The sequence below is a fragment of the Cydia splendana genome, chromosome 19, assembly GCF_910591565.1.
Source record: "Cydia splendana chromosome 19, ilCydSple1.2, whole genome shotgun sequence".
In the NCBI taxonomy this organism is placed as follows: domain Eukaryota; kingdom Metazoa; phylum Arthropoda; class Insecta; order Lepidoptera; family Tortricidae; genus Cydia; species Cydia splendana.
The window spans coordinates 1,389,332-1,515,683 of NC_085978.1; the positions used below are offsets into that span (position 1 = coordinate 1,389,332).

The following is a 126,352-nucleotide window of genomic DNA, read 5'->3' on the forward strand; positions in this document are numbered from 1 at the left end:
CAATATTTTAGATGGAATTTTGACAGCTGATGTAGATGTCGCTGTACGTCCCCTTCCAGCATGAAGTAACTAGCGCTATCGTTTGACAGTCCAGTCACCACAAAACATATCCTCCTAAGGCCCAAGGTCCTACCTATAGCACATCTTCAGTTCGATGCAATTTAAAACATATTCAATTGGAACAGAGTTGCATTTCTTGTTTCGCTAAATTTTCAAACAAATCAAAATCAACTCTAGTTCCATGCGCTATAGGTTTAGACTTCAGTGGCTTTTTTTGGTTTTTGTGTACGGCTGGGCCTTAGGAGGATATCACGGCGTAAAGCGTTATCTATTTCAGATCTCAAAATATTTTGGTATACTATGGGTAGAGTTGTACCGTGCTTGAGATTTCTCTCCCTTTTGTATGGGAAAAGTTCTCGCTCGAGAATATTTCTCATAGTAAGTCGAGAACGTTCTCGAGATCAGCACAACTTATAACTATGGGTGTTTTAATATTCCTTTCCTTAAAAGCGTTTTCGTTTTCCTTTAGTCTACGTTTCACTTATTTAATAATTGAGAATTCTTAGTCTATCAGAACCAATCCAGTACATATCAACTAGTAATATATATCATTGTTAAATCATAATACACCTTATGTTAACAAGAGCGGTTCAGTACTGTCAAAATCACAATAAAAATGACTGATTATAACTGTCAAACTAGTAAAAACGGCGGACGCCAGAAGAGTGTTATTAGAACAAACAGCAAACTTAGAATATCTATAAGAATAATAGTATTATAATAGAATAACAAATTAATAATACTCTTAGAAAATGTTTTTGTTCGAAGTAAACTTTTTTTTAAATATTTAAACTGTCAATCGAATGTCATTTTTCGTTTTCATTTTTGATTCAAATCGTTTGGCTCTTTGAGTGTTGCCGACATTTATGTATAGTTTAAATTTCTAAGAGTATTACAAACATACAGTAATAGTAATAATTAATAATGCATTGAGCCAGCAAATTAGAAGCGTAACGCCTTAGCAATAGGGTTTAGAATACAAGCACCGAGTTACTGGACTCTTAACACTAAATACCGACAAACGCGGGGTAGGATGACTGATAAATTAATGAAATATACAAAAAAAGTTACATCCAAAACATTTAGTCACTTAATAAAATAAGAAAAAACACATACATTATTTTACAATTAAATGTGGTCGAAAAAACAAAAAGTTTAGTATCTGTTTAACTTTACTACAACGCAGTTCAAATTCAAATAAGACCAGTGATTCCTTGCATAAATAAATTTACATAATAGCCACTAGCCGCCCAGAGTCCTATAAAAAGGTCTCCTGTTCCATTCTAATTTGAATCTTTGTTTTGACAAATCAAAATTGCATTTTTCTGGGCAAGTTTTGGCGTCTGGGCGGCTAGGGGATAGTATAATATATTGTAGGTGTTATCGGTAATTAATAACATATACATTTCAAATTATAAGTCACCATACCATACGTTACGACTAATCATAGTAAACGCAATTGCATACAAATCGAATAAATAAACTAATTATTTCAAATACTTTGACAATCTCTGATTTTGACGACATTGCAATATGAACCAACGTAAATTTTCTTATACTTATCAAAATAAGACAATTGTAACAAAGGTAATTTATAAGCTCATAAGTTTCTCAGACTTTTGTCCAAAATACAGTAACAAAAACATATAAGAACATATATATCATAAGATTCATAAGACTTCGTCAAGGCATAAGTTAAGCAAATACAGCCTTAAACCTAGTATTTAAAGTTCATAATGCAATGCCGACATTATTATAAAACTAAATACATGTGAATGATACTAAAATCTTGAAAAAAAAAATTAAAAATATCATAAGAACCTTAGATGGGAAACGTTTGAAAAGTTAAACTTTTGGGAAATAGAGATTTTTTAGAAGTGCCTTAGCGCCAAAAGTGGCGAATTGTAAAACCTACGGAACACTAAATGCAAAAAAATCATCACCAATTTGTTCTTTTTTTAATTTTTGTGACGTCATCAAAATGGCTACTTTGTATAGTGTAAAATAAGGCACATTATTGCGTATCACTCGCTAACCTTAATATTTACAATGTTATTAATAAATAAAATATACTCGATTCGGTTTAGTATACAAATAATTTTAAAAAGTTACACGGAACCGATAAAAACAGACTCTAAAGCGTTATTATTTGAGGGCAAAACAATATATCTATGACAGAAATTTGCTATGTTATTTATCAAAATAAATAATTACAAATGATGTGTAACATCTTTGTTGATTGATAATTAACAATGTAAAATCAACTTATCAAAGTAATGATACCGATATTGAATTGTAAAATTATTTAAATACCTAACCGAATTAAGTATCTCTATTGCATATTGGAAATTACATCACACACCTGTCGTCCATTGAGAAAATACATTATTTACTTAAATTTTACTGCACAAAAAAGTGTATGTAACATTTTTTGCACAGTGAATTTATCAGAGACTGTTTTTTTTTAAATAAAAAAATACAGAGATAATTATCAAACATATTTCATTACTATAAATATTTAAAAACGTTCATTTTAGCACAATAACATAGTGTTTTCTTCAGGACGACAGTCAGGTATGAGATATTTCCAACAACGCTTAGCATTGCTTTCAAACTAACACAAAAATACCGTCCTCGTATTTTGTTTAGCTATCGAAACAATGTCAAATATAATTTTAGTAAAATAAAAACGAACGTTACTTCAAAAAATCAGATATCAAACTTACTACCGAAATCCGCGAGATGTCACTAGCATTTGGTAATTATAAGAGAAAAAACGCGAAGCCTGTACCGGACAAGGCATCACTTTTTGCTCCAGGTTTAAATCGTCATAAAAATCTGAACGAGTTAGTCAAAACATTTATTATAAAATTACAAATAAAAGTCTCCAGTTAACTTAGCTCCCTGTTGTATAGCAATTAAATATGTTTAGCCAGCGACATCTTTTCTATAATTACCACCGCAATACCAATTGGCGACAGAGGTCGTAATCATAATGCTATCTTCTTTACCCTTGTTAAGATTAAGACAAGAGTGAAAGAAATGTCATTATCACCTCAGTCGCCAGTTGGTGTTGGTTTATAACAGACCTCGTTAGTCTCGGCCGCCATCCCGCGCTCACACCTCGTCGGGCGCCATGTTGTCGGTGTGGTTGGGCTGCGGGGAGGGCTGGGGGGAGGGCTGCGGGGAGAGGGGCGGCTTCACGGCGGCCTCCTTCACGGTGGCCTCGAGCGCTCTGATGCGGTTCTCTTGTTTCACTATCACGGATTTCAGTTTCCGGATCTCGTCCATTAGGTCGGATAGCTGTTTCTCCTGTGGAAACGAGGTAGATTTTTACACGTTTGAATAAAATAACTGTTTCTTGAAGAAAGTTACGGTTACGGTTAAAGACGTAGTTAATCATGCGGCGTGACTGGTGCCTGTAGTATTTGGTACCAATTTTTATTTACGATTCTACTTCTAAAACCTTTTTAGTTTTGTTCGCATTCACATGCGAAAGCGCAGTAGATTCGTTTATTGCTTGATTTTCTTTTCTTTGGATTAATGTCACGTCTAATGTCTTTACACTTTTTTTTATCTAAAATTCCATTTGTGAGAGGACATGGAATCTGTCCTTTTGTTATTTTCACTTTACAATTTCCACAAAAAAAATAAATACTTACAATGAGTCAAGACAGTCAACCGGCAGTCACAGCCAGCGGAGGCATCGCGCTGGCCGGCGTAACACATTGACTGTTGTCCTTTTCCTGCGCGGGCGTCGGTCTCGGTTCTTCTCTTTCGCACCCGCGAGCGCGTCAGCCTTACATGTTTCATACCCATCAAGTCATAATACTTACAATAACAGCAGTCACAGCCGGCGGCAGCGTCGCGCTGGCCGGAGTGACGCACTGACTGTCGTCCTTCTTCTGCGCGGGCGTCGGCGACCTGTCCTTGTCGCGCTCCTTCTCCTTCGCACCCGCGAGCGCGTCAGCCTTACGTGTTTCATACCCATCAAGCCATAATACTTACAATGACAGCAGTCACAGCCGGCGGAGGCGTCGCGGTGGCCGGAGTGACGCACTGACTGTCGTCCCTCTTCTGCGCAGGCGTCGGCGACCTGTCCTTATCTCGCCCTTCTCCTTCGCACCCGCGAGCGCGTCAGCCCTACGTGTTCATACCCATCAATCCACAATACTTACAATGACAGCAGTCACAGCCGGCGGAGGCGTCGCGCTGGCCGGAGTGACGCACTGACTGTCGTCCCTCTTCTGCGCGGGCGTCGGCGACCTGTCCTTGTCTCGCTCCTTCTCCTTCGCACCCGCGAGAGCGTCAGCCTTACATGTTTCATACCCATCAAGCCATAATACTTACAATGACAGCAGTCACAGCCGGCGGAGGCGTCGCGGTGGCCGGAGTGACGCACTGACTGTCGTCCCTCTTCTGCGCGGGCGTCGGCGACCTGTCCTTATCTCGCCCTTCTCCTCCGCACCCGCGAGCGCGTCAGCCTTACGTGTTTCATACCCATCAATCCACAATACTTACAATAACAGCAGTCACAGCCGGCGGAGGCGTCGCGCTGGCCGGAGTGACGCACTGACTGTCGTCCCTCTTCTGCGCGGGCGTCGGCGACCTGTCCTTGTCGCGCTCCTTCTCCTTCGCACCCGCGAGCGCGTTGGCCTTCTTGGTGACGTGGAGCTGCGTGGCGGCGCGGCCGGACACGTAGCCGCCCTGCACGACAAGCGCACGCTCCTGTAGTTGGTTAGGGGACTCCCTAGCGTTAGCATCTGTCTGGGTTCCGGTTTGTTGGCGGTGGGGGTAATCGTGTGTGTGAGGAATACTCGATTTTATTATAAAACTTGATGACCCGGTGAACTTCGTCTCACCTACCTATATCTAGAGTTAGACCAAGAAAAGTCTGCAGTGATTTTGAAAGCCCACGCAGTGCAAGTGTTATTTATACGTCAAATTTCATAGAAGATTGACGTTTAAAATAACACTGGCACTGCGTGGGCTATCAAAATCGCTGCAGACTTTTCTTGGTCTAACTCTATCTATTTTTTTTTTGCTTTTTCTTAAATTTATTTTCATAAGAACTTTCTCCTGACAATATCAAACACAACACAAAAAGAATCATCGGAATTGGTCCAGCCATTCACGCGTGATGCCGTGACCAAGGGAAATAGGGATTCATTTATATATATATTTGATTTTTAAAATATATGAATAGCAACATACTCTTAATTCCAGAATCCCTTAGTGATTCGGATAGGAGAACTAACTCCACACGACTTTGACGTGACAATTTTAAGATCTATGTCATAATTTCATAGAAATTTAATGTACCATCACGCTCCGCGATTCATGCTCCATTTAGGGTCCTAGCTAAATTGGCTGTTCAATACGTGCGCTTAGAATTTCCAATTTAGCAAGAACCCTAAATGACATAACAGTCCCGTGCGGTGACTGTAAGTGCCCTACTTTGAATTACAAAGTCTGTGCAGGGTTAACTTGGTCTGACTCTAGAAAATGGCCAAGACGATGAGGCTTTAATATGTATTGTATGTGTTTAGAAAATTGGCAGTACACCGGTTCGAATCCGGTCACAGACTCTGGAGGCCTTAGTTGGCTTTAAAAGCAATAAAAATACAGATGACGCTCCGGAAATAATAAATAATGACATCACGAATTTGTATAAGCTACTGAACATTTCTACAGAAAATAAAATTACCCCTAGGTATTTAAATAAGCATACTACATATACCACGTATTTTAAATAAAGTAAAAAACAAATCGGGAATATCTTAAAAAACCAAAGCTTCACAACACACTTTGCAGTATTTTTCCAAATATTTGTGTCGCGTCTCTCTCCTTAATACACTCAAAAGAAAGAGAGGCGGACCCATATTTGCGCAAAACATTAAAGTGAGTTGCTGGTCTAATGATCTCTCAATATAGTTGTTAGTTCAAACTTGTATATTATTATAAAATCCATAGTTATCACATAAACAGTAAACACACACACACGGGAAAATTAAAATGTTAGAGGAAGCCAACAGGTTGAAGCCAGACAAATGCTATTATAACAACAACTGTCTCTTTCTTCACGGTCATTGTATTGAACCAAAGAAAGAGATGGAATCAGTAATGCATTGTTACATAGAAGGTCGATAACTTGGGGTCTTATTCCGTATGAGTATCAGTGCAGATGCAGTTTTCCTTCGTATTTTCTCGGAAACGGTCGTATTGGTCGTGCTACGTCAGTCAACCTCAGTACTTTTGTACCGCGACTGACTGAAATAGCAAGACACGTTCGTACGTTTCCGTGAAAATAGGATGGAAAACAATTATGGTTTACATCTGTCGTTTGGTTGTATGACAGTTAAAATCAAATAGAACCATTTCTAACAACCTTTTCTAGGTAACAATGGAGTAAACAACTAAACACACGTTCGATTAGGTTTAAAAAAAGTCCTATAATCTTTTGAGAACTGGTCTTATTTGAACTAGTGACCCGCCCCGGCTTCGCACGGGTAAACCTTAACTAATTATACACCTAAACCTTCCTCAAGAATCACTCTATTGATAGGTGAAAACCGCATGATAATCCGTTCAGTAGTTTTTGAGTTTATCGCAAACATACATACATACAATCAGACACATGCGGCGGGGGACTTTGTTTTATAAGACGTATAGATAATCACATAATTGATGACAAAAAAAAATTACAGTAACAAATACCTGAAATACATACACAGTTTGTATCTCAATATCAATTCAGTGCCGAAATACGAGATTTCTGCTAGAATGTTAAATAATTTTGATTGTCAGTTGACGAAAAAAGTTAGTTTTTTTGTAATGCATTAAAATGTGTTAATTATTAATCTAAGTAAAATCAAATTCCTAGAACATATGTAACAAATGTACTATGAGTACTATTCCATAGGAAATGAATTGAATTTGATAATTGCCAATGAATGAAAAATCAGATAATTATCGAAGTAAAATCAAAAGCTGCAAATTTAGATGCTTATACTTAACTGACTTGTATTTTATAATTATCACATGTTTCATTTATGAATATTGTGATATTTGTGATAATTATCAAGGTAAAATCAAACGGGGAAAAGTGAAATTACTACTATGAGTACTATTCCTATTCCACTGAACGATTGTTAATTTTTGGCAAAAAGAAAACATTTGCCTTATTAAAATTTCATAAAGTTTACAAATTATAGTTTTGTTTTTAACTGTCTATATCAATAGTTATTTAAAAACACAGCTAAATGATATCATACATTAATTAACTGTATTAGAATACCCAAATACAAAACTTACCATCATTAAATTATGTTAGTTAAAAACCATGCCTACATAGACATACCTTTGGCGATGTTTTGTATTGTAATAATAACAATATTCTTAAAACTACAAAAAAATACATGTATTACACTCGTAGGTCCATAAGCCAATTAATTCCTTTAGGGAAAGGTAACAAGTAGGATTCATCTCTTTCTCTCGACTTCGAGACTTGTATCATGACGAGCTCTGGTTGGACCAACTTAGGCAGAAACGAAATCGCAGAGCTGCTGGACCACCCCAGGAGTCAAGACACGTCTGTGATCGTTGCGGCAAGAAATGCCGACCGGCCATTGGTCTATACAGTCATCGCAGTCGATGTAGGCTGTAGACTACCTCCTCAAAATACCTTCTTTAGTCGCTGCAACTATCATCTGCAAAGATGCTGTGGCCAATGATGATATTTAGGTAGTACCACCCCCACACAGGGTGGTTTCCTCACGAGTACCCTGAACGACATGGGTGTATACAGGGTGGGTTCCCTGGGTACCTTGAGCGACATAGTGTATGCAGGCTGGGTTCCCTACGGTATCCTGAGCGACATGGGGTATACAGGGTGGGTTCCCTACGGTATCCTGAGCGACATGGTATATACAGGGTGGGTTCCCTGGGTACCTTGAGCGACATAGTGTATGCAGGGTGGGTTCCCTACGGTATCCTGAGCGACATGGTATATACAGGGTGGGTTCCCTGGGTATCTTGAGCGACATAGTGTATACAGGTTGGGTTCCCTACGGTACCCTGAGCGACATGGTGTATACAGGATGGGTTCCCTTGGTAACTTGAGCGGCATAGTGTATGCAGGCTGGGTTCCCTACGGTATCCTGAGCGACATGGTGTATACAGGGTGGTTCCCTGGGTACCTTGAGCGACATGGTGCAGGGCTCCGCATCCTCGCCGCCGGCCCACTCGTCGGCCGTAAGAGAAGCCTCGTCGCTGAGCGTGTCGGGGTATAAGTCCTCTTGGAACAGCTCCGATTTGCGGGGCACCGTCATTGATACCACCTGGAATGAAAGGAAAAATCTTGTATAATGGATTAACCCTTAATTGCCGAAAACACGAATTAGCGTCACGAAACTATTTAATCGTAATGCGTCGGCAATGAATGTGTTAAATAGCCAACATCAGTACTTTCACTATTATTATTTGAAAGCAAGAGCAAGTACAAATGCTTGTGTTACCTTAAATATTTTAAGATAGAAAAAAAAACATACCTAAATAAAAAAATCTAACTCCTTCTTCTTCGAAACTGAGTCGCTTAACTTCAAACTCGGGTAAATCCAACTGTCAGATTTTGCGATTTTGGTATTAAGAAAAGGTAACAGGGAAGATATTTGCTGGGGGGTCGAATGGATTTACCCAAGTTTGAATTTACGCGACACACATATTCATTGAACAAGATTTAAAGAGCGAAAACAAAACGTTTAAAACTAATATCCTTACCTGACACAGACCAGAGTTGTTCAGCCTGTAGAATTTGGCAATTTCACACGTCGCGACATCGCAACCTCGCTTGGGCATCATGCCGATACCTAGAACAATCATATACATCATCAGTACTTAGTCCATCGCTTTCACCCAATCTAATTCAAGATTCCATCAACTCTCAATAGTCCTTACACCCTGGCGGGTGCTGCCTCAGAGTGGTGCCATGACACGGGCAATGGCAGCATCCGCTCGGTGTACCCCTTACATTTCATTTAAGTGTCAAAATGGACTCTACGTGTTGGGTTTGGTTCCGCGCACGCCTCCCAAAGGTCCGCGTCCGTGTTCCGTGATGAGAAAAACATCATATCACCGTGCACACTCATTTTTGATTCAATTTACGATCATTATACAGGATGAAAGCACCAGACCAGGCCACAGAACTTATAAATATTTTATCATTTTAAATAATTTAAGCCAAACTAATGCATTTGTTTGCAACATTTAATTTATATAACCAATATTCTTCCAAAATACTAGGCATAATAATAAAATTGATCCTCTATTTGCATTTTTTTAATATTATAAATAACAATGTAGTGTCCATTACTGGTACTTGCCAGTTTAAGGTGTCCAACACTGGTTCCGTTATTTTATTACATATATTTGTAGGACATATCAAAGTCTTATAAATTTATAATTGATTTGAACTTCAGCTGTCTAACATTTATACTTTTTTTTTACACGATAAACCAATTATATATGGTCATGCAAATATTGTCAGTAGAAAAAGGCGCGAAATTCAAATTTTGTATGAGACGAAATTCCTTCGCGCCTACATTTTTCAAATTTGCCGCCTTTTTCTACTGACAAGATCTGCTTGACCATCTATATTGATTAATAATAGAGTTTGTTAGTTACGAACCTCTTTGCGGGTCTGGCGTTTGGAAGGTGTTGATGTAGTGCACGAATGGCGGTTCCGGCGTTACCTGCAAAAATGCGAATTTAGTTTGTAAAATAAAGACTACATGTAAATTAAAATTACAAGCAGGTAAATTTTAATGGAAATGGTTGAATATGTATATATGTGAATGTGTGTCAATTTTCACGACTCCTTAACATAATAAATAAATCGTCAAAACACAAAACTTGTCTCTTCTGACTAATCTGACTACAAGATGGCGATCTAAGTCTAGTATAATGTAAGGTCGCCGTACCTCAAAGTACCGGATGACCGAGTCTCCCTTGCCGCAGAGGTAGATGAGGTTGGTGTCGGGGTCGTAGAGTGGGAACATGACACCGTTGCTGGTGTCAATCTCCACCGTCACGATGGGCTCGCCGAGCGCGTCCGGGGTGCGCAGCGAGTATTGCCGCTCTGACATGCGACTGAAACTATTAAAGAAAATAAAAGATGTACAGATGTAGTGCATAATTGTTTTCCATCGTATTTTCTCGAAAATGTTCGTATTTGTCATGCTACTTCAGTTAACCTTAGTACTTTTTGTGCAGATGTCTTATGGTGTTCTTCAATTCTTGCCATTGCCATGTCATTGGATTCTACAATAATTATTTACTAGTCCTCTACAAATTTCAATATTTTTGCTTCTTTTATCTAGATATTTTTTTTACAAAGATATGTAATGTTACCCGGTTGTAAAGACGAGTCCGTGTTTGAGGAAGATGGCGCGCGAGGCCTTGCTGCCCTCGTGCGCTATCGCCTCCGCCTCCACCTCGCCCTTGCGAGGGTCGATGATGCTGCAACAAACAATACAATACATTTTTCACCTCAGCAGCTCGAACAAGGGTACTTTGCTTCTTAAAAACAGTGAGCAAAATGCGATTTTGCTCACTGAGTTAGACAAAATGACATTCAAGTGACCTTTATAGTCAAATATCATTTCAACATGCGGGGTCTAATACAAGTTCGATATACTTGGGTTCTATTATCTCTGTCCCTCTAGGTATGTTCTCACTGCTTAGGGTGAAAAATTTTGTGTACTACACGAGATCAAAGTTTGATCTCTTGTTGTACAAATAACTATTACACCCCGCATTTTAGAGTAAGTATTGAGTATCTGTTCTGAGTTTGAATTTTTTGTAGCTTTGGACTTAAGTGGCCCGGCTATCTTACTATTGCGGGTAAAATAGTTGCACGCGTCCGCGTCAGTAAGCGTTGCTCATACTATTTTTCAATAGACGTCCACCCGCTCCGTGCAATCGCGCAACACGGAGGGGGCACTAAAAATTCAACAGGCTGCGTCAAAAGTTATCTTTATTTTACATAACATTAAAAAAATCTTATACCGTATTTTCTTGTCTCGGCAAGTGGTGAGCAGTTTGCTGCCGGTCCAGTTCCAACACGCAGAGTAGATGAGGTCGGGATGGCAATCCAGCGTGATCAGAACTTCGCCGGTACCCACGTTCCATATCGCGATCTGCAAAACATGCCGATAAGTCAGATAATACGTAATTAGGTAACTAAAGTTCGGATTAAACTATGATAGCTTAGAATAAATTTAAAAGTGGAAAAATTACTGTCTTGGGTGAGACTTGAACTCTCGACCCCTGGGTCGATACTCCAGTGCTCTGCCATCTGAGCAAATCACTGGAGAGATCTCAGATGGCAGAGCACTGGAGTATCGATCCAGGTGTCGAGAGTTCAAGTCTCACCCAAGACAGTAATTTTTCCACTTTTAAATTTATTCTAAGCTATAATAGCATCGTTCGCAGACGTTTCTGCTTTTTAAAAATTAAAATAAACTATTATACTCAATGACAAATTTAGAGGAATGCAAAAAAAGGTTTAATTACTGGATAAACCACCTGCACCTAAAGTAATTTCAAAATTATGAATGTAACTTTTTTTTTGCGTTTTCTAATTTTGTCCATGAGTGTAGAACTGTCAGCGCAAAGTCCCAGAGGGTCTACCGCGAACACCGAAGTTCGCAAATTGGGGGAATCTTTCTGTTTTATTCCAAATAATCCGTAATTAGAGTGACAGAGAAAGATTCCCGCAATCTGCGAACTTGGGTGTTCGCGGTAGGCCCTCAGGTCTAGCAGAAGACTTTTTAAGACGCCCATATACACGTGCTTTGTCGGAATTCGGAGCGTGTGTTCGATGCAGTTGAGCAAATTCTGAACCTCCATGGCTTCATATTTTGACTAGAATCAGACTTAATTGACAAAAAAAAAATCTACATAATTATCGACCCTGCTCACCAATTTTTAATAGATTCAGGCAGCCGGCAGGCAAAAATACTAACGAATGTATGCCCTGAAAGGGAGACCTTCGCTCTCCCTTGGTCAATTATTTTGAAAATATCAAAAAGTTTCTGCTTGTCATATTCAGCGGGGTAACGCGACACTATGATACCCATGTTTTCCTTCCACCAAGACTTAGGTCATACAAGTGGAAGTCCCTTTCTAACAAAAGCTGTCAAAAAGGGACTTCCACTTGTATTACAAGTTACAAGCTTTTGATAAACAGGGCACAGATCTACAAAGTCAGCTGTTATTCGACAATATTATACCTGATTGTCAGAGCCAGCAGTTAGCAGAACGTTCTGCGCTGTCGGGTGCCACAGAACGAGACCGACTCGCCTCTGGTGAAGCACCAAATCTACCACTGGCTCCGTCAGCGTCCGCGATAGGCCGCCATCGGGAATTTGCCACACCTGAAAACATGAATTAACAACTGTACAAAATGACATTACCATTTAATCAAATCAAATCAAAATCAATTATCATTTATTATCAGGCAACTAAGGCCCATAGATATACCTTACAAACTAACATACATACAATAGTAAAATCTTACAAGCTAAAAATTATTTCGGCGACACGGCGTTTTCAGTTGTGTCGCATGTTCCGCAATGTGTAAATGTAAGCAATCAGCATACGCATCTTATCCACATACCTACGTGCAAAACTCGAAAAAATTATAATTTGACATTGCAAATGATGTGATGAGAAATTTAATTTAACGATGATTAAACTAAGCCTTTCTGTCCAGCAGTGGATCTGCTGAGTTGGGATATGCCCACCACTCGGTCTGCTAAGTGCCCACTACTGGAAGACTGGAACTGTTAGGTTTACCTTGACGACGCAGTCTTCAGAGCCACTGGCGATGACATTGTCGTTGTGGGGGCACCAGGTGTGTCCAATACTGGGCCTTTATGTGCAACATTGGGTCTGTTATGCCCACTACTGGGTTTTGTTAAGTTTACCTTGACGACGCAGTCTTCAGAGCCACTGGCGATGACATTGTCGTTGTGGGGGCACCAGGCGATGTCCAATACTGGGCCTTTGTGACCTCCAACCAGTGGGTGGTCTGCTGGGATACGGCCGACCTGAAACAAGTTGATAAACACTTTTATATCACTCTAAATTTAAAAAAAAAGTATTTAGTTCTACGCTAGGACTTAAAAATGATGTTATAGTAACAAAAAAATAATTCCTTAATTGGCTACAGTTTTATTCATTTTTATAACATAATATATTTTGTACCTAATTAAAATGAAATCTAATTTTATTTAGATATAGATATTTTAGTTTTAATCATGTTATTTAATGTATTCATGTTTGTTAAAAGGTATAAATCTATGTCAATAAGAAAATCTCAATTTTCTTATTTAGAAAAGAAAATAAACATATAGATAAAGAGAAAAAAAAATGTTTTATTAATGATTGTGTTATTAAAATCATTACAACAAGTTTGACGTTTAAAATAACACTTGCACTGCGTGTGCTTTTATCAAAATCGTTGCAGACTTTTCTTGGTCTAACTCTATTTCGCTGGAAACCAGAATAAATGTGCTGGGTTTAGCGTTGGGGTCTAAAAAAGGAGCATCTGAGTGTCCCTTAAAGCACGTGTGGGTAAACAAGCAAGTCAAGTGCTAGACCGGCGCGCGCAGATAATTAGCGGCCCGCTAATGAACTTTCGCTGTTTAGCCGAGAAAGTAATTAAAGTGGGATCCTGTTTCTCAGATCTGATGTTTTGAATGATTTTATCTTGATCTTTTTGAGGCCCACGGATAACTGGCGATATATTTTTGTTTGTGTGTTTAGTTTTTTACCCCTTTCTAGCCCAAAGCGCCGTAAAATAGAAATAATTGACTGAGCAAGCACGAAGCGTGAGCGAAACGTCTACGTTGGGTAAAAATGTTTTCGCCTGCCCGGCTCCATCAGATCGCAGTTCTCAACCACTTCTCGTTTTTTATAAGCATCAGGTTCAGCGATGATGTTTGTACACGTCCACATTCGAAGAGACGTATAACAAAATGCATTTAAAATTGCAAGTTTTCATACACACAATTTCTCCTCTGTCCTGGCGATTTTCGCAAAAACTATGGCTAACAGGCAGCTGACCAGACAATAACCAACTAAAACGAGCATGGAGACGTCAGGAAAATTATCAGAATTTATATACCTTTACTAGTTTTTTGACTACAGAGACGTATTACATTCGAAGATTCTAAGTGTACCTAGATGCAGACCATTCGTTGGTAATCACATCTCTCCAATGTGTCCTAGGTTTTAATAACGAGATGTTTTAGGAGACCTAGTTTTGCGCAGGAAATGAAGCAGCGAATTTAAGACATGCCGAGTCATTTAGGTCTTTGTGATATTAGCAGGAACGAGTATAGAAAGTTGGCAGCCGCGTTTTGGGGTCAAACCCAGAATAAGCACAGGTACACTAAATACAAGGATATTTTTAAACTACGCAAAATATTCACAAGTGGTAGCATTGGTAGCCGAGCGGTGAGGCGCGCGGCTTTCAACCGGACGTTTAGGTTCAAATCGAACCCTGTACAGTTCACAAACATCTGGCCTAGTGGATAGTGACCCTGCCGATGAAGGCGATGGTCCTGGGTTCGAATCCCGTTATGGGCATTTATTTGCGTGATGAACATAGATATTTGTTCCTGAATCATGGGTGTTTCATATGTAGGTATATATGTAAGTATGTATTTATCTATATACTCATGGGTTCCGTACCCAAAGGGTAAAAGGTCTTAGTAATCTAAGACTCCGCTGTCCGTCTGTCTGTCCGTCCGTCCGTCTGTCTGTCACCAGGCTAGCTGTATCTCATTAACCGTGATAGCTAGGCAGTTGAAATTTTCACAGATGATGTATTTCTGTTGCCGCTATAACAACAAATACTAAAAACAGAATATAATAAATATTTAAGTGGGGCTCCCATACAACTAACGTGATTTTTTGCCGTTTTTTGCGTAATGGTACGGAACCCTTCGTGCGCGAGTCCGACTCGCACTTGGCCGGTTTTTTTTATTTGATCGTTTACTAGTGAATACACCGCTAGGAGACCCTTACGTTATCCTATCATATTAAGCCACAAATAGTCGTGTTGTGAAACAGCGCCCACGCGCGCAGAGAAATGTTATGGAAACCTCAGCGCGCGAGTCCGACTCATACTTTAACGTTTACTAGTGTATATGTCGCAGTCGGATCGTATAATCCGCCGTATTACATTACGGCTAGCCGTTTTCAAAAACAGGGGCGTTTTGAAATGCGGCGGTTTAACGATTAGCCGGATTGAATGCGGCTGAATGAGAATCCGCCGGAATATATTCGGAGCCATACGTTGTTCAACACGGCTAGCCGTAATGTAATACAGCGAGTCATTAGCCGCCGCTTTGACAGTTTTTAGTTCCCATTTTTAACACCCGTGGCGCTGCCTGACAAACGCTGGGGTGTCCATCAAATCTGGAGTTCGTCGGACTGTTTCTTTTCAAAAAACATTTCTTTCGCAACTTAACTAGACGGAGCCCCGCTTCGCGGGGCTCCTATTTCTGAGCGGTTTGCCCTTCGGGCATCTAAAGCTACCTAACGAACCTAACCTACCTACCTATTGATTTAGTGAGACGTCCGTGAAAACATTACACTTTGGGGAAAAAAGCGTAGGTAGGTAAGTAGGTTAGGTTCGTTAGGTAGCTTCAGATGCCCGAAGGGCAAACCGCCCAGAAATAGGAGCCCCGCAAGCGGGGCTCCGTCTATTTAAGTTGTGAAGGAAATGTTTTGGAAAAGAAACACATGTAGTGCGGTGGGACCATGGTAAAAATAAATTAAATTGCAAACATTGTCAAACTCCGGTTACGTAGGCGACCGAAAGAACTGGTCACTCTACAATCTAAAATAGTAGTACGATGCGGCTAAACGTTGGCCGCCTTATTGAAGAACGTATCGCAATGACAATCCGGCTAATCGTCGAACCGCCGCATTTCAAAACGCCCCTGTTTTTGATAACGGCTAGCCGTAATGTAATACGGCGGATTATACGATCTGACTACGACATATACGCCGTTTGGGGACCCTTACGTTATCATATCATAAGCCACAAATAGTCGTGTTGTGAAACAGCACCCACGCGCGCAGAGAAATGTTATGGAAACCTCAGCGCGCGAGTCCGACTCATACTTTAACGTTTACTAATGTATACGCCGTTTGGGGACCCTTACGTTATCATATCATAAGCCACAAATAGTCGTGTTGTGAAACAGCGCCCACGCGCGCCGAGAAAAGCGGGAAACTGCGCGCTGCACGGTTTCGCGTTACATTCCGATTACACGAGTACACACTTCAAATGCAAAAAATATTTCAAAAATCGGTCGAGTGCGCCCTAGAGCTGTTCCCCACTGATGTCCAGTTTTTGCGGGTACGGTTTTTTGCAGGATCCAGTTTTCTGTAGTGCAATGCAGGATCCCGCAAACAGAATCCTCTTGTGAAAGTTACTATATTAGCACCTATACTACTAAAACGGGATCCTGCAAAAAACCGTACCCGCAAAAAACTGGACGTCAGTGGGAAACAGCTCTCTAGGGTTTCGTGTAAGTATAGTTTCACACATTTGTACAGGGTTTTTTTTTCTTAAAACTGACTCGCGTTTGACCGGATTTCATCTTTTCTTGTTACGAATCAAAAGACAATTTTTATAAAGACACGTTCCATGAAAGTTTCTATACTGTCTATTTATTACGGTCATTATGGATCATAATTTATGGTCCACTATTATTTAGACCTTAGCAATAGTAGGTATAAGAAGTAAAAAAAAACTGTTTCATACCTCTTGGGTTGATCAGATTTATGTTTTCTATGGATCAGCCAATTTTTTTCGCGATTAGGTGGTATAATATAGTGTGATTACCCATGGATTACCTATATTATAATTTCGCAGAGAATGACTTAAGGTTGAAATAACAAATAAAAATAAAATGGTATTTTCTAATCCATCCAGAGTGCTTAGCCAAGGTGCCAATCGTAATCGTACGGAGCGCCCCCGAAAACCCCCATATAGCAAATTTCATCGAAATCGTTAGAGCCATTTCCGAGATCCCCGAAATATAATAAATAAATAAACGTATAAATAAACAAGAGTTGCTCGTTTAAAGGTATTAGATAGATATCAGAAAGAAATGCTTACATTTGACTCATTCAGCACTCACGCCGGCACATGCTTGCATTATTACTATGTTATATTTTTAAGACAATGATATGCCATATGCCATTGTCATTCAGCCAAGCTACTAATCGATTGGGCATTCTGCATAATAAATATAATGATTCATGCTCGAACGTCGTAGTAGACGAATTTTTATCGACAATGTTTTGAGTTTGTTTGTCTTATAAGATTAATCTTAACAACTGAAATAAATGTCATATATATATGAAAGAAAAAGTGACCAAGGCCCAAGGCAGAGCCCAAGTCTGGAATCGAACCGGCGTCCTCTGCGGCAGATATGTAGATGCTTAAAACCGCTCGGCCGCCTGATGGGTCACAGCGGCATGGGTCGAATTTTTCCCTCACATGTGCAATTTCTTAAGGGCTTATGAAGCCGTCTTAAGATTCATCTTAGGTATATTTTTTAACCGACTTCAATTTCATAGAAGGAGGAGGTTCTGTATTCGGTTGAGGCTATTTTGTTTTCTGTACTTTTCTGTACTTTGGTTTAATCTTTTGGACGCCAATGACCGATATATTCGCACCGCAGGTTCAACGCCACTGACTGATTAATCGGTCACAGACCACAGAGCAACATAGACCTACGTGCATATGCATAAAGTTCAATTTCAGTTTTGACACTTCGGTGACGTGGCGTCCGGGTGACTGCTTTTGTGTTTGACACGGCGTCGAAAAGGTTAACGCCTGTGGAAACTGTACAGTGCAAAAATATGGGTGCATATAACTTACTCAAAAATATGTCTCATAGTTCTTAATTCGCTGACATATAAGAGCTATTTTTTTTGTTAGGTTTAGTTTTAGTTAATTTATTTTACGAGTATAAGGTACTTGTATTAAGTTTGTTGTATAATAGGGTATTATACTGTATTTAAAATAAATTATTTTACGCCATGCATGAAATAAAGCACCAGATAATTATTAGAAAAACACAGATCGGAATTATTTTTGAACACCAGTTCTATTTAATAAATCGGATAGAAGTATAAAAAGTAGGTGTGTTGACCGTGACGTCACGATGTAATGTTTCATATAAATTCCATATTAGCAAATCGTTTTGACAGTTCTAAAAAAGTAACTGATTTGACTAGTAGGAAAATACCCTATTGTGTTTAAACATTGTGTTGTATGTTGTGGTACATATTTTTGAGTATGATTTGTGCTCCCATATTTTAACACTTGCCTGTACATATTTAAAAAAACCCGACAAGTGCGAGTCGGACTCGCCCACCGAGGGTTCCGTACTTTTTAGTACTTATAACACTTTAAACTCTCGCGTTTTGTACACATATTTAATTACACAAACGGGTCTACCGCGATATAATTTCATTGTTTTTACCTTTAATTCCGACGTTTCAGCTGAGTTGCACCAGCTGTGGTCACGGAAAGACTGACGTCCCAACAAATGTCAACGGAGATATTAATAAAACACCACTAAACTACCCGAAATTAGTTTATAAAAATGTTCGGGGTAGACAAAAAAAATTCGGGTAGTTTAGTGGTGTTTTATTAATATCTCCGTTGACATTTGTTGGGACGTCAGTCTTTCCGTGACCACAGCTGGTGCAACTCAGCTGAAACGTCGGAATTAAAGGTAAAAACAATGAAATTATATCGCGGTAGACCCGTTTTTAGTACTTGTTGTTATAGCGGCAACAGAAATACATAATTTGTGAAAATTTCAACTGTAGCTATCACGGTTATGAGATACAGCCTGGTGACAGACAGACAGACGGACAGTGGAGTCTTATTAGAGTCCCGTTTTTATCCTTTGGGTACGGAACCCTAATAAATGCCTCCTAAACAAAATACTGTCTAGAATGAAAGCTTACATCAGAATTACCATTCTTGTATCACTCTTGTCTTATCGGGTTAAGTGTAAAAACCCGGAACCATAACGTCGTACGCACTATCACTATTATCTAATGTTCCAAATAGTCCATATACTAGTTTATCTTACGAGCAAACATATATGACATCAACAAATACTGTCTTCGTATGACCAACTGATATTATTAGACTATGATCACGAGAATATCGTATATTTATAGATCATAATGCACGCTTAGGCCCACTTGCACCGTTCCACTAACCCGGGGTTAACCGGTTAATCCTGGAGTTACCATTGTCCCCAGTACAATTTGACACTAAGTTAACAGCTTAACCGCTTAACCTCGGGTTATTGGGGTGGTGCAAGTGGCCCTAAGTAATATAACTCGATAAAATATATCGTAAATACGCGATAAAAGTGATTGCAATGATTTTATATTGCCTAGAAACCAATGTACAGTCACCCGCAATAATATGTTACTCTTCGAAGGCCGCAAAAATATGTGACACGCTCTTATGGCTCTACAAATAAGATCGGGTCAGATATTTTTGCGGCCTTCGTTGTGTAACATATTATTGCAGGTGACTGTATCATACGGTTTTGTGCCAATCGCAGTGGCGAGTGCGGGACCTACAACGGGTAGAAATATACAAAAACCGAACAAGTGCGAGTCGGACTCGCCCACCGAGGGTTCCGTACTTTTTAGTATTTGTTGTTATAGCGGCAACGGAAATACATCATCTGTGAAAATTTCAACTGCCTAGCTATCACGGTTCATGAGATACAGCCTGGTGACAGACGGACGGACGGACGGACGGACAGCGGAGTCTTAGTAATAGGGTCCCGTTTTTACCCTTTGGGTACGGAACCCTAAAAATGAAGTTATACTGTATACATCAAATCATAATTCTGTCATGTCATAATATACAATTATAATACATATTATATTATTGTTTAAGTGTAGGTATAGTTGGTCAAGCAGATCTTGTCAGTAGAAAAAGGCGGCAAATTTGAAAAATGTAGGCGCGAAGGGATATCGTCTCTTAGAAAATTTTAATTTCGCGCCTTTTTCTACTGACAAGATTTGCTTGACCGTCTATAAGTAATATAATGTTACAACCGAGCGGTCATCATCAATGAACGATAAAATAAGAGTTCGAATGTGTATTTGCGTCTCACATTTTGCTTAATGAGAGAGTGAGACGCAATGCACATTGGACAAAGAAATTGGACAGGTGGAATACCACCCAGCGGAGAGGGCCTACCGCGAACACTGAAGTTCGCAAATTGCGGGCATCTTTCTCTTCTATATCACCAGTGGGGAGACACTCCTCACTTCGGTCAAACTCGGCTCCGTTCGGCTCAGCATTGCTCCGAGCAATTATTAGGGTTGGCACCACTTGAATTTTGACAACCCTAAATAGCCGGAAGGGATAGTGCCATACATTAGAAAGGCATAGCGTGATTCGTCCCTGAATCGCTGTCAAACTTCGGCTTTGTAGGAAGTGTCCTTTCTGTACGGTAGTACTATTATTTATTCTGTGATATCACTCTAATTACGCATTAAATAAAAATACATATTGGCACAGGCTAGGCAGTGTTGGGTAGTATAGGTAGATTTGTTATGATATAGGAGGCAAACGAGCAGACGAATCGCCTGACGGTAAGCAAATACCGTCGCCCGCGGACACCCGCAATACCAGAGGGGTTGCAAGTGCGTTACCAGCCTTTATGATGTTTTTGGTACGGATATTACGTATTACGACTTTGACAATACAAGTAGGTATGGGTTGCTACTAGTATTAGCACAGAATACATAATAGTACAGTCACCTGCAATAATATGTTACACAACGAAGGCCGCAAAAATATCTGACACGATCTTATTTGTAGAGCCATAAGAACGTGTCACATATTTTTGCGGCATTCAAAGAGTAACATATTATTGCAGGTGACTGTACTACCGTACAGAAAGGACACTTCCTACAAAGCCGAAGTTTGACAGCGATTCAGGGTCGAATCATGATATCCCTTTCTAATGTATGGCACTATCCCTTTCGGCTATTTAGGGTTGTCAAAATTCAAGTAATTATCTTATCTGTGGTCGTGCACGCAAAGGACGTCAAGTGGTGCCAACCCTAATAATTGCTCGGAGCAATGTTGAGCCGAACGGAGCCGAGTTTACCCGAAGTCAGGAGTGTCTCCCCACTGGTATGTATTAGGTACGTAGGTAAACATCGTACTACGCAGGTATGTACATAATACGAGTCAGAAATAGACCAAGGCGAGCGCTACCTTAAATGCTTTATATATCCTGTCCAGAAATACGACTTGACGAAATATAAGGGCAGTGTCAAAGGGCCTACGTACGTATATTACGCTTTATTTATTCTTAGAAACAAACAACTCAACATTCATATAGGAAAGTGCGAAGATTATTATTGGGTATATACTTATGCGGTTTTCATTATTAATATCGAGAGACCGAGCTTTGCTCGGAAAACATATAAAAACTACAACTAGATTGATTTATCGCCCCGAAAACCCCCATATAGCAAATATCATCGAAATCGTTAGAGCCGTTTCCGAGATCCCCGAAATATGTATATAAATAAACAAGAATTGCTCCTTTAAAGGTATCAGATGTAGCCGATGTAGGGGCAGGGGCAAAACAACATCAAGAAGCAAACACACAAAGTCTGTTATTGTCAGTTAAACAAAAACTAAAGCTACTTAAAAACAACACTATCTGTGATTCATTTTACTGTATATCCCATAGACACTATCGAAAGCACAAGTGTAATGTAATGACACAAACAGTGTGTATTACGACACCCCATTGTCAGCCATAATGGTTGCACAATGTTATCACTTTCCCAGTATTGTGCTTTTCTTGTACGGGAATGCATGCCACTATCTAGGTTTAAATCTAGTTAAGCTATGTTTTTCTATCCTATGCTATGTACAGATCGGTGGCGGATTTCCATTAAGGCCCAGTAGGGCGCCGTGGTGGAATGTCATCCCAGTAGATCCCAGTGCGCCCTCACGAACGGCATAGAGGGTGAAACGCCGGAGTGGGTTTAGTGGGTAGGGCCAAATTCTCCCCCTCTCTTGTGTGTGAGAGGGGAAAGGAGCGGCGAGTCCCACACACCGTGCATAAACGCATTCCCACTCCGTCAAAAAAAATTAAAAATCCCAGGCCTAGAGTGGCAAGATTGTAGGGGTGGCAGTCTATAGATGGGTGCTGAGAAAGGGGCGCCCCAGGGTGGCCAACACTGCAAATCTACCACTGAGTTGGTTGCAGAGACTCTACTCTGACAATCGAGATTTCTTTATCTGCTTATCTATTGCTATAAGCCAAACTCAATTGGAAAGTCCACGGGTATTTCCGGACCAATGATTAATAAATACTTAAATATGTAGATAACATTCATAACTCAGTAACAAATATGTGTGATAAACATACAAACAAATGCCCTAACCAGGATTCCAACCCGGAACCTCCTGATTCATAGGGTAGGGTCAATACATAAACATGTCCCAGGTTCCAAATAATCCTCCCTCAGTATTTTGGATTTTACAAGCTTTTTTTTAACTTATAAAGATAGAGATATTGGCAAAATATTATCTAGTTATGATCCCTTCACACAATAAAGAGCTTAAAAAAAATATGTCAAAATCTTACTATTTTTAACACTAAAGACTAGAAAATGATTCTGATTCTAAAATGCAATGATTCTAAAATAGAAATGTTAATATTTTAATTTATGTTAAAACAAATAACTAGTTTTTCAAGTTGAATACATATTTCACTCTTTACAAGCTTTTATTTATAAATAGCTTTATTGAGAGCCATTAGGTGGCCAACACATACCTCTCATTACAAAGAAAAACTTGTTGGGCTATTTTCACTTTATAAAATAAGTGCCTCAATCTAATGTCCAATGCTTATCTCATAGTTTCAATTTTATATTTAAAATAGATACTTATTGATATTTACCTGTTTCTTAAACCAATACAACTTTACCTTACAATCAACACAACCTTTATATTAGAGATGAGCCGAATATTCAGTAATTATTCAATATTTGGCAAATTTTTCAATGTTCGTATTTGGCCGAATAGTGCGGTTCGAACTGCCGAATATTTACCGAATAAACACATTTTTTGAAGGGCGTCCGCTAGTTAGCGCGGATGCACTTCGCGATCAGGTTTGAGATGTTTCTGTTTATTTTCATAAACATTCCCGGTCGTTCAGGAGGAAAAGGATCAAAACAAGTTAATAAGTGCAGACCGCGGACCTGAATGAACTTGTTTTCAGTGTTTTAGCCCAACCGAATATTCGGTTCGGTATGAGCTGAACCGAATATTCGTATTCGGCAAAGTCCATATTCGGCCCATGTCTACTTTATATGTCAAAATAGTTTTGATAGCTCGTAAGATATAGTTCTTATCAATATAGAATGCTCAGCGTGGCATTCACCTTCACTGATTACATATTAATGAGCCAAATAAACAGTAGTCACCGTTTCAAGATAACAACTTAGTTTGTCGCACCAAAATATACCTTATAATGTTCAACAGTGGTATCTATGGTGATAGCTGTGCGATCAAATGTTAAGGTTCAAATTTGATTAACAAGTAGGGCTGTTGCCTTTCTGGTGACACAAACCCTAAGTAAGTTGACTTGAGGTCCTTTAAGAATTATATTTTAACGACCACTTTTTATAACAATGTCTGAAATTTGTTATTTGGATAAAAGAATAGGATAAAACAAAAGGGCATTTAGTAATTTGTCACAATTAAGAACTTAGTAGTTATTATTAAATAACTACATAGGGTGATTGCGCTAGTTTTCGTCTGGCTTTAGTTTTCGTCCACTTGACGAAATTTGAATATAAACCTTCATTTCTGCACAAATTTGGACTTATTGCAATATCTAAACAATTTATCTATCTACATAAAAATTATATTTCTCAAGTTAGCAAATTATAAATGAAATGTATTATTTGCTAATCCGTCAAGTGGACGGAAACTGACACTGTATGATAAACTGACGCAATTACCCTATTTGAAAAAGTTTTAAATAATCCTTGCCTCCAGCTGAGAATGATGTAAGTGAGCATTTGTACTGTAATATAGGAGTAATAGGAGGATAGATTCAGTACAGTTTTCAGGTGTTTCATTTGTTTATAAATCATTCCACAGTATAGACTACGATATTAACTAATTTTGGACTGTGAAGTGATTTATTTATTCTCATTTATATCCGTAATAAATGTATATAGCGTCTTAACACCATGTACTGCCCACAACATTAGATTTATTGCTAGATGCTTCACAGATTACTATGTTATTTATAGATTTAAAAATACAGTGAGTGATAAATGAAAGTGTGGACTCACCTTGTTGTGGGGCAGCACGATGAAGGCGCCACCTCCCGCGGACTCGACGATGATGGCAAGGAACTTGGGGTTCACGGCGCAGAACGTCGAGTCCCAAGAACTCTTCGACACCCTAATATTATCGTAACACTGCTCACGCTTGAGGGCTTGCCCGTACACATGGCGAAATTTAGAACTACGCACCACTCTAAACGACATCTGGAAAAGAAACACAGTCCGACTACAGCCAACGAATTTGTTTAAGTAATTTCATCTGTAACATAACCTATACGTATGACCTATATTTTGACACTGTGAACTTGTTAATATATCCAACTCACTTTTATTTGTATATATCTATTATAGTATTTACACTAGAAAATGCAATGAAATCATTTGAAATTAACTCAATATTTAACAGAAAATAAAATTGAGAGCTACTAAGGATCGAAGGGAGGACGGTTGGGAGAACGAGCGAACTCCATATTTGGTAATGCCTACTGCCACAACATTTACTAACTTTATTTTTGCTTTTCTAATATGTTACCAATCTTGAAGGAGGGTTTTTATGGTCTAGTGACTAGTTTGAAATATACTAATTAAATTTATTTAATATTTTCGACCATATTAGAATAGAAAATCAAGTTTCCTTTTGGGTAAACTTTTCTTTATTTATGAACGCGCCTACTGAATGTCAAATTCAACAAATTAGTGGATGCGTTCTTAACTAAACTTTGAAGATAAAATCTTTGATCGAATTAAAAATCGAATCAACTCGATATATATTTAAAAAAATAGTGACAGCTTACTTTAGGCACAATTCTCATAGGTGCACTTTTTCGAACTAGATTTTTTTCAGCCTCAGGTGTTTGCGCGTGATAACTTCGACATCGTTCTCTCCCTAATCTCTTTGCAACCGGTGCACGAGAGATATTTGGGCTCGTAAAGCTATTGTGCCTTCGCACTTCCTGAAAATAGTTTAAAAATAAACAAATGTTAAAAATAGTATATTTAGAACTATAGTTCGTTTTTTTTAGCATTAGAAATAAGGTAAACAATCTTGATGTGTCTTTTAATTGAAAAACACATTTTAAAAATAAGTTACGGCAAATATGTAACGATTATGAATCTAATATGATCATTTATATTCTTCTGCTTTCATAAGTAATAGTTACTGATTTTTAAAAAGCGTTTTTCAACTAAAATACATGTCAAGATCACTTACCTTCTTTCAAGTTCTTTCTAATGCTAAAAAAAAACGAACTATATGTGTTTATTAATTTCACTATAAATAAGTAAGACTTAAAAATATATATATATTGTTTTATAATTATAATTATAGCGGTGCATTATTAAACAGGCATTTGAAGAAAATAAAGTACCTACCTAATTATAGTCGGTACTTTGAAGGTAATAAATTACATTTTGGGTTAACGTTCGTTTTAAGAAAGCAAGGAACAATCCAATACTCACCCCATCTACTTCCATGTTCATGTTCATTTTAAAAGCTTTAACTTCTCTTACAGTTAATTATATATGAGCTCAATCCAAATTTAAACACTAAGGATTATAGAAAAGGAATGATATAGCAAAAAATCTTTTATGATCAATCACAGTTACATAAGAATCATAATAAAATAAAACTGTGGGTAGATAGCAAAAATTGACTGAAGTCATTTAAACTGTGTTCAAAACCAGTTTTTTTTTATTTAACGTATAATAAAAACGTAGTCCCACAAATTACAAGATATAATAGTTTTACACTTATATTTAACAATCGAATCTTATTACATTAATTAATCGATTGAATGCTACTACTACATTCACTCATGAACGCATCCTTTATTTTGCAGATCGCACTTGACCAATGAGAAAAATTGACAGATTTGACAGCAGCTAGCGACGAAAAAACGCACATTCGGTGAAAAAATTGAGAAAACATTTTATTAATTTAAACGATTAAGTTTAGTGAATTTCTGTGTTTGTGTAAAATGTTATAACTAGATGGTAACCGGATTTGGCATTGATTGAGCTTACGGGATATGGAGGCTACAGTTTCTAAGGTAATTTTAGTATTCTCTTGTTTTTATTTTAAGTAGGTATATTATGCCTCGCTAATTTCATGTTTTGGATGATAAAATCAATATTTTAATATTAGCATACTGTGAAGGTCGAATGAATTATCAACGGAATTTGTGAGTGATGTTTATTTACAAGCCTTCATAAAGGTATTCAGCAATATTTAACAATTTTATATTCTAATAAGTATTTCACTTCTAATCCTGCTTATTTAAAATTGTGCCTGTTAAACTTAATATACTTATCTAACAACGCATAGTTTTAATGGTAGGTATGAAAATACATTAATTTAAAATATATACCTAACTGTAAACCTACTCACTTATATCATGAATATTAGTTTCAGTTATTATTTTCAAGGTTGATGATGATTTGAACATGATATGCTTAATGACCATATTTGTGGCTGAATGTTCATCACAAACATTTTAATTTCATGGTTGCCATTACTGGTTGCTTGTACTATATTTATGTTCTATCTGAGCGTTTCTTTTATTTTTTGCCATTTTTATGTATGATGACCTTTCTTCCACTTTTGTGTAATTTCTAGTCAGGATCGCGAGCCCTTTTCATCCTTATAGGAGAAAAAAAGTGTCCTAAAATTTCCATACATTTTTCAAACTTTCCTTTTTGTTGCTGCCATACAAAGTATATGGGGAAATGGTAACACAATAAGAAAAAAACTCTGAGACATTTTTTTAGCCCATTAGGATCGAAAGAGCTCGTGATTCTGAGTATCAATAACACAAAAGTGGCAAAAAAGGTCACAATATAAAAAAATGGCAATAAATAAAAGAAACACTCATCTGATGTACCTTTATTCCTCTCTTCCGTACAATAAGTGTTTACTTACTTACTTATAAAGCATTTAGTATTTTAATTTATCATTGTAACTAAGAAACAACATGAAAACTTTTGTATTATTTTATTCACACTAAATGGATACCACCAATAGCACATTACATTGGGAAAAAGCACATTACATGTGATGTTCAGTTCAAGTTCTTAAATTGATTGTATCAATACTGGTCAGTGATCTGTAGACTTATAAACCCCCAACCCTATTGAATTTTGCTGAAGCTGAAATGGAGACCTTCACTCTTGCTTGGTCATAGACCTTTCATATATATATAAATATTATAGGGACATTCTTACACAAATTGACTAAGTCCCACAGTAAGCAAGGCTTGTGTTGTGGGTACTCACACAACTATATATGTATAATATACAATTGACCATCAACCATTTCAACTGCTATATAAAGTAACCGATAGTTGCCTTTTTAAATGGCATTTATTGTTCCAATTTTGTGTAAAACTCAACTCAAGACAGAAAATAAGTATACAATGTGAAACAGACTTGCATACCACACACACTTTTGTAATTTTTTTGTTGAATATGACATAATATATTATGATGTTATGACTCACACATGTTAATGATATTATGAGACATATTTTTCACAGTCACGCCAAGTTTGGTGTTTTCTCTTGTTATTTTACAACCTAGAGTTCAAGACAAACAAGAATTGATCCACAAATACAAAACAACTGTTGAAAAAAAGCTGTTACTCCCACCACAGAGACAAATCTAACAACTTTAAAAAATCGAAAAACTGTTTGGGCTGTAAGGTGCGACACAAAAACTACATACAGACATACACTATAGTTCGTTTTTTTAGCATTAGAAAGAAGGTAAGCGATCTTAACATGTCTTTCAATTGAAAAACGCTTTTTAAAAATCAGTAACTATTACTTATGAAAGCAGAAGAATATAAATGATCGTATTAGATTCATAATTGTTACATATTTGCTGTAACTTATTTTTAAAACGTGTTTTTCAATAAAAAGACACATCAAGATTGTTTACAGTACCGTCTTTACCATAAGGGCACACGGGGCGCGTGCCCAGGGCCCCCATCCTCAGGGGGCCCCGAGTTCAGACAGTAACAGTATATTTGACTACCCATAATAAATAGAAGGTCATATTAGAAAAAATGTTAGTTCAATTTGCTTTCTTTACTTTTTAAAAGGGCCCCAAATTATTATGTGCCCAAGGGCCCCAGCATAGTTTAAGACGGCCCTGATTGTTTACCTTATTTCTAATGCTAAAAAAACGAACTATAGAGAAAATAGAACATCAAATTTTATCTGTGTTAAAAAGAGCTTCTTACAAAGCCAAAGTGCTTGTTGCATTAAGTCATTAGTCTGTCTGACGTCATTTACTTTACCGTTCGTTTACGTTATCTCATGTTTTTAATGTGTATGCTTACTCAGCACGTTTTAATGTGCATTCAGGTTGTAATTGTATGAGATTTGTAATTAAAACCATACCATCTTAGATAAAACCATACCAACTAAAAATTAAATACCAACAAGTCTCTTCATACCTTAAAACTAAATAAATGTATGGCTAAAAAAAAAACTGAGTCATCAAAATAAATCATTAATTTTGAAATCTGCTCACAAAATTTCACGAGAATAAGTTGAGAAATGCGACCTCTAGAGGAGAGCAATGAACCAGAAATACGAAAGTATTTGTACAGTCATAATAAGGTGGTCATAAATATTTGAACACGCGTCTATTGTCAGGGCGTTAGAGTGCGTGTTCAGATATTTTTGAGTACCTCGGCCGCTCCGATATATCTGATGGCGACTGTGCCCCAAGCGAAAACACTAATCAGAGACGTTTTCGCTCGGCTCGCGCTCCGCGCTCGCTCGTTTCATTGCACCCTCTATCAATGTGTACTCAAGCATGGTCTAATAAAACATGGTCTTCTATTCCCAGAGTGACACAGGCCTACGTCACAATAACATGGCCGCTATATATAGCGCTATCGCATATTATCATATAGCGCTGTCGCATGATGACGTAGGCTTGTGTCAGTTAGGTGACCTAGAAAAGACGGGAATGGAGTACCAGGCGGAGTATATTATTATACCATGTACTCAAGTAATTACGGCGGGTCCAGTTTTGTAGCTTCGTTTCGGACTAGGCCTGTCTGTATCTTTAGGTATTTAAATAAAAGTAAACAAAATCTACCATAATACATACCATCTATCAGTTGAGGGTGGATGAAAACATTACATGATCAAATAATGTAGGTTAAAGTCAGGTCGTTCAGTGACTGATCCAGGTCATCCAGGCGGTTTTGTATTTGGTTGGTTAACCAAGAAATGTTAAGACTACTCGAAAATTTACAAATTATTTGTTTACTTTTATTTAAATACCTAAAGATACAGACTATAAACAGATACAGACTATAGAATAAAAGTCTGAAGGTCATAAATTTGATTTATGTTCTAATTTGTCTTTCCTGCAGGCTTAGCACAGGAGCGGCGTCTCTCTAATGAATAGTGTGAAAAGTCGGGTGGTCTATCTCGCGAGCGAGATAATGTCGCCCCGCTCCTGTGCTAGGTTTACTGTGGCCATAAAGTTATGAAACGTTGACAACTTTTGTTTTTGTGTGTGTTTATAACTCTTCGTTTTAATATTTTAAATACTTTAGTTGCAATTTGAATTATTGCAACTATGAGTTACTCTATGCCTGCTAATCAACAAACTGACAGTACGCTTGTTTACTACCACTGTGATACATAACCTCCTGAGACTAAATGTACCTACATTACAATGTACATATTCATGCAATCTAATTTGAACTTTTCATGAACCAATTAAAGTAGCATTTCTTTTGTTTTATTGCTTTTTAAAACAAACGAAATTCGTTCTAATTTACATATAGGACAAGGTTCAAATTAAAAATGGAAAAAACTTTCTATGGCGGGTCTTACGAGGATAAACCTGCAATGGCTGCAATGCTATCTATCGAAAATGTTATCGAACATTTTTACACTCACCACTTACGCATATTGTTGTAATAAAGAGACCCGTCCTTGACTCCAAACTATTATTATAATCTGTCAAATTGAACGGATCTGACCAATCGAATTTAGCTCTTATTAATCGAACTAAAGAGCTATATTGCTATGTTAAGCTTGTCGTGATATAGTGATGCCTGTGGGCCAAGCACATGATTGGCGCGACAGTATCTCTCGAGATAGACCAGCCGTCTTTTCCTAACTATGTTAATTAAAGAGGGACGGGTAGTCGCCGCGAGATACTGTCGCGCCAATCATGTGCTAGCCCGGCTGGGTGCCTAGCCAAGATGAAAATCGTTCGCAGAGAAACAAAATAAAACGCTATCTGTCTCTATCGCACTAATATGGAAGAGTGAGAAACAGAAAGCGTTTTGCTGTCGTGTCGTGCTGTCCATCTCAATTCTGAACGGATGTTTATTGTTTAGATTTAAATCAATGGCTTGTAGATTACATGATATGGTGATACTAAAGTTATTGTTCAAATAATAAATGCGAAATAAAGTTGATTCGTATTTGCTTCGTATTCGTATTCATACTTATTTGTATTCGTATTGTATTTGTAAAATAAACTAACCAATTTAACATCAAGTGGCTATGTAAAAATTAAAAATACTTAGCATACATAAATACTAATTTATTATTATTTTTACCCAAGCTGAACGGAGACCTTTGCTAACGCTCGGCAGGGGTGCGAAACTCGGCTCCGTTCGGCCCGGCATTTCTCCGAGCAATTATTAGGGTTGACACAACTTGACGTCCCTTTTTTGCGTGCACGACCACAGATAAGATAATGGCTTGAATTTTGACAACCCTAAATAGCCGAAAGGGATAGTGCCATATATTAGAAAGGGACAGCACGATTCGTCCCTGAACCGCTGTCAAACTTCGGTTTTGTAGGACGTTTCCTTTCTATACGGTAGTGCTATTTATTATTTATTCTGTGCGCTCGGTCAATAGGGTATTTTCCTACTAGTCAAATCAGTTACTTTTTTAGAACTGTCAAAACGATTTGCTAATATGGAATTTATATGAAACATTACATCGTGACGTCACGGTAAACTCACCTACTTTCTATTCGATTTATTAAATATAACTTGTGTTTAAAATTAACTCTTATCTGTTTAGAATAAATTTAAAAGTGGAAAAATTACTGTCTTGGGTGAGACTTGAACTCACGGCCTCTGGATAATGGCATCGTTCGCAGACGTTTCTGCTTGTTAAAAATTAAAACTCTTATCTGTGTTTTTCTAATAATTATCTGGTGTTTTGTTTCATGCATGGTGTAAAATAATTTATTTTAAATACAGTATAATACCCAATTATTTGCAGGGCCGAGGAGGCGGGCTGGCGGCGGTCCTCGGCGTGGCCAACGTCGGGTCCCTGCTCGCCGCTCTCAACCTGGTCGCCGACCTGCACCCTTCAGATAAGTAAGTCACTTAATGCCTCACGCCATTCTCTACCAGTCAACCATATATGCTATCGCAACCTGCGGGCGCTGCATGGTTCCATTTTTATCGCCTGTCACTATGCCCGTCACTTTCGCACTTACATACTTGTTAGAACGTGACAGGCATGGTGACAAACGATAAAAATGGAACCATGTTGCGCCCACTTTTTGTCGTATGTTGGCTAACGGGAAATTGCAGCGACATATTTAATTATTACACGTTTTAATCAAGGACAAACGCCATGAAAAAAATCACTCGGAAACTAGACTATATTTGCGAGGGCAGAGTCTGAGCAAAACCTTAAAAAAATTAAGTTGGCTCGATAGAAATAAAAACACGAAAACATGTATATTCACTACACCTTATAAAACAAAGTCCCGCGCCGCGTCTGTCTGTAAGTATGTATGTTTGCGATAAACTCAAAAAGAACAGATTATCATGCGGTTTTCACCTATCAATAGAGTGATTCTTGAGGAAGGTTTAGGTGTGTAATTTGTTAAGGTTTTGTGTAACCCGTGTGAAGCTGTTCACCTATAAACAGAATTCATTTTAGTATTATTACTAGCGACCCGCCCCGGCTTCGCACGGGTTAACAAATTATACACCTAAACCTTCCTCAAGAATCACTCTATTGATAGGTGAAAACCGCATGAAAATCCATTCAGTCGTTTTTGGGTTTATCGCGAACAAACATACAAACACACAAACAGATAGACGCAGCGGGGAACTTTGTTTTATAAGGTGTAGTGATAATATAACTATTCTTAGTATAAGGTGGCTCGTTATTGAAAGGTGGCCAGTTATTAGCAGAGGGATTTGACTAGCGAAATTTTAATCAGATTTTTACTTTTGGAGTTATTAAGGTAAAACGATATATAAAAGCCACGCAATCGCCAAATCTTCCGTCGCAACTTTCGAGCGGCGCGCCGTACCTTTTGTTCCTTTCTAATTTTACGCCCCCCCCCCCCCCATAACACTAATTTAATCGAATTTTAGGGTTCCGTACCCAAAGGGTAAAAACGGGACCCTATTACTAAGATTCCGCTGTCCGTCCGTCAGTCTGTCACCAGGCTGTAACTCATGAACCGTGATAGCTAGACAGTTGAAATTTTCACAGATGATGTATTTCTGTTGCCGCTATAACAACAAATACTAAAAACAATATAAAATAAATATTTGAGTGGGGCTCCCATACAACAAACGTGATTTTTTTTGCCGTTTTTTGCGCAATGGTACGGAACCCTTCGTGCGCGAGTCCTACTCGCACTTGGCTGGTTTTTTAAAACCTTCATTTGCTCAATTAGGCATAGATCATTAGTGGAGTTGGTTAGCAAACATTCACATACCTAATACCTACGGCAATCATTGCCCGGGCCACTGAACAATTATCGCGCCGCGAGGCCGCTCGAGCGGGTTGGAGACTTAAAGTTATTGGTAACTAGCTTTATCCTGTGACATCGTCTGCGTGGAATGATACTAATGAATTAATGATCAATAAAAACTATCTTATGCACAGAATAAATAATAGTACTTGGTACAGAAGGTTCACTCTCTAACAAAACGCGTCTGTTACGACAGATATGACCGCAAGGTGGCGCAAGCGCGAGCTAGCGTCCGTTCAGTAGCAGTACAACTACTACTGCCAGACACCAGAATTGGTGTGGGCCGCATGTACTTGTAGCGACGCGACGAAATCGCGGAGTGAAGCCACGCCTGTCTTACGGCTCGGCCACGACATCGAGCGACTTGCGACGGCGGGAGCGATAACCATAGGTCGGAGCGTGACACAGCGATCGGACCTTTCGCTCCAACCTATGGTTATCGCTCCCGCCGTCGCAAGTCGCTCGATGTCGTGGCCGAGCCGTTATGTCCTTCCTCGGGCCTAACTATCTCCATACCAAATTTCATCTAAGTAAGTGCGACGCGTCATCGAGAATCTTGTCGAAGTGCTAGAATCGATATTTGGCTGTAGCCGCGGAATTGAGTTGACATCTTTGGAGGTCAAAGGGATAACAGAGTAGATGAGTACAAACAGCAACACTTAACTGTACATCGGTGGATCTTATGCCTATTGTAATAAGGACCACAATGGACAGTTACCAGTGTGAGCGATGAGAAACACTTGGCACTCAATAATATGAGGCTTGTCTTGTCCAAAGGTGTTTGATAACGACCTATTTCTGGAAATAAAATGCCTATTGAATGTCATAACATTACATCAAATTTACTGTTAACATTGCCATTTTGATTATGAACTTTATATAAGTGCACTAGAGTCTTGTTTCAGTTGTGCGTCTATTCTGTATAATTGTTTAAGAATTTCAATTCTAAAACAATAATAGTCTTTAAATATAACAAATGCTATCTATCTTAAGCGCCTCCGTTATCTTACTATCCAATTCTGAAAGAGCGTAATTTACAGAAACTTCAATAGGACATAAAACTTTTCTCAAATAAAGTAATTCACGTGTGTAAACGTTTTTTAAACGTTTCAGTTTTACGAGGCAGAGATAAAGTTTGTTTACATTTCACCTCTTAAATTTTACTTTGATTTACGTATAGATGCGGATAAGACGCGCTTTTTTTTCTCCATTACCACTGTGAGGAACGGAATCCGTGATAACTTCTTCCTCGCGTTATTCCGGCATTCCACGGCTCATGGGAGCCTGAGGTCCGCTTGACAACTAATCCCATGATTTAACGTAGGCACTCGTTTTTACGAAAGCGACTGCCATCTGACCTTCCAAACCAGAGGGGAAACTAGGCCTTATTGGGATTAGTCCGGTTTCCTCACGATGTTTTCCTTCACGAATAGCAACTGGTAAATATCAAATGATATTTCGTACATAAGTTCCGAAAAACTCATTGGTACGAGCCGGCGTTTAAACCCGGGACCTCCGGGTTGAAAGTCGCACGCTCTTACCGCCAGGTCACCAGCACCAACAGCACTAAAACCTATGCCATTATAATATTATATAGCGCCATATGTAGTGCCCAATTGATAGTTATGTCCCCGTTGAGACGACCAACTGAAAACAAAAGGAGGGGAAATTTCACCTTTACTTCTTATTATAGGTCATAAAATTTAACGGCGACGGCCGAAGGTCGTAGACGACATGTCTGATTTATGTTCTGTGGTTTAATTACCTATTACCGTTATTAGCACGCGGCTACGAGTAACTTGAGAATAATTAATAGATTCCTAGCATACTATCCTGCAATTCATATACAATAGGTTACTTATATTATAAATGTAAATGTTTGAGTATGAATGTTGTTACACTTTCAAGCAATGAAGAACATAGATAGATAGATAGAATACTGTTTATTGGCACACCTCAGTAAAAGACACAAAGAAAAGAACAATCATCAATCAAGAACATCTAAACTGATTTGGAGTTGACATGCAATTTTTACATATAATTATGTACCAGTCGCTTTTCGATCAAAACATAGAAAAATCCCAATCCCACTAGGCCATACTTTTTCCTCTGGCAAGTTTTTTGTATGATATACCTAGGCCGGTTGTAGACGTCCGGTGTTTTCGTCGGAAACCGGACCGTGTTACGCGAATACGTTCAGTTTCGTATGTGGCTACCTTAGAGCATTTAGTAACTTGGAGACGTCATGGCTGTCATTTTCTGTACAAAACAGTCTGCCGATTTTTGCGGGGGAGGGGCACGTCAAATCTATGGCTGTTTCTACATGATTTGTACGTAACGTACAAATAGCCATGTCAGATAAACAGAAATAACAAACATAAATAGTTGATCCTACAGTAAAACATTTAAGCAGAACACTTGTTTACAACTTTGCATATTCATTCAGTTATCTTTTAGGATATTACGCAATCTATGTTTACTTTTATCCAACATAAGCTATGTGGATGGCGGATTTTCGGTGATAGCGGGTGGCGTAACGCGCATATTGTTGCTTAATATCACCGTTGAATTTTATGAACATTCTGAGTGAATTAATTAATTCTGAGAGAATTTGCCGTGGTTACGTATAATTAGCTATTAACACAGAAACCCAGACGTTATTACAAATAATATCTGGGAGACCGGAAAACATATAAAAACTCAAAAATGCGCGTTTTCCCAGAGATAAGACCTAGCTAGATCGATTTTTCGCCCCCGAAAACCCCCATATAGCAAATTTCATCGAAATCGTTAGAGCCGTTTCCGAGATCCCCGAAATATATAAATAAACAAGAATTGCTCGTTCGGTTACATATCAGAATACCGAAAATCGATTTACCTAATGTTGAATCACCTATGCTCGTTTACCCTATTTTTTTAAATACCTAATGAACAATTAACCTAAGCTCATAACACCTAATGAACGAATTACCTATTGCACGTTTCACCTACAATTGGTTTACCTAAGCTCAAAATACCTATGCTCGATTTATCTAAAGTTGAAACACCTAATACTCGAAATACCTAAAGCTAATATACCTAATACAGGAAACACCTAATGTTGATATACCTAATGCACGAAATACCGAAACTCGGTATACCTAATGATCGAATTGCCTAAAGTTAACATACCTACTGCACGAATTACCTAAAGTCGGTATACCTAATGATCGAATTACCTAAAGTTAACATACCTAATGAACGAAATACCTAAATTCGATACACCTAGTGCACGAAATACCTGAAGTCGATGCACTTAATAAACGAAATATGTACCTAAAATCAAAAATATAATTATTGTTTAGTAGAATATTATTAGGACATGGTATAAATTTTTTGCCAAATCATTCAATTGGCTTACTATTTTTTATTATAATATAAGGTCTAGTCATTTGCCAGAGTCGAGATAGGTGCGACGACGAGCAAAGCGAGGAGGAGCGTGTTAGGTTAACTGCGACCAAACAGTGCCAAAACCGACTTTTATTTCATCGTCATGATGTTAACTTACAAAAATCAAGTTTTGATAAGATAAGATAAGATAATTAATTTTGTATTAGACTTGCGAAATCATTCTACTACCTAAAAAGTAGCGTTTCAAAAAGTGTATTCTTAAGTTGTTATCCAAACAAACAGTTTCTACTGTAAGGTTGGGAAATCATACGATTTATTAGGTGGAGTTGGTTGCCACTTGGATCATTCCGCAAAATGATATGAATTTTGTACTAGGTATATAGACTTTAGGTATTCCGTGCATTAGGCATATCGACATTAGGTAATTCGTTCAGGAAGTATATCAACTTTAGGTATTTCGTGCGATAGGTTTAACAGTTTTAGGTATTTCGTCCATTAGGTAAATCAAGTTTAGGTACATCGTTTATTAGGTATATCAGCTTTAGGTGTATCGTCCATTAGGTATATCAGCTATAGGTGATTCGTTCATTAGGTATAATAGCTTTAGGTGAAACGTGCAGTAGGTAAAACGTGCATTAGGTATATCGTGCATTAGGTGTTTCGTCCATTAGGTTATTTGAGCTTAGGTATTATAAACTTAGGTCAGTCAATGTTTAGGTAAAATGATCGATAGGTCATTTAAAAATAGGTGAATCAAGCATAGGTGATTCAACATTAGGTAAATCAGTTTTCGGTATTCTGATATGTAACCGCTCGTTCAAAGATCCAAACCTTCAAGAAAATTACGCGTACTTTCTATACCAAACCCGGCAACACATTTACAACCCCTCTGCTGGTGTTGCGGGTGTCCACGGGCGACGGCAATCGCTTACCATCAGGCGACTCGTCTGTTTGTTTGCCTCCCAAAACGCATTACTTCTATAGTACACATACGACATATACATTAAGTTCACCTGCCAACTTTATCATGATATTTGTGTTTGCCTCATAATTAGCATAGATATTTTGCGCTAAAGTAATTTTTAGGGTTCCGTTTCCAAAGGGTAAAAACGGGACCCTATTACTAAGACTCCGCTGTCCGTCTGTCTGTCACCTGTATCTCATGAACCGTGATAGCTAGGCAGTTGAAATTTTCACAGATGATGTATTTCTGGTTGCCGCTATAACAACAAATACTAAAAACATTAATAAATATTTAAGTGGGGCTCCCATACAACCAACGTCATTTTTTACCGTCTTTTGCGTAATGGTACGGAACCCTTCGTGCCCAAGTCCGACTCGCACTTGGCCGGTTTTTTTAAGCTATGTACTTAGAATATTGGACGATGTTAGGGTTTCTGTCATTTTACTGAGTGACAAGTAAGTAGATTTGACTTAAAATTTATGTTTATTTATTAATATAAGCCCACGCAACAGCGATGTATGCATATTAATGTGTCTAAATGAAACAGTCTATTAGGCGGCAAAAGTAGTCAAACATAGGCCCTTAACATTCATTATTCATTAGGTTAAAGAGGTTCATTGCGTAACTACGCGGTTTTTTCATCTTTACCATGCTTGTCTGTGTTACTAGGTATTCATTAAATCAATCGAATTAGGAAACTTGCCTCGGACCGTCAGAATCCTTGTGTCATGGTCAGGCAAAACGCTTTATAAATAAGTTGGCGTAAGCGTGTAAGTCTAAAACCGACACATATTATTATATCGCTGTAGAGCCAATCCACGAGAAGGTCTTTCTTCTAACACTTGTGAGAAAGGGATACTTGGACGGTAATAGTTCATGATTTTTCATCACACTCGCTTAGTAAATGTGGAATTGCACGCAGGTTTAGCGGGAGTTGTAGAAAAAGCGTTTTTCCTAGGGAGTTATGAAGTTTCTAGTGCCATAATTAACAGTCTTTTGTCTTTATGCTTAATTTTTGTATCCCAAGTGTGATGAAATCATTGTGTGTAACTCGGGGCGTAATAATATTGCAAATTCGAGTCTATAAATCGCTCCGGCAAGCCGTCGTGATTTAACTTAGTCGCGTTTGCAATATTTAACTTACGCCCCATGTTGCACAATGTACTATAGCTAACCAACGAACTAGAATTACTAGAGCTCAAAAATTACCCCACGGCCACGGGCATTGTGCCTAAATAAGGCAAAAAACAAAGTTCTAATGACATAACGAGTAATATCTGTTTTCTGAATTATAAAAGATAAGTTCTGAAAGACCCGAAAGTAAAAAACCGGACAAGTGCGAGTCGGACTCGCCCACCGAGGGTTCCGTAGTTTTTAGTATTTGTTGTTATAGCGGCAACAGAAATACATCATCTGTGAAAATTTTAACTGTCTAGTTATCACGGTTCGTGAGATACAGCCTGGTGACAGATGGACGGACGGACAGCGGAGTCTTAGTAATAGGGTCCCGTTTTACCCTTTGGGTACGGAACCCTAAAAAAACAGTCTGTGTAATGCATGTATAGGTATTGGTTTTGAAAAATCTTTCGGAATCATGTAATCTTCAGTGTCGCATGTTTTAGCAACCGGTGTTAGTTTTTAGGGTTCCGTACCCAAAAGGTAAAACGGGACCCTATTACTAAGACTTCGCTGTCCGTCCGTCTGTCTGTCACCAGGCTGTATCTCACGAATAGGGAATGCAAATCGGTTATTTTTTGTATGGAAATAACGGCGGTTTCGGTTAATAACCGATAATTTCCATACAAAAAATAACCGAAAATAACCGATTTGCATTCCCTACTCACGAACCGTGATAGCTAGACAGTTGAAATTTTCACAGATGATGTATTTCTGTTGCCGCTATAACAACAAATACTAAAAACAGAATAAAATAAAGATTTAAATGGGGCTCCCATACAACAAACGTGATTTTTGACCAAAGTTAAGCAACGTCGGGCGTGGTCAGTACTTGGATGGGTAACCGTTTTTTTTTTTGCATTTTTTTCCGTTTTTTTTTTCATTATGGTACGGAACCCTTCGTGCGCGAGTCCGACTCGCACTTGCCCGGTTTTTTTACACTTAACTTTAAAAAAACTTTGACTTAATATGTTTATATTTCAGGATCACACCCAGACGAGGCTGCGTGCTGACTCTCCTCGGCTTCGTGTATTTCACGACGCTGTTCGAGCTACTAAACACGCTCGCACTATCCACCAGTCTACGACAAAAATACCGGCTTAGTTGTGGAGACGTCCTCGACGTTACCAACAAGTGAGTCACTGGACAGGCGAGGCCTGGCTCTCGGCCTCGTGTATTTCACGACGCTATTCGAGCTACTAAACACGCTCGCATTATCCACTAGACTGCGAAAAAAATATCGTCTTAGTTGCGGCGATGCCCTCGACGTTACCAACAAGTGAGTCATTGGGCAGGCGAGGCCTGGCTCTCGGCCTCGTGTATTTCACGACGCTGTTCGAGCTACTAAACACGCTCGCATTGTCCACTAGACTACGACAAAAATATAGTCTTAGTTGCGGCGATGTCCTCGATGTTACCAACAAGTGAGTCATTGGACAGGCGAGGCCTAACTCTCGGCGTCGTGTATTACACGACGCTGTTCGAGCTACTAAACACGGCACTATCTACTAGTACTATAGTTCGTTTTTAGGGTTCCGTACCCAAAGGGTAAAACGGGACCCTATTACTAAGATTCCGCTGTCCGTCCGTCCGTCCGTCCGTCTGTCACCAGGCTGTATCTCATGAACCGTGATAGCTAGACAGTCGAAATTTTCACAGATGATGTATTTCTGTTCCCACTATAACAACAAATACTAAAAACAGAATAAAATAAATATTTAAGTGGGGCTCCCATACAACAAACGTGATTTTTGACCGAAGTTAAGCAACGTCGGGCGTGTTCAGTACTTGGATGGGTGACCGTTTTTTTTTTGCCGTTTTTTGCATTGTGGTACGGAACCCTTCGTGCGCGAGTCCGACTCGCACTTGCCCGGTTTTTTTTTAGCATTAGAAAGAACTTCAAAGATCTTCACATTGAAAAACGCTTTTTAAAAATCAGTAACTATTACATATGAAAGCAGAAGAATATAAATGATTGTATTAGATGCATAATTGTTACATATTTGCCGTAACTTATTTTTAAAATGTGTTTTTCAATTAAAAGACACATCAAGATTGTTTACCTTATTTCTAATGCTAAAAAAACGAACTATAGAGAGTGCCGAACGCGCACGGCACTGGAGCGCATGCAGCGCCTCCCGTATTTAAAATCGATGCAGACTTATCTTAGAGTGTGTCCACAGACAAGACAACATCAGACAACAGACTAACTTGTAAATTTCCCACAGACTAGTGTCAGCGGTCCAAGCCGCGTTCTGCTGCATCACGGGCGCCATCGTGTGCCTGTGGTCGTGCACGCGCGACTTCGCGCGCACCTCGCACTTCGTGTCGGAGGCCTACGCGTGGTTCGGGGCCGCTTACTTCTTCTACGACATCTGGTCCATGTACTCGGTGAGTGTAGCGTTGTAGCGACACGGCCCATCGTGTGCCTGTGGTCGTGCACGCGCGACTTCGCGCGCACCTCGCACTTCGTGTCGGAGGCCTACGCGTGGTTCGGAGCCGCTTACTTCTTCTACGACATCTGGTCCATGTACTCGGTGAGTGTGGCGTTGTAGCGACACGGCTCATCGTGTGCCTGTGGTCCTGCACGCGCGACTTCGCGCGCACCTCGCACTTCGTGTCGGAGGCCTACGCGTGGTTCGGGGCCGCTTACTTCTTCTACGACATCTGGTCCATGTACTCGGTGAGTGTAGCGTTGCAGCGACACGGCTCATCGTGTGCCTGTGGTCGTGCACGCGGTACTTCGCGCGCTCCTCGCACTTCGTCTCGGAGGCCTACGTGTGGTTCGGGGCCGCGTACTTCTTCTACGACATCTGGTCCATGTACTCGGTGAGTGTAGCGTTGTAGCGACACGGCCTATCGTGTGCCTGTGGTCGTACACGCGCGACTTCGCACGCACCTCGCACTTCGTGTCGGAGGCCTACACGTGGTTCGGGGCCGCGTACTTCTTCTACGACATCTGGTCCATGTACTCGGTGAGTGCCGTCATCATCATCTTCTCCTAGCTGTTTTCGGCCACAGCGACTGCTTTTGTGTTGCCGGTGCGCTCTCAGGTGACTGACGTAGCCAAACTTTGCAGCAAATGTGCGGCCACACTCGCTGCAGGTCAGCACCCCTCCGACGTAATTATATGTGACAACCACAGGTGGCTTTAGCTCGTCACGCTTTGAGTTCAGTTCTGTTCTGTCAGTGAGTGCCGTAGTGTTGAAGCGACACGGACTATACTCCGTTCCAGATATTAGACTTTAGAAGATCACGGCATCTAGGAGCAATAACTATATGTATTATGAGAAAAACATTGATAATTGAGTTTATCAATGTAAGAACTCCCTTCTTAGCTCCCAAAAATCCGATGTCTGCAAATGTGACGTTATCAACCACAAGGTACCAGATTGTCGGTTGTCGATAAGGTTCATTTCAAATTGAAGCTATAGTTACCTATAGCTAAAAATAAATAAGAAATAAAATGCATTTATTTCAGACTATTGTTTGGGTCCATAATTTGTTGCTATATAGAAATAGCGCCTTATTGACAACCGACAATAAGTACCCTTTTGGTTGAGAATGGCACAAATAACTAATTATTATTAATTATAGCCGCAAGGTCCACTGGCGCGTACAGAGCCAATTCCCTCAAAACTGTAGTAAAAACGTCAAGTTAAATATAATTCACGTTGTTTTTTTTAAAGGTACACGTCCAAATGACGATTGGTGACGCCAAAGGCAAGCGGAAGACCAAGAACGGTTCACTGACCTCTGCGCCTGTCAAACAGGCGCCATCTTTCTTCGAATACTGCAAGTAAGCATATACACGGTGGATAAAAAATAACTAAAGTGTCATTCTATGGAACTTGCTCACTATGTAAACAAACCGCCATATATTGAAATTGTCTCTGAATGATGAATTTACTAGGGACTTTTGTTTACTTATTTAGCAAGTTCCATAGAATGACATTTTACATACCTGTTGCCAGGGAGGTTTTGGGATTATACTGAGCAACTTTTACTATGGGACTAACCCCGAAATCGCAAAAAAAAAAAGTATAGTTTTAATAGTGTATAGTATAATTATATTTTTATTTCAGACATGAGCCCGTGATTCTGATGCATCATCTATTCATCGGTGGCTTTGGTTTCCTAACTATTGTGGTGAGTCTTCTTTTCTTACAAATAGGTAATCAAAATTCTAATTATAGAATAATATAGGGAAAAGTGTATGGAACCAGATCGCGCGGCAGGTCACCTATGCGCTCGACTGAGCAAGTAAAATCCGCGATAGGCTATTTGACTACTAGCCCCTCGTATGCTTAGACACGGATCCGTGCGTGTGAATTTAAATATATTGTTTTAAATGTCAAGGTCACGTTTTAAAAAGATCAAATTTGACAAGCCGCATACGAGGGGCTAGTCAAATCAGTTTTTTTCGAACTGTCAAAACGATTTGCTATGAAATTAATATGAAACACTAGCATGTGACGTCACGATCAAATTACTTATTCTTTATAGTTTTATACGGGTTTTAAAATAGAAATTGTGTCTAAAAATGACTGCTGTCTACGTTTCTCTATTAATCTTCTGGTGATTTATTTATTGCATGGTGTAAAATAATTTATTTTAAATACAGACTTCTGGCGTACTCTCAGTTCGGTTAACGACGCTATGACGGATCGTTTAAAATGATAAACGACAGAAGAGAAGAAATTTATTATAAAATATCCACATTTTGTTACAAGTTTTCACTCTAGCTTATTTATTAGATAATTTAGATATACAGATTGAGCAAAATTTGATTTTGCCTACTGTTTTCGCGCAGCAAAGTAACTTTTTGCACATGTTGTTTTCCACCCCCAGTACTTCCGCGGCGGCCTCGGCGACTGCGTTTTCGGCTTCGTGTACCTCATGGAGCTCTCCACGCCCTTCGTGTCCCTCCGCGGCATCCTCTCAAGGTACAATCATTAAATATCCTCACACACACACACACACACATACACACACACACACACACACACACACACACACACACACACACACACACACACACACACACACGCACACACACACTTAAATTGATATATGGTGGATGGAAAAATTTTGCATATACTGATATGTAAAAAAATAACACACTACATAAGACATAACAAAACTGTAGGGTTAGAAACGATAGTGGGCCCACCACAAAAGCCTTATTGAGCTTACTTTGGGACTAGTTCGATCTGTGTAAGATTGTCCCATAATTTTTAATTATTTATTTAAATATTCTCTGCAGGCTCAAGATGAAGTCCACCCGGGTCTACCTGCTGAACGGCATATTGATGTTACTCACGTTCCTGTTCTGCCGAGTGCTCAGTCTGCCGTACGTCTGCCACATGTACAGCAAGGCCGTGGGGATGTCTTACTTACAGGTAACTTATAAGATGAAGTCCGCCCGGGTCTACCTGCTGAACGGCATATTGATGTTACTCACGTTCCTGTTCTGCCGAGTGCTCAGTCTGCCGTACGTCTGCCACATGTACAGCAAGGCCGTGGGGATGTCTTACTTACAGGTAACTTATAAGATGAAGTCCGCCCGGGTCTACCTGCTGAACGGCATATTGATGTTACTCACGTTCCTGTTCTGCCGAGTGCTCAGTCTGCCGTACGTCTGCCACATGTACAGCAAGGCTGTGGGGATGTCATACTTACAGGTAACTTATAAATATGGCAAATCAATCAATCGTCATCATCTTCCTCGCGTTATCCCGACTTTTTGCCACGGCTCATAGTAGCCTGGGGTCCGCTTGGCAACTGATCCCGAGAATTCGCGTAGGCACTAGTTTTACAAAAGCGACTGCCATCTGACCTTCCAACCCAGAGGGGAAACTAGGCCTTGTTGGGATTAGTCCGGTTTCCTTACGATGTTTTCCTTCACCGAAAAGCGACTGGTAAATATCAAATCATATCTCAATACTATTTATAATACATTTGTATTTCCATCCCCAGGCCGTGCAATCGCTACCAACCGGCTGCAAGATCTCCATACTGATCCTCCTGCTACCCCAGCTGTACTGGTTCTACCTGATGTCGGCCGGCGCCCTCAAGGTGTTCCTCGCCAAGCCCGAGGAGAAGCGCAGTTGACCCAAGCGCAAGAGGAGGCGGTAGACACACCACTCACCGGTGCCCTGCCCATTAGTCAGGTGAAGAGTATCGTTCACCCAATGTTTTTATATCCCCATCTTTGCAAGTTTTCAATTAACCAATTTACATTAAAGTTAAAAGGAAATCGTCACAAAATGGTCCAAAAACCAACCGAGTTGAGAGTTAGGTCATCAAATAGGTATTTCTATGAACTTAATTTCGTTGTATGGGCACCAAGCGGAATTCCATTGCAGATTGCAGAACTGAGATATTGGTATTTTAGTCAAAATGTCGTCTCCCTTATTAACTAGGCAATAGTATGACCTAACTCTCATTTCTGTTGGTTTTTGGGCCAGGCATCATACAAAGTTGCCCATGGTCCTTTCATGTGGCAGACCCGTGTTAAAAATATCTATTTTATGATTTTAAAACTTAGTTTATAAAATTTCAGTCAATTTTCTGTTGAATATATTGGGTGGACTGTATTCAAGTACGAGCGCTAAATAGGAAGAATTTCGTACATTGATCCTGTTCCTATCTCTGTCGCACGCGCATTTATATTACTGTCGCTTTTACACGGTGGCATTGTGGCACAGTGGCAGCGCCATCATGGGTGAGATAGAAATATAATTACGCGAGTATGATAGAGATAGCACCAGGCGGGTGAATGTACGAAATTATTCGTGCTAAGCGTTCTTACTTTATCTTGATTCTTATAATAATAAAAAGTAAGGATTTACTATTGACGCGGAATAGTAAAGTTGGCGTCACACATTTCCTTTCATATGGGGCTACATATGCTACTCTACATATGCGACTCTACATATGGCTCTACATATTTGACACTACAAGAGACTTTATACATAGCTGTATGTTACGAATCCGGCTACCACGTGACAGGCATAGCCTAGTGTGGGGCTACGGGACATTGACAAATGCTAATAAGGTTTTTTCTTTTAAATAAATATTCTTATTCTAGCTCTATTTTTACGCGTAAATGTAGTTTACGTTTCAACTCAACATTACAGCTAGAGGCAGAGCCTTCCTTCTGTTGTCCTAAACTTATCATTTAATTTTATTTCGTAATTATGTAATTGGAAAGGGAGAGGGGAGGCCTTTGCCCAGCAGTGAAAAAAATTACACATTTGTGACGCCGGCTTTACTATCAAGGGTGGAAGTGGAATGAAAATACCGCGATGTACCAAAGATCAACCTTTTATTACTCAAGTTCTTCCCGCCTTCTTCCAAATCACCCCTTTACTATTTCAATTTGGACGGAATTTTTGTGACTCTAAAGGGGCCCACAGATTACCAGTTCGCCGGACGATATCAGCCTGTCAGTCGTTCGGAACTGTCACCTTTTGCGATTAACTAACAGGCTGATATCGTCCGGCGAACTGGTAATCTGTGGGCCCCTTAACAACTATACCGGGTGTGGCCTGTACGAGGAAATAATTAAAACATAGATTGTACTCCTCAAATGTTGACACTTTTGTTCAATAAGTTTTAAAAATTATGAATTCTGACTTCCTTTTTTCATATACATAAATTAAATATTATCTTCAATGTACGCCATTATCGTCGCTGAATAAATGTTGGTCAGTATGAGGAGTATAGCCTACAGTTTTATTTTTTGCTCGTATTACAAGGCACACCCGGTATAATAACCGGTTTTTTAAAAAGCGGTTTGAAACATGTATGTATATCATTGATTTCTAGTTATAGAAATATACCATACTTGTAATGGTGTTTATCGATTTATAGCACTTTTAGAGTTTTTAGGCATTCTAGTTCAATCTTGTATTAAACATTAATTTGTGTAAATGAAAAATTAATTATTTATACATGTAATTTCGTTGCAAGGTACTCCACTCCTATGCCATATAGTAAGAAAATTGTAACTTCGTATATTTTCGTTGATTATTAATATTACAAATATTACAATACAAACAAATAATTCAATCAATAATAATTAACTTGGTTGTATCTTAATTTATTTTAATTTTTGTCATTTCTTATTATTCATTGTGATTGTACATATTTACTGAACGCACTAATTTATGATTTCCGCACAAAATGTGCACTTGTGTTATACATAATATATATAGGTTATGTACGTCTAAATAAATGGATATGGTGTTTAGTAATTGTAGACATAATTTATAGAAATGTGCTTAAAAGGCAGCTCTATAAGACAATTTATAACTAAAATTTAGCTTAAAACCAAAACATCAGTCTACCAGTTGACTAAATCTTAAATGTGCTTCTACAATAGTAATAAGTAGGTACGTCATATACTTACTAATTTAGATACAGTATACTCAGATAAATTAAAGAAATAGTATTTCCTGTAACATTTTATAAAGGCAATAATAATGCGGGTGTTTATGACACACGAACTATTTGAAAACGTTTCTTTTACATCTTTTATAAAAGTTAACTATGTGGAAAACTAAATTGTTAGAGTTAGACCAAGATAAATCTGCAACGATTTTGATAACACACGCAGTGCAAAAGTTATTTATACGTCATAAAGTCATAATTTCATAGAAGTTTGACGTTTAAAATAACACTTGCACTGCGTGTGCTATCAAAATCGTTGCAGACATATCTTGGTCTAACTCTACCTCTCTCATTTTTCGGCCTAATATTTGTCATAGATAAACCTCAACTCTAAGATTTAAAACTAAAACTCCACTTTAGGCTTCCAAAAGAACTGTTATGTTTATTTTGTAAAGAATTTTAATGGTATTGTCCATATAAATCAAGAATCAAGTTACCGTAATTATAGTATAGATAGGCAACCAAAGAGAATTTGAAATAGAGAGTTACTGTCATGGTAAATTATGTAGCTACAGTACATTTACTGCCTTCCACAGACGATTAAAACTGTTAGAACGCCATTTGACTTTGATCATTATTCTTTCACTGATATGTGTTAAACTTGTTAAATATTGTTAACTTGTGCAATCTTTTCGAGCGATGGCGCCATAACCTTTGGCTCACAGTCGAGTAGATGGCGTTAATTTCAATATTTAACAAATTAACACATATCAGTGAAAGAATAAGGGTCAAAGTCAAATGGCGTTCTAACAGTTTTAATCTTCTGTCGAAAGATGGCAGTAAATTTACAGTGGCTACATAATTTACTTTGACAATCCGCCTCTATACACTCTATTCTCTTTGTAGGCAACATAGCATGCAATATGTAAAAGTTATGTTATAGTATACTATTATACCTAAAGAGCTAAACACTTTTTGATGGTGCTTATCCAACTGAATAGGTAGCTACATAATGTAGCATAGGATAAGCTAGATATAAAGTTTTAAAATAATTTTATCTACACACACATCATAACCTATCTTGATGCGTTCAAAAACCGCTAATTACGGCCAACGTAAAGATAAACATTCAAAATTCGAACATCTCTGGAAAACAAAGGAATTTGATTTGACCTCATTTTTAGTATCAGTCCTGATAATGTTTTATTGAGTGTGTGGTCGAATCAAAGAGTATAATAATATATGTATAGTAAAAGAGAGCCAACTCGCGAGTAAATGTCAAAAAACGTCGACACTAACGCTCCTAGCGGATTTTTGTCACAAACCTTTACGTATGTGTGCGTGGCACACATGCATAATAGTAATAAAGACTATGGCGCCTTTTTCCTTGACCGTAAACAGTGAACTACAATGAGGGTTCCATTCTTTCACCTTCTTGCAAAGCAATCACGTGAAAAATGAATACACCTCATTGTAGTGCACTGTACACGGTCAAGGAAAAAGGCGCCAATATATTATGTACTATAATACATATTCATTCAGTGACGATTTACTACCTAGACCAGTATTTTATAAATGTTCATACCAATGAATATTTTAGTCGCAAAAGTAAATCACGATGTGTAAATTATCATTTATTTTTCATTACTTACATGCGTAACAAACCAAAAAAATATTTTCTAAGGGTTCCACTTATTATAATAAATTAGTTCGAAATAATACAAATCCACTATTAAAACTTGGACTTAAATTTGACTAGCTAGCACGAGCCACGAAGCATTGATGCGTTTTGGAGTCATGTTGTTTTAATTCGCACAGCCGAAAAGGCAATAACGTTTCTTTCTCCCAGGCGCACTCATTTTCATCAATTTATAGTGATTATACTATAAATTATTAATTAAAATTACAAAAAATTAGAATCTTCTGTTTGACTTTTATAGTTTGACGGTTACTATGTTTTTTTGTTTTAACGTTTCCTTTCACGTAAGGCACTTGGCGAAACTATTTAGTTAAATGTTCTTAATAAAAACGATTATATTATTTTAATATAAATACAATTATATTAAGACGATTAAAAAATGTGAGGTACCTAAATTACTGAAAATATTAAACGTTTCATACTTGAAACGGAATTTGTGATAAAAATGCAAAGACAAAGTTTTTTTTCTTTTTAACAATTATGGCCTGGATGCGTGTTTTTTAAGACATCACAGACAAAGCGGTGACACCATCTAGTTGATTTACATGGAAGCATCAGGTGAGGAAATGTTGCTGTAAACATAATGCTGACTGCGCTAGTTTTCATATATAAGGTACCCCTCTTTGAAGTTTCGCCCCCCTGGGTCGAATGTTGCAATGGCGGTCGTAACATGCGATTCCTGAATACATCTGGAAGAGCTTATAATATGTGTGTAGATAAAGCAGTTTATATAACTCTAGGCATTAAAACACTCGTGTGATTTTTTGACAAAACCCTACGCTCGTATTTTAATGCCTCTTATTATGTATCAGTCACATAAACTGCTATTAAAATACCTCTTACATATTAAAATAGGGTTTTTACAGGTATTATATCATTATATCACATTAGATTCATGTAATCTGAGGCCCTACTGCGAAAAACGAAAATCGTAATTTCTTTATCTGCCTCTCTATTGCTCGAATATGCAAGACCGACAGGAAGCAGATAACGAAATTTTGACTTTTGTTTCATTTTCACTTTTGAACCATTTCACTGCACCCTCTTTGAGATTTGTTTAGAATCAGAACGAGATCTCATCACTACTTTGAAAAAATCTCGTATCTCGCACTGCTACTCAAAGTTAAAATGCAGTACCTCTGTATGCATGCATGCTATAGTTGCCACATTTTTATTTTTATTGACAGAACAAATTACGAGTTTTTTTCTTTCAAAGTAGTCACTATCTGTCATCACAGTATTTCCGATTTGCATTTAACTTCGTAAAGTATGGTATTTAAATGAATTTATGTCTATTAATGTATATTAAGGCACTGCATGCTCTGTACTGTATAGTCCGACAAGAAATTGTAGAAAATAAATGAGGGCGCCACTTCCTACGAAACTGTCACATTTTTGACGTAAAATGCTTAAACACGGCATAATTTAGTATGGATTTTTTTTTAGGTCCATTTAATTTAATTTCTACTATTTTATGTCGCACTATATATGTATGTAGGTATGCAATTTTTTTAACTATGCTGTCTATATTAAAATCGCATTGCAAAACATAAAACAGTCATAGAATAACTTCTGTACCCCCCCGTGTAAATATTATTCGATAGCGTCACGTGATGTACGCGTTTGCGTTAAGTATCATTTTGTATGGGAACTTGAGTTTCCAAAACGTCCCGCTTGGCGCGCTGTTCAAATCCCATACAAAACGCAAACGCGAACGCACGTCACGCTAACGTCACGAATGAAATTTACACTAGGGTTTCTGAAGTATTTGACTTTTTGTACTTGCTTTCAACTAAGGTATTACATACATACACACACACACACACACACATACAACTGTTACCCAAATTTTCTGACAACTAAACTGTTTGTCTGTTGTGATTTTTGACGGTTGTCAGAATAAGTTTTGGGTGTACATATTTTGTTGATTTTCTTTTTATTGGTGTTAAAATTCGAATAATATATGGTAATGGATAATCTTTAGGTGATCTGAGTTGAAATTGTTATATATTTATTATGTTTAGGCGTTTAAAATTTTACTTTAAATGTTTTCGTTTGTAAAACTAAGATTGGTGTTCTAAATTAAATACTTATATAAAAACAGGTCACTCACGTATTACACCACCGCCAACTCGAGCTCGAGCGTCAACTCGCCGGTCCGCCAACGCGAGCTCCAGATGATACTGCTCGGTACGGAGTGAAACATGTCGAGCGATTTTCGACTTGAAATACGTGAGTGACTTATTATGTATGTGTCTCGCGGAAGTTTTAGTGTTCTAAATTTTATAAAAACATGGCGTTATCAGGCTAAAGGTGCAACATTTTTATGTCATTATTTAAGACAAAAAATTGATAAAATCTTGTAATGATAGGATTCAAATTTCTCGAGCATGATACAATGATAAAATTGATAAACCACAATGCACAAAGATGCATATATAATACTAAAGTGAAGGAACGTATACGTACGACTCTGCTTTCATTCAAAATGACATGGTCGACTACACTACTTAAAATATCCGTTATTTACCCGACTACGGCGAGGCCTAAAAGAAGGGTTATTTATGTTACATGTATATTGTATTTTGCCTCTACTCTAGAGGCTAATATGAGTATCATATATTGATTTTATCTTTATTATATAAAACCTAACTTGAAACTTCCTTCACTAATATTATTAGATTTTCTGCTAATCGATTATTCCGTTAGGATTAATCGATTATTTCCGAATTTTTCGATTAATCGGATAGACTTTCTGTACAATGTTTAATTCTTCGCTTATTCGATCGAATCGATATAGGACATACTTTCATATGCTATACTTCCATCGAGCCAACTTAGACACTATACTACTTGTAATCACTGTAAGAAACTGAGCTTATGATTTCCATCGTTCCATAGTTTAACGTTTACTATGTAAGTTAAGGTCGGTGATACAATGGATCGTGGTATGACCATTACCAAAAGTAGTTTTAAAAGTGGAAAAATTACTGTCTTGAATGAGACTTGAACTCACGGCCTCTGAATCTGTCTGGGTTCAAGTCTCACCCAAAATATTACTTTTCCACTTTTTATTCTAGGCTTAATAGCATCGTTCGCAGACTTTTCTGCTTGTTAAAAATTACACTACCAAGAGTAGTTTTCAATGCTACAGATAATTTTTTTGTAATAGAGATTTTCATAGCAAACGTTTTAGACGGTTCTAATCTCAAAGTAACGTCCTAATTAAATCTATAGTATATCCAGGGAACACAGGAAGACGCGTAAAGTAGTGCAAAAAGTTTGCGGCATATTTATCTGCTGAAGTAGATGGCGCTTTACGGGTCGTGTATTGTTGAGGATGGAAAAGTTGGAAACCAGTTACTACATTATGTGTTGTGGAATCTAGTATAACTGTCACAATATTTTGCACTACTTTTTGCATGCATTAGTATATATACTGGGTCAAGCAGATCTTGTCAGTAGAAAAAGGCGGCTAATTTGAAAAATGTAGGCGCGAAAGGATATCGTCCCATAGAAAATTTGAATTTCGCGCCTTTTTCTACTGACAAGATTTGCTTGACCATCTATATCTGCAAATATTATTTGGGCATTTTATAGGTAATACTATTAAAATGTATTATGGTTAAAATAGTATTACTTTATTGTTGTTTCCACGATTTGTTGTTCATTGACCCCATATATATATATATATATATCTAGCTTTTAATATTTAAAATTTAGGCCTAATGTGTCTGAATCTCTGTATGTGCAAACTGAAGTTATCAAAATAACTTTGCGTGATGACTGTACAATGTACTAACGGTGTTACCAGTGTTATAATAGATGTATAAATTATTCATAGTGTGATTTTCATATGGCAACACAGATTTGTCTATGGATTTTCTATGGAGAACTTAAAAAAGTTAGTTTTTTGTTTATTTTTCAACTGTCAAAACTCGTTTTTGTTTTTTTTTTCACACTACAATAAGTTTATTGTATAATAAATAGGCTAAGCATCTTTAATATTTACATATACAAACCCCCTTTATAAAAATATTTTACTAGTCAGCTGCAGAAGTATCTAAGCGGTACAGGTGTTGAAAATGGTCTAAGCACACTTATTATCATAGCACAGATCATTTTGCACAGTTTACTACTAACTGTACTAATTAAAAAAAGTTACCTAACAGATCTTCCTCGAATAAAGACTCTATTGCATAGGTATACAAGTAATTTTCCCGTAATATGTAACTATGTAGATGTACCTACTCGTATAAAATCTGTGTTGCTGTGTGAAAAAATAACATTCGTCTCATAATCAAGTCACTAGGAATTGTTCTTACATCAAACATCAACATTTATTCAGCAAATAGGCCACAAGGGCACTTTTACACGTCAACATTGAATTTACATACAAGCAAGCAAAAATAATAACAAGACATTAACAATTTTATAAAATACAACTAACAATTCAAACTAACGTATTACAATTACTTAGAGATGTATATGGTCTCTTAATGTCGAATTACATAAAAAATACAGATGCAAAACACAAAAAAATCTATAATATTTAGAGGTGTAAATGTCTCTAGGTGTCAGAGCTATAAGATTATATAGTTTATCAAATTATCCTTAGAGATGTATAGGGTCTCCAAGAGTCAATATCCTATATTTTAGTTTCTTCTTATGTTTTAGAGATATTATAAACTGTACGACAGAATAAATAATAGTACTAGGTACAGAAGGTTCACTCTCTAACAAAACGCGTCTATTACGACAGATATGACCGCAAGGTGGCGCAAGCGCGCGCAGGCGACCGCTCCGTAGCGGTGCGCGGCAACTGCTACTGCTGGACACTAAATCTGGTGTGGGCTGCATGTATAACTTATATTTATACTTGTAGCGACGCATCCAAATGCCACGCCTGACTGTACTACACATAAAGATTTGTCGAGAAAAGAGTTCAAACTTCAAAAACCAAAGTCTAGCTTAACTTACGAACTTACTTATCAACAGTCCCGGGTTCAAATCCTGGTTCTTTGCCTTTACCAGTACCTACCTATACAGTGTAGTGCATAATTATTTTCCATCGTATTTTCACGGAAATTTACGAACGTGTCTTGCTATTTCAGTCAGTCTCGCTACAAAAAGTACTTAGGTTGCCTGAAGTAGCATGACAAATACGAACGTTTCCGAGAAAATACGATAGAAAACATTTATGCACTACATCAGGGGCCCATTTCTCGAACGATATTAGTCTAATATTATTAGTGTTTTGTCATGACAACCCATACGATTTGACAGTTCGTGGACTAATAATATTAGTCTAATATCGTTCGAGAAATGTACTTGAACTAGACCAGTAAAATTCGTAGTGGCTTGACGGACGAATGTTACCTAGCGATTGTAACAAATAGATGTGATATGTCATCTGATAGTGATGGCGGGACTCCGCAACTGTTGCACTGAGTGTTTTATAAATGTATAGACTATTTACACGTGTTTTATTTGTGCTCAACGATCCCTAAATATATTTTTATGTCTTCAAGGAAAAATAGAAAAAAATATTGATTCGGGTAAAATCGAACTCGCGACACCTAAGTAGATACCAGACCGTCGCTCTATCAACTGAGCTACTGAGACTTAGATATTACTTATTACGTGCGAACTGATAGCGCTATTACGCTTTCTGTATAATGTTTTATACCTAATTTATTATTATAGAAACTATATTATTACGTTCATAACAGAAATTTTGCTAATTGGTAGCATGCAGGGTGTTGATTTTGTCTATATCAAGTCTGCATTATTGCACTGCACCCACCTTGACAATTATCTGTTTGGCCCTTAAGTTGACTGGTAGAGAATGCCATAAGGCATTAAGTCCGCCCTTTGTACTTTTTTAATGTGTAATGAAGTTTACATTATTAGTTTAGTACCTAATATTAAAATTTAATAATCAGCCAAGTGCGAATCAGACTCCCCCAAGACAAATAATTTAATGTCATGCCACCCTGTATTGATTGATCGTCGAAAATAGAAAACAAGTAAATCAAAATTATCACAGCTATCAAGTTCATTATCAGGGATTACCCCTGATTTCTGTTATTTGCAGATACTCTTATCATTAATTGATTATTAAACAGATTTATTATTGAATTAGCATTTTGGTGATTAGTGGATTTAGTGGTATCCAAGATGTTCTTCAAAACGGTCTTCTTAATCGTGGGCTTAAGCCAGGTAAGATATTAAAAAGTCAAGTTTATTAATACCTACAAATATTATAAAGAGTGAAAGTAACTGTCTGCTACCTCTTTACGCTGGGCCATTTTTTCATGTATGAGGCGTGAATGTACAAATGATTCTGAGTAAAATGAGCCCAAGAAGTCAATATTTTCAAGACATGAATGAAATGTACACTTTTTTTGGAAAACGCTCAACTATGGTTGCTGCTCGACGTAACGTTAGCGCAACTGCGCAACTAATTATCAGATTACCTTACGTAATATTACATGTACACGGAATATTTTACAACTACGTCATACGTACTTCGTCATAGATTCCTTTTAAAAACTAACAATATTTGGCACTTTCATTTGGTCCCCTGTGAACTCGTGTCCAAATCCGGGCTCGTACCATCGCCCACACTGTTAACTGACAGTTCGTAAACCTTATTACAAAAGGCATAAGGTCCAACGATGGACAGTTAAGAGTGTTACTGTTTGTATGTAATATATTTGGGAAGAAATTCAAAGAAAAAATGTTATTCCAAATTTGCATGTAGGGTAGGGAAGGTATCCTACTTTTTAGATTTTGACCACTTTGCTGATGCCAGGTTCTGGCGCTGCCCACGGAGCCGGAGTACAGCGAGGTGGACTTCATCGAAAATGTTCTCAAGGTCGCAGCCGGCTCTGAACTTGACGCTGCTGGTAAGTACCAATGCCAACTTCTAATAGTCCTATTACCTCTGCTTGACCAAGGGAAGCGATGGAAGATCTCCATTTCAGCTTCGAGAAAAAGCGTTCTTATGTCAAATTTTTGTCAATCTAGTCAGTTTTTCGATTGTTTTCAAAATGGAGGAGCCATGGAGGTTTCCAAGGTCACAGAGCCACTTAATACCACACTATTTCTGCTTGCTAATGAGTGTCAGGAAAATATTACCTTTTACCTACCTTTCTCTGACTGATGTAATAGGTACGTAACCTTTAGAGAAGTGATGGCAGGATCGCCATGTCAAGGGTATAGCTTCATTCAGTAGATATATCTGTACAATTTTGATCTGTTTCTAGAAACGTCAATGTCTCGCATCGTGTCGGGCTGGCAAGCGTACCCCGGCCAGCATCCTCACCAGATCTACCTCCGTATGGTCAACGCAGCTGGCACCTTGAGCGCCTGTGGAGGCTCCGTGGTGCACAAGAACTGGTTCATTACCGCTGCTCATTGCACGGCACAGTAAGTAGCTACTTCCTTTAAAGCAAAGCGTGAAAATACGACCTTATGTCTCTTAATACGCTCCGAAGCTGAAAGCCTGTAATTCCTGTAAGTAAATATGAAATTTCGTATAGCTCTTCAAGTACCTTTTTTTATTATTATTTTATTTGGCCAGAATTACCAACGACCTCACTTTTCGAGATTTAGTGATGGCAGGATCGCCACGTGACATGGTGTGAGGTAACTATTTATTGCAGGGTGTAGCTTTATTCAGTAGGTATCTGTATCAACTGTATCATTTTAATCTGTTTCTAGACACGTTAATGACCACTTATTGATGAATGAACACGTATTGGACCAACGTATAGACCACCTCTAACCTAACGTATTAAGTATTAACGGCATCCCAGTGGCAGATTTGCAGTGTTGGCTATTCTAGGCCCCAGGCCCTGTAGTAACTACTAGCCGCCCCTTTCTCAGCACCCATCTATCTACAGACTGCCGCTTTGCTGCCGTCCCTAATATCTTGTCGGCCTAGGCCCGGGCCTTAGGGCAAATCCGCCACTGGGCATCCCTAGTTGATAGGCCTACGTTGGCGATATGTGGACCGGGTAATTAATTGATCTCTCGCGTTACCTCATTTTGTCCCTATCTCCCCAGACGGGTGCAACTCTTGGTCCGCGCCGGTCTCGTCCACATCTTGCAGCCCCAATACGACTCGGAGACGACAGAGTGGTACAACTTTCCCTCCTTCGTGGACGAGCTGGCGCACATCGTCCAGCCTAATGACATCGCCATCGCACACGTCGACGAGCCCTTCACTTTCAGCCGTAAGTTATCCCTTCGTTCTAACGTCAACCCAGTGGCGGATTTACAGTATTTACGCCCCAGGCCCTGTAGCCGCCCCTTTCTCATCAGCATCACCCATCATTCTGTGCATCATATTGACTTGATTTTGAGTTATTTCTTGTCAGTGGTTTTTTGTCACAATTTTCCGCCCCTAATATCACGGCCCAAGCCTACTGGGCCTTAGGACTAATCCGCCACTGCGTTAACCTTATCGAAAACAAAATAAACTTTTGCTATCTTATTTTTTATATAGTCAATTAATATCCTTCTCTGTAACTGATTCGTAATGAGGTGTGCAATTAAGAGTATTCTATCTTCCGACTATCTCATCATCACGTCTATTTCCCCTCAACTTTGCTGCAAGTTTTTTTTGTGTGTAGAGCGCTTATGAGCTTTGGTGTCGGCTGAAATTATATGATAATATTTGTGACGTCCCACGGTCAAAGGTACCTTATGGCGGGTATGGAGTTATGCATACCCCAGTAATCTACAATAAATAAGCTATCGATAACACAAAAGATCAACCTTCTAGGTTGCGTAGTTACAGAGATATGATTTTTTGAAAATAATGTTGTGAAATGAGCAACTTTACGATAGAGAAGTTTTAAGTTTAGCCGCCTAAAAAACTATGTTCCTGAAGTAAGTTACATAGTTGACTACAAATAATAATACCTTATATATCTGAGATTAAAAAAATATTGCGACTTGTTCTGTAATGCAAATAGAAACTTTTGATATCGACTGATTTATGTGTATACTAACCAATCTCTTGAAAATAAAGTTTTATTTCATTTTCACGATTGATTGCAATGAGCTCTCAAGATTTAAATTTTATCTATTAGAAAACGACACTGACAGACAGTTTAAGCAAAAAACAATACCGATTTAGAGGTGAAAATGTATTTTCTGACTTTTTCATATAAAATCACAAAATTGAATATTTTTACTTTTAATGTGACACACAATCAATTTTTCTGAGCACATATGAAAGAAATTCTGTCATTCGAATGAAATAAATCCTAAAACCCCAACTTAATACTATATTTAACCCCTTATGCCACTTTAAACTTACATAACAATAACAGTATTGGCTCCATACATTTACGAAAAGGTACCTTATGGAAATAAATCTAATAATAGATCACTACAAAATATCAATCATATTACAGTTTATCTTTTATGAATAGAAAATATTAATTTACATTAAACTGCCCCAAATTTAATTAGTTCTTCGTCATAATAATCTTAAAAAAGACCAATAATTTGTATGTAATGAAAAGGTACCTTGTGATTAAGTTACATGATGAGGCATGATGATGATGATGATGATGGAACAGTTAGGATAAACTAATAATATTTTGGTAATGGTATAAATCGTCTATTTCTTATCAATAATATATTTCGGTTGCTATTGAAGATAAGCGGCATTGAGGTTCAATGACCTCAGATATTCCATAAGGTAATGCGTCGGGTATTGGCAATTTTCAGCAAACCAATGGCTGATTTACTGCATGCGACCAAACCAAATGAAGATTATTCTAGTTAAGAAAGACTTGACGAGAGTAACTTTGGTATAATAGCAGGCTACTTGGATTTGTGATGTCGGTCGATGTACGGTTATAATATTTGCGAGGCGCTCCAACCAGAACTGAAATTATCAAATTAGTTTTGCAGAATGCTAATACAGTTCTCTACCAAACTCCTTTTCCCGTATTGACTAGTTTTTTTGGGAATTTTCAATCTTTTTTCCATAAGGTACCTTTTCTACTAAACTCTGAGACGACATTACTAGGCTTATAACTAACTTATAACAAAAATAAAAACAGGTAAACAAACGTTACGCATTAAGGTTTCAGATCACACAATAAAAAAAAATTGAGCATTTTTTCACCTCTTTACAAAACATTTCATATCTACGAAACTAGAAACCCTCATAAGGTACCTTTTCCCGTGGAACGTCACATTTAGTAAGTAGTCAATTAAAAACAGCAACGGTACAACTATTATAAAACCTTACCTACCTACCTACATAGGTACCGAATCTTTCGACATTATAAAATTCTCGGACAATTCAGTATCGAAATTTCCCGTAAGCTGTACCGGTGCCAAATATATCAAAAACTGTTATCGTCGAATATTCGGTGTGCAGATCTGCTGCAGCCTATCAAGATGCAGTCAGCAGCTGACGCGTACAGGGACTACTCCGACGAGCAACTCATCGCTAGCGGCTTTGGACGTGTCTGGACAGGAGGTAAGTAACATCCTTTCCCGTCGTACAACTTAATATTTTTGTAATCAGCACACAATATGGCCCAGCATGGCGTAACTTTAGCCTAGCGATCAGAAGGCCCGAGACAATAAGACATTTGGCTCCTATCAACCATACAAAAAATATCGCGTTCTGCTTAATCTGTCAAGAAAATATGTTTTTTCCGTTTTTTTTTTTGTTTTCATTAAATTCATAATCTACAACTAAGCTTATAAGAGATATTTTGTTAATATTGGTCATTACTCGCAGGTGACACCTCCGAGAACCTGAACTGGGTGTACCTGACCGGGGTATCGAACGCGCTATGCTTCGCCACCTTCGGCACCATCATCACCGACACCACCATCTGCGCGAGGTTCTTCAATGTCACCTCACAGTCTACTTGCTCGGTGAGATCTTTGTTGACCCCAGATGTCACTAGGACTTGAACTGGGTGTACCTCACCGGGGTATCGAACGCCTTCTGCTTCTCTACCTTCGGCACCATCATCACTGACACCACCATCTGCGCGAGGTTCTTCAATGTTACCTCACAGTCTACTTGCTCGGTGAGATCTTTGTTGACCCCAGATGTCACTAGGACTTGAACTGGGTGTACCTGACCGGGGTATCGAACGCCTTCTGCTTCTCTACCTTCGGCACCATCATCGCCGACACAACCATCTGCGCGAGGTTCTTCAATGTCACCTCATAGTCTACTTGCTCGGTGAGATCTTTGTTGACCCCAGATGTCACTAGGACTTGAACTGGGTGTACCTCACCGGGGTATCGAACGCGCTATGCTTCGCCACCATCATCACCGACACAACCATCTGCGCGAGGTTCTACAATGTCACCTCACAGTCTACTTGCTCGGTGAGATCTTTGTGAAAGCTACTCATGCACTGTTAGTGCTTGGAAATAGAGACCTAAGCACTCCCAAAACATGTCGCCTGAGTGACAAAAAATAAGTTAAACCCTATTATTATTTTACACTTATATTAATTACTTCACCGAACGGTGACGTGTTCCGAGGGTTCCGAGGCAAGGTGCCTTCTCTTGTTGTCTGATCCAAATTATTGATTAAAAAAACCCTTATGATATGATGTCATATGGTATTTCCGCTACCGTACGAGTATGATATCATATCGTGTATCTTGATCAATACGTCACGGACTTTAGGTGACCGACTGATAAGTGATAGTCATTATCAGATATCAATGTGTTGTTTAATGAATGTAGGCAGCGAATGTAGGTACCTACCTACTAATAATAATCATCATCATCATCTCAGCCGAAAGACGTCCACTGTTGGACAAAGGCCTCCCCCAAGGATCTCCACAATAAAAGGTCATTCGCTACTACTAAGCGCCACTTGCACCATTCCACTAACCCCGGGTAAACCTGGAGGTACCATGGTTACCAGTACAATTTGACACTAAGTTAACGGTTTAACCGCTTAACCTCGGGTTAGTGGGATGGTGCAAGTGGCCCTAAATGATGTACTGTAATTCTATATTTGAGTATCTAAAAATCTTTTCACCACACCAGCTCGGAAAGGCTTACTTTGCACTTCAAAAACGGATAGCAAAGTTGCACTTTGCTATCAGTAATTCACATATGAGGCAAAGTAATCAAATGCAAATTTTGAGTTGTTTTCTTATGTTTGCTGGTAGAATTGAGTTTTAAATGATGATTTTGGATGATAAATATTTAATAACATTCATTTGAATTTGATTTTGTTTGATATTTTACATTTAATATTTGCTTCGGGTTGGTGTGGTGAAAAATGTTGTGTTTCACTCGGGGGCAAATTTTGTTTAACCCTCGTGCTTTGAAACCCTCGCAACGCTCAAGATTCCATTTTTCGAACCACTCGCTACGCTCGTGGTTCAATTTGGGAATCTTTCGCTTGCTCGGGTATCAATATTAGCACGAGCGGTTAAACAACAACTTTGCCCCCTTGTAAAACAAATAACTATTTCTCAAAAATGGACGGCAAAGTCGACTTTGCCGTTTAAAAAATAGGTCGCGAAGCGCGTAGTTTATGGTCAGTCAAAAATTAAAAAGTTAAAAACATTGCAGTCTCGATTTTGGGACTGCAATGTTGCATACAAATTCCATTATTTGTCGAGTTCCAAACTTTTTAAAAGTTGAAATGGCCATATCAAATGAAGGCACAGGCCCATTAAACAGCCAAACAGATGATTAGTACCGCGACTATTTAGCTGTCTCAAATAGGTTGACGTATTTTCGGCAGAAAAATACACTTCTATTTTTTTATTAAAAAAAATAAAACGGTGGCAAAGCTAATTTTTTCAATTGTTTCTACTTTTTTCTGTGAAAATATATACGTAAGAACGTTGCTTTTGTAAAATATTTCTATGATATTTATATTTCTTGCACCATTTTTGAGAAAAGCACTATATATGACTCGGCCGGAAGGCTACTTGCTGGCTTCGGATTCAATTAAACGGACTCCCAAGGTCGTCCGTTTAAAACGAATCCTCAGCCTGCAAGTTGCTACTTCCGAGCCTCGACAATAATGTACTATTGATATACATATCGATTTAGGCCTCCCTTCAACGCCCCCGCGGTCTCTATAGCACTTCAATAACAATATTTTCTATAATATTTATTGTCCAGGGCGACAGCGGCGGCCCCCTAGTCCACGTGAACGACGACGGAGTCCCAATCCTTATCGGAGTAGTGGCGTTCGTGGCTGGCGGTGACTCGGGCTGCCACGCCGGCCATCCTGCAGGTAAACCTCACGAAACTCATACCTGGTTCATAATGCTCTTTGCCTAGTAGAACCAGCTGTTCTTTTAAGTAATTAACCCTTCTTTGCATGACGGTGGAAATTTCCATCATAACATTGTCCTATGAAGGTACTTTTGGAGGTGATTGATATTTATTTTTAAGACTGTCAACTTTCAACACTAATCCATTTACCGATTTCATATTTAAATTTACGCAGTATATTAATTAATAAAAATTAGATTTACTCTGAGATGAAATGTCGGAAAACTTGGAAAAACCCAGAAGTTGATGATATTTAGCATGTGATTTTGGGCGTTTTTTTCGGGGTTTGTAATTGTTTTATATTTAAAAACTTTATCATATGTATATCACAAATAGCGTACCTTTCTGATGGTAGTACCTGATCTAATAACCATTGAACGTAAAGAGGTTACCGCATTATCCATCGAAATGCAGTTCGAGGTGTGTGCTATCGAATGTGTTGAGCTGGACGTCGTGATCGTTTGTATCTACAGACCACCAAAGGGTGATGTACCTCTATTTTTTACTAAATTGAGTGACCTACTAAACTTACCCGTGTTGCAAAATCACAAAGTTTTGGTTATGGGTGATATGAACTTAGATTATCTTAGTAAATGTAATAATATAAAAGAGCTCAATAATATATTATACCAATGTGGATTTAAGCAGATTGTAAAAACTCCTACTAGAATAACTGAACACTCAAAAACCTGTCTTGACCATGCCTATACTAACATATTAAAATCTGACATTAAAAAAATTGAATGTATTAAATTACCTATTTCGGACCATCACTATGTAAATATTACGATATTAATAAATAAAAATGTACACCTAAATCACACAGTTTTGAAACGTCTGTTCTCAGAATCTAATAAAAATAACTTCTGTAAATACCTAGATTTATATAACTGGGATAGAATTATAAACAGCAATTCGTGCCCAAGTAAACAACTTGACCGAGTATTCAATGTTATCAAACACTGTTTTGAAATCAATTTTCCATTAAAAAAGTACCCTGTCAAATCGCATATAAGTAGATGGGTCAGTGACAATGTACGCAAAGTACGAAACGAAGTCCGTCACTTGAAAACAAAATGTGTATTAAATCCACACGACGACTCATTGTCCAATAATTTATTATCGGTCGAACAACGGTACGTCAAAGTGTTAAGATCAGCTCGTAGTGATTATTTAAACAATGAAATCTCAAATAGCAAAGATAATATCTCCCGTAGTATATGGCGAATAATTGCGTCCGAAACATGCAACAATAAAAATAAAACAAGGGCACTGGATGTATTGGTGAGTCGATCAGCTGGCGCGAGCACAGCTGAGCGAGCCGCCACCACCGCCGCCCGGCTTAACCACTACTACACGCATGGCCACTCACACAACAACAGGCCCCGGACATCCGACTCACTCAGTTATCTAAACAAGTATTTACCATCGCGAATCCCTACGTTTGAATTTATTCCGTTTACCCTTGTTGATATTTTAACAGCCTTAAAACACATAAAAAGGAAACATTCGAAAGATGTCAATGATATGTCGACCTATATTTTGGATTATCTACCACCTGTAGTAGTGTCATTACTACTTGCATTATTTAATAAATGTGTAATAAACGGTGTATATCCCGATTCTCTAAAGGTAATTAAGGTTCAACCCGTCTACAAAGGTAAGGGGGATATGGACGAACTTAAATGTTATAGACCTATATCTTTGATACCCGTCATGTCTAAAGTGTTTGAACATTTAATGAGTGTCAATTTAATGAAATACTTAACTAATAATAATTTACTAAACGCGCAACAATACGCATATCAACCGGGGCGCTCGACCGTAGACGCGACTCGGGATCTAGTGTCGCGCGTCATGTCACACCTCGAGGACAGGCGACATGTCGCAGCAATTTTCTGTGACTTGTCGCGTGCCTTCGAAATGGTAGACCACTCACTCCTTCTCTTGAAGTTGTCACAGTACGGCATAAACGGTTCGTTCGCTCGTACAATCAAGTCCTTCCTAAACGGGCGGAAACAAAGCACGTATGTTCAAGCGCATAAATCTGATTTTGAAGAAATAGGTGACAGTGCTGTGCCCCAGGGATCGGTGACAGGAAACAACCTGTTTCTAATCCTTGTTAATGACATCACCTCCGCCTCCGACGATGCGGAGTACGTTATGTTTGCTGACGACACGTGCATCATAGTCACTGCAGAAAATTCTAGTAATTTAGAATCTAAACTCTCACGAACCATGCAGAATATCTCAGACTGGTTTACAGCAAATGGCATGCTCCTTAATATCGAAAAAACAAACATAATGTACTTCCGACTCAAAAATAACTTAAAAGAGCGATTCAATATTACAATAAATGACACGCCTGTACCTCAAGTAAGCGAGGTTAAATACCTAGGGTTCAAAATTGATGCTGGTCTAACATGGTCTCCCCACATAGAAGCAATCTGCAAAAAACTCTCCTCAGCATGTTTTGCCTTGTCTAGACTTACCCACAGCGTCTCTGAAGACAATCTAAAAACAGCATACTTTGGGTACTTTCATTCGATATTAGTCTACGGTGTGGACCTATGGGCAACATGTGCGGAACGTGAAAAAGTTTTTAAACTACAAAAACGTGCAATCCGTATCATGGCTACAAAACCCTCAGACTACCATGCTAAGGAGTTGTTTAAGCAGCTGAAAATTCTCACGTTACCTTCTGTATACGTACTCGAAGCATGCAAGTACATACGACGCAATCTCGAATGGATTCCCTCTAATCACCAAAAACTCCAGACTGTAACGCGTAGACGCAACCTCCTATACGTGCCACCGCGACGTCTAGCAAAGTCTAGGAAATCCTTACACATAGTAGGCATAAAACTTTACAATACTCTAGACGAAGAGTTAAAAGCTACTTCGGACTCAATATTTGAGAAAAAACTTAAACTGATATTGTTGGACATGGCGTGCTACAGTATTGACGAATTCGTAAACTGCTACAAGTCACTGACCCATCTATCCACCTGTTAAATAAATTATAAAAAAAAATTATTATACTAATCTTAGATTGTATAATGTAATTTAATTCCTAAACCAATAACGACATTTCATCATTGTAAATCTTTCTCGATATGTAAAGTTTGTGTAAACAGAAAATGTTAAATGACGTGTAACGCTTGTTATCAATAAATAATTGATTGATTGATTGATTGAGTACGATTTTTCATATATATCTCACTGTATATTATATATTTACATAAATATGATTTAGCCTATGCAACTACTAGCACTGATTTTACAGTAAAAATCGATGTTAATTTTTTTTAACTATTTTTCCCAGAATCAGCAAACAATTACGTGACACATATATTCATTTCGCGCAAAAAGAAAAAAATCATGCAAAGAAGGGTTAAGTAGCAACTGCCAACCGGTTGGCCACCCTCCCTAGATGCCACTGAAGCGATGCTGCCCTCGACCTGAGGCCTTGATATATCTAACTATCGCGAAATAGCGCAAATTAGGGGAAAAAGTAGCGTGCAGGTTTTTAAAAGACCATGAACACGCCTGCCAGAGTCCATGGCAATGGCAATGTCCTGGTGATGCCTTACCATCAGAATAAATAAATATTCGATGTTCCCTAATTTTTTTTATATACCCAGTAGGTAGTCTTTTTACCTAAAAACATCTCAAATTCCTTGTATCTTCACTTTAAAATGATCATTTCACAGGTTTCACTCGCGTCGGACCCTTCCACGGCTGGCTTACAGAGATAACTGGCATTGATTTCGATAACCTAGAAGAAGATACCGAAGCACCAACTGAGCCACCAACTGAAGCACCAACTGAGCCACCAACTGAAGCCCCAACTGAGCCACCAACTGAGGCCCCAACTGAGCCACCAACTGAAGCCCCAACTGAGCCACCAACTGAGCCACCAACTGAGGCCCCAACTGAGCCACCAGTGACTGAATCCCCAGATTCCAACGAGTCCGGAGAAGACGAATCAACGGAAGCACCAGAACCGGAAGAGGGCAGTTCAGAGGAGAAGGATTCTGATGAATCTGATGATGATGACTGCGAAATGTCTGAGTTATTGAAGAAGTTGGAAGTCAAGGTTAACGTTAGAGTCAAATTGAACAAGTATGGCAGGAAGAACAAAGTTCGTCACATTAAAAAATAAATGTGAAATTTATTAATGCAAATTTTTTTTCCAGCATGTAATGTACTATTTTAGCAATGGAATGTACCATTTTGTATAAAGTCTCCAGTTTGTATATTTATTATTTGTACATTTAAATAAATAATTGAGCAAATTACATAGATCATATATTTTTATTACAATAATATTTTCCTGACTGAGCGTAAAATTTTTGCTGATGTAGCTAGTAGAAAAACAGTGCTTTTGTTTTATTTTAGTAGTTAGAACCTTGTCATATTTAATAAAAGTTAAAATTAAATATCTTTTTTAATTAGTGCATTATAGAAGCATCTGGGATTTAGGAGTTTATACCCGTAAACAACTACTGAAATCCTCATGTAAATTATAATTTAATTACTAAAATTATGGATATGAATCCATCAAAAGCACTTTGTTTATCAATGCTGCAAAGCACTGCACATGATGCACGTAACATGGCCATATTGGTTGGTTCACATCGTTCACATGCATCGCGTAAACAACGGTAGAAAGTAGCATGCGGATGCGGGTCCAAACAGTATAAGCTAGTGCAGGGGTCGGTAAACTTTTGAAGAGAAGAGCCAAACATAGTCCAAATCACCAGTTTTAGAAATGGCAAAAAGCCACAAAAGTTGTATTGACTGGTTTAATTGCTCTGTGTTTATAGTTTGGGTGTCTTCAAGAGCCACAATTGCAGGTCCAAAGAGCCGCGGTTTGTCGACCCCTGCAGCTCGAACAACGTGTATACAAATAATATGCCCATTATAATTGCACAAGACCACAAGTATCAAATCATAATGTACAAGCACATAGAAGTAATTGGTGTGTGCATTAAAAAGGGATTGAAAATGCTTTTTGAGCATGTAGCCTTTGATGTAGCCCTCCTAGTGAGTATTATATTCTTTGATGTAGCCCAAGCCCACTCAACATGCGAAAGCTAAATGCGCCGCATGCAAGCCTTATACATTTTTTTTTATTTCCAGTCCAATCACTGGTCACCCTAACTTGACGTTTGCGTCATTGAAAGTATTCATGGGTGCAGGCAAAGTTACAACAATTTTAAGTTTTTACAATAAATGCTTGTTTTTGAAATGAAATGGAGGGATCGAGTACTAAAGGCAAGTTTTATTAAACAACATTATCATTAAAAAGTTTTCAAAGTATCAAGTTTTGTTAAGTTTTTATGTATATTCACTTAGATGTTTTTGTGTGGGCGAAATTCGTTTGAAGTCGTAAATTATATTTTGTTTGCTACCTGCCTCACCTTTAAGACGCTAACCCTTGAATATCTTGCTAAGTTAATACTCTCGAAGCAGTACCTTAAGTCTAATACTAATCATGAAAGTACTAATTACCTTTGGAAGTGCGTCGTACTTCCGTGTACTACTGTTTCCAAATGTTGTTGTGAAGGTTCAATGTTTTTGACTCATACCACGCTTTAGACCTTCATTTGATCGCTGCATTTTCCGCTAGAAGAACTTAAATTCTAAAGTTCATATAGAAACTGCCACTATCATGAATATTGTCGCATAAATTAGATATATTATGATGATAACATTTGATTTAGTTGCATACTGAATAGTTTATGTTGTATTGCTCCCAAGTAATCTCAATAAAATATAATTTATGGCCATCTAATTAATGTAGTAATAATTTATAATGTAGATAGTAGATTCAATATATTCCTATATCAAGTTGTTCAAAACAAAGTGGTTTTTGTTATCAAATAACAATAAAACACATTTATCAAAACAACCTGACTCAAATTTGAGTGCTAAAATTGTGCAATAATTTTGATACATCACTTTGAAAGGTTGGGATTGTTAGTCAGGTTTGTTTGTCTGTCTGTCCACAATAACCTTAGAATTTTTATGTAATAGAGTCAGACCAAGGTAATTCTGCATGGAATTTGCTAATGAAATATTTAGTAAGCGTTTCTCGGCACATTGGTATTTTTACTGTAATATAATTGCCGTGTAAATATAATTGTATTTAAAAAAATACGCGTCAAAATATTGGGAGCTCAAAAACTATACAAAAGGTAATCACGGTCCATATCCGTCAATATAAGTCTAGTGAACGTATTCTTTACTGAACTTACTCTGGGACTATAGATTTGTGTAAGATTATGTCATAATAGTTTTTTATTTGGTGCTCCAGAGTCCCTCAACTGTGCCGGGTGCTTGAACAACATCGGAGAAAATGACTATGTGTCCGCGCTGGAACAAGAGTGGCATACAGATTGCTTCAGGTAAATTATTTGCTTTTGTATTAAGCTAACCTCTTAGCAAACCATGGGTCTTTAGAGATACAAGTTGATTCTTCCCCAAAATGGACCATTAACACCAATCATTGTCAGTCAAAAATCAACATTGTTATTATTTATTTTTTTATTATTCATTCTTTTAAAAATTATGGCTTGAGTCCTGTGGGACTATTTCGCCAGTATCAAGGTATTAGGAGCTAAATACGACGACTACAATTGTACGGTTAGTACAAGACAGTGTACGATGATTTTATTAGCTCTTGTAAGGCGATAGCTAGACTTTACAAGTAGCATATGGACTACCGGCCGTTGACTCCAAAATGGTGGTTAAATTTTTATTTTTTTTAATTTTCAAGATTAATTCTCCATTCACTGCACACTACCACATTAGTTTACTGTATAATAAGCTATCAATATTACACTTTAAAGTTTACATGTTTAAAGTTTAAACAATGTTAATGAGCAAAAAACAAAAGAATTAATCACGACGCGTGACTGATGGCGAGATGGCGCTCGAACCGGAACCAATTTACTCCACCCAATAATTACGTACACATTGATTAAATAAAGTGCTGGTGACAGAAGAAGAAGCCTTCACTCAACAGTAAGAAGTAAATTAGCTAATGATGGTGATGGTCATAACAAGCGGATTCTGTTACAGGTGCTCAGTATGCGACTGCATGCTATCAACATGGTACCATGAGAAGGGCGGCCTGCTGTTCTGTCAGCAGGACTACTGGGCGCGCTTCGGCGAGCCTTGTCACCACTGTCAAAAGGTTAACTTACTGTTTGAAGGACTATTCATTTGTGAAAAAAAGCCGGTCAAGTGCGAGTCGGACTCGCAATGTTTTTCTTATATGGGGGGGGGGGGGGGGGTAATGGTCAGACAGCTAGATGCACGACGCACCAGTGATCCTATAAAGGTTGCGTTTTTAGGATTCCGTACCTTTTAGGAAAACCTATTAGAAATGTAAAAAGTGAAACGTAAGAAGTTAGGGGTTGTGCACAAATCACGCGAGGTGTTTTCGGCTACGTTTTGACCCCCCTTCCCCTTGGTGATATTTGGTGAGGTTTTTGACTACCCCCCTCCCCCCACACAACGTGAATTTTTTTGAAATTTTTTCATTCGACCTAATTTAAAGATTGTATATAGAAAATCTTGTTTATTTTTCTATTTTCGTTAAATAGACTCGCTATTTTGAAGTGCATAGTGAAGATTTATGTTTAATGAAACCGAGTAAAAGTATCTACTCATATGGTATGTTTTTTTTCTTAGTTTCGTTCACTGTAGAAAAATACACGTGAGGCTTCCTTATATCCCCCCTCCCCCAACGTGATCTATCATCTATCGTGATTTTTTCGTGACCCCCCCTGCCCCTATCGAACCTTGCGTGATTTGTGCACAAGCCCTTAGACTGAATATTGTTTTTTGTTTTGCAGGTGATGACGGGCCCAGTGATGGCGGCCGGTACTCGGCACTACCACCCAGAGTGTTTCGCGTGCAACACGTGCGGAGCCCCCATCGACGACAAGGAGGCCTATGCTGTGCAGCAAGAACGGTTGTATTGGTTAGTATATCCAGCATATTAAAAAAAACATATTCTATATTATTCCTAATTAAACTAGAATTCTTTTTCTTACAAAGCAACACACACCACATTGAAACTTTTCTAGACCTATTTGAGGCCTTTGACACAGTATCCAAACCAATTCTTCTTTACGAACTTGAAATATTAAGATTTCGAAGCATGTCGTTGGACTGGTTTAATAAATAAATAATTCAGAAAAGGAAAATATATTGTCAAAGTAAATGTAGGCTACATTTTGATTCTGGCCTTTTAAGTTTAGAGTACCACAAGGAAGTGTCCTAGGACCAACACTCTTTAATCTAAAATGTTTTCACATTCAAGTTATATAAACAATAGTCTGGCAAACCAATTTGTCACTAGATAAAGGAGCGAATTTCGAAATTTGTATGGAAGGTTCTTGAAATCTTTAGCGCCTACATTTTTCAAATTTGCCGCTTTATTCTACTAACAGAATTGGTTTCTATTGTATCTCGGATTAAAACTACTTAATTTTGTAGATTTATTTTATTGGAGCTTAACAACACACAAGGCACGACACTGCAGAAGAGAGCGTTCCATTTCACACATACTACAGTTTATCAGACTATACATATGTGTTAAGTATATATGATTGGTGTGTAGCTCGTCCTGCTACGCGCGCTCGGAGGCCGCGCGCGCGCTGCGCGGGGCGCCGGCCGCCAAGCTCAAAGACACCGAGTAAGTTTACTCATACCGACTTTAACTATCTAGTAAATTAGTATTAAAATACTCTTCGTACAAAAGTATTCCTTTAAGGAATTTCTTTTATTGATATTTCTATTCGATTAAAGTAAACCGTTGGATTAGATATACATATAACGTTACTATTATTACTAACATTAATTTAATTAGTTTAAGAGTGCGACTGCTCATTTCAGATGCGATTCCGTTACGTTTATGACTTAAGAATGACCTTTAGTCAGGTAAATAGTAAAAAACAAAATAAAATGTATCTTATTCTATGAATAGTACGCTGACAGTAACGTAGCAGTCCAGAACGGGTCTCTATCGTTTCCTAAATAGTTTAAAGGCATAATATATTGTTTGTCCGAATTTTCGTTAGTCATAATTGGTTTTTCTCAGAAACGCGTAACTTTTCAAGATTGCCATAAAACAAACCTAACCTAACCTGAAAAGTTAACGGTTTCAGTTTTATGACTAACTATAATATGACAAACAATACATTATGACTTAAAACTTTATGGGAAACAAAGGGACTCCGTCCAGAACGTTTGAACGTCACATATTTAGTAACCAATAGTTTACGCTCGAAGTGTAAGGATGAAATAGCAGTGGAAGCGAGTGTGCTAACCGCGAAGGCAATAAGAGGAATGTAAAGCAGCGGGGTTCCCTTAGGATCCCTCGGACTTCGTGCGTGAACTGTACTACTAAACTAAGTAAACCACTAACCCCCTTATGGAGCATTCCACGGGCTGTCCCGTACAAACGCATTTTATTTCCTGTGTTGCGACTTTATTTCGGCATTTAAAGCAGGCGATTATTTTTCTGTGCATATTTTTGACCATTTGTCATAGAAAAGGAAACTCTTATACCTGCAAATCTTCAGAAAATTCGCGTTTGTACGGGACAAACGGTAGACAATCTCATGGAATGCTCCTTATTCATAAAACTTTACGGGCCTGATTTAGTTCAATTATGTTTTAACCCTTTCTTACAAATACATACATCAAAATGACAGATAAAGAAACGATTCATAGGTAAATCAGGCCAGTAACGCGTTTATGAATAACGTCATAACTGTATAGAGGGCGCTGCGCTCACTACGTGTCGGCGATGGCGCGCGCCGTGCTGCGCGCCGCCATCTCCGCCTGCATCCAGCTCACCTGCCATAGGTACTAACACACTAACATAACAACCTAATAGGGTATTATACTATTAGATATATTAAAAACGGGTCACTCACGTATTTTGTCGAAAAAGCTCGACATCACGGAAGTTTTATTATTAAAAAGGGTATTATACTGTATTTAAAATAAATTATTTTACACCATGCATGAAATAAACCACCAGATAATTATTAGAAAAACACGGATAGGAGTTATTTTTAAACACGAGTTCTATTTAATAAATCGGATAGAAATATAAAAAGTAGGTGAGTTGACCGTGACGTCACGATGTAATGTTTCATATAAATTTCATATTAGCAAATCGTTTTGACAGTTCTAAACAAGTAACTGATTTGACTAGTAGGAAAATACCCTATTTCTTTATCCAATGTCTCACATTTTGTTTAGTGAGAGAGTGAGAAAGAAAATTGGGCAGGTGGAAATTAGTACATCCAGCTCACCTGCCATAGGTACTAACACACTAACTTCTTCCTCCTTGCGTTGTCCCGGCATTTTGCCACGGCTCATGGGAGCCTGGGGTCCGCTTGGCAACTAATCCCAAGAATTGGCGTAGGCACTAGTTTTTACGAAAGTGAATGCCATCTGACCTTCCAACCCAGAGGGTAAACTAGGCCTTATTGGGATTAGTCCGGTTTCCTCACGATGTTTTCCTTCACCGAAAAGCGACTGGTAAATAACTAAATATCAAATGATATTTCGTACATAAGTTCCGAAAAACTCATTGGTGCGAGCCGGGGTTTGAACCCGCGACCTCCGGATTGAAAGTCGCACACTCTTACCGCTAGGCCCCGCTTTTAACACACTAACATAACAACCTTATTAAAAATTAAACATATTGCTTAGGATGGTATTCCATCTGTCCATGTGTGTGGTCTAATGTGTATTTGCATCTTGCATTTTGCTTAATGAAAGAGTGAAACGCAAGAAATTAGACAGGTGAAATACCACCCTTTACATACGTCACCTGACTAAAGTAGGGCTAGGGCCAAACTGTTACTAATCTGATCCTTATTTAATCCAATTGCGATTACGAAATAATGTCATCGGTTGATCAAAAGCTGTTGTTGCGTGTTTCGTGGTACAAGGAAACTGTAACTTCAGAGGTTATCAATATTGGGGCCGCCATTTTCTTTATCAGGTTCTCGTTCTTTAAGATCTTACTTTAGTGAGCCGTTACTCTTTTAGGTTTTGTACGATAACGTCTATGTAACGGGGTCCCTTTGTTTCCCATAAAGTTTTCATTTTCATTTTCTTTATTGGAGAAACAACAGAAGTAAGTACATAATAGTTAATGGTAAGTTATATAGTTCAAAAGATGTGCACCTACCTCCTAAAACGCTCTCACTTAGAACTATACATAATATAGGTAAAGGTATGCTACGGTAAACTTTTAAGTCATAGTGTATTGTTTGCCATATTATCGTTAGTCATAAAACTGAAACCGTTAACTTTTCAGGATTTTCGTAAGGTTATTCTATAGATAGGTTAGGTTAGGTTTGTTTTAGGGCAATCCTGAAAAGTTACGTGTTTCTGAGAAAACCCAATTATGACTAACGAAAATTCGGACAAACAATACATTATGTCTTAAAACTATTTGGGAAACAATAGAGACCCCTATGTAACGCTAAAAGACAACATTAGGGCGAGAAAAAAATCAAACTAACAAGACAAATAAATAAAATAAATAAATAATAATAAATATTATAAGGACATTCTTACACAATTTGACTGTCCCACGTTAAGCTCAAGAAGGCTTGTGTTGTGGGTACTCAGACAACGAAATATATAATATACAAATACTTAAATACATAGAAAACATCCATGACTCAGGAACAAATATATGTGCTCATTACACAAATAAATGAAATGAATGAATGAAAAATAAGCGTATAATAGTGCAAAATATTATAGCCGCAAAATTGGAAACTTGCATTACACGGCGTCATATGTTTTTCCATTGTTTAAAAATAAAACCCAACAAAGGCAACTCGGTTCTGTGAAAATGATTTAATTTACATCGAATTTAATCAGTATTATAAGTAGGACCGTGGGCCGTAGGAGGATATAGTCCTTATTTACAGTGCGTGTGCGTGTTGTGCAGTGACATATGAATCACAGTCACGCCACCATATTGTATCATGTTCCGTTCCCCGCAGAGATAACACACCCTCACTATCTGGGTTCTTAGCTCAAAATACAGTCCCAACCTCAAGAAAGCATGAAAAGTAGCATGTAATTATTGCAAAGACACCAAAAAAGAGGTATAAATACATTGTTACATTTGGTTTTAAAAACCATACTAATAAGTAAGACACATGTTTGGTGCGACGACTTGGTGCCTTATAGTATTTTGTACACCAGATACATAACAGGTAGGTATAATTTTAATTTTCAGTGTAATAATTTAATGTAATGTGATATGATCATATTTATGTCATTGGTCGAAATAAATGAATTTTTTTATTTATTTATAACGGTTAGGTTTCTTGAAATCCAAGGGCCAAAGTTACAAAACGAGAAGATGACTAGTTTTGTTAAAACAGGCCCGAGAACACCTTTTTTACAATTTATAACTCCTCGCTAAGTTTATTTAGTGTTTCAACGTCTACATTAAGAAAATATGAGTCACTTGAAATATTCCTACACCAAACACTAATTTCCTGGCCGATGTTATCTTAACTGGCCTACGTGACTAAAAGGCCAGAAATATTAGCAATTCGTTATATATATTACATCATTCCTATGGGTTATTACAATTAATAATATCTAACAGGATAATTTGCTTTTTGTTACGTGGTAAAAATTTCTTATCGTTTTATTTTTATAAATAAATAATTAGTGTCCTTTAATATTACATTAATGAACCACTTTTTTCGAAATTAAACTTTCGTGAGACATATTTTAAACTGTTTAGACGACAACGGTTTCACTCACTTGAATTTTAGTCGCTATTGGCGACATGTTTCAGGCCCGTCGGGGGTCCTTCTACAGGCTCGAGTGCACGCGGCGACTGCACTTCGTAAGTCCTCCCCCCCCCCCCTCCCCCGTCCCGTCGACATGCGACATGGCGACATGTTTCATGGGTCCACGAACCCCTGACGGGCCCGAAACATGTCGCCAATAGCGACTAACAATTCAAGTGAGTGAATCCGTTGTCGTCTAAACCCCTTTTTTGTTTATAAATATTTTTAGAGTAGTTGCATTTGCCGGGTGTGTAATGTTTTTAATAACAACTATTTTCGATTTTTCATTTTGCATAATTGGAATTGCATAATTTTGAAATGCAGAAATGATTATTTAGTATAAAAACAAAATGAATAAGAACAAATTGCATAATTTCAGAAATAATAATAATTCAGTTGCATAGTAATGTACTGGCATAACAGGCAATCAGTATAATGATCACTTTGTATACTATTTAATGCTCATAACGTTCTTTTTCCATAAAAACCACGCACGCCTTCCAAATGTCCGGGACCCCATGGTCCCGAGAATTTGTAAGAGACAGACAAAATAATAAAAATTCAGCCTATACACGCCCTGCTGCTGGGCACAGGCCTCCTCTCATGATCGAGAGGGTAATAAAATGTGTACTATTATAAAATAACTCGGTTCTGGCGCTTCGTCGGCCGCTGCCGCGGCACGCTCGCTTCGCTCGCTCGGCTCGCGCGCTGTAGGGTCGCGGTTCTACCTAACACTCCTCCTCGCTTCGCTCGTCGTCGTACCTAACGGCGACCTGCCTTAAGGTAGAATATGTAAGTTGTTAGGTATATAATTTATGTCATATTATATTATGTCACACGATCATTCGTTATAACAAGTAAAATTATTTCTAATGATCGTTATAAACAAAGTTTTTATGATTATAGAACATTCTGTAATTTAATTATTATAAGGAATAATATTATGGATTTTGTTTCTATACTTTAAGTTTATTATGAGTTTTAAAAGTAGTTAAATGTAATTATGCAAAATGTTTGTATTAAAATTGAACGGCACCCGCATTTGCCCCGTAGTTGTAATTGTCCCGGCTGACCTTAACCATATTACAAAGTTAAAATGTCATCATTGTTTTAGACAAAGCTGGTCTCATCTCATTTAAGAATAGTTTTTAGGGTTCCGTAACTTCCGTACCCAAAGGGTAAAAACGGGACCCTATTACTAAGACTCCGCTGTCCGTCTGTCTGTCACCAGGCTGTATCTCATGAACCGTGATAGCTAGGCAGTTGAAAATTTCACAGATGATGTATTTCTGTTGCCGCTATAACAACAAATGCTAAAACCAGAATATAATAAAGGGGGCTCCCGTGCAACAAACGTGATTTTTTGCCGTTTTGTGCGTAATGGTCCAGAACCCTTCGTGCGCGAGTCCGACTCGCACTTGGCCGGTTTTTATTAATTGTCTAATACAATAAATCCTAATAATACGATGAGCACCGGCAGGCCTGTAGGTATCTATTTAACTATACTATTCATTACAGTATTTCATTCATTCATTAATCTATGACTCGTACTGTTACACACTGTATTCTGCACCTTATCTCATTTCATTAAGATTCAAAATTAAATATATGATTAAAGCTTGAGACTGTGAGGTGCAGCCTTTTAGTCAGTGTCATTAGGGACTTTATATAGAACGTACGTGTACTAAAAAGTTATAGTACCTATTATTTTATCCTGTTTATGAATGAATTCAAATAAAGTGTGAGCATTTATGATAGTGATTTGTTTCTAAAATACTGTGATTATGGAATGGTGTACATATAGTGCAAATAATAATAACCACGACCACCACCACCACCACCACCACGACAAGTGAAACTTGCGAAAACCTCTCGAAACGTCGGTAAATAAAGGTAATTGAATAAATTTCGCGTTAGATTAGACCCGTCTATAAATGTGAGTTAATAATAAGTCTGTCATGTTAGGTAAATAAATGTGAGTATTGTTCTTATCGCACAGTAAAACTTTTTGCGAATCAATCTATTTGAGTGAACTGATGCCATAATTTAGTACATTGCGATGTTTTACTATTTTTTTTAATTAAAGTGTAAATAACATTATTTGCGGTATTTGACGTCTGTCACTCACAACAGCAATACTACGTAAAATGTTTTGCACATCGAAATCACAAAGGAAAACAACTGCACTGCGAACGTTTACGTTCTACGTCTTTTTTAGGGTTCCGTACCCAAAGGGTAAAACGGGACCCTATTACTAAGACTTCGCTGTCCGTCCGTCCGTCCGTCCGTCCGTCCGTCCGTCCGTCTGTCACCAGGCTGTATCTCACGAACCGTGATAGCTAGACAATTGAAATTTTCACAGATGATGTATTTCTGATGCCGCTATAACAACAAATACTAAAAACAGAATAAAATAAAGATTTAAATGGGGCTCCCATACAACAAACGTGATTTTTGACCAAAGTTAAGCAACGTCGGGAGTGGTCAGTACTTGGATGGGTGACCGTTTTTTTTTGCTTTTTTTTTGTTTTTTTTTTTTTGCATTATGGTACGGAACCCTTCGTGCGCGAGTCCGACTCGCACTTGCCCGGTTTTATTTTTTTAATTTTAGGGTTGGCCGGACACCACCGTTATGAATCGGTAGTCGTCTAAGTAAATCGATATGAATTTTTCATTTTTCTTTTAATAAAAATAAGGAAAAGGTGGATAATTAACTGTAAATATGGATATATTTATCGTCACTTAACAGACAACAAATTTGACACAGAAATAACATAAATAAACTTTAAAATAGATCCCCAGTTAGTTTCAATTTTGACAATGGGTGCGACCTACTCAGGGTGTATTAAATACACCGACCGACCGGTAGCTTGCGGGAAAACCATATAATTCTAGCTTTATTTAAATCGGCTGCTATTTAACTGATCACCAGATTTAGTAAAATTTAATACCAAAAAAATATATTTTACCACCCTAAAATAATGAATGATCACCAAAATTATAACACCATTTTAATATGAAATGATTGCCAATTTTATTACATTTTAGTATCCTTTTAAAGGAAATGACACCAAACTAATCATTATTAACCCAAAAATTGTAAATGATTACCAAATTTCAAACCTCATTTTAATGTGAAATGATAACCAAATTTTTACATCTTGCTATCCTATTAAAGAAAATGACACAAAAATAATCATTGTAAACCCAAAAATAGTAAATGACCACCAAAATTGTAACCACATTTTTATTAAAAATGTGCAAATGTTTAATATAATACTACTTATTAAATTAATTTATCCACTTCGTCACCTTTTTCTAGTAACATTTTATTTCTGTAACAGTCGCAGTTCTAACCTAACTTAACCCACTTTTCTAATGGCATTTCGTTTCTGTAAGGGTCGCAGTTCAAACCTAATCTAACCCACTTTTCTAGTAGCATTTCTTTTCTGCAAGGGTCGCAGTTCAAACCTAACCTAACCCACTTTTCTAGTAGCATTTCGTTTATGTATGGGTCGCAGTTCAAACCTAACCTAACCCACTTTTCTAGTAGCATTTCTTTCTGTAAGGGTCGCAGTTCAAATCTAACCTAACCCACTTTTCTAGTAGCATTTCTTTTCTGTAAGGGTCGCAGTTCAAACCTAACCTAACCTACTTTTCTAGTAGCATTTATTTTCTGTATGGGCCGAGTTCAAACCTAACCTAACCCACTTTTCTAGTAGCATTTCCTTTCTGTAAGGGTCGCAGTTCAAACCTAACCTAACCCACTTTTCCAGTAGCATTTCTTTTCTGGAAGGGTCGCAGTTCAAACCTAACCTAACCCACTTTTCCAGTAGCATTACTTTTCTGTAAGGGTCGCAGTTCAAACCTAACCTAACCCATTTTTCTAGTAGCATTTGGTTTCTGTAAGGGTCGCATTTCAAACCTAAGTAACCTAACCTAACCCACTTTTCTGATAGCAGTTTGGTTCTGTAAGGGTCGCAGTTCAAACCTAACCCACTTTTCTAGTAGCATTTCGTTTCTGTATGGGTCGCAGTTCAAACCTAACCTAACCCACTTTTCTAGTAGCATTTCGTTTCTGTATGGGTCGCAGTTCAAACCTAACCTAACCCACTTTTCTAGTAGCATTTCGGTTCTGTGAGGATCGCAGTTCTAACCTAACCTAACCCACTTTTATAGTAGCATTTCGTTTCTGTAAAGGTCGCAGTTCAAACCTAACCTAACCTACTTTTATAGTACCATTTCGTTTCTGTAAGGGTTGCTTTCTAGTAGCATATCGAAATGCTACTAGAAAAGTAGGTTAGGTAGGTATGCAGTGCAGGGTACAGGGGGTTAAGCGGGAGGCTAGTAATTTTGGCATCAGTTTAATTTATTTGGTAATATGTATACAATTTTTGGTAATCATAGTGGTTTATTTAGGTGAAAATATCGCATTAATTTGGTCTTCAAGATTTGGTGATCATTAATGATTTTTGGTGGTCATTCAATATATTTGGTATTTGAATACAATTTGAAGGGCAGTCGTAATTAAAACGGTGGTACTTTTGTATTTTTAGGCCTTATTTTTTTGGTGTTCTGTAATTTTTTTTGGTAAGCATGTTTTTTTTATTTAGGGTACCAAAGTATTTTTTGGTGGTCATTATATTTGTAGCCATTTAAATCTCAAATAAAAATTCATTATACGTCACAATTCGATACCTCAGTCTACGTGACATCCAATCGTAATCGCTTGCTGTGACAATCGATTTGCGTTAGTTACATCTCTATATACGTCAGTCATAATGTGTCAAATACCGCAAATAATGTTATTTACACTATAATGATTTTTTCTAAAAAAAGATACATTCACAGCTTGTTTTATAAGTGTAGCTAAGTATATGCCAGACGCTTGTTAAATCCGGGATTGTAATAATTGTAACTAGCTTCTGCTCGCCTTCGTCTGCGTGGGATGATGATGATGATTGATTAAAACTATCCTTTGTCCTTCCCCGGGCTTCAAACTATATCCATACCAAATTTGATCTAAATCAGTGCAGGAGTTTAAATGTGAAAAGGTTGTAAGACATTCTGTACTTAGAGACCCGATTTCGGCTCTCTTAAGTGTATCAAAAGTTTAGGCTATTTAATCCATACATATCAAGCCTTCTGAAATGCACACGTAGAAGGAAAATGGTCAATAAATTCATAGACGCTTAGTTTCCTCGGTAGAGACATCACCTGACTGCGTGCAACTGCAATGAGATTTCACAACCAATATGAACCCTATGAACATTAACTTTAGACTCAAATTGATTTAGCTGTTTTATTATCTTAAGGAATTACACGTATAACGTCACATTGGGATTTCGATGTTTGAGTTTTAATAACAAAACTTCCGTGAGACACAGAAATATTAAATATATTAAGAACGGGTCACTCACGTATTTTAAGTCGAAAAACGCTCGACATGTTTCACTCCATACCGAGGAGTGTCATCAGGAGCTTGTGTTTACGGTGACTGACCGGCGCAGACTCCGCCGACTGCCAGACGACTGCCGACTGCAGACGGACTGCGCCGGTCCGTCACTGTAAACGCAAGCTCCTGATGACACTGAAACATGTGACAACAAGTGAAACATGTCGAGCGTTTTTCGACTTAAAATACGTGAGTGACCCGTTCTTAATATATTTAATATTTTGTGTTTGTTAATTCGTTCTTTACATTACATTACTATAATAAAATAAAATAAATAAATAAATATTAGGGGACATCTTACACAGATCAAACCTAGCCCCAAACTAAGCAAAGCTTGTACTATGGGTACTAGGCGACGATATACATACTTATATACATAGAAAACAACCATGACTCAGGAACAAATATTAGTGTTCATCACACAAATAAATGCCCTTACTGGGATTCGAACCCAGGACCATCGGCTTAGCAGACAGGGTCACTATCCACTAGACCAGACCGGTCGTCATAATGTAGTGTATGTAGTGGTATTGTCCCGACTCGTACCGATAATGTATGTAGTGGTATTGTAGTGTATGTAGTGGTATTGTCCCGACTCGTACCGATAATGTATGTAGTGGTATTGTAGTGTAGTGGTATTGTCCCGACACGTACCGATAATGCCTTAGGGTCGTATTCCACCTATCCAATCTCGTTGTCCAATGTGTATTGCGTCTCATATTTTGCTTTAATGAGAGAGTGAGACGCACTTAGTTGATTAAAGCATTATTGCTTTTAATAATCTGCATTTGCAATGTTCGTTGTTACGAGTAATTAATAGATTTAGATTTATTTATTTCATAATATGAAATTACATTATAAATTATTTTGTACTAATCTATACGAATTTATATTATGATATTAAGTGGGGTAGGAAAATAACAATTGATTATAGTTATACAAATGTCAAGCAATACACAATTTAAAACCATTATAAGCAATCGATTAATTAATTAAATGTTTTAACAATGTCAAATAAAATAAATTAAAAAAAAAACATCGTCGATACGGCTAAGCATGGATATCTCATAATGATCGTCAAATTAAAATAAAATAAATATCTATATTATTGTATTTAATCTAAGTTTTCTTAGGGCGTGATATCGGGCCAGCAAAAATTCTTTACATTCTTGTTCCACAGGATAGACTCGTCTTGCGGTCTGCTGACGCTCCACATCGGAGACCGCATACTGGAGATCAACCCGCCTAAACCCAGGGACGAGACAGATAAAATACCAGACACTGTTATACAGGTAATGGATAAATAGTAGTTTGTGTTATAAGGGATCAAAATGATATACATTGAATCCTGAATGAAGCGATGGATTCTACAATAGAATCCAGAACGTAGTGAGGGATTCTATTGTAGAATCCTGAACGTAATGAGGGATTCAAGTGTTAACGCCCAAGACGAAATAATTTTGATACCATGGGACATATACTGCTTTTCACATCAACTATGAGGAAATTGTTATGTTCCAAAATATGTATTATTTGACCAAAAAAAAAATAGTATGCAAGAAAGAAAAAATCGTGTCCTAGAACAGAAAAGTACAACTTTGATCCCTCCTATCAGGGAAGAAAAGTGCCACTTTGATCCCTCCTAGCGGGGAAGAAAAAGCCCTTTTTCGAATAGGTGATGTGAAAACACCTTTCCCAACCTTGTAAGGCCCTATGTGCATTACAATGTACAGTGGCGTTCAAAATGGATGTCGACCGTAATGCCTTAATATTACGGTTGAAACATCATGCACTTTCGAACGCGCGAAGTGAGCTGCGAAATTGCATGGAGAAATTATGAATGAATTCATTGATAAATTCGCCATGCATCTATTTACGGGTGATGGTACACTCCCTTTCAATTAAATTAGAAGCTTTCATGAATAAATTAAATTAAATTAAATAATTATTTATTTCAGAAATTAAATTTCCATAAAGTAGCATTTCTTTTGTTTCATTGCTTTCTTAAACATACGAATTTCAACCCAAATTACTTAACAACAAGGTTCAAATTAAAACTAGCAAAATTTTGTATGGTCGGCCTTACGAGGTAAAAATGGCAATTAAAACAATTGGTTAGTAATGCACAATTTTTTTTTCTAAAATTTGTATCAAAATTGTTATTGTATTATATTTCTTTTACAGCTCACCATAGAACCACCAGAAACCCCAATGTGTAACATACAGACTGATACGGACCCCTCGTTAGAGGGGGACGGCAAGAAGGAACGGCTGTTCAAGAGGAAGGGAGACGGCGCTAACAAAAGGGTCATTAAAAGGAGACAGCCGAGCTCGCCGCTGCTGTGCGACAAGGAGAAGAGTAGTAGCATGTCGAAGCTGCTGGATGCGTGAGTCTAGTTTGTTAATACCAGAGAGAATTTGAAATAGAGAGTTACTGTCATGGTAAATTATGAAGCTACAGTACATTTACTGCCATCTTTCGACAGACGATTAAACCTGTTAGAACACCATTTGACTTTGATCATTATTCTTTCACTGATATGTGTTAACTTGTTAAATATTAATATTAACGCCATCTACTCTTATTTTTGTTATAGTGTTGACGGCGATCCAGAACCGACGGGCGTACTATGCGACCTGTCACGGGCTCGGTCCTTTCGGGCGGAGCCGCGGGATGTGACGCAGCGAGTTTTCCGAGCTTGCGACTTGTTACAGGTTAGGATATACATTTATGTCCACTAGTAGATATCTTTTGGCTGAAACCACAATAGTTATTTGTTTTACAAGGGGGCAAAGTTGTTGTTTAACCGCTCGTGCTAATATTGATACCCGAGCAAGCGAAAGATTCCAAAATTGAACCACGAGCGTAGCGAGTGGTTCGAAAAATTGAATCTTGAGCGTTGCGAGGGTTTGAAAGCACGAGGGTTAAACAAAATTTGCCCCCGAGTGAAACAAAAAAATTTTCACCACACCAACCCGAAGTAAATATTAAATGTAAAATATCACACAAAATCAAACCAAATCAAATCAAATCCAAATGAATGTTATTAAATATTTATCATCCAAAATCATCATTTAAAAGTCAATTCTACCAGCAAACTATAAGATAACAACTCAAAATTTGCATTTGGTTACTTTGCCTCACATGTGAATAAAATGCAACTTTGCTATCAGTTTTTGAAGTGCAAAGTAAGCCTTTCCGAGCTGGTGTGGTGAAAAACTAATTTTTAATATTTGTTCACAGGGAGAGCTATTAGGCTCAGGGTTTTTCGGTGAAGTGTACAAGGTGACTCACCGCGAAACCGGCGAGGTGATGGTCCTCAAGCAACTGTACAGGTTAGACGAGGGCGCGCAGAGGAACTTCCTCAAGGAGGTAACTACTCAAACAACTCGAGTAATAAGTGAGGAACCTCCTCAAATAGGTAGCTTATAATTTTTTGAGGGGTCTTCAAACCCCGGCCCGCGTGCCAAATCCGGCCCGCGACGCGTTCCAATCCGGCCCGCGGACACACAAAGCGAGTGCCCACTGTCCGGCCCGCGGGAGCCAGGCTCCAGGGGTTCAGCATTCATTGAGAGTGGAACTGTTCCTAACAGCAGCAACCAGACACCCTCCCCCGGCGCAAAAACCGACGGTGGCCCGCGTGAAAGGTTCTGAGGCGCAATATGGCCCTCGGCTAAAAAAGTTTGGAGACTCCTGGATAAAGGAAAAATTCAGTCATGACGGGATTCGAACTTGGCTACTTTTGCGCTTTAACTTTTTGACCGCCACGCCTAACGTGCGCGGCGCGTCATCGCATCGTGATCCGTGTTTGAATGCACGAAGGTTGATATTTGACTAGCCGAGCGCGTAAGTTGACGGTGAATCATTTCCAACCTACACTGTTGTTTATGTTTACAAGTAAATCATTTGAGTTTGAGTTTTGACGTCTTCGGTCAAAAGGTTAAAGGATTAGTAAGTATTGTATGTATCGTCAAGTAGTACCCATAGTGCTGTGCTTAGTTCGAGGCTAGGTCGTTTTGTTTATATTTACTTATTGAATGCTTCGCAGGTGGCGGTACTGCGTTCTCTGTCGCACCCGAACGTGCTGCGTTTCATCGGCGTGCTGTACCGCGACAAAAGACTGCATCTGGTGACAGAATATGTCGCCGGAGGGACTCTGTACAATCTCATACAGGTAAGGGTGGTATTCCATCTGCCTTATATCTTGGTCCAATGTCATTGCGTGTCACTCTCTCATTAAACAAAATACATATTGGACAAAGAAATTGGATTGGTGGAATACCACCCTAAGATTTTATTTACAATTTTTAGAATTAGGAAAATGTGAAGTTTATCGCATGATACCCCCTTATTCATAAACGCTACAAACCTCAATGGGGCTGTCCATAAATTACGTCATCGATTTTTGACGATTTTGGACCCCCCCCCTTTATAATCATCCAAAAATCATGCTTCAAATGACCCCATTTCCTCCTACTTCATGCTACCGTCATCCGATGTCCAGACCCCCCCCCCCCCCTAATTTGAAATGACGTAATTTATGAATAGCCCCAATTAGCTAATAATCGTTTGTCCTTATCTGTCATTTTGACTTATGTATTTGTATGAAAGGGATAAAACATAATTTAACTAAATCAGTCACGTAAAGTTTTATGAATAAGGGGGATAAGGCTTTACTCATTATACTTTAAGTATCAATTGTTGGTTAAATAAAATGCTGTTATGAACCTACGCACGTATTTGCTTTTGCTGTACAGATGTAGTGCGTAATTATTTACCATCATATTTTCACGGAAACGTATGAACGTGTCTTGCTATTTCAGTCAGTCTCGGCACAAAAAGTACTGAAGTTGACTGAAGTAGCATGACAAATACGAACGTTTCCGAGAAAATACGATGGAAAACAATTTTGCACTACATCTGTATTTTGATATATTTTATTAATAGCCGATACCGATTGTTATTTTATATGTAAATAGATTCTTTGGGAAATAGATAAATAATTTAGTGACTATCTGTGGTATTTATCACAGTGTAAGAAGGCTCACAAGTTCTTCATTGTGTACAGGACACCAGTACGGAGTTGTCATGGACGGAGCGGGTCCGCCTAGCACGAGATGTGGCCGGAGGAGTGGGGTACTTACATCGCATGAACGTCATACATCGGGATCTCAACTCACACAACTGCCTTGTGCGCGAGGTAAACATATCTCTCTTCATTGTGTACAGGATACCAGTACGGAGTTGTCATGGACAGAGCGGGTCCGCCTAGCACGAGATGTGGCGGGCGGAGTGGGGTACTTACATCGCATGAACGTCATACATCGCGATCTCAACTCACACAACTGCCTTGTGCGCGAGGTAAACATATCCCTCTTCATTGTGTACAGGACACCAGTACGGAGTTGTCATGGACAGAGCGGGTCCGCCTAGCACGAGATGTGGCCGGAGGAGTGGGGTACTTACATCGCATGAACGTCATACATCGGGATCTCAACTCACACAACTGCCTTGTGCGCGAGGTAAACATATCTCTCTTCATTGTGTACAGGATACCAGTACGGAGTTGTCATGGACAGAGCGGGTCCGCCTAGCACGAGATGTGGCGGGCGGAGTGGGGTACTTACATCGCATGAACGTCATACATCGCGATCTCAACTCACACAACTGCCTTGTGCGCGAGGTAAACATATCCCTCTTCATTGTGTACAGGACACCAGTACGGAGTTGTCATGGACAGAGCGGGTCCGCCTAGCACGAGATGTGGCGGGCGGAGTGGGGTACTTACATCGCATGAACGTCATACATCGCGATCTCAACTCACACAACTGCCTTGTGCGCGAGGTAAACATATCTCTCTTCATTGTGTACAGGATACCAGTACGGAGTTGTCATGGACAGAGCGGGTCCGCCTAGCACGAGATGTGGCGGGCGGAGTGGGGTACTTACATCGCATGAACGTCATACATCGGGATTTCAACTCACACAACTGTCTTGTGCGCGAGGTAGTTCCGTAGGTTATCCGTTCATTTTTGAGGGCTTTTTTTACCAAGAATACCGTGTGTGCATTAATGACATTAAAATGTCCCATAGCATAAATATGTACGACGTAAGTGGCAACGTTACATCGCGCCTGACTACTCCCGACTATAGGGTATTTTACTATATTTAAAATAAATTACTTTACACCATGCATGAAATAAAGTATCAGAAGATTAATAGAGAAACGTAGACAGCAGTTATTTTTAGACACAATTTCTATTTTAAAACCCGTATAAAACTATAAAGAGTACCTGGGTAATTTCATCGTGACGTCACATGACAGTGTTTCATATAAATGCCATTTTAGCAGAATCGTTTTCACAGTTTGAAAAAAGAGACTGATTTGACTAGTAGTCAAATACCCTATTGTCGTTGGCATTGAATCCCTGAACTCCTAATGGTCTAAATTAGCCAACCAAAACACGACCTTATGATCTGAATCTTAGATTTGAATTTTGACTATATCTTGTTGACCCGATATCTTATTAGAAATCTGTAAACTGCATTCGATTGCAGGACAAGACAGTGATCGTGGCGGACTTCGGGCTGGCTCGTATCGTGCAGCGCACCGCCAGCAGCTCGCTAGAACGGCATTCCACTTTAAGAAGGAAACGATATACGGTATGTTTATGCTCTGGTTTCCTAGGATAGCGGTGCCGTCATATAGCGGCCGTCTCCATACAAATACTACGACATCCATATTTAGTCGTATTATTTAGTTTGGAGACGGCCGCTATATGACGGCACCGTTATCCTAGGAAAACCGATCTTTATACAAATGATTTATTTCCTTTGAAAGAAGTCTATTTGTTTGTGCCGTTTTGCCGAGCATTGTGTTTAGATAGTTCTTACATAGATTTCAACTTACTATACAGGTTGGCTAAAAAATAACTGCATTCCCGTTGCCAGGGAGGTTTTGGGATTATACTGAGCAGTTTTTACTACGACAACAACCCCGAAATAGCGAAAAGAAAATTTGGCTGTTTAATACATTTTGGTTAGTCCATTTTCTATGGGTGGGTAAATTTTTTTACACGATTTTGGTGTTGGTCCCATAGTAAAAGTTGCTCAGTATAATCCCAAAACCTCCCTGGCAACGGGAATGCAGTTATTTTTTAGCCACCGTGTATAGATAGCGCTGTTTTAATTTATAGATCGTTTTTTTTTTAGTGTTTGCTCGTCTCGTCTGAGTGTCGTCTGTATAGTGTGCCTTATAAATAAAATAAAATAAAATTAGAAATAAGGTAAACAATCTTGATGTGTCTTTTAATTGAAAAACACATTTTTAAAATAAGTCACGGCAAATATGTAACAATTATGAATCTAATACGATCATTTAGATTCTTCTGATTTCATAAGTAATAGTTACTGATTTTCAAAAGCGTTTTTCAATTAAAAGACATGTCAAGATCACTTACCTTCTTTCTAATGCTAAAAAAAACGAACTATAGGTGGGTATTTGTATTGCAGGTTGTGGGCAACCCGTACTGGATGGCGCCGGAGATGATGAACGGGAACGTGTACGATGAGAAGGTCGACGTGTTCTCCTTCGGCATCATATTGTGCGAGGTAACTCCACCTTTACATTGTATACAAAGGGTACCTTTAACCCTTTTCCGAAGCGCACCAATCTACAAGGTTTTCCTGAAAAATCCAAATATATTCCAATTAATCCAGCTTTGATGATTCATTTGAAGACAAGTCAAATTTCCTGAAAGTGCAATCTAATTTGAATCTTAAATCGGAATGTTAAAGTTGACATTCTAGTGGCGCGTATGTGGTCGATAAATCGTACTATGCCTGGAAAAGGGTTAAGATTTGGAAATGCAGGTTTGATACTCTGCCATAACACGGCAAAATAGCGTAGCTTATTACATAAATGTTTCTTATCTAGATACTTACGCTGTTTGGCAGTAATGCTCTGGTTTCCTAGGATAGCGGTGCCGTCATATAGCGGCCGTCTCCATACAAATACTACGACATCCATATTTAGCCGTATTATTTAGTATGGAGACGGCCGCTATATGACGGCACTAGGAAAACCAAGCTTAACAGGTCATACTGATGGTTTGAAATAAGCACTTAACAAGTAACGAACTATCAAGAAAGTGAGTTATCAAGAGTATCATTAATACCAAAGACATATGTAACTTCGTATAAGACGAATAAAGTCTAAGGAAAAAACGTGCCTCGGAATTCAAGTAAAAGTCATTCTCGAATAGATGGCGCACACACCTTTAGCCTATCCTCGGCTAGATGGCGTGACGACACCGTTAAATATTTAACAATTTTAACACATAGATATCAGTGAATGAACATGGATCAAAATGATATAAAAATAATAAAATCATTTATCCATATATATAAATTTTTTGATAACTTTATACGTTTTCATTTTGAGTTTTAGTCGTGTGTCGATAGATGGCAGTAAATTTACAGTGACTACAAGATTTACAATGACAGGACCCCTCTATACTATCTATTCTTTTTGTTAATAGTATTAGAAAGTAGAATAATCTTTAAACATTATTTTCTTTATTTAGGGTAATTCGCCAGTAACTGGCCACTTTCACCTATAACAGAATTCATTTTAGTATAAGGTTTCATCAACTAGCCAGCTTCCAATAACTGGCCACCTTATACTAAAATGAATTCTATTTATAGGTGAATATAATTCATTTTTAGTTGAGGGCGGCCAGTTACTAAAAGTGGCCAGTTAGTGGCGAATTACCCTACTATAGGAAACATATTCTCCCCAGATAATCGGACGCGTCTCAGCCGACCCAGACTACCTCCCTCGGCGGCCGGACTTCGGTCTCAACGAGCCTTTATTTTTAGAGAAGTTCTGCCGCAGCTGCCCGCCGCCGCTGTCCCGCGTGGCGCTGCTAGCCGCCCATTTACGGCCCGGACACAGGTGACATTCAAATCACAGGATATTAATTTAACTACATAATAATATAAATATTAACTGTGCTTAGGGTTTGCACCACGGATCAGAAATGTATGGGAAGATCCGCGGATGATAATTAATTTCATACATTTCGGATCCAGACTGTGCTTTTAGGACGGGAACCGAGGGCCATCTGGGACTTATGTTTAAAATTGTGTTGTACAAACAGCAGCACTCTTAACTGTCCATCGGTGGACCTTGTTACAAAAGGCATAAGGTCCACCGATTGACAGTTAAGGGGCCGGTATATGACTTTTTCGATTTAGACCTCACTTTGTAACCATAATTTGTTCAATAAATGTTTAATAATTGCATTAAATTACACGTAAATTTGTTCACGAAGAAACCGTGTACCGACTCTTCGTGCCATTATATTTTTAATTTGCTGTTATTCTCTACAAATCGACACTACAAACTAAAAGTATCAAAAAATCAAAATACGGAGTTCCGTTTGAGACAGAAGCAAAACAATTTTGTCTTTGACGGTAATTGAATTATTGTGTGATTTTGAAAGCTAGATAATTCAACTACCAATTTATTATCGATTTATATTTTTACTCACAAAGACAACACAGAAATTCAATCTCAAATGTAAACTTTCGAACAATTTCCATACATTGGCGACATCACTCAAAATTCTTCTTCAAGTCAGATGCCCGCTGGGGCTACACCGGAGCAGACGTATACTTCTTCAAATGAAAATGACAGCTTGATTTGCTTGCTTTTGACAATTATATTGACATTAAATCATATACGCACACGAGAAAGCATACCAGTAGATAAATTGTATTTAAAAAAATAGGGTACATAAATATCAGCTCGCGTCTCATATAAATTTGATTTGCTGTTATTTACGGGTCATAATGGTTGAAAACCGCAGTAAACTATCTTAAAACAATTCGATTACAGTCGATTTTAAGTATTATTATTATGTTCCTTTAAAACTCGCTTAAAATGAAAAAAGTTTAAAGACTCATCTTTACTGATTGGGATCAATTTTCATTATGCTGGTATTCATTTTGCGTTATTTTAAAAACGTATTTGACTTCTGTACGTCATTGAATTTTGATGACAATTGTAATCTTGTATTATATTATAGAACTTTTATCTTAAAATATTGCCTATTAACAGGAAGAGTTATGTAATTCGTATATCGAAAATTTTTCGATATAAAAACGCAATTTGATAGACAGTTGTACATTTTTACTTTTAGTATGGAAATCAGTTACATAATTTTATCACGAAAATTGACAGTGCTACAGCAGTAACGTAGCAACAAAGTAAATCTGTAATACCATGGATTGCGACGAATAAATGATTATGATTAGGTATGCCGTTCGTTCCGTCTATATGTATAATGCGTGTACGTGCTGTTCGCTGAAAATCTTCAAAAAATAACGGCACCAGCACTAAGTACTAGCGAGTTTTTGCGGCTTTGGAGACCGAGATGAAGCTTACAGGCAAATAGCGTTGTGGCCTGGTTATTGTTATGTATACCTATGTATCGAATGTTTTATAAATTTACTAGAATAAGCAATGTTTTATTTCGATTAGGTCTACATTTTGTGCATATTGCATATCTGAAGTATTTTCGTACTAAACTTGAAACTTTCGTTGAAACTAAATAAAATAATTATTCCAAATGTACAGTCACCTGCAATTTATGTTACACAACGAAGGCCGCAAAAATATCTGACACGATCTTATTTGTAGAACCATAAGGGCATGTCACATATTTTTGCGGCCTTCGAAGAGTAGGTACCGTCATTATCACCAACTTTGCCCGATTTTAAAAAAAAAACACGAATTTCTCAATAAAAAAAATCATATGATATGATTTTTTTTGCTCAGCACGTCCATTGTGATCAAACGCATCAGTTTATTTGAAGAAAAAAAAAAATTATCTTGGTTTTACCCATTTTTTTTGCGTTTTAGAGGGCGGGCAAAGATATCCGGGGGTTTCGCCAACATTGCCCAGGTTGTCTGGAAGAGATCGCTCTTTAGCGATAAGACCGCCTGTTGTCTGCCTCTACATTTAATCAATTGTACTTTTCTTTTGTATCTTTTTACTGAGGTGTGCCAATAAAGAGTATTCTATCTATCTATCTATTGCCCACGTCAATTTGGTATTCAAATACAGCTCGTATGATGATGATGTCTAAGGATCACTTAAAGGTTTTGGGCAATCCTACCATTCCCTGTTAATAACTTAGCGATAAGTGTAAAAAAATTTAAATAAATTTGCTGGGCAATGTTGCCTACCCGTTTTTGTCCATTTCCAAATAAGGCTCGCCTAAGCATTTTACAAAAGCTAGGGTTGTCACTTTTGAGAAAATCTGTTACAATAGTTTAATGGCCAAAAATATGATTTTTGCTGTGTTTTTCATTCGTTAACGGGATAAAACATCTAAAAAATCTAAATAAAGGATAATAAGACAAATTAAATACAGTATATATTTATAAACTTATTTTAGTGTACAAACATAACCTTCTTTTACTTGCGAAGTTGGGTAAATTAGATGAAAGTGACAACCCTAATCCGTTTTTGGTGGTGGGCAATGTTGGTATGGATGCCAAATTACCGGATTACTTTGCCCACCGCTAAAACTTTTGTGTATTTAGGCCTTTTTAGTTTAAATCTCAATAGACATAATCTATGCTTCATGTGTACACTCAAACCCGGAAATATTTGTCAAAGGGTTCTCAATTTTTTCTACTTGCATTCATTATTTATCAATTTTTTGCCCGCCGAAATATACCCTATATTAGACAACTCGCTCAAAATTCCCAAGTCAAGTTATGCACAAGTTTGGTATATAGTTTTGTCAGAAATATAACCTATTTTCTACTAAAAACAGCAGGGTGGCCATAACTATTATAATTTTTTCTACATTAACGAATTTGTTTAAAATTGTCGTTTTGGGCAAAGTTTCCCTGGAGGCAAAGTTGGCGCTAATGACGTAACATATTATTGCAGGTGATAGGTCAGGTACATAAATGTTTCGGTGATTTTGAGATTATTTTCCAGGTTAGTTTAATAACAATCAAGTTATGCAGATACCGATTTCGTGAACGTATAAGTAGTAAGGTACCGCTATTGTTTAGCGATACCGATTATTTTTAAAGGTAAAACTATACCGGTTGAAATATAAAGATATTAAAATTACAGCAGGGACAACCATTTTTTATAGGTGTACCTACACCATCATTGGCCGAGCGTTAGCAAAGGTCTCCGTTTCAGCTTGGGCAAAAATGCTTTTGTATGTTCTCCTTTGCAGATCACATTTCTAACTGATTCTCGTGAAAATTTGTAAGCAGGTTCGATAGAACTATTCTGTTTCGCTTTATCCGCCAAAATGGAATTGCCACCCTGCCGAAACTTTATTTCCCAATTTAAATTCCCATTGAATTGATTTTGCACCTTATGAAAAACCGTATAGAGTAGTAAATATAAAAATTTTACCTTCCAATAAAATTGTTATTATGTTTCCTTCTACGTCAGAGGTCTCCATTGAGAGAGTAACGTCTCCGGTGTCCGATAGATGCCGCTAGCGTCTATGTAGTCGCTCCGCCCCACGCCGTGACGTAGTTCCGCTTCCCCTTCCTGCGAACTGTTACTCGCTTTCCGCGACTCGCCGCCATGACACATTGTTGAGGAGAAGTACCGTCAGCATAAAAGTAGCCTAGTAGCCTGCCAGGAAGGCATTACTCAGACCTCTGACGTAGAAGGAAACATAATAACAATTTTATTGGAAGGTAAAATTTTTATATTATGTGTTCCGTACTCTACGTCAGAGGTCTCCATTGAGACCTGTTTATTATCTCCTGGTGGCGAGTCAGCGGGCGCGCAAGCGTTAGGGCTACACCTACTGTCATAGAACTCAGAGAAAGAATAAATATATATACGCCTTATTGCAACCCATGAAATCACAGTGACTCGTTATAATGATGCATTACAGGAAATTGAGAATTTAAATTGTAATCCCAGGTTCGAATCTGACGTTAAACTGGTTTAAGAGATTTCTCATTCGAAATCGCATCCGATCCGCAGAATTTCGGCGATAGAATCGTCTGAAAAAGTCATGTTTCCAATTAACTTAAGCTAATTGGATAGTTTTCCAGCCAATTTAGTGAATAAGTACATCGTGGATCGAAAGCAATCGTAGGCGAGGCCGGCTTGGATGAGACTGTGGCTGGAAGAAATAGGCGCAGTGTCCCCTAACATTTTGTGTAATTCTCACAAGTTAACGTACCCAGACTACCTACTTACTGGGTCTATACTTTATTCCGGAGTCTCTAAGAGTCCAGTCGGTAAGACATGTTATCTGGTTTAGAGCCGAATTTCGGACACAAAATAATAGCGCGAAAGTTATCTATGCAATTGCCCGGGCTACAGAGTAGTAGAGTAAGGTCATTGACCCTGCGGCCTGATGCTAACAGTAAAAGAGCGGCAGCTCTTCTATATAGGTACGTTGTAGGGCTATTCAAGTTAGGGCAAGTAATTTTAATTAGATTTCTATTAATCTCGCTATTAATGGCGTTGGAAGAAGGCATAGTGTCCGATAGGCTTATGAACAAGTGTCGTTCTGAAAGCTAACATGGACAGTAGAAATAGGTGCCTGAGATAGCTCGTTACTTCACTGGATATTAGAGGTACCTGGCAATCAATCTTATTTTTGATGCACCATGAAGACCATTTCTACATTGTGGGTGTACAGGCGGCCTAGACAAGGCGACGATCTAAGGAGTGCTCCCGGTACTGGTTTTCTATACAAACACAGTACCAGAACCGGGAATACCCGGTTCTCGCCATACAAACTCAGTACCGGGAGCATCCCCCGGACGATCACTTGAGTTTCTTTCTGTCTCTTTATCACTCTTCCATATTAGTGAGACACTGACAGTTGCGTCTCGTTCGCTACGTAGCGTTAGCCCTTGGCATGTTGCATGCATGCGCCAGTCACGCCAGTAAGTACATCAAGCGGACGTCACTCCTGATCCCGCTAGCCCGGTGTTGGAGCGTCCTATCTGACAGGAGCTACGCCTCGATTCTTAAGGTCGTTGACTCGTTAGAAAGGGCGGTCTGACGTTGTGTTCACTAGGACCGCCAGTAAATTGCAAGCTTACCACAGCTGCGTGAAGGCTCTCCTCATCACGCCGTCACAGTAAACAGACTAGGCTGGGAGGTGGAGACATCCATGCCAAGTCGTATCACCGGCAGCTGCCAAACGCGTCGTGGTAGCAGTTCAAAGAGTCGGTTAAGAATTACCGTGGCACAGTGCGAGGGCTCTCGAAAGCGGAGGCCGGCCAACAGGGCGCCTATCAGGCGAAGATAGTCTCGGCGGCTTCTGGGCGTAGCTGTCACTCGGGCGCGCAGTGACTTCTTGATAAACCGTCGCCCTCGGGAGTTGTACCGACCTGGTAAGTAGCAAGGAACCAGCGCGACCTGTAGACGGTCTGCTGGCATCAGCAGTTTTTGCGACAGCCGTAGTAACGGAAGGGATGTAGTGTCGCCGTCGTTTTATGTATACTGTAACGGTCCGGTTGTATGTTTGTAGGACACTTCTGTCGTCAGCGCTGCAGATGCGGCCCGTTAACGATTACTCTCCACTGAAAGGGCCTTACCTCGTACATTGTCTACCATTATTGGAGATTGTAACGGACTGCAGACATAAGATGAGGAGGGAAGTGGCACGAGGTTTTCGGCAGCTGTCAGAAGTGTTGCTGGGGACTGCGAAGGTGTCACCTTCCTCCATGAACTAAAGTTTGCGAATTTAAGACTAAACAGGAGGCATTGAGTCTCATTTCTGCGAGGAACTCGGCAGCAAGGCAGGCCTGTATGTCACGAAAAAGAAAACTTTCAATCGGGGTGCTGTGCCGCGTGTCCCACGTGATGTCTAGGAGCGTGATGGTCTAATTCACTTTATCCGAAGAAACGCCTATATTGAGCTAGTATAGGGGTATGGTAGCATGCTTTTAAAGAAATCGAACTGATGAAATCAAGTCTAAAATCGATTTTGGCGCTTTGCGTAACAAAACTGTTTCGATAAAGTCGAAGACAGACAGATGGAAACTGCTGGAGTCCCCCTGGCCCCTTTCTCTTAGCACCGGAAACTCAAGCTTGTTCAGGCGCAGCGGGTTTATTTGTCCCATTTTGTTTATTAGGGGCTTGGCGAACGAGTTCGTCTTTGTAAGACGGAACTTAAGCTGGAGAGAGCGGGCAGCAGAGAGATAATTATGTGAGGTCTGCAGACCTTTTCGATGCCTTCAACCTCGGTTGTGAGCGGTCGCACAGGATCGTGTCGCAAAGCTGCTCTCCGGTTGGATCGCTCGCTGGCCTCGAGACGTTGTAGGACCCTCGAAGCGGCACGGCTCCTCGTCGATCAGCACCTTTATGAAGCTCAGGGACGCGACGTATTTTCCTCTGGGTATCGACAATCTTACCGCTTTCAACTCCGGGCAGTCGAGCCACGCTAGGACGAGGCTCCTAACGACCTTGCCTGCCGTCGCCATCCTTAACCGAAACCAAGAGTTTAGCGGTCTGTTCGTGCTGTGGCACCATAACTATATGCGCCTGCGTACCTCAATGGGACCATGTGGACAGGACAAAACTGATACCGTGGCGCCCAGCGTCTGCTTGGTGGGCAGGATCGGCGACGGGTAAGTTCGCGGTGGTATTCTTGCGAACAGAACATGGGCGCCATTGCAAGGGACGACATCGTCGTAGTTGTAGGTGGACAGCATCGGCGTGATTGTCGGCGCCATCATGGCAACCGCCGCCGCTCGGGAGGCGCCGGTGCGTAAGGTGAGAGGCGCCATCGTGGTGGCCGGCTCGAGAGGCACCGGTGCGTGGGGCGGGCGGCGCTATCATGGCGGCCGCCACTGGCTCAGGAGGCGCTGTCGCGTGAGGCGGGTGGCACCATCGTAGCGGCCGCGGCCGCCGGCTCGGGTGGCGCCGGTGCGTGAGGCGAGAGGCGCCATCGTGGCGGCCAGCTCAGGAGGCACCAGTGCGTGAGACGGCCGCCGCCAGGCTCGGGAGGCGCTGTTGTGTGAGGCGAGAGGCGCCGTAGTGGCGGCCAGCTCGAAAGGCGCCGGTGCGTGAGGCAGGCGGCTTCATCGTGTCGGGCGGCGCCAAAGTGGTGGTCGTCACCACCGGCTCGGAAGGCGCCGGTGCGTGAAGCGAGAGGCGCCATCGTAGCGGCCAGCTCGGGAGGCACCGGTACGTAAGGCGGCCGCCGCCAGGCTCAGGTGGCGTTGGTGCGTGAGGCGCCATAGTAGCAGCTAGCTCGAAAGCCGTGAGGCGGGCGACGCCATCGTGGCGGCCGCTGCCGCCGGCTCGGGAGGCGCTGATACGTGAGGCGAGAGGCGCCATCGTGGCGGCCAGCTCGACAGGCGCCGGTGAACATGACGGACGTTACCTGCACGGGAGGCGCCGATGCGTGTGGCGGGCAGCGCCATCGTAGCGCTGTAGGCTGGCTCGTAGTTGCACGCATCATCACGGCGACACTTTGCCCTCGGCGGCTCCATCGTGGTGGCCTCCACCGGCGCGTAGGTCACCAGCGACGTCATGACGGACGGCAGCCGACGGGCGAACGGCACCGCCGCTGTACTCGTAATGTTTCCACTGCTTCCACGTAACTTACCTTCCTTCCACATCGAGCAGTCGGGAGTCGCAGGAGCGGTCCGCTTTCACCTTGACGCCAGGACGGGATCGAGAGGTCCGTGATCCACTCGCGCCGCGACCGCAGCAACAGGAGTGGGCGTATGACGTCTCGGAGTCCCGCGGACTGGGAGCGCCCGCACCGCGACACCACTCCGCAGCGTCGCGGCGTCTCGGAGTCACCTCGGACGACAGCAGAAGAAAGTCGACGGCGCCGGCGCGGCGCGCGACACGGCGGGGGCGGGGGTGCCACGGGCGGGGGCTCCCTGTCGCGTCGCTTCTGAACGCCAAATAAAACTAGAATATCATTAAACTGGCTCACCGGATGGTTCGAGACAATCCAAACCTCCTTATCAGTCCTATAGAAGCGCGGCACCCAGCAGCAGCGCGCGCAGGCTGTCCGCCTCCGCGCCGCCCGGGCGCCGCGCCCGCCGCCGCAGGCACGACGCACGTTCCCTCTCCGAACGCGGAGCGACTTACGTTACCACTTGTTGATAAAAAACTACTGACGCACTTCCTACTTCGATCTCGAAAATGCGCGACCCGCCTGAGAACCGTGCCTGTCAAAGTAGGCATTTACGATGCGCAACTAACGACACGAGGTACTCCCAGGCTTGTTAACGGTAACGATTTTAGCAGCATGGTATGTAAAAAATAATTTAGCAAGAAAAATAAAAATAAAAATAAAAAGTGGGTAGAATCGAAAAGCACTTTCGATCGCGGGATCGCCAAAAGACTAATAATAGCGATCTCTGCTATATCTCACTATTTAATGGAACAAGCTTTAGTTCGGAAATTTTAAAGCACCATGCTGCAAAAATGTACGCAAAAAAAATTTGCGGACCATCGGACAAGACGGTCGACGAAACAAAGAGTCATGGCGGCGAGTCGCGGAAAGCGAGTAACAGTTCGCAGGAAGGGGAAGCGGAACTACGTCACGGCGTGGGGCGGAGCGACTACATAGACGCTAGCGGCATCTATCGGACACCGGAGACGTTACTCTCTCAATGGAGACCTCTGACGTAGAGTACGGAACACATAATAACATTTTACATCTGAATTAATGACATCTTGTTTTATTCGCTTTAATTGTACAAAACGCGTATCTCGACAAAGCAATATTAGGTAGTAAAACAGTCAACAATCAAATGAATGTCAATGTCAATGTACCATAATTCTAGCAAATAAATACTATGACTATGACTATGAATTATAGTCGCACCAATAAAAGTCTGCAGCGGATTTGATAGCCCACGCAGTGTAAGTGTTATTTATACGTCATAACTTCATAGAAGTTTGACGTTTAAAATGACACTTGCACTGCGTGGGCTATCAAAATCGCTGCAGACTTTTTACGGTCTAACTCTAAATAGATACGTCACGTGTGACATGAACAGACAAGGAAAGCAAGATTAAATGCATTGTTTCTCTTTCATCTTTCAATGGAACGCTTTTACCGTCAAAGGAGGCTAGTGGTCAATACTAAACTAAAAGTCCAATCTTAAAAAAACATAATGGGTCACTGACCTGTCCCAGTAAAGTGAGGTAGTGTGCGTGAAGTGCGCTTGTGTGTGAAATGGGGTAAATTGACAGAATCTTAAATTTTACCCACCGCTACCGTCGCCTTAAGTTAAGGAGTGTAGGCGATGGTACCAACCGATGATAATCCGTTATTTGGACATTTTTGACACAAACTGCTTTTTAGAAAGAGAGAAAGTTTAACAGAGGTTGGTAAGTTTATAAATAAAGGGATTAAGCTCTAATTTTCTGGAGCCCGGGTTTTGACCTGGCGAGTAGACACGCAATTTTTGAACGCTTCGGATTCGCTGATCGTGTTGAAACTGTAAAAACACTTGGTAGCTTTTTTTGATTGATTCAAAATCAAATTTTAAATCTTAAACTCATATTTATGTATTGCAGACCCACCTTCGAAGTGATCGAGATCTGGCTAGAGACGCTGCTGATGCACATGCGGAACTCGGCGGCGCAGGCGCGCCTGCTCGCCGACATCGCGCAGTATGCGGCCGGCGGAGCGCCCAGCGCCGAGCTGCAGGGGCTGCAGGAGGTGCTCAAGGTAAACTCTACCTCTAACCTGAGGCCCAAGGGCCTACCAATAGTACTGGCTAGAGACGCTGCTAATGCACATACGGAACTCCGCGGCGCAGGCGCGCCTGCTCGCCGACATCGCGCAGTACGACAATTTCGTTTTTTTTTGTTTCGCGGTAGACCCCAGATTGTGATGGATAGTGGTAGGGGCGCCCCTACGCAGAGTTTTGCGTAATATTCCCTATTGACGGCTAATACTGATTTTTTATTCAGTCCCCGTCTAAAGTGACCATCACGTCTCGCCCCTCGGCCCCGGGCCGCGCGCTGGGCAAGTGCGTGTCGGCCTCGCACATCGGCGCGCCGCCGGCCGTCACCGTCACCGACACCAACCTCAGCCGCTCCCACAACACGCTGCACACGCCGGGCTACATACTGAGGCAGAGGCCTGGCAACATCGACATCACCAAGGTACGTTACTCATCAACAGTGAGTGACCATCACATCAACTCTGTCGGTGATGATGATTGATAAAAACTATCTTATGGTGGTATTCCACCTGTTCAATATTTGGCCAAATTTGTATTTGCATATTTTGCTTAATGAAAGAGAAAATGGTATTCCAACTATTCCATCTGATCCACCAATTTCTTTGTCCATCTCACATTTTGCTTAATGAGACATGCAATGCACATTTCATGAAGTATTGGAAAGGTGGAATACTACCCTTATGTCCTTTCCCGGGCCTCAAACTAGAGTTAAACAAAAATAAGTCTGCAACGATTTTGAAAGCACACGCAGTGCACTGCGTTAGTGTTATTTTAAACCTCAAACTTCTATGAAATTATGACGAAAAAAACTACAGAATTTAGTCACTTTTCAGTACTTTGGAGGACAATTTCTCCCAATAGTTTGAGTTTGAGGCGCTATAATACTTATCTGTTATTTTAGACTACTCTATAACATATATAAAAAACCGGGCAAGTGCGAGTCGGACTCGCGCACGAAGGGTTCCGTACCATAATGAAAAAAAAAACGGAAAAAAAATGCAAAAAAAAACGGTCACCCATCCAAGTACTGACCACTCCCGACGTTGCTTAACTTTGGTCAAAAATCACGTTTGTTGTATGGGAGCCCCATTTAAATCTTTATTTTATTCTGTTTTTAGTATTTGTTGTTATAGCGGCAACAGAAATACATCATCTGTGAAAATTTCAACTGTCTAGCTATCACGGTTCGTGAGATACAGCCTGGTGACAGACAGACGGACGGACAGCGAAGTCTTAGTAATAGGGTCCCGTTTTGGGTACGGAACCCTAAAAATAAATCAAATCGGAGCCGGACAGTAGGGTATGTTTCCTTGTTAGTCAATTTGTGGTCCTTGTTATATTTATTTATTTATCACGTTTTGTGTCAGGTGGACGACATCTCGGAGTGGCTGGACCCGCGGCCCAGCGACTCCCCCACCATGCCGGCCTTCCTGCGGAACCAGTCCGTGGAGGGGCTCGAGACCCGGGCCAAGCGCGACGCCCCGCTGCCCTTCTGTCGACACCACAGCATCCCCGACCAGTGTCAGGACGACGGGCCGCTCAACGACGACGACTCTGACTCCTCGGATGACGATCTTGAAGATATTACTGACTGGCACAGGTAAGACCCGGGCCAAGCGCGACGCACCGCTGCCCTTCTGTCGACACCACAGCATCCCGGACCAGTGTCAGGACGACAGGCCGCTCAACGATGACGACTCTGACTCCTCGGATGACGATCTTGAAGATATTACTGACTGGCACAGGTAAGACCCGGGCCAAGCGCGACGCCCCGCTGCCCTTCTGTCGACAGCACAGCATCCCAGACCAGTGTCAGGACGACAGGCCGCTCAACGATGACGACTCTGACTCCTCGGATGACGATCTTGAAGATATTACTGACTGGCACAGGTAAGACCCGGGCCAAGCGCGACGCCCCGCTGCCCTTCTGTCGACACCACAGCATCCCGGACCAGTGTCAGGACGACAGGCCGCTCAACGATGACGACTCTGACTCCTCGGATGACGATCTTGAAGATATTACTGACTGGCACAGGTAAGACCCGGGCCAAGCGCGACGCCCCGCTGCCCTTCTGTCGCCACCACAGCATCCCAGACCAGTGTCAGGACGACGGGCCGCTCAACGATGACGACTCTGACTCCTCGGATGACGATCTTGAAGATATTACTGACTGGCACAGGTAAGACCCGGGCCAAGCGCGACGCCCCGCTGCCCTTCTGTCGCCACCACAGCATCCCAAACCAGTGTCAGGACGACGGGCCGCTCAACGATGACGACTCTGACTCCTCGGATGACGATCTTGAAGATATTACTGACTGGCACAGGTAAGACCCGGGCCAAGCGCGACGCCCCGCTGCCCTTCTGTCGACACCACAGCATCCCGGACCAGTGTCAGGACGACAGGCCGCTCAACGATGACGACTCTGACTCCTCGGATGACGATCTTGAAGATATTACTGACTGGCACAGGTAAGACCCGGGCCAAGCGCGACGCCCCGCTGCCCTTCTGTCGCCACCACAGCATCCCAGACCAGTGTCAGGACGACGGGCCGCTCAACGATGACGACTCTGACTCCTCGGATGACGATCTTGAAGATATTACTGACTGGCACAGGTAAGACCCGGGCCAAGCGCGACGCCCCGCTGCCCTTCTGTCGCCACCACAGCATCCCAAACCAGTGTCAGGACGACGGGCCGCTCAACGATGACGACTCTGACTCCTCGGATGACGATCTTGAAGATATTACTGACTGGCACAGGTAAGACCCGGGCCAAGCGCAACGCCCCGCTGCCCTTCTGCCGCCACCACAGCATCCCCGACCAGTGTCAGGACGACGGACCGCTCAACGATGACGACTCTGACTCCTCGGATGACGATCTTGAAGATATTACTGACTGGCATAGGTAATTATTTAACAGCCTCGCTGTGGCAATTAATGTAACTCATAATTAAGCATGCTTTGCCCCGCAAATCATCCAGTGAACGTGTTAAAAGATTATATACACCTAGAAGAGAAAATTGTAATTTATTTATACATTACAATTATTAAACAAAATTTATACAGTCTGACTGTATAAACCAAATCACTGTACAGTTTAGAGTCAACTTATACGCTACGGTACACATAGGGTTTCTGGTTTCTCGACCTTTTTAATTTCTCGAGGCACGGGAATTCTCGACCAAGATTCCTCGAGTTTCTTGAGTATCTCGAGAAATTTTGAAAGTTGCAAAAACACCATGTTATTTGCGTTTGACAAATCAGACTCATAGGAATCGTAGGTGAAATCAATAATCAAACATATGGACAATTTTTTGTCACCAAAAATTGCACTTAATAATCAAAAATACAACAACAAAAAACACTATAGGTGCAGGCGTGCGCACCGGCGACGTGTTATGCTATAGTGCCTGTACTGGTATAGTGGTATGGTATGGTCCTATATTTTTTTGTTTTAGCATTAGAAAGAAGATAAGATCTTGACGTGTATTTTTATTGAAAAGCACTTTTGCAAATCAAGCAATCATACAGGGTGATTTCGGGGTCGTGGAGCAAGCGAGCCAGACATCATACAGAATTCAAAGATGAGCCTAATGATGTTGTTAATTATTGTTTATCACCAATAATGATGATTATTTTCCAGACGACAAGTAGGAAAAAACTTTTTTGCATACAATTTGATCACCCTATCAATGTGGCGTCTTGTCGCTTTCCATACAGCGTATGTCAAAAGTCATACCATAATTACTTTGTATAACATTAATTTTACTTGAAGAATAAGAAAAATTTTACTAATTCTATTTTAATCAAATACTACCATATGATAATGTGGATCATTTACAGAGTCAGAAAAAGTGGGTCTGGCTCACGACCCCGAAATCACCCTGTATACATTAACATTATTTTGCTTTCATAAGTAATAGTTACAATTTTTTTAAAGCGTTCTTCAATAAAAAGACTATGAATGTCATGATATATAGTTCAAAAGTTTCAAAACATGAAAATCGCTTGAAGCTAGAACGATAGGGGTCGGGGGAGGGGATCAAGGTAGTTTTTTATTTGGTTGGTTAACTACCTACCTAATAAATATTTTAAGTACCTGAAAATGTAAAAAAACATTGTTCATATTTATTTAACTACCTTAAGAAATACATTATAGATATACATCATGTGTTATACGCGTGTTTTCTTTTTATTTATCACAAGAGATTTATTTCTCGAGTTCTGGGACATTGAGTATTTTTTTCCCGTCTCGACTTAGGACAAATTTCTCGAGATTTCTCGCCTCGAGAATTCTCGAGCAGAAACCCTAGGTACACAACACTTTACAATACCACTACCATCCATCACCTTGCAATACTTCAATAAACCACCAAGATATATGAATCCTGTGACAGGTCATTTTTGTATGGAGTAACTTTCAATGTCAATCGTTTGTAGACTTTGTTCGGAAGTTTAGCATATTTATTAAATTGGAAATGTAATACATAGTCAAGTAACAAAAACTCGACAAAAACATATTTTTTCAATTATTTCTTAAATTAAGCACAACCAAAAGACAATTGTAGGATTATTTGTATTCGTCCCGCGAGACATAGTAAACGTGTTTCCGAATAACTACCGCAAGCACCATTTTGTCTCTTATAAAATTGCTAAACCCAAACGTAGTGTTGTTTATCGCAGAAGTAAAGAAACAGTCTTCAACCTCTCAACTCACACACGCGATTACATACAAAATATATGGAAAATTCAAAAACACCAAGGGAATGGGAAGTTTCGAAGTGTACCACTGTCTATTGGTATTTCGATTGCATAGTTCAAATTCATAGCTCACTATTAAACTTACTTATATTTTCAGAAACGTCTCCACCGTCGGCACATCCTTCAAAAAGCTCGAAAAAATGGAAGTGGATCAACCCAAAAACCTCCTGTCAGGCATCGTGAAGAAAGGCGAGAATCTACTCAAGAAGAACAGCTATGACGTCACCAACGTTACCCTGAGGAACCCGGACGAGAGGAAAATACCTGAAGTGGACTGTAGGAGATTTAACATAGACTATTTGAATAAAAGTCCGGTTATGGCTGTCGCAGTGAAAAATATTCAAAAAGAAGCGAAACCTGTGGAAAAAACCGGATTTTTTACAAAGAAGTTACTCTCACCGAAGTTTAGTAGGCTCTTCAAACCGAACACGGCGGAGGTGGTGCGGAGTAAGACAGAGATGGATGATAAAGAGGAAAAGAGTCGGAGCAAGTTCTTTATACAGCGGCCGGCGTCGCCGAGCAACTTGTATAGAGGTCATCGCGTACGACCCGTTGAGGATAACAAGGTGAGGGATTGTGTACTTCTTGATGAAGTGTTTAGAGTTTATTTTTACGTAAGCAAGTCTTAGGGTGGTATTCCATCTGTCCAATTTCTTTATCCAATGTGTATTTGCGTCTCACATTTTGCTCAATGAGAGAGTGAGACGCCATTACATTGAACAAAGAAATTGGACAGGTTGAATACCAGACAAAAGCTGAACTTTTTCAGTTGAGGGAAAATTTGATTATTTATTGCTTTGAACGAGTTTAGAATTAGTGACCAGTAAAAATACCCATCCAGTTGCTCTAACCGCATCAGAAATATTCATTTTTATTCGCCAATTAAAAGAAACATTTCACAAATATAAGACAGACACAGTGTAAAAAGTAACAGTGGACCGACGCCTTTGATGTTTGCGTAAATCCCGACACCGCACAAGAACACAGTAGGGTTGTCACAGACTTACACATTTGCCCAAGACTTAACACTTGACTTACTATAAGACACGCTAGCCCTGTAAGCGGACCCCGGGTCCTCGCGCCCCGCGCGGCAATGGCGTGCCTAGGGTTTTGGAGTAGGGCAAGCCGAAAGATATGTTTTCGTAATAACTGTCCAATCTTCACTCTTCGGACTCAAATGCATCTGCTAACGTATCGAGGCGAGCTAATCATAGCGCACTGAGGGCATACTATTACTAGATAGAATATTACAACAAACATATCAGCAATTGCATACCCCCGGTGGCTTTGATAAAAGCCGTTTAATTTATTTAAGTGAATTTCATTTGTATATACAATATTAACAAATTTACACGATAATAATTTACATACAGTTGTGCTGTGCGGTTAGAACAATCTTTTTGTTAGACAAATAGCTCGAGCTTGGTTTGTCGCTTTGAACATGTTTTTGTAGAACGCCGTCATATTTTGATAGCAACGATACAAGTTCCAAAAAATTGCCCCTATTTAATGAAGTGTTTGACTCATCGTGTTCTCTAAAAGGAAGTTCTTGCTGTGCTAAATGGCACACAATATCGACTAACCTCTGAAAAACACTACGATTGTTGTCAACACGCATGTTATGATTTGATATTTCTTCTGATAATTGGCGCGACAAAGAGGCCTCGATCCTTTGTTTCCCAAAATTGCTAAAAGAAATCACTGCACACATATGTTTACCGGAATCCATGTGCCTCTTTATCGCTCCAGAAAAAAAATCTTTAAATCGTTATAGCCAGAAGTATTCCAAACGTTAATGTCGTTCGAAAAAAATATGCAACACCAGCAATACATCTTATTTGTATGGGAACAACCAACAATCCAATGAGTTCTGTAGACGGCCCTACAGATATTTCTCTGACGCGACTGACTTGACTGAGAAATACTCAAGTCGGGTGTTGGTTATGCCGCGGAAATTATGTCCCGTTTTTCGACAAAGGTCAAAGACTTTACCTTGTTTTGGTTGACTAAAACGTGGACGCATTTCAAACCGTCCCAAGGAACCACTTCTTGATCCATTGTTAACACTTATTAAACTAAACGCCACAACAATGAACAAATCCACATTCACTATTTAATCACTTAAACAAACTTTCGTTACTTTCGTCTCGACTACTGACTCGGCTCGACTAAATAAGTAATAATACACTTGAAGTAAACGCGAACGCGCGCTCGTGCGACCTTATGCAGCTTACTTCACTCCAAACAAAAGCCAAGCTTAAATCGCCTTATAAAATTGCTATACATACCAACAAATAGTTACATCGTTCTTTGGCGGTTTGTAGACTGATAGTGCCCAGAGCGGGACGAAAAAGCAAGCACGGTTGCAAGCCAACGAGTGCGAGTACGAGCAGGATAGCTAGAACATCCTACGCCTGATTTCTTTCGCGCGGACGAGGCGCCACGCCGCGGCAAAATTTTGCAACACGCTCGTGCCGCGGTCCGAGGCCGCTGTGGCTTGAATTTAATAATACGGGTTCGTTTGGCGCGCGATTTTACAATAATCTTTATTGATCTTATCACTACGTAATTTCGGTAAGGCAATTAGTTGCCTTAGGGCAAGCCCGGCTTTTGGGCTTGTATGGGAGTCACGCCACTGCCGCGCGGGGGCACAGCCGGGATTGACGCCAGGATGATGATGATGACGCTAGCCCTGTAAGTAGTACCGAGCTACTAACAATGGCGATGTATGCAGCTCGGGTGCGCGACTCACCCCGCGCACCCCGCACGATGGCCCTGCGACGCCGGCTTCGTCGAATGACTATTGTTTTATAGACTGTGACATAAATGTGTGTTTTATTACATAAGATTGTCTCCTACTATTTACAGGGTATTTAACTACTAGTCAAATCAGTTTCTTTTTTCGAACTGTCAAAACGATTTGCTACTATATAATTTATATGAAATACTAGCATGTGACGTCACAATCAGATTAAATAAATAAATAAAAATAAAAAGCCTTTATTGATTCTCTACATGGTACATAAAAAGTTTAAAAAAATGATTTGAATAGTTAAAAAAAATATATATTATTATTTTGTAGAGACCCCTCTTCGGGTGAAGGCCTCCTCCAGACTCAGCCAGTTTTTCCTGTCCTTTGCCTTCTGAGACCAGTCTTGCCCGGCTGTAGCCACGATTTCGTCGAGCCATTTTTCTTTAGCCTTCCCTCTATTCCTTGTCCCCGCAGGGCCCCGCCATTGGGTGGTTATTTTTGCCCACCTGTCTTTATGCATTCGTGCTGTATGGCCACACCATTTCCACTTTAATTTTTGCGCAAATGATAATGCGTCGATTACACCAGTTATTTGCCTTATGTCTTTGCTCCTCTTTCTTTGGATTGGCGGCCGAGCCTTAAGCTCATCACGTTTTTTGTCGAGCTCACTGCGGCGTTCCGTCTCAAAAATGTTAACTCTATCATTAATGAGGCGCCGCCATTCGGGCCGCTGCGCTGCCTTCCGCTCCCAGTCAGAGGGCTCTAGTTGGCATCTCTTCATATGTCTTTTCAGAACATCCTTATATCGTAAGTACTGGCCACCGCTTTTACGCTTACCATTCTGGAGTTCTGAAAAGAAGATACGCTTCGCCACTCTGTCTTCTGACATCCGAGACACGTGCCCACACCACCGCAGCTGCCGCCTCATCAGATACACCTCAATGCCTCCGACATTTGCGCGCCTCAGGACGTTTGTGTTTCTGACCCGGTCCGTCCATTTGATATTCATAATATCTCGGAGGCATTTAAGGTGGAATCTGTCAAGTGTACGTATATGCTTACGGTAAAGGACCCATGTCTCAGATGCGTACAGCAGGTTCGGCAGCACCGCTGCCATGTATAGACTAATTTTAGTGGAGAGCTTTAGGTCATGGGAGCGAAATACCTTTGGCCGGAGTTTCCCGAACGCCACAGCTGCAGCACCAATTCTAGCATTTATTTCAGCATCTAGGTCGTACTTTGCTGTTATCGTGCTACCAAGATACCTGAACCTCTCCACCCGCTTCAACATCTCGTCACAGATACATACACTCGCATTTGGTTCGTTGTCAGGGACGTTGACCATGACTTCCGTCTTTTTGACATTTATTTTAAGACCAAATGTAGTGCAAGCATCATGAAGACTCGACATTAATCTTTGTAGACCTTCCGCTGAATTTGAGACAAAGCATAAATCATCCGCGTACATAATTTCTGTCATGACAGCATAGGATACTTTGGTACGGGATCTAAACCTTGAAATGTTGAAAAGTCCTCCATCCATGCGGAACCGAATGCCTATGCCTTCTGACAAGTTTTTCATAGACTCCCGAACAACAAATGCGAAATAAAGTGCAAACAGAGTCGGTGCAAGAACGCAGCCCTGCTTGACTCCGCATGAAACGGAGAAAAGCTTCTTTGGATTAATTTTATATTAAGTATGGATCTTTCCATGGCACGTTGGCAGCGTTGTATTTTATTCCGCGCTTGTTGGTTGTATATCCAAGACTGGCACGCATATGTCAAGCTAGGCAGCAGACAGGTATCGAGTACTCTTTTTTTCAGCTTCATTGGCAGACTTGATTTTAAAATTTCTTTGTATTTCCAGAATTTAGACCATGTAATGGCGATACGTCTTGATATTTCATCGATGTTTCTGTTTTTGTTGAAGGATATTAGTTTGCCTAAATATACATATTCTTTGACATATTCCAGTGGGCTAGAGTTTACGTTTATTTCTCTCTCATTTGCGTTTGTTATTATTTTAGTTTTTTGTATATTCAGCTCTAAGCCTATATTCTTGCTCGCATGATTTAAGTCATTTAACATTATTTCGAGTTCGCGTGCTGTTTCTGCAAAAATTACAATGTCGTCGGCGAATCTTAAATTGTTTAGGTATTTTCCATTTATAAATAAGCCTTTAGATGTCCATTTTAAGTCTTTCATAATATTTTGCAAAACCGAGATAAATAATTTCGGTGATAGTGGGTCCCCTTGTTTTACGCCACGTTTTATCTCTATAGGGTCGCCAGTTCTGTCAAGTTTTATTCTGCTCGTGCTATTGCTGTATATGTCTTTTAATATTTGTATGTAGCTTTCTTGGACATTTTGGGCTCTAAGTGCGTTCCAGATGCTATTATGCGAAATAGAGTCGAACGCTTTTGCGTAATCGATAAATGCGAGGTAGAGTGGGCGTTTAAATTCCGTATATTTTTCGATGACTTGATCAACGGCGTGTATATTATCTATAGTGCTAAAGCCTTTTCGAAAACCGGCCTGCTCTACCGGCTGATTTTGCTCTATCGTGGGGTTCAGTCTTTCCAGCAAGCACATAGCAAAAAGTTTATATATACTAGGTAGCAGGCTGATTGGACGATAATTTCCTATATCTGCGTGGTTGCCTTTTTTGTGAAGTAATATTATGTCTGATTCGGTCCATTTTTTAGGTACTTTCTTTTCGTATAATATTTTATTAAATAGGTGCGTAAGAGGCGTGGCTATGACATTTCGTGCTAGTTTGAGCATTTCGTTAGATATAAAGTCTGGTCCCGGGCTTTTATCAGATTTCAGTTTATCAATTTTTTTCATAATTACGGTAGAGCTAAAATTGTGTGGTGTCGTCGTGTTGGGTTCGCACTCTATCTCTATTTCGTCGGGCTGTTGGCAGGAATATAGATTTCGGTAGAAGTTGGTAGCGATATTGACTATATCTGTTCGTGTCTGTTTTCCTTTTGTCTGCATTCCATTTTCCCTCAGGTCAGATATCCATTCTTTACCCTTATTCAGTTCCTTAAAAGCTTTTTTTGAACTTCCTGAGCTTTCCATGTGTTTTTGTATAACTTTTAGCCTGTGGTTGTAGTAGTCGTTCTTTATATGTTTGTTTGTGGTTTTGTATAGATAGGAGAGTTCTTTTTTTTTGTTCTTTTGTTTTTGGTTTTGTTTTCTGTAGCTCTTGACGTTTTTTAAGTAATTTCTTGGTTTTTTCTGTTAGGATGCATGGTTTTGAGGTTTTGTTCTGTGGGTTCGATAATGGAGATGTTATACTTGACAGAATATCTGTTTCGAGCTTTTTGTAAAGAAGTTCTATATTGTCACTCTCGCTACTGGGGTGTTTGGCAATATTTTGTTCTAGGGTTTTCAGGAAATGTTTTTCTTCGCTTAAGCATTTAATTTGATTATTTTTTATGCTAAAGTTCGCTCTACTTTTTTTTATATTTGTTATTTCTAAAGTGCCTCGTAGAAGTCTGTGGTCGCTTGGGTAGTTCAGGTTGGAGATTGTTTCAAAGTTTGTAAACTTTCTGGGTATATTTGTTAAAATATAGTCTATTTCATTTTTTATTTGTTTGTTAGGTGAGATCCAGGTCCATCTATTTTTTGGGCTTTTCTTGAAGATTGTGTTCATTATGGTAAGCTTGTTTTGTAGAGCAAACTGTATCAATCTCTCGCCTCTTGCGTTTCTCTCTCCATAACCGTATTTTCCCATGATAGAGCTTTCATAAGGCTTGGGCATTCCAATTTTGGCGTTGAAATCTCCCATCAAGATGATATTACTTCCGCTCTCGTTTATTGCTGTATCTAGGTTTTGATAGAATTTATCTAGGTCTTCAGTGCTTGCATCACACGTAGGGGCGTAAGCTTGTATTAGTGATAGTGGCATTTTATTGAGCTTCATATGAAGGGCGCAAACTCTATCTGAGATAGGTGAGAACATGTCTATATTTTCTTTATATTTTATTTTTACTATAAATCCTACTCCGTATTGACCTTTCTTTTGTCCTGTGTAGCATAGTATGTGATCAGAGTCTTCGAGTATTTTGCTGCCTGCTCTTCTTATCTCTGCCAAGCCAATAATGTCGTACTTGATCTGTGATATTGCTTCCTTAAACTCTATCAATCTCTCTTTGGATGACAGTGATCTGACGTTAAAAGTACATGTGTATAATTGTTGCTCTGGAGGGTTGTAGTCGTATGTTTCCGCGGTGACAAGCCGTATTGGAGTTTGTAGAGGGGTCGCTGCTAGTTGCTATGGTTGTGGGGAGGTGGGAGCTTTTGACGTAGACGGCAAAGTTAGGTCAATTTTAGTTTGCGTTATATAGTGTGTTATATCCGTTTTATTTTTCTTCGGGGCTTGTTTGACCGGTTTGTCTATTTCTCGTTGGTTATCGTTTGAATTTGTATTTTCTGGCGATAACGATAAGTTTCTTTTGTTGCCTTTCCAGTCGTTTTTGTTCCTATTATATTTTGTTTGGTTCGTTTTAGCCGGTACCAGTTTGTTGTATCTTAGTGTGATGTTTTCTCCCTTTTCTTTTCTCTCTTTCATTTCTGTGATTAGTTTTTTTCTTTCTTCCACAATTTTGGCTGGGAAATATTGCTTGATGTAATATTTGGTTTTCGTAAGGTTTGATTTGTTCTTGAGAATTTCAATTTTTTTCCCTAAGGGGCTATTCATAAATTACGTCATTTCAAATTAGGGGGGGGGGGTCTGGACATCGGATGACGGTAGCATGAAGTAGTAGGAAATGGGGTCATTTGAAGCATGATTTTTGGATGATTATAGGGGGGGGGGGGTCCAAAATCGTCAAAAATCGATGACGTAATTTATGGACAGCCCCTAAGGTGGTGAGGGCAACCATGATTGGCCTTGGGTTTTCTGACCTTTTTCCCAGCCTCCTAGCTAGCTCGATTTCACTTTTTGTGCAGTGTATTTTAACGTGATTCTCTATAATATCCAAAACTGTGTCTTCTAGTTCAAAATAGTTTTTTTCTTTTTCGTCCACTCCGAATATTACCAAGTTCCTCTGTGTCATTTCTCTTTCCATTCTGTCCATTTGGGTCTCCTGCTTGTCTAGCCTCTCCTTTAATGAGATGTATTGGTCTTCTATTTTTGAAAACTTTGTATTTATGTTATCGTTTATTGATTTCGTTATACTTTCTTGCATATTTTGGAATTCGAGTTTTTGACGGCTGAGGTCTTCTTGGATACTTTTCAACATAAGTTCTAGGTTCTCCATTTTTCTTAGTATTTAGTCTATTAATGAATATTTATCTAGCTGCCCTCTAGTGTTGAGTAGGAATACTATCGATAAATAATTGATTTTTATTTTTAGGCTCTCTTCCGGGGAATAGTCAAAGCTCCAGTTCCGCTATCCGCCGATAGGTGGCGCTGTAATCAATAAAAATCCTGCGGCGAGGCTTTGTGACGTTTATTTTGGCAGTTGCAAAAACAATGACTCACGATTTTTAGGTTATAATTATTATTGGTCCTTGTTTCGATCGCTTAAATTATTTCGCCTTTCCTTCATAGGTATTGCATTAAACTTGTTTTCTTAAATCACTTCGCTCGCAATCGGTAAAAGCACTCAGATCAAACAATCAGATTACCTACTCTTTATAGTTTTATACGCATTATAAAATAGAAATTGTGTATAATTATAAATAATGTCTGTCTTCGTTTCTCTATTAATGTTCTGGTGCTTTATTTCATGCATGGTGTAATAGTTATTTGTTTTACAAGGGGGCAAAGTTGTAGTTTACCCGCTCGTGCTAATATTGATACCCGAGCAAGCGAAAGATTCCAAAATTGAACCACGAGCGTAGCGATTGGTTCGAAAAATGAAATTATGAGCGTTGCGAGGGCTTCAAAGCACGAGGGTTAATCAAAATTTGCCCCCGAGTGAAGCACAACATTTTTCACCACACCAAGCTGAAGCAAATATTAAATGTAAAATATCAAACAAAATCAAACTAAATCAAATCCAAATGAATGTTATTAAATATTTATCATCCAAAATTATCATTTAAAAGTCAATTCTACCAGCAAACATAAGAAAACAACTCAAAATTTGCATTTGATTACTTTGTCTCACATGTGACTAAAATGCAACTTTGCTATCAGTTTTTGAAGTGCAAAGTAAGCCTTTCCGAGCTGGTGTGGTGAAAAATAATTTGTTTTAAATGCAGTCAAATAGCCTATTATTTTGTTTGCTAGGATAAAAAGGAGAACCACATTCTGAAAAGCGACCTCAAGTTGGCGAGCCTGGGGAAACCAATGACGCCGATATTCCGGCGACACGTGGTCACGGAGCGGCCCGACTTCGCCGACGGACGGTTCAGCTACCGGGACCGCAAGCCCAGAGACGACAAGTTTATTGGTAACGCTTAAAATATAACTATAACCTTTATACTTCACTCCGAGAGTTGGCAAGATAGCTGTGCTGTTATTTTCTTGTAGTACCTACGTAGCTTAAGTTGGAAATCAACCCAGTTGAAATACTTGATTTTTACTTACGGAATACAACAATCGCACACACCACGCACCCAAACTAAACACGCCTTTCATAAGATTCATAACGAAAAATACAGTTTAGGCTTTTTGCTCATTACCACTTTAGCCAAACAAATTTGAAATATGAATATTTTACGAACTTTGTAAAATCCCAACCTGCCAACCACATTAATGAGGCGCAAATATTCGTAGGTACTATCTGACATTTGTCAACTATCATATTTAATATTTTTCAGACAGGCGCCATCTATTTCTGTCACATACAGAATTACAGAACCAATATTATAAGATTTAGTTATAATTAAAATAAACATTTTGTTACAGAACTGGGCAGGAACAGGATCAAAGCCCCCGCCAAGCCCCTAACCCGCTGCTCGCCCACCAACAACGTGCCGCTAGAAGTAGACAAGCCCGAGAGGAAGCGAGAAGGGATCTCGAGGAGCAACTACGTCAGCCTCGCCAACCTCAAGATCAACAGCAAGAAGGAATTCGAGAAGAAGAGAGAAGGCAGCTCGCCGGTCGAACGGGTCATTTAGACAGGGTACGGCAGATTGTTTATTGTTTGATTTTCTACCTTAACACAATCACGGTAAAGTCGATATTATAAAGTGCTTGAATGAACGTTTGGTTACATTTCATTATACAGGGCTCTTTTTGATCAGTTAGCCATACGCCATACGGTAATATAAGTTGCGAAAAATCGGCAAAAAAATCTTAGTGAAACAAAAATAATGTTTTTATTTATATTTTTCAATTTGTAGCCATTTTTTGAAATCCGAATATTCAACGTAAGTATGCTTGGTCACACTAAAGTACGCGCACGGAGGCGGGACATAGCGTTATCAAGTAGCACGGGACACCCTTATCTGACTATCTCACTTACCACGTAATAAACAAAAGCCAAATTAAAAACGTGGCTTCGCAGTGTTTTGAAATATTGACTTTATTAGTGTGTGTTAAGGTTTAAATTCAAATAGAACCGTTTGTCAAATACAAACTAATTTTAAAATACAGGAACTACTCCAGTCGATGAACTCTTGTTACAAGGAAAAACAAGAATAAGATACGACGTTATAAATAATGATAAAGGTACAGCTTGGCAAAAAAGAGTAAAAATTAAAAAGTGGCAACACTGTAGTGTCGTTCCGTTTTCTTATATAAATTGGTTTGAAAGGACGACACTACAGTGTTGCCACTCTTTAATTTCTACTCTTTTTTGCCAAGCTGTATATGCCGTGTATTAATACGACACTCAAGACAATTACGATTTTAGGATTCCTCGCCTTTCGGACCATTCCCAGTATACTTGCCAATTCGCGGCGTATGATATTATATATTATTGTGGTTTGTGCTTCTGCGTAACCGAGATAGGAACGTTTCTATTAATAATTAAAGCTTTTGCGTATATCAGGGTGTTTCTGCAAAAACTATGATATCAAGCATATAATGCGTGCCATTATTCACACAGTGAACTGACCTTACGTCAACCTTAATGCGACGGCATAAGGTATATTATTTGCTAGTAAAATGATGTTATAATATCAATATGATATGAAATTTTATAGCTGTAGGAGCACCCATAATCAAATATATTACATGTTTATTATGAATTGTAATTGTAGGAAAATATACTTTGGACAACTGCACACTATAACCTCGTAAGGCCCATCATATGAGAGCCCAATAAAATTGCCCATTTTTAATTTGAACCTTGTTGTATTGTGAATTGAGACGAATATCGTTTGTGTGAGAAAGCAATGAAATAAAAATAGGTACTTTGTTTAAGAAAGATTCTAATTAGAAGCCAAGTGTACATTGTAATGCACATTGGGCCTTACGTGGTTAAAGCATTCGTCCTTCTCTAACATTTAAGTGCGAAAAGGGCGGTTGTTTTATGTGCTAATGTCTTTAACTGCGGCGAAGCCGGACTTTTCTAGAATTTATACGTGAGATTTTGATGCAGTTTATTCGTGATTGTGAATATGTATGTTATCGTTAGATGTTTGACACTACGTAAATGAACGCGGTCAATTGTTTGTACGCTTTGTTAGTTATTATAATATGCGAGTGAGCGTGCTTTCGGTTGGTACTTGTATGACAAAATGAAGTTTTTATATAGCTCATGCCAGTGACTGGCACGAGCGAAACAGACGATATATTTGTGTTTTTGCGCTAACTGATTGAACTATTAATTAATATATGGTGTAAAATATGAGCATTGTTCAAAACATCGCTGGTTCATGAATCTACATATCTGTAACAACAAACCACAACAATATCAACAATAACAAACACGTTAACAGATAGCGGGGAAACAGGAACAAAATCCAAAAGAAGCTAGTACAGATGTGGTGCATAATTATATTCCATCGTATTTTCACGGAAACGTATCAACGTGTCTTGCTATTTATTCAGTCACAGTCTCGGTACAAAAAGTACTGAGGTTGACTGAAGTAGCATGACAAATACAAACGTTTCCGAGAAAATACGATGGAAACCAATTATGCACTACCTACATCTGTCTGTACCTATTAGGAACGTTTTCAGTGTGTCTATCTTGTAGTGCAGTGATGGGCAAAGTACGGCCCGCGAATGGATTTATCCGGCCCGCCGCCGGTCCTATGAAATAATTAGCATGTTGCATTGGCCCACGATTATCAATTTATCACAAATCAAAATAAACTTTGGCTACAATTCTGGCCCTCCACTTACATTTTCTAAACTTTCTGGCCCCCCATGAAGAAAGTTTGCCCACCACTGTTGTAGTGCATAAACACATTTTGGGAGTTGATTTACTTTGATAAGTGCTTCGTAGTTAGTTCGTTGTGAGCGGTGAAGCGGTGCCTTGTTACAAGACTTCCAACTAGCAGGGCTTTACTTTATAAAGTTACTTGTTACAAATGTCTAAGGGATTCAAACTTGATCACACATACTTGACTTCGTCGCTGATATGAATGTCTATGAATAAATTCGGGTGAATATTTAGAGCCACCCCACACTAGCGTCTCCCGAGCGCGGGGTCTAGTCAACTCTATGGCTGCTGCTCGACGCAACGTTGGCGCAACTGCGCAACAACTCCATTTTCCATAGCGCTGACTCGACGCCGACGCTCAAAAGACGTTAGTCTGTGGTGGCCCTTAATTCCTTTTTCCTGAAAATTGTCTAAATGTCTATGGCCTAGGAAATCTGACATTGACTATAGATAATATTCTGATTAATTTCTGAACCCAGATCTGTAGATATTCAGCAAAACTGGTCAAAGGACCTACTGTGTTTCTTGTAACTTGTAGCTCTATAAAATGGGCCCCAGATGAGGGCATTTATAACGTTAGCTTGTGGTATACACACATTATACACGAGTTAGGTTTTATACCAATGTTCTATCCTATTGTAGCATAGTGTTAATCTGTTAAAAGATGTTATACCCAATGTAGCTCTTCGGCGATTTTTTTAATGTTGGTCGTTTACTTGACCCGTTTAAGAGAGACGTAGTTAAACTATAATTAATATTGACATTACAAAAATAATGGGCGCATTGTGGACTTAAATATTTGGTCCACGGAATTGTGTTACTGTACTTATATTGTATGTATATGATTTTTTGGAGATTACTACATTTTTATTGCGATTTATACGTCCTAAAGTATACATGACGTATTCATCTCTATCATTTATCTAACTAGCGACCTGTCTCAGCTTCGCACGGGTTAACAAATTATACACCTGAACCTTCCTCAAGAATCACACTATTGATAGGTGAAAACCGCAGGAAAATCCGTTCAGTAGTTTTAGAGTTTATCGCGAACATACAGACAGACGCGGCGGGGGACTTTGTTTTATAAGGTGTAGTGATTAAAGCATTTTATTAATATTCTTCTGTCCAACTTTTAGAGCAATATTATATATTGGCCTTAATAGCTTTTTATACTAGATATTCAATATTATACAATAATATTTGTTTGTGTTTTTATGTGTTGGCTTCGACAAATATTTACATAAAGTGCCATCGAATATTCCGTACACGGCGGGAAGAAATTGATAACTCGAGATATTTTATTGAAGAAATTTGAACTTAAAATAAAATCACATAATAAAGTTCAAATTTCTTCAATTTTTTCTCGCCATTTATCAACTTCTTCCCGCCGTGTACGTATTTATACCGAATAGTATTGAATATATCTGACAAATTGAATCTCATTACGTATTCCAATATGTAGTTACTAAATATATTTATAATCTTGCACTTGGTCTCAAAAAAGTAGCTCTTAATTCAAGTTCATTATTTTGACATATTATTTAAATTTTACCATATTGATTTTTGAATTTTATCATTTTGTGAAATAGTCATATTGTTAAACTTAAATTGAAACTTTTCTACAGTAGCGGCAGTAATGTATGTGTTAAATGTTTAATACCCTGGAAAATCTCGAAAAATACTCTCGTACACATCTCTATATAACATATATATCCTCGTCATCAAAGAAATACAACAAGGTATAAGGAAATATTTTTGAAAAACGACACAAAGATACATTATTTGCCGGAACTATTCTAGCTCTATTAGGACATTTATTTGCAGTGATCCATCACTTATTCTTTAAATTTTATACATAAATAATTATAATAATTATTTTGTATCCAGTGACATGTAACGAAGCCATACAATAAATAAATACGTAATATACGTTTGTAAATTCCAACAGGCATATCAAATATATTAAAACGAGCCAACGCGACCCGTGTTCGTATATTTGGTATGTCAGAGTCTCACGGACATTGGAAAGTCTCACGGAAGTATATAAGTATAAAATTGGTTCAAATTGTACCATGGTACCTAAACTGTATGGTACAGTCAAGTGTAAAAATATGGGTGTAGACAACTTACTCAAAAATATGTCCCATAGTTCTTAATTCACTGACATAAGAGTTGTGGTACATATTTATTGAGATGATTTGTGCACCCATATTATTACACTTGACTGTACCATCGCCCATACTGTTAACTGATAATCAACCTTATTACAAAGGCATAAAGTCCACTGATAATTGTTCAGAAAACGAAACATTATTACCTCTCTATCACTTCCATATTAGTGACATAGAGACAGGATAGCGTTTCGTTTCTTTGCGAAAGATTGTCATCTTGGCTAGGCACTCAGTTAAGTGTTGCGGTCAGTACCGTAATTAGAGCTAGTATTAGAATATGGCAATACATTAACTACCTATATTAATTTATTAACATTAGTAGCCTAAGTTTTAATGTTTGAAGTCTGAAGTTTATTTTGAAACAGGGTGCCATTTTGTATTTTTCCTAATAATGCTTTGATCGAAATTTGAAACTTCCCGAAAAGAGAACTCCCATTTTAAATTCCGACATCGCACTTGCTACCCCTGTGGTGTTTCAGGCGTCCATGGGCGACGCCAATTGCTTATCATGAGGCGATTCGTTTGCTTCCTATATGACGAAAAAAATACTCTTTTCCGCTTGGTAAAATCACCTTCGTTTTGTATTTATTTGTGAATGAAGGCAATTTATATTATATTTTGAGATTATTTTTAATGAAATTTCCTTTTTTCAATAATTTCGATGAGAGCATTGTTTCTGTATATTAGTGTAGAGTGCTCACGTATATTTTATCTGTGATACATTTTGTTTGTAAAATGTTGCAATAACGAGTATTATAGGTGTCTAGTTTATGGCCATAGTTACGTTAAAGTTGAGGTTACGTTGGCGCTAGCTTTCATACAAACAAAAACTAATAATAACGCTAAGATGCGCTAAGTAGTACAAAAGTTGTAGCGGCAATGTTGACAGCTGATGTAAATGGCGCTGTACCGTACCTACTACCAAAGATAATTTCAAATTATTAATTTGAATAGAGTTACTGTCATGGTAAATTATGTAGCTACAGTACATTTACTGCCATCTTTCGACAGACGATTAAAACTGTTAGAACGCCATTTGACTTTTATCCTTATTCTTTCACTGATATGTGTCAACTTATTAAATATTAATATTAACGCCATCTACTCGAATATATGCCAAAGGTATGGTGCAATCTTTCCGAGTGATGGCGCCATAACCTTCAGCCTACTCTCGAGTATATGGCGTTAATATTAATATTTAACAAGTTAAGAATAATGATCAAAGTCAAATGGCGTTCTAACAGTTTTAATCGTCTGTCGAAAGATGGCAGTAAATGTACTGTAGCTACATAATTACCATGACAGTAACTCTCTATTTCAAATTCTCTTTGGTCTTGATAAATATAGGTATTAAGCATGTTTTGGTAATATTACTGACGGTCTTGCCAAATATTTTAGGTCCGGTGAATTTTATTTTTGTTTGTATGAAAACTAGGTACACTAATTCCTTCCTACGAATATTTTAACACATTAACAGTGTAACAACGAGTATTTCCGTCTCCTGCATTCCAGATTTTATTGTATTTAGTATCGTTTAAGTACAAATCAATAAAGGATTATATACGACGTGTTGTTTTCTTGATATAAACACCCTATCCCTTTCTCGGTTATGTAAATGCGAAAGTAACACGGCTACCGGTTACTTTTGAAAACTATGGAGTAATTATAAATATGTAAGTTTTTGGCAAAAATTCCATTTTTGGTACAAGCTTTTATCGCTGACTGTACTTTTCTTTCCGCATACAACTAATAGTCATCGAGACAATTCTAAAAACCCCAAACACAATTAATTTGCGTTGTTTTATCACAGAGTTCCTATGGCCACCCACTGTCTCCATCATCAGATCAGCTCGATGGTACCATAATATTGCATTGTCACCCGACTTACGGTATGTATGCAAATTTTCAGCTTCATTGGAAGTCGGAAAATGGGTCAAATTTAGCTTGCAAGATTTGACCCATACAAACATAGTTACATAGCTACATATTTACATAGGTACATTGCAAGTTAAGTAAAAGCTTGTAAAAATACAATATAGGTAGAAAGTTCCCTTTGAACGCCAAGAACCCTATAAGGCGTCGTGTGTTATCTTGCCATGGCAGTTACATCATTAGGGTATGAATAAATACAATAAAAAAAACCATAAAATATATTTTTATTCAAAAACAAATACAAACGGGTCAACCGAGAGGGCATGACTCAACTATTTCTAAATTACCTATAAACTAAACTAGAAACTCAGTGTCAACACAATCATTGAAGTATTCGTTAGAAATCTATGCGTAAATAGGATACAGAGTGCATATTGTCTTCTTTGGACATCAAGATTTGAACATTAGGCCTCTACAGACGACCAAATTTATTGTAAATACTTCAGACAATGATGTTCATAAAGCCTGTGTGGTTACGATGGTAAGCTGAGATTGTAGTTTATGGGCGCATTTAGAGGTGTCACTTGCGCGTCGACCTTTTGTTGAGTCCGTCTAAGCTAATTTTGCACCAACTTGAATAGAATACTTAGCGCCACATGCACCATTCCACTAACTCGGGTTAGCCCGTTAAACCCTGGAATGTCCATGGTTACCAGTACAATTTGACACTGGGTTAACGGTTTACCTTAACCCCGGGTTAGTGGAATGGTGCAATTGGCCCTTAGAGCATTTAGTAACTGGAGATGCCTAGTCTGTCATTTTCTGTACAAAACAGTCTGCCGATTTTTGCGGGGGAGGGGCACGACAAATGTACGTAACGTACAAATAGCCATGTCGGATAAACGTCAGTCCATACAAAAGTACCTATGCACAATTGTGCAATGTTTTCAGCAGAGGGGTAAGCTCTTAAAGGCGACTCCGGTTATTAAACATCTCGACGATAGAACAAAATGAGCCAGTGTCATAAACGTTATATTTCCAACGTTGACATAGATATCTAGGGACTGGCTTTACGGGCAATAATAATGAGGCATGACAGGCTCCAGTACAGCGGTGTGATTGCGTTAGACTGCACGATTGGCTGGAATTCGTAACACCGCTGAACTAGTACCATTTTTAGTGCCCCATTAGCCCGTCCTTAGATATTATACGTCAATGATTTTCATAGAAATTTGACATTAATGATGACATTGCTACACTTTGTCATTGCAAATGCCATGCAGAGTTAGCTTAGTCCTTCTCTAGGACCTTTCAAGTTTTACTTGCAAATCTCGCTCCTACTTGCACGTTAGATATTGCACAATAAAATTGACCGTCTAAGGAGCACCTCGCCTTAAATTAATGACACAAGTATAGAAGGCTGTAAATGTAGTAGATGAGTGTAAAATTGACTCTGAAATAAATAACATTTTGTTCAGTTTTGTAAAACTAGTTCGAAAGCATTCTAAAAATAACTTTGCAATCAAAAATCTAAATATAGTTCATTCTACTGGTCTGTGTGTATAGTAAAATAAATACATAATATATAGAGCATGAAGATACAAAAGTGCTGGACGTGCTGATATTAAAGTTATTTCAAATATCAATGGCAAAAAACATTGATGTATTATGTATTAACGTTTAGTAGTACCTAGCTATAATTAATATTAATACCCAACCCTAAGGTTGTCTGGAAGATCTGCCTCTATCTTTATTGTTTGTTTTTCTTTAAGATGTATCTGTTACTGAGGTGTGTCAATAAAGAGTTTTCCATCTTTACACTCTTGGCATATTTCTATTTGGCCTTTCTTTTTAGGGTTCCGTACCCAAAGGGTAAAACGGGACCCTATTACTAAGACTTCGCTGTCCGTCCGTCTGTCTGTCACCAGGCTGTATCTCTCGAACCGTGATAGCTAGACAGTTGAAATTTTCACAGATGATGTATTTCTGTTGCCGCTATGACAACAAATACTAAAAACAGAATAAAATAAAGATTTAAATGGGGCTCCCATACAACAAACGTGATTTTTGACCAAAGTTAAGCAACGTCGGGCGTGGTCAGTACTTGGATGGGTGACCGTTTTTTTTTTGCATTATGGTACGGAACCCTTGGTGCGCGAGTCCGACTCGCACTTGCCCGGTTTTTTAGAGACTCCCTCCACTACCGTCTTTTGAGCGTCGGAGTCTAGTCAGCGCCAGGCGTGGCTCACTCCGCGATTTCGTCGCTTTGCTACAGGTAGCTAAAAGTACATCCGTTCGGCCACAATTTTGGGGAAAGCCAAAAGCCGCGCGTGGCGCTGTCGCCACCTAGCAGCCATATCTGTGCTGATCGTAACAGACGCGTTTTGTTAGAGAGTGAGTCTTCGGTACCTAGTACTATTATTTATTCTGTGTCAGCGCTATGGAAAATAGCGTCACTGTGCAATTGCACCAAAGTTGCGTCGAGAAGCAGCCATAGAGTTGACTAGTCGCTGACGCTCTGGAGACGCTAGTGTGCGTCTCTTAAGCGTCTTCTAGTTTAGTACATAATAAATCAATGAGAAACATTTCCGAATTACGATCGTATTTTGAAAAGTTTGAATCATTTAGTGTAGTGTTAATAAGCGTAATATTAGTACATATACTAAGGACAATGACCTCTAACTATGCTAATATTCGACTTTTATAGTTTAAGTCTAAAAATGTTCATTATGTTTGTATTATAGCTTTGTTTATACTTCGATGGTTGTAAACAATCGTCCATGCAAGCATACAGTCAGCAGCAGAAGTTGCTGAGCGGGCCAGGTGTTCTAAATGATCTTGACGCGACTTTATTGTTAAGAGAATAAGAGCGTGTCAAAGTAATTTTGAACACTTCGCCCGCATAGCAACTTCAGCTGCTGACTGTACATACTGTATGAGCGCTTTAACTCCGAGCTGTCACATGCACCTTGTCGACCGTTTTCAGAAACCCTTTCGCTGAAGAAGTCAACTGACGCGCGCGGCTTCAGTCCAAAATCAACCTTCGTGCCTTCCTACAAGGTTCAAGATCACGCGCCGCGCACGATAGGCGTGGCGTTTAAAAGTTAAAAAGATATTTCACTATAATACAAACATTATATAATGCAATGTAATTAATATAGGTACCGTTTGGAACTTGTAAAACACATCTAAAATCATATAGGAGCTACGTCCTAGTCCTAGGCTACAATAATTTAGATTAGACCTTACCTTACACATAGTATCAGACATGTAGTTTCCTTAAACACTACTAGATTTAAGTCATTATGAGTACTTTAAGCAGTGTATTGGTTGTTAAATTAAAAAAACTCCCTTGAGATCATTGACGTATATCTCAGGACTGGCCTTACGGGCAATAAGAATGGGGCCAGTACAGCGGTGTGACATCGCTACAACGCGATTGGTTGATGAATTTGCATCCCGCGCGCGATTGGTCGCAACTAGTTGCGTTAGACTGCACGATTGGCTCGAAGTCGTGAGTGACACCGCTGAACTAGTACCATTTTAAGTGCCCATAAGGCCCGTCCTGAGATATATACGTCAATGCTTGAGAGTTGAGACTAATACATATTAAATATATATTTTATTAGAACCAGTCAGTTACACGAAAATATTCCGACATGCTTCGTTTTGTAACGAGGAACTTTATCTAGAGCGGTTCGCATCATTGGCTATCTGACGCCGGCACGGCACTATATATTCGTGAGTGCCTAGTTTTAATATATGTATATTTAATTGTATATTGGTATAATTACAGTTATTGGCAGAGACAAATTAGTATAATGTTATGGTGATTTGTTTTCATGATTGCATTTTTTGGAATCAATAAACTGCTTAAAGATAATTTATTGCAATTTGGATATCGAATAGGCAAATTTTAAGTCGTATCTGCAACATTGTCATAAAATTAAAAATTATGGCTGGCTAATAATATTGCGAACAAAGATATTTAAATTAAAATAAAAAGAAAACCAAATTATGAATTAATTTACGTTATAATATTTAAAATAACTAAACCGCAAACAGTAAAAATATTTGAATATTTTTGCCTTATTCGATATCGATTAAAATATGTAATAATATAATCATGCAGTGCGTGATATGTGCATTAAGATAAATGAGACAAAATTATTGCTATCTTTGATATAATTTCTCTACATTTATCTATCTACAAAGAATAAATGCTAATAAATGCAACGTTTTTGGTAACGTCATAAAAAACAAAAGCTATAACATAAATTACATATAATATACATAAAATAAAAGCATGCATAAACAATTTTAAAATTTATTTGCACGACTTGTAGTTATCGCCTTCGGCTCATATCATAAATATCTGCAAGCCGAAGCAATTAGTAAATTACAGTCGGTTACAAATGTTATGTACGGTTATATTGTACACAATGTTATGTAAAACCGTAGGGAAATAAGAAGTAGAGTTCTCACTCCATACACGAACAATCGACGTACAATAAGTTTGAGACGAGCTTTTTAAAAACTTAGTTTATTTACTACACCCCTTTAACCTCTCGTCTATTACTGTTATAACTAACACGGTACTTAATCGGGTAAAACTTACGTTTATTTATACAATTCCTCGCCAGTCTGCCCGCCAGTGTGGCCATGAACGTAACGTCACATTCGAAACGTCAGGCTATAAATAAACGTAAGTTTTACGCGATTAAGTCCCGTGTTAGTTATAAAAGTATGAGGGAAATCGTGTTAGTTTAAATCAATATTCTCTCGTCTATTTATGATATGGATCCTGACTTTTTAGTCTTAATTGTTGCATTTTTCTCGAGAACATTTTTTTGTGCTCTATTCGGCGTAAGCGATATTAAATCACAATTTTTGACAACCCACACATACGAAATGATAGCCATGTATGGAGTAACCACTCTAAACTTACTTCTCTAACGTGTAAAATACGTGTGTACAATTTTGCAATAACCATCCATAAGATATAGTCCGACAAGAAATTGTAGAAAATAAATGAGGGCGCCACTTCCTACGTAATTGTCACATTTTTGACTTTAATGCTTATGGCAACAATTTAGTATGGAATTTTTTTAGTTCCATTTTTTTATTTTCACTATTTTATGTCGCACTATACGTTTGTATTATCTGACATTCCAATATTACATTTTTAAATTACATCGATATTTGTAATAAAATGCCAGACTTTCACAAATAATTAACATCACTAATCGTATTATCCTATAGCACGCTATGTTAAATTCGATCCAACGCATTCACAAATTGACTACAGTCAGAGAGGAGATTTACTCAATTTAGTCACGTAGCAAAAGACATCATTGAGGCTTTTAATCGTGCTAATATTTTCAGCGCACTTTTATCAAAGTCTTGCAACTCACCCTTTCTTAATTGTGTATGGGAGAAAAACTTAATTAATATTTTATAGATACGATGTCGTACTTTTATAACTAACACGGGACTTAATCGCGTAAAACTTACGTTTATTTATGGCCTGACGTTTCGAACGTGACGTTACGTTCGTGGTCACAGGCAGACAGGCGAGGAATTGTATCAACCATGGTATCAACCATGGTATAATAATATACTCCGCCTGGTACTCCATTCCCGTCTTTTCTAGGTCACCTAACTGACACGGGCCTACGTCATCATGCGACAGCGCTATATGATAATATGCGATAGCGCTATATATAGCGGCCATGTTGTTGTGACGTAGTCCCGTGTCACTCTGGGAATGGAAGACCATGTTTTATTAGACTATGGTATCAACATCTTCTTGCTGCGCGGGTTCTGCGAACTACCCGCACTTGATCTTGATTAGTCCAGCGTTAGTTATAAAAGTATGAGTGAAAATCGTGTTAGTTTAAATCAATATACGATGTTGTCTTTATCTAACTTCAGTATAATTTATTAACTATTCTATCTCTCTCTGCTACAACGACTGACATTCACAGCAATAAGTTATTCGAACTTCATTTTACATCGATTTTGTGGTCTAATAGAATTAGGCTGGCCTTAACACTTTAAAAAAATCATTAAGTGAAGAAAACTCACGTATATCAAAGTTTGGGTAGATGGGGGCAATCTCGAACGGTGAAAAATCAACTGAACGAGAAGTACTTCATGTTACAGCCACACTTCCCAAGACTCCTTAATAACGGGT

The 126,352-nt window shown here is 39.0% G+C and overlaps 3 protein-coding genes across 3 annotated transcripts; 2 read left to right on the top strand and 1 right to left on the bottom strand.

Annotated features, from left to right (window-relative positions):
* Positions 1-1,869: 1,869 nt before the first annotated feature.
* Positions 1,870-26,112, bottom strand: LOC134799932 (coronin-1C-A). Its single transcript, XM_063772369.1, has 13 exons — positions 25,984-26,112; positions 25,320-25,478; positions 24,532-24,729; positions 13,047-13,169; positions 12,351-12,494; positions 11,125-11,255; positions 10,468-10,575; positions 10,038-10,212; positions 9,746-9,809; positions 8,839-8,927; positions 8,259-8,399; positions 4,582-4,788; positions 1,870-3,372 (listed from the first exon to the last, which is right to left on the bottom strand). The coding sequence occupies exons 1-13, from the start codon at positions 26,008-26,010 to the stop codon at positions 3,178-3,180; spliced, it is 1,761 nt and encodes a 586-aa protein (XP_063628439.1). The 5' UTR covers positions 26,011-26,112; the 3' UTR covers positions 1,870-3,177.
* Positions 26,113-26,406: 294 nt separating this feature from the next.
* Positions 26,407-66,399, top strand: LOC134800349 (uncharacterized). Its single transcript, XM_063772849.1, has 17 exons — positions 26,407-26,573; positions 31,797-31,894; positions 39,812-39,961; positions 41,056-41,218; positions 41,370-41,510; positions 42,517-42,626; positions 42,913-42,976; positions 43,679-43,773; positions 44,094-44,511; positions 44,807-44,931; positions 53,686-53,770; positions 56,164-56,357; positions 56,997-57,166; positions 59,335-59,436; positions 59,704-59,843; positions 62,079-62,193; positions 65,948-66,399. The coding sequence occupies exons 1-17, from the start codon at positions 26,553-26,555 to the stop codon at positions 66,397-66,399; spliced, it is 2,643 nt and encodes an 880-aa protein (XP_063628919.1). The 5' UTR covers positions 26,407-26,552.
* Positions 66,400-67,417: 1,018 nt separating this feature from the next.
* Positions 67,418-114,450, top strand: LOC134799928 (LIM domain kinase 1). The gene is made up of 20 exons (XM_063772366.1): positions 67,418-67,514; positions 68,557-68,647; positions 69,324-69,438; positions 70,103-70,230; positions 70,873-70,947; positions 81,736-81,847; positions 82,740-82,942; positions 83,153-83,270; positions 83,800-83,928; positions 84,605-84,730; positions 85,625-85,756; positions 87,115-87,219; positions 88,069-88,167; positions 89,358-89,512; positions 99,129-99,282; positions 99,528-99,722; positions 100,669-100,901; positions 104,160-104,628; positions 113,062-113,224; positions 113,683-114,450. Exons 1-20 carry the CDS (start codon positions 67,493-67,495, stop codon positions 113,892-113,894), a joined length of 3,036 nt encoding a protein of 1,011 aa, XP_063628436.1. The 5' UTR covers positions 67,418-67,492; the 3' UTR covers positions 113,895-114,450.
* Positions 114,451-126,352: the final 11,902 nt, after the last annotated feature.

Coding starts and splice junctions, on each gene's coding strand:
- LOC134799932 (XM_063772369.1), bottom strand. CDS start 26,010: ATGAACATGAACATGGAAGTAGATGGG. Junction 10,213..10,467: donor GGACTCGTCTTTACAACCGG/GTAACATTACAT, acceptor TTTCTTTAATAG/TTTCAGTCGCATGTCAGAGC. Junction 9,810..10,037: donor CGGTCATCCGGTACTTTGAG/GTACGGCGACCT, acceptor GCATTTTTGCAG/GTAACGCCGGAACCGCCATT.
- LOC134800349 (XM_063772849.1), top strand. CDS start 26,553: ATGGAGGCTACAGTTTCTAAG. Junction 39,962..41,055: donor GTCCTCGACGTTACCAACAA/GTGAGTCACTGG, acceptor AATTTCCCACAG/ACTAGTGTCAGCGGTCCAAG. Junction 41,219..41,369: donor ACATCTGGTCCATGTACTCG/GTGAGTGTAGCG, acceptor GTACTCGGTGAG/TGTGGCGTTGTAGCGACACG.
- LOC134799928 (XM_063772366.1), top strand. CDS start 67,493: ATGGAGGGATCGAGTACTAAAG. Junction 67,515..68,556: donor GGAGGGATCGAGTACTAAAG/GCAAGTTTTATT, acceptor TTGGTGCTCCAG/AGTCCCTCAACTGTGCCGGG. Junction 99,723..100,668: donor GCAACATCGACATCACCAAG/GTACGTTACTCA, acceptor GTTTTGTGTCAG/GTGGACGACATCTCGGAGTG.